This window comes from Pongo pygmaeus, chromosome 19 (assembly GCF_028885625.2).
Source record: "Pongo pygmaeus isolate AG05252 chromosome 19, NHGRI_mPonPyg2-v2.0_pri, whole genome shotgun sequence".
NCBI lineage: Eukaryota > Metazoa > Chordata > Mammalia > Primates > Hominidae > Pongo > Pongo pygmaeus.
This window is the reverse complement of record NC_072392.2, coordinates 30,077,788-30,221,966: the sequence shown is the minus strand read 5'-3', so window position 1 is coordinate 30,221,966 and position 144,179 is coordinate 30,077,788. Positions and strand designations below refer to the sequence as shown.

At 39.7% G+C, this 144,179-nt stretch overlaps 1 protein-coding gene across 1 annotated transcript; it reads right to left on the bottom strand.

The window, feature by feature from the left end:
• Nucleotides 1-94,275: 94,275 nt before the first annotated feature.
• LOC129017541 (protein FAM27D1) lies at nt 94,276-97,171 on the bottom strand. The gene is given in 7 exon segments (XM_054458150.2): nt 94,276-94,526; nt 95,146-95,233; nt 95,235-95,310; nt 95,312-95,483; nt 95,486-95,568; nt 95,570-95,863; nt 96,939-97,171. Coding segments are annotated over 7 exon segments (1,197 nt in total).
• Nucleotides 97,172-144,179: the final 47,008 nt, after the last annotated feature.

Here is a 144,179-nt window from a genome sequence, read left to right as displayed (position 1 = left end):
GGGATGGAATCTACTCTTGCTGAAGATGCCATGAACATTGTGGAAAGAACAACAAAGGACTTAGACTATTCCATAAACTTAGTTGATAGAGGAGTGGCAAAGTTTGAGAGGATTGGTTCCAGTTTTGATACAAATTCTACTGTGGGTAAAATGCTACCAAACTGTACAGCATGCTACAGCGAAATCTTTTATGAAAGCAAGAGTCAGTCAATATGGCTAACTTCATTGTCATGTTACTTTAAGAAATTACCGCTCCCTCTCCAGCCCTCAGCAACCATCATCCTGAGCAGTCAGTAGCTATCAACATTGAGACAAGACCATCCACCAGCAAAATGATGATGACTTGCTGAAGGCACAGATGATGGTTAGCATTTTTTGGCAATCAAGTATTTTCAAAGTAAGGTATACATTATATTTTAGACATAATGCTATTGCAAACTTAATTGACTACAGTAGTTTAAACTTAACTATTTTTTTTGAGATGGAGTCTCACTCTGTTGCCCAGGTTGGAGTGCAGTGGTGAGATCTTGTCTCACTGCAAACTCTGTCTCCCAGGTTCAAACAATTCTCCTGCCTCAGCCTCTTGAGTAGCTAGGAATACAGGCCCTCACCACCATTTTTGTATTTTCACAGGGTTTCCCCATGTTGGCCAGGCAGGTCTCGAACTTCAGACCTCTGGTGATCCACCTACCTTGGCCTCCCAATGTGCTGGGATTACAGGCGTGAGCCACTATGCCCGACAACGTATCTTTTATATGCACCAGAAAGCAAAGAATTTCTTGTGACTTGCAAAAAATTTCGTGTGACTTGCTCTATTGTGAGGTTCGCTTTATTGTGGTGACCTAGAACCAAACCTGCAATATCTCCAAGGTGCGCCTGTACCCCTGAAAGCAGAGCTGGAGTGAAGACTTGGGTGTGGATAGTTTATTTGGGAAGTGATTCCAAGAAGCAAGAGTGAGAGGTGGGAAGAGTGAACCAGGCAAATAGAAAAAAGCCAAAATAATGGCATGCTATTGAGGCTGCTCCCATGCACTTTTTTTATACAGGACCTTCTGAGAGACTCTGGAAAGTTACCCAGGACTGTCCACCTGAAACATGAGCCTCGAGCATTTGCCCACCTGTCCCACACTGGTTGAGGTCTTCCCCTGAGGCTGTTAACCTGCAAGTGTTTCTGGGCTGTATTTGTGCTCAGGAAAATCCTACAATAGTGGAGATGTCCTGGGGCGGAAAGTGTAGCTTGAGTTTGCTGGCAGCACAAGGGAAGCCTGTGCTTCAATAGAACTCCCCACGGTGGCTGAGACTGAATGAAAGGTGTGCTGAGAAGACATGACACAGTCGTCATTGCACGGAGGAATCGTAGCCTTCCATCTTGGCAAGAGGACTACCGCCCTGAATCCTGCGCTTGAGAAGGTGCCTCTCTGGCCCTCCACCGACTGTACCCTTGCCCACCCAGAGCTCTCACCATCTCTTCTAGGGCACACGCTGGGCACTCAGGCCCCTGGCCAAATGTGCCTGAGCCTGCATGGCGTCTTCCCTGGGTCCATTTCAAAGCGCAAACTGTGCTTGTCCAAATGGTGCCCAAGGCTCTGCTGTCTGAAGGGGTGAGAATTGTGGATGGAGCTTGCATGGGGCCTAGGAAGTCCCCCACACAGGGGTACGCAAAGCTTCTCAAGTGAGGACAGGGCTAGCTATGATGAAAGAAAAAAGTTTAGCCTGGGGCTGAGGATCAGCTCTCCCTTTACTACCACATTCCCGCGCAGAGCACCAAGAAATCAGAGAATTCTACACTCGACTTCGACCTTGTGGGTTATTATGGCGGTATATTTATTGAAGTAGAAGAATAGAATATATTTAGCTATTTTTTTAGATTCATTTTATAATTCATAATTATTTAGACATAATGCAAATATGGGCTGGAATTCATGTTCTGATTTTTGTGGCCTTGAGCTAAGGGAAAGGGACCCAGGAAATGGGTTTTATGTGCTTGGATGGCTTCATGGAATCCCCAACTTCATTAGCTGCTGTGATGACTCAAGGTTGTTACTAAAATCCACTTTGTATTATCTTTAAAAACCAAGGGATATTATGTAGCTCAGCAGTTAGAAGGCACTTGACTCAAAATATCTATGAACCAAAGGATATAAATGACTAAGAGCAGGAGGATCATTACCTGAAGGGGTGGAGGGTTGATCTCAGGATATGACCTGTGAGATCCTTCCTGCTGGCTCAGTGCTGACTGAACGTGGGGCAGGAGAGCCCCAGGAGCAACACATATCTGGGATAGGAGGGAATGCGGGGAGGAAGGAAAGAGAAACAGGCCCTTTTTGTTTTTATTGTTCCATGACAATTATACATATGTCTAGGGTACATGTGATATTTTGATATATGCATACAATGTGCACTGATCAAATCAAGATAATTTGCATATCCATCACCTCAAACATTTATCATTTATTTGTGTTAGGAAAATTCCACATCTTTCTTCTAGCCATTTTGAAATGTATAATAAGTTATTGTTAATGATCATCACCCTACTGTGCTATTGAACACTAGAACTTCTGTTCCTTCCATCTAACTGTATTTTTGTGCCCATTAACCAACTTCTGGGAAGGGTAAAATGGTGGGTGGATGAAAAGGGCCCTTCTTAAGGCAAAGAAAATCTTACAAGAAGGGAAGACATCTTAGGAGGAAAAATAAAAAGGTGGACCATGGGCTTAGAGTGGGGACTGCAGAAATTGAATGGTAAAGAAAAAACCAACTTAGCATTGTGAAAATAAATCTCAATGTCATTCCTTTCACAAGTCCAATGGCTGATATTCTTTTGGCAAGCTGGATATGAAGTAGGAATCTTTCTTTGAGTCATACATTTTCATGATTATGATTATTATTGAATAATAGGTGACAATTATTGAGAGCAATTATTGAGGACAATTATTGAGCTTTCACAAGCTCTTTTCAAAGGCCTTTATATATGTTTTCTCCACTTCTGTTAGATATTCTTATTCCCGTTTTGTAGTTGAGGGATGCACAGGCATAAAGCCTATGTGGAGGCAGAGAGCAGCTAAGTAACCTGACCACGGCCCAACAGCAAACAAATGATGGGGCCACATGCAAATCGAGGCAGAACCCTTCTATTTTATGAAGCTCAATGTTTTCTTGTTTTCATCTTGTTATGAATACACCTATTTGCAAAGGGGTTTTGAAGCTACATTAAAACATTTTGTGGTCGTGCGTGGTGGCTGTTGCCTATAATCCCAGCATTTTGGGAGACCAAAGTGGGCAGATTGCCTGAGCTCAGGAGTTTGAGCCCAGCCTGGCCAACATGGTGAAACCCTGTGTCTACTAAAAATGCAAAAAAATTAGCCGGGCATGTTAGTGTGCACCTGTAATCTCAGATAATCTGGAGGCTGAGGCAGGAGAATCGCTTGAACCCGGGAGAGGAAGGTTGCAGTAAGCTGAGATCGTGCCACTGCACTCCAGCCTGGGCAACAGAGTGAGACTCTGTCTCTAAATAAATAAATAAATAAATAAATAAGATTGAAATTTGAGCTCCTGACCATGTCCCTAGGTTGAACTCATATGTATTTTGATGTCTTCTAAGATTTATTCTTAGTGCATTTTTTAAGTTAAAGTATTTATTTACTGAGCATCTACTGTATATCACGTGCTGAGATTGGCATCAGCAGTGCAGGGAACATATGGCACAGTCTCTGCCCTCAAGTAACTTTCACTCACCACATATATTTATTAGGACACCGATACATGTGTGAATATAAGATAGTAAGATAGACATTGCAAGAAGTAATTATTTACTGTAAACCTATTTCATAGGATTTTAATCTTAAAGTACTTTCACCCTATTTCCAAAAAAATGTGTTGCATAACTTTAAAGGGATTCTCAGTTTGAAATCATCATATGAACTGCAGTAGCATCTGCTGGTGAAATACTGCTTTGTATCTATTAGAATAGTCCAAACAATTGGGAGAGAACTGCATTATTAGAGCTGTAAAATTTACTGTCTAGAAATCTCAGAAAAGAAGAGGAAGTTCTATGGTAGATGACTAAGATGACATCTAAACTCTTCTCTTAAGCTACTGAAGTTCTGTGGATATCTCACAGCAGAAAGTTCAAGTGTATGCCCACAACTCCTCATGCCACAAGATGTGACACCTTTTCAATCTCTTTTTGCAAAAGTTTCCAATTCTGTCTCTTATAAGAGTACTTTTTATACCGACATATTCCGGATTTTGTAGTGCACGCAAAGACAAGATGGGAAGGGGGCTTCAATTTGTTGATGCCAGCTGCTCTATGGACCAGGCCCTGCCCATGCATCCATGTTGGTTCTTTTATCCCTACATCAACCATAGCCCATAGGCATTAACCTCCATTGTACAGATGAAGAAATTGAAACTCTAAGAGAATATGCAATTTACCCAGAGTCATGCAGCTTGTGTATGTAAGAGTTGGAATGAAAATCTAATCTGAATCTCAAGTCTCCTTCTACAATATGGTTTTGATTACATTTTGCAATCACCTTAGCAGGGATATGTCTGCCCTAAAAGATAGTAAGTAGGAATACTTCTCTCTATACATTAACCTAACATCCATGGGCTTCGTTTTTGTATTTCGAGGTGTCATAACATTATAATAATTTGATTTTATTTGAATAGTGAGTATTATACTACTTAGTCTAGAGATCTGTGACATCCCAGTCTAAACTGCATGATAGCAATGAAGCTTCTTCAAGGAGACAAGTATGAGTAATAAAGTAGAAATAAGTTGAATTTCTATGGAGTTGCTACTTCTGAATTTAAAGTTAGCTGAGGTTAAGTAGATATTCAAAAAGATCACTATAATCTTCACTTGAATAATATAAACATTTATTATTTTTTACATATTTATTTATTTATGGAACATAGATGTAATTTTAAAACAGAATATTTGCAAATTGTATTAAAATATATTAAAAACATAATACATTATGACCCAATAGAGTTTTTCACAGTAACTCAGTGTTAGTTTAAAATGTGAAATTCAATCAATATAATTCACCATAGAATATAGTGTGTATGTCAGTATAATGTATATCCAAATTGGAAAGAAGTAAATTTATCTTTGTTTTTTAGTAAGATGAAATTAAAATTTTAGGGAATTTCAACTTTCATTTTAGATTCTGGAGGGTACCTGTGCAGGTCTATTACATGGGTGTATTGTGTGATGATGAGATTTGGGGTATGAATGAAGGTGTGAGTGCCTGTCTTGAATTTGCACCCAGAGCAATCTCCCCTGATCAGCAGAGGGTAAACTAACTTGAATTACACTTGAATTTCTTAGGAGAGCAGGTCACAAAGGGCAAATTGTGGTCCAGAGACAAAAGTGTCCAACGGTCTAAAATGAGCCTGCCATATCACTTAGGGTAGAGGTCTTAACACAATTACATTTCAGAAAGGGGTCAAACCATTGTTTAAAGATAAATGTAAGCTGGGTGTGGAGGCACACGTCTATAATTCCAGCTACTCAGGAGGCTGAGGCAGGAGAATCCCTTGAGTTCAGGGTTTTAAGACCAGCCTGGACAACATAGGAAGATCCCATCTCAATTTTTAAAAATGAGAAAAAAATAGATAAACTTAAGCATATTAACATTTTAAAGAGTTTATTTAAACAAACAGAGATTCATGGATCAGCCAGCTCCAAACTGAAAGTGGTTGGAGGATCTACTGGAGGTGTTTGTAGGGAAGGCTTTTATAGGGTGAATGTAGAAGTAGAGTAGAGAAACTATTTGTTTGGCAAAAATTTTGGCAGTTGCATTATTTGAACTATCCTGTTGGTAGGTCTCTCATTACACAGCTAATACTCAGCGGGCCACTTGTTGGTGGGCTAAGCTTGTTTCATTTTGTCTATGTAGGAACCCAGGCCATGGGAGCTATCTCAGCCTAATGCTTTCCCATTACATTATTTTACACCTTTCTGTATCAGGATAAGTGGGGATCTTCCACATGAGGCTTCTTACCACCCTGTTTCCCTCAGCAAAATGTAACTGTCCCTTTTGCCTCTGTAGGCAATCTTCTGAACAGGGCTTTCCTAATATTCTTATCTCATCTTATTTTATCTTATCCTCTTCTCTGTACATTGTTTACATGCTTCTGGAACACTTGTGTGTCTTGCATCCATCGCCTGCATTATTTAGGCAATCCTAAAAGAAGACTTCTAGGATGGATTGGTAGAGAACTGCTGGCATATTGCGCCCTCTCTCCTTGTATCTGGAACTTTCATAATTACCTTAGTTCTCCAGGCCAATTTTGCAATTATCTTCATTCTCCACTTCAAAATACATTTACCTCTGACAGAAGGTGAGTACATAAAAGGGACCTTGTCCAGTGGTACATATGAGGCAGGAGACATGATATAGTTAAAATTGTAAACTAAAAGCTTTCTGACACCAAGAGCATAAGTAACAAAAGAAAAAAACAAGTAAATTGGACTTCACCAAAATTTAAAACTTTTGTGCAATCAGAGGACAACTGGTAGAATGGAAGAAAATATTTCAAACAATATCTTTGATAAGGGATCAATATGCAGAATATATAAAGAATTCCTACAACTTAACAATAAATAAACAACCCAATTAAAAAATAGGCAAAGACTTACATAGAAAATTTCTCAAAAAAGATACACAACTGGCCATCAAGCACATGAAAGATGCTCAACATCACTGATTACTAAGGAAATGCAAATCAAAACCATAGTAAGATACCACTTCATACACATTAAGATGGCAATCATCAAAAAACCAGGGAATAACAAGTGTTCGTGAGGATGTAGCCAAATCGAAACTCTTGTACATTGCTGGTGGATTCTACAGCGGTATAGTCATGGTAGAAAAGAGTACAGTGCTTCCTAAGTTAAAAATAAATGGAACATAGGCTGGGCTCAGTGGCTCATGCCTGTTATCCCAGCACTTTAGGACACTGAGGCGGCCAGATCATGAGGTCCGGAGTTCAAGACCAGCCTGACCAACATGGTGAAACTGTGTCTCAATTAAAAATACAAAAATTAGCTAGGTGTGGTGCTGCGTGCCTGTAATCCCAGCTACTCAGGAGGCTGAGGCAGCAGAATCACTTGAATGTGGGAGGTGAAGGTTGCAGTGAGCCAAGAGAGTCAAACTCCATCTCAAAAATAAATAAATAAATAAAAATGAAACATAGAATTGCTATATCAGTCAGCAAGTCAACTTCTGGGTTTAAACCCACAAGAATTGAAAGAAATGTGTTAAGAAACATGCCACTAACTGCATGTGCTCCCTATACAATTAGCTACAGAAAGAGGTGATAACTCATATTATTTACAAATATTACAAGTATAAAGAACTTTAAAATAATCATTTTCTATGATTTGTTATCAATTGTAAGTTTATTTTAACAATTATCAATTAGCTACAGAACACGAGTAATGTTTCTTACTTTAGCCAGATGTAAACATGTGATGCAGTAATATAGTGAAGAATATTACTCACTTCAGGGGATAGGGCTTTGGTGAAGAATTTTGAGAAACTCTTGAAAGAGGAAAAGTAAACCTCCCATGATAGTAATACAATTCCAAAAGCAAAAGGAGAAAAAATGTAAATGTATTAAATCAAAAAATATTTTAAGGTAAGGCAAAAGTAGGTATAGAATGGTGAGTCACATACAAATTGTGAAAGTGAGTAATGCCCAGAAATCAAAGGAGAGGGAAAAATATGGTAGGTGAATATGGTTGCAATGCTAATTTTAAAAAGTTATTAGCAGCTAGCTCAATTCAAGCTTTGAATAAATAGAAATAGAGTGTTTATAACAGTATGCTTAATCTACTGGTGACAATATTAAGATAATTGTTGAAATATACTTGAAAGAAGTTAGTGAAAGCAGGGAATGAAAGACTATTGAACTTTTCTGGTTTGTTTTGTAAAAATTTGCCTATGTCCAACATACAGGCACAAAAATAAAATACTGGAAATAGAGAGCAAATCTTGGCAATTCAAATGAGAGTCAGCTATTAATTCTTTGCCCATAGGCTGTACTCCTACAAGCAAACGTTGGTAAAATATGTGATTCAATACAGATACTCATTTTTCAAGTGTTTACAACCTGTTTGAGTCCATTTGGACTGCTGTAACAAATTACCTTAGACTGGGTAATTTATAAATCAAATTTGTTATTCTCAGTTCTGGGGGTTGGGAAGTCCAAGATCTAGGTGCCGGCAGAGATGTTACCTGGTGAGGTTTGTTTCTGACACTTACTGCTGCATCTTCACATGGCATAAGGGCGAAAGGGGCAAAGTAGCTCCCTATGGGTTCTTTTATAAGGGGACTAACACATTCATGACGGCTCCCCAAACCCTTAACCTACTCACATCCCAAAGACCTCCCTTCTTTATTTATTTATTTATTTATTTATTTAATTTTTGAGACGGAGTCTTGCTCTGTTGCCCAGGCTGTGGTGCAGTGGCACAATCTCAGCTCACTGCAATCTCTGCTTCCCAGGTTCAAGCAATTCTCCCACCTCAGCCTCCCGAGTAGCTGGGATTACAGGCGTGTGCCACCACACCTCGCTAATTTTTGTATTTTTAGTAGAGATGGGGTTTTATCATGTTGGCCAGGCTGGTCTTGAACTCCTGACCTCATGATCTGTCCACTTCAGCATCCCAAAGTGCTGGGATTACAGGTGTGAGCCATTGTGTCCAGCCTGGCCTCACATCACATATATGTGTGTGATGTGTAATATATATCACATCACATATATTAGATTTCAATATATGAATTTTGAAGAGATATATACTCTCAGCCCATAGCACAAACCAAGGATGAATGTTTGAGGCACCTGTCAAAATACACATTTGAAAAGATCAGAACGTCTGGAATGCCAAATGAATTACATTAGTAGAGGCAAATTCTAACAATGAATTGAGAAAAACTGCAAACAGAAAGAATCACAGAGAGAACCATTTAATTTTAATATTGAGGAAAAACTTTGAATGTGGGTTCCATTCAATTGTACAATAACTCAACGTATACAGCATCAACACTTTTAAAACATTGAGATAAAATACTTTTGGATTTTATCAAATTGGATGTAATGCTAGAAGAAGAATTCATACTTTGAAGGGACTGTGATAAATTAAACGATTTATTTAGTTGTGTTTGCACTTGCTACATGCTGTTTCCAATATGAATATTTTCACAAGATTTACCTGTCTAATACATGAGTTGGCTCCTGACCTTGAAGCAATTGTTAGCAATAGATACACTGGTAAAAAAAATTATCTTCTCCTGTCCTGCATGACCATGGACATGGACATCTTATTATTTATGCATAATAAAAACTTTCAGTTCAGCTTAATAAATATTTATTGACAATGTGCTAATCATGAAGAGGACTGTGGATAAAGGTGGATGATAAAGATAAATTTAAGTTGGGAAAACTACCACCACTACGTCTACAAGGGCTGAAAGTATATACAGGTCAGAAGCACACAGAAATCACTGAACCACAAAGTAAATGGCCATAAGTGCTGTTATATACCCAAACCATGTCCTACTTATATAGTCCTTTAAATGGATAAATAATACATTAATTCTGACTGGGAAGGGAGGAAGTTTCTAGGAATAGTTCTTTAAAAAGTTGCATCAGTTTTGATTAATACATAGAAAGAGACTGTTACAGAAGAAGAGCTAGCTAACGGAAGACCTAGCATAATTTTATTCTTGCACAATATCAGGGAACCCAACAGTTTTGTCAGCAGTAGCTACTTTTAATTTCTTTGGATACTTGAGATCATCTGGGAAGATTGTGGTAAGTAAGGCTGATGATGAAGACTTTGATTGAGAAAGGATTTATCAGGAGCTGGGCACAGTCGCTCATGCCTGTAATTCCAGCCATGTAGGAGGATGAGGCAGGAAGACTGCTTAAGTCCAGGAATTAGAGATTAACCTGGGCAATATAGCCAGACCAACTTCTCTACAAAAAATAAAAAACAATTAGATGGGCATTGTGGCACATGTCTGTGGCCCCAGCTATTGGGGAGACTAAGGTAAAAAGATCACTTGGGCCCAGGAGTTTGAGGCAACAATAAGCTATGATTGTGATGGCAGCGGCTGCTGCCATCATGCCAGCTGCAGGGGAGAGGTGTGGCCAGGGTTGTTTGCTCCCTGGAGTTGGCAGGATGGGGACAAGTGGGAGCCCTGCCCCTTCCGAGTTGGAATTGGAGCTCCCCGGGTGCTGCTGCAGCTGACCAAACTGCAACTGTAACTTTAGACCTGGACCTCTCACTCCATGGAGCAGACAAGAGTTTATCCAACTCCCCTACTCTGTCCCCACCCCAGCCCACCACCCAGCCACCCAAACCAATCCTGCAGACTCAGGCATCCCTGCACTCTTGGGGAGCCTGGGAACGCCTCCCTTGCCCCCTGCAGGCTTGGAGGCACTTCTTCCTGCTGCCTGGTCTCTCCCACCTCCTGGCTCTGTGCTCTGATCTCAGAGTGGGGATGGGACCCAGCAGGGTGCTGTCACAGCCCAGCCAGGTGGGCACACATTGGAAGCAGTGCTGATGTGCCAATCCCCTGCCATCTCAGCCCCCTCTGGACTTTGGACACCGAGGAGCAGGGGCATGGGAGGGGAAGCTGAGGGGGTCTGAGGGTGGCTGGGCACTGGCCTGCAAGTGCCTCTTGGTGCCAGAAGCCTGGGTGCCATGTATGGCTGTGGGAGGCAGACAGGCTCCTGGGTGGAAGGGGATGGGTCCCCACTGAAGCCCCACCTGCAGGCTAGGCTGCCAGTCCTGCAGACTGGAGGCAAAACTCATGGTGCTTTTTCCTGGGCCCACCCATGGCTGCCCATGGACCAATGGGCATACACCTCCTCCCCTCTGACAGCCATAAAAGCCCAGGACTCAGCCAGAACAGGGCATAAGACAGAGGAGGGAAGACTAGAGGCAGGAAGGAGCTATCCTTTCTGCTGATAGCTGGAGACAATGGGAGGGCCAGCTACTTTCTCTGCTGAATGCTTCAGAGACCTGCAGAGATGTCTGGGAACTACCAGCTGCAGACAGGAGCAACCCTCTCCAGGGCTTCCCTTTCTGCTGAGAGCTGAACACTTGACAGAACAACCTAGAGAGGAGCTACCCACTATGGGTCTTCCCTGAGCTGTTCTAACACTTAATAAAGCTCCTCTCCTTTAACCCTTCACTTGTCTACCTACACCATTCTTCCTTGATGCAGGACAAGAACTCTGGCAAAGATGCCACCAATCACAGTTTTCCAACCAGAAAATCGACACCCCAAAGATTCCATAACAATTACACCACTGCACTCCAGCCTAGGTGGCAGAGTGAGACCCTGACTTTTAAAAAAAGAAAAAAAAGGAATTATCCACAAGTTATTAGATAAGACTGCTAATAGCTTCTAATTGTGATACCTTCCCGTTTGAAATGGAAGGGATGGAAGTTGACACCAGGTCAGTTTTCCCAAAGTTATAACCCTGCTTTTGGCCTCTTTCAGCTCCAGTCAGACATTAGCAATGCTCAGTTACCTTCAATATTAAGCCAGTCCTGACATGAAACTGGCAGAATTGCAGAACGCTGACCCAGACTTGAAGGTAGATCTGGAATTAGGATTGCTGCTTTAAGCCCAGTATCAAGGTATATAATGAATCATGAATTTGTCATAAACCAAATTCAGTGGATTTTTTTCCTATAATTCTGATGATAACTTTGCCTTGATTATATATTAAAACAATTCATTTGCTGTATCTTCGTTACTGTCCCAAATGTTTTGGGTTGACATACCGATGTTAGCTAGTGGTTTTGGTCTCAACTTTCAGTAGCTGCTCCAATGTAAAATGATCACACATAAATCTTAGGTTTTTACTCATATGATACCTTGTCTGATACTATCTTCATCTATCAAATAAAGGGTTTAGTATTTTCTTGGTCAATGTGGGCAGCTATAACAGAAAACACAGATTGAGTGGCTAAAACAACAAACATTTGTTTTTCACAGCTCTGTAGGCTGTAAATCTGAAATCAGGGAGTCAGCCTGGTTGGGTTCTTGGTGAAGGCTGTCTTCTTGGTTTACAGATGGCTGTCTTATTTTATCCTCACATGGAGGAGAGAAAAATCTCTCTTGTATCTCTTCTTAGAAGGGCACTACTTTCCTTTGATGAGGGTTTCATCTTCATGACCTAATTACCTCCCAAAGGTTTACCTCCTAATACCAATACATTGAGAGTTAGGATTTCAACATATGAATTTGAGGGATTTGCAGTTCATAATAACTATCAATGTCAACTCAGTTCAAGCTTGAATTTGTTTTGCTTTGGGTGACAAATCTCTAACTAATTTGAATTCATCTTTCCCCAGTCTGGTTCAATGTTGTCTTCTTTCTCCTTCACCACCAACAGTTAGCAAGATGTCAGTTTTACTTGAGGCTAAGTCTGTTTTAGTTATCACAATACAGAACCCTGTAAGCTATATCTTAGTTGCCCCTTTCATAATATTTTTCATTATGGAAAAAATACATTCTAAACATTGTTCCTATTCTAAGAAACTTGGCTGCATCTTTGCAACAAAAATAATGCGGACATTTGCCAAATAAAGCTGTAGAGAAAGGTAAAATCATTGCTCTGAATTATTCATAAAATCACAGGAATTAGGGACAAACACTAAATAAGGATGAATTATTCAGTGACCTGAAACAGATATTTTCTTTAGTTTCTCATGTAATTTGAAATGTACTGCAATTTACATCCTCAGTGTTATAAACGTATGATGTTTCTCTTTTAGTGAAAAGCACCCAACAGAACTTGTTAAACAAATGAGTTTTTTTCTCTTCTCATATCTAAAAGCATTTTTTATAGCTACACATCTACAAATATGTTTTAATAGACCTAACCTCTCTATGATGTCATTTTCCCCTTGGGTACCAGAATATATATTTAGCCCTGTAGAATTATTTAGCTCTCAAGTGCTGAGTTACTAGTTCCCAGGAGTTGCATTGCCCAAAGCAATGTGGACCTTTTTCTATTTTAAATTTCACCTCACATGGTCCTTTGGTTTTGTTACATTTTGTACTTGTTTTGATTTTTTTTTTCCTCTCTATGGAAGTTATTTGCCAAGTAAGGAGAAAAAGTGTTGATGTTTTTCCTTATTCAAAAATTATGGTAGATGAAAAAAATCTGATTAAATAACTCTATTGAAGTCTTTCTCAACTTTTTACTAAAATAAACATGAAGGCACTGAAAAGGTGAAATTTTCAGCTATTGAAAATTTGGAATGTAGGACATCATGCCGAGATTTGAGGAAATGTATCAGTAATTAAGAAAGGGATGGTAGTAGATACACAAAAAGCAATTAGAAGCATTAAAGGCCTTGGATTCTTTTCATGTTAAAGAAAATACATTCTGAAAGTAAGTACAAAGACCCTTTGTATTTCCTGAATAACCTGTTCCCTAACAGAATACCAGGGCCTATGCCAAGGAATAAACTGTGTGGGTGTGTTTTTCTCTTCTGGTGCTGATATGGTCATAGGATGGGGATGCTCTCTCTTTGCTATTTCTCTAACCAATCTTATTACTATAGCACCTAATATTAAAACATTTCAAGTCTAGTTACTGACAAGAGAGTAAACTAGAGTGGACTCCTGACTCATAACAAGGATTCAGATCTACAGTTCTCATAGAGTGAAGAGATTATGTTTGCAACTGAGAAACAGATGTAAAAACTGTAAGGAATCCCTGGAGAGTCTGAAAGTCCCTGAGCCCTGATACAGAGAGCAAATGGCAGTTTAAGGCTGACCACCTCTCATTCCCGGCACTATTCCTCACATAAGAATATTACAGTACACTCTTCACTGCTCTCTCTGCTTCAAGCTTTGCCCTTCCACCTCTCTGTTCCACAGAGAAGAAGGTAGGATGCTCCTCTTAAAATACAAGGCAGATTATTTTACTCATCTGCTTAGAAACTTTTCAATGGCTTCTCATCTCATTCTGAATAAAATTCAAAGTGCTTTCCAGGCTTACAAGTCCCTGTACGATCCTGAGCCTTGACAGTATCTCAGACAAAATCTCCAGCCTCCCATTGGTCACTCCTGCTCTGTCACACTAGTGTCCTCGCTGTTGTTTTGAAATATAGCAAGCATGATTTTTCTTCAGTGTCTTTATCCTTGTTATTTTTTCTGCCTGCCTTGTTCTGTGTCTTGGGCATTCCATATGACTCATCTCCTCATTCCCCTTAGTCCTTTTTCCATGTGGCATTTGAATACAGAAATCTTCACTATCTAAAATTATACTCCCATATCCATAACTTCTTTTATTGCTGTAGATATCCTTACAGCATTTATCATTGCCATTAGCTTATTTGTCTTTCCTTACTAAAATGTAAACTAAATACAGACAGAAATTTTTGTAATTAAAAAACACATAACAAAAAAATCCACCATCTTAACAAAATTTTAAGTTTGCAGAACATTTTGTTAATGATATACACATTGTTGTACAGCAGAAATCTAGAATGTTTTTATCTTGCTTGACTGAAACTCCACACCTGGGGAACAGCAACTCCAGATTTCCTGTTTCCTCCAGGCCCTGACAACTACCATTTTATCTTCTGTTTCCATGTGTTTGGCTACTTTCAATACCTCATATAGATGGAAACACAATATATTTGTCTTTGTGTCTGGCTTATTTCACTTAGCACAATATCCTTAAGATTGATACATGTTGAAATATGACAGAATTTCCCTTTTGAAGGCTGAATAATATTCCATTATATGTGTATATATATACACATATATATACCATATATACACACCATACATATATATACCATATATATACACCATACATATATATACCATACTATATATACCATACATATATATATACCATACATATATATATACACCATATATATATACACCATATATATATATACACCATATATATATACACCATATATATATACACCATATATATATATACACCATATATATATACACTATATATATATACACCATATATATATTTTTTATATATATATATACACATACACCATATTTTCTTTATCTGTTCATTTGATGATGGAGTGTTAGATTGTTTCTACTTTTTGGCTATGGTGAATAATTCTGTAATGAATATAGGAATGCAAATATCACTTCAAGATCTTGTTTTCAATTATTTTGGAATTATTCAATTATTTTGGAAAAATGCCCACAAGTGGGATTGCTGCATCATATGGGTAGGTCTATTTTTTAATGTTTTGAGGACCCTCTATACTGTTTGCCATAGTGGCTCTACCATTTTACATTCCTACTGACAGTACATAGGGTTCTAATTCAATTTCTCCACATCTTCATCAACACTTGCTATTTTCTTTTTTTAAAAATGGTCATAGAGTTATGAGGTGATAAATCCTGTTGTGATTTTAATTAGCATTTCCCTGATGATTAATGATGGTGAGTATCTTTTTATATCACTGTTGGTCATTTGTATGTCTTCCTGAAAAATATCTATTTAAGAATTTGGCCATTTTTAAATTGGGTTATGTGTTTATTTGCTTTTGAGTTATAGATGTTTCTTATATATTTTGGATATTAATCCCTTAGCACGTACATGGTTTTCAAATTTTTTTTCCAATTATGTAGGCTGCCTGTTCACTCTGTTGTTTCCTTTTTTGCAAAGAAGCATTTTATCTTGATGTAATCATCCTAACCTATTTTTGCTTTGGTTGCCTGTGCTTTTGGTGTCAAATCCAAGGAATTATTGCCACGACCAATGTGATAAAGGCTTTCTTTATGTTTTCTTGTAGCAGTTTTACAGCTTTAGTTCTTACATTGAAGTCTTCAATCCATTTGGAGTTAACATTTGTGAACAGTGTAAGATAAGGGTTCACTTTCATTCTTTTGCATAAGGATATCCAGTTTTCCCAACAATATTTGTAGAAGAAATTATCCTTTCTCCATTGTATAGTTTTGGCACCCTCGTCAAAGATCATTTGACTATATGCATGTGGGTTTATTTCTGGGCTTGCTTTATTTATGTATTAATTAATTAATTTATTTATTTATTTATTTATTTATTTATTTGAGATGGAGTCTTGCTCTGTAACCCAGGTGGGAGTGCAGTGGTGTGATCTTGGCTCACTGCAACCTCTTCCTCCTGGGTTCAAGCGATTCTGCTACCTCAGCCTCCCGAGTAGCTGGAATTACAGGTGCCCACAACCATGCCCAGCTAATTTTTGTATTTTTTCATAGAGACTGGATTTCACCATGTTAGCCAGGCTGGTCTCAAACTCCCGACCTTAGGTGATCCACCCGCCTTGGCCTCCCAATGGGCTTTCTATTCTGTTCCACTAATCCATTCTTTTCCATTCATCTGTATGATTAGTTTTATGTTAATATCACACTATTGGGATTGCTGTAGCTTTGTAGTATATTTCAAAGTCAGAAAATGTGAAGCCTCTAACTTTGTTTTTCTTTCTTAGGATTGTTTTGGATATTCAGGGTCCGTTGTGGTTCCATATGGATTTTAGAATTGTCCTTTCTATTTCTCTAAAATTATCATTGGAATTTTTATAGAGATTACATCAAATCTGTAAATTGCTTTGGCTAGTATCAGAATTTAAAAATATTCTTTCAATTCATGAAAATCAGATGGCTTTCCATTTACTTGTGTCTTCCTTAACTTCTTTCAGCAATATTTTGCAGTATTCAGTGTACAAGTCTTTCCCCCACCGTCTAAGTTTATTCCTACGTATTTTATTCATTTTGATGCCATTGCAATTGGATTGTTTTCTTAATTTCCTTTTCAGAATGTTTGCTGTTTGTGTTTTTTTGAATCTTTACTTTGAATCCTGCAACTTTGTTGAATTCATTTTATTAGTTCTAAGAGCTGTTTGTTGAATCTTTAGGGTTTTTTTTAATATATAAGATGATGTTTTCTGTGAATAGAGAAAATTTTACTTCTTCCTTTCCAATTTGGATGCCTTTTATATCTTTTTCTTGCTTAATTATTTTAGCTAGGACTTTATGTACTTCATAAAGGCATCCTTGCCTTGTTCCTGATCCTGATCTTAGAAGAAGAGATTTCAGTTTTTCTTCATTAATATGATGTGAACTGTGGGTTTTTACATATGGCCTTTATTCTGTTGGAATAATTTCCTTCTATTCCTATTTTTTCAAGTGTTTTTCTAATGAGAGAATGTTGAATTTCATCAAATGCTCTTTCTCCATCTATGAAGATGATGATGTTATTTTAATTGTTTTGTTAAAGTGGCCTATTATATTGATTCTCACATGTTGAACACTTCTTGCATTTCAGGAACAAATCCATCATAATTATGGTGAATGATACTTTACAGTGCTATTGAATTCATTTTGCTGGTATTTGTTGAGGATTTTGCATCTACATTCATTAAGAATCTTTAATTCTTTTTCTTGTAGCGCCATTGTCTCGCTTTGATATTAGGGTTGTGCTAGCTTCACAAAAAGAGTTTAGAATTTTTCTTTCTTCTTTAATTTTTTAGGAATGTTTGAGAAATATTGCCATTAATTCTTCCTTAAATATTGGCAGAATTCTCTAGTAAAGTCACCTGTGCCTGAGATTTTCTTTGCTGGAAGATTTTTGATTACTAATTTGAATACCTTACTAGCTATAGATTTGTTCATATTTTGTATTTCTTCTTGATTCAGTGTTGTAAGTTGTGTATTTCCAGTAATTTGATTTTTTTCTAGGTTATCCAATTACCACCATAATCATTCACAGCAGTCTCTTATCATCTTTTTTTATTCCTGTGGCATCAATTGCAATGTCTACTTTTTCATTTTTAATTTTATTTGGTTGAGTCTTTTCTTTTTTTAATTGCCATATTCCATTGTATAGTATTACCACAGTTTTTTTTAATCTATTCACTTGCATTGATTCTGCTTTCTGGTTATAATGAAAATATGTGTATGAAAATATCCTTTATTTGCATTAATCTTTATTATTTCCTTCCTTTTGCTGGGTTTGGGCTTAGTTCTTTTTTAGTTCCTTGAGTTGTAAAGTTAGGTTTTTTATTTGAGATCTTTCTTCTTTTTTAAGGTAGGCATTTATTGCTATAAATTTCCCTCTTTAGTACTGCCTTTGCTGCATTTCAAAGTTTTTGCTATGTTGTGTTTTTAAATTTTTTTTGTCAGCTTGTTTTCTAATATTCTTTTTGATTTCTTCTTTGACTCATTGGCTGTTCAATAGTATGTTGTTTAATTTCCATATATTTGTAAATGTTTCAGTTTGCCTTCTACTATTGAATTTTTGCTTCATCCTACTTTTGGTCAAAACAGGTTCTTGATTTCCTTTGTCTTAAATTTGTTAAGACTTGTTTTGTGACCTAACATGTGATCTATCCTGGAGAATGTGTCAGGATATGTCACTTTGCCAGAAAATTTATATACCTCCATTTTTGAAGGGTTGATATTTGGAAACTTATTTTGTTCCTTTTATTGGGCCATGTTTCCTTGTTTCCTTGCGTGCCTTTTAATTTTGTGTTGCAATTCTAGGATTTGAAAAAAATAACCACTTCTCCCTGTCTTTACAGACTGGTTTTGCACTGGGAAATCCTTTCACCAGTCAGCCCAGTTAGAGATTCTGAAGTGTGTCAAATCTTTCTGTGAATGTATTGTCTCTGGAATTGTGTGTAAATTCTTAGAAAAATTTGCAAGTCTTTCTTCAGGAGCATGTAATCTCTTGCTCTCTTTGTTATCTATCTGTAGTACTGTAGGTTATCTGGAGTTGCTATAACCCCCTAGCTCTCTTTTGTTCTCAGCAGTCCTGAGACATCAAGCGTATCCGGTCAGACAGAAAACAGTCCATCAGGCTGACTGGGAAAAGTTGGAATTCTGGATGCACTCTCCAGCTTTTTCCTTCTCCAAGGGGAAGCCAGGAGTTGAGGGTTTTCTCCCACTCATTGCATATTGATCCAGGGAAGGATAGTATGATAAGTGAATGTATGCTAAACCAAACTGCCTCAACTCATTTGTTCTTAATATCCCCAACCTGGAAAGCTTTCCTGTTAGCGCTTAAATTCAGGCAAGACAGAAAACAATCACTTGGCAACTCCCCTGAAGTCTAAACACTGAATGTGTGTTTCAGTATTCTCTTTCACTTCTGTGTGGGAATCAGGAACTGTAGAGTATTCTCCCAATCTTGTTATACTGAGTCACAGGAGGAATGATGGTGATTGAGTGACAGTCCAAACTGTGGCTTTATCAGCAGGCATGCAATCTGGCATCCTTTCCTGTTAGTACTTAGATTCAGAGTAGACAGGTGCCCTCCCAAAAAGTCAAAATGCTGAACATATGGTCTAAACTTTTCTTTCTCTCCCTAGAGATGAGCTGGGAGTTTGGTGCTTTCTCTCCATTGTGTTGTACTGCTGAGGGAGGATGAATGAGTGCAACAAATTTACCTGCTGATTTAGATGTGTCTGGCTTGAAGCCTACCAGGGAATCCAGAGTCTTTAAATTGGCCTCTGTACTTTTCACAAAGGGGATTTATTTGCGTATTATTGTCGAGCGGGTGTCTCCTTGGACAGGAGGGTGGAGGGGCTTTGAGGCTTTCTATTTCATCATCTTGCTGGTGTCCTGACAGGAATTTTAAACTGGGCTCCTTTCTCCGCATTGTTGGAGAATGGATCCTGGCTGATTATACGTACTCATGAAATACTGGATAAATTATTATTTGTCATTTACTTACAAATATTTAAAATTTTTATTATGGGAAATAAGTTTTTAATCACTATAAAAGTTTCTTGAAGCACTAATTCATTACTGTGAAAAGTGGGTAGGGGAATAAAAATCAAGCATTTGTCTACTTATCTTGCTTTTCCTGTCAAAATTGTGTTTTGGTGTAATCAATACATATTTGGGAGGAAATGTTCTTTTAGAAATTATTCCAGCTAATAAATGAAGAAAAAAATGAAATAATGTAGTACCGTTATAACACCTAGTAAAATAATGGTTGAAACAAGTTTTATAATGAATGCTAAAACTATCAGGTGAAAAGTTGATGCAAACCTTTACTGTGGAGGAATGTAGCTGACATTAATTTCTTATCTGAATAACATTTTTGAAACTTTATGACTGTTTGAATTTAAAATGGATTTTGGTGTCTTTATTTTTTCTTTTATACTCTCTTTTTTCACATAAAAATCAACTATTAACTGATTGGTTTTATGGTCTTTTGGAAAGAGACTATACAAATTCTGCATTTTGTATGAAGATCTCTTTTACACTGTCAGAGGAAATTTTATCTCTGGTAAGCTCTGATTTCATCTTTCAATTTTATTTTGAATTTCTTTGTCTTTTGTTTTATCAGCACCTTGTTTAATTTAAAATAGATTCAATGTCAACAGTCAAGGAGTTAACTCAGGAAACTAATTTATCCAGAAATACAAATATTTTTGCATATATTTTATCCTTTGTTTTAGATCTTTAATGTGTAGTTTCTAAAAATGAAATATGGACAGTTTCCTTGATTTCTGAGCATAGTCAATGAATAATTTTACCAAAATAAGCAAACACTTTTGAGCTTTTTTTTTTCCTTGAGACTGAGTCTTGCTCTATCACCCAGGTTGGAGTAGGGTGGTGTGATCTTGGCACACTGCAGCCTCTGCCTTCCAAGTTCAAGCAATTCTCCTGCCTCAGCCTCCTGATTAGCTGAGATTACAGTTGCCCACCACCACACCCAGGTAATTTTTTGTTTTCTTTTTATTAGAGACTGGGTTTCACCATGTTGGCCTGGCTGGTCTCCAACTCCTGACCTCAAGTGATTCGCCCACCTCGACCTCCCAAAGTGCTGAGATTACAGGTGTAAGCCACCATGCCCAGCCTGGAGCATTTTGATATAATGAATTACTGGGGAAACCTTTTAATATAATGTGAGCCCATTTAAAAAGAATCCAGTATAATTATTATATTCTTTATATGACTACATTTCACAGTGAAGTAACTTAGCACTCTGTATTTATAATGCTTTGAAAATACATATTTGTTGCTGATTTTATACTCCAAACAGAAATTATAGGACACCATATTATATAAACACAAGTATTCAATATTAGTTTTCACACTTTAAAACAATAATCTTGGCCTTGTGCAGCGGCTCGTGCCTGTATCCCCAGCACTTTGGGAGGTCGAGGCAGGCAGATCACGAGGTCAGAAGATTGAGACCATCCTGAATAACACGATGAAACCCTGTCTCTAATAAAAATACAAAAAAAAAATTAGCCGGGCATGGTGGCAGGCGCCTGTAGTCCCACTACTCGAGAGGCTGAGGCAAGAGAATGGCATGAACCCTGGAGGCTGAGCTTGAAGTGAGCCAAGATGGTGCCACTGCACTCCAGCCTGGATGACACAGCAAGACTCCATCTCAAAAAAAAAAAAAATCTTTTCAATTTTTAAAATTTTTCTCAAACTACCCATCGGAGAAGTTTAACATCTCCATTTACATTTCTATGATGTTATACAGAAATATTTTATTTCTTTCCCCAGAATAATATAAGCAAAATCTCTCCCTCTGACTATACACACCTGGTATTTTTATTTTAATTGTTTAAGGGTTTCTATCTCTTCCTATTCTGAATGATTATTCTCTTTTTGAGCTTTCTTCCAGTAACCATTTTAAATAGTCTCTAGACAACTTTCTAGATTCTAGTATCCGCATTAATCTTCCTGCCGCTGCAGTTTCTGTCTTCTCCAAGAATCTAGCTTTTATGAGAACAAAATAGTCATATCTTCTTTAAAGAAGAGTTTCCAGTGTAAGAACTAAAAGTTTAAGTTAATTGTAAATGAAAGACTCCAGCTAGAGGAGAAAATATTTCATTTTAAGATGAATGTTTCAGAATACAATTACTATATTGAAGATGAATCTCACTATGGCCACATTAATTACATCTATTTCAATTTAAGGGGACACAGTAACAAATCTTACCTCTCCGAAAAGAAATCAAATCTGAAATATGGTGGAGAAGTATGAGCCCTGACCAAGAGAATTTCTTGGAAGGCATAGATTGACTTATAGCAAATGTTATCTGAAGTAGTAAAATCTTACGCTTTATTTTTATAGAAAACAGACTATAAAAATCTTTCTAAATTAATGCACAGGTACTTTTGTAAAAATAACATAAAAATATCTGATTAACTTAGATACATAAGTTCTTTAAGTTCCAAAATAAAGAATGAGAGAAGTTTATAGTTTGTCTGACTTTTATTCTTTTCAATCCATAATTAATTCCATAGATAGAATAATTTATAATGTAACTTTAATCATTACATCCTTTGATCAAAAATATACAGATATTCTTAATTTTTCTTCTCACATATACTTACATTATTTTTCATCTTTTTAATATTTCTTTATTCACTGGTCCCACAATAGTTCACTAAGTTTGGTATTTCTTGGCTTTGTAAAAAATTTCCCAGTTCAGCTGCTGAGCACAATGAGTACTCTTCTCTCCTCTTCCTTTGTATTCTTTTTAGGTCCAACCCCATGGCTTTCCTTTTGTACTCTCTAGGCCAAGAATGTTCTTTCTTCTTCTTACCATTTAAACATTATTCATTTTTCATGGCTGTATTAGTCCGTTTTCACACTGTGATAAAAGACTTTCCTGAGACTGGGTAATTGATAAAGGAAAAAAGTTGTAATTGACTCACAGTTCTGCATGCTGGAGAGGCCTCAGGAAACTTACCATGATGGTGGGAGGAGAAGCTGACATGTCTTCTATGGTGGCAGGCAAGGGAGAAAGTAAGCATGTGAAGGAGGAACCGTCAAACACTTATGAACCCATCAGATCTCTTGAGAACTTAACTCATTATCATGAGAACAGCATAGGGGAAGCTGCTCCCATGATCCAATCACCTCCCACCAGGTTCCTTCCTTTACTTGTGGGGATTACAATTCCAGATGAGATTTGGGTGGGGACACAGAGCCAAACCATATCAATGGCCAAAATAATATATATTTTTCTTTTCTCATCTATTCCTGACTATGTCCTTTCTGAATTTCTTCCATACTTTCAACCTGTCACAGAAAAGGCAGAGCTTACTCATATTTCTTATCCTGTTATTTAAAAATTAATTTTGCCTGAGTTTGAGAATAATAGTCAATAGGCAGGGGATGAGCAGGCCATCAACAGCATCCTTTATTTTGGCAGCAATTATTCTAAACCAAACTTACCTTGTCATGGGTATAATTACGTGATCTCAAAAAGAATTAAAAATCTCTATCACTTGAACCACAGTTTCCCTTAGCATATTTAATATACTTCATTTTTGTCAGCTAACACATGTTAGCTAATATTTTTACCATCAAGAAGAATATCCTTTGGGAAAGGTATCTCTGTTTCATTAGTACATATTGAGAGAGTTGGACCCTATGGCTTCCCAACTTGCTCAGGAATGGGGAAGCTAGGGTACCCAGATAGGTAATCTTCTGTTTTGATACTTATATCCTGACTGTACATAGTGTCAAATCTGGGTCTTGACCTAGCAGGCACACATTAACACAACATGAATTAAGGAAAAAGTCATTTATGAAACTACCATTGCTGCAGTAGTTATTTGGTAGTCCTCTTTTTAAAAATTTCCTTTTAATTGAAATGAAAGTTTATAAGTGATCATACTGTAAATGATATAACATTTTATAATGTTTTATTACAAAAACTCAAACACTCCAGGAGTGAATTAAATGTAAATTGAAATCTCCCTCTCTCTACAATCCCACTTGCCTCATCATTTCCTCTATTCTATAGAAATCCACCAAAAACAATTTAATTAGAACTCAAATACTCTCACTCATAAAACGCATATGTGTACTTTTTAAAAAATGGGATTATGCTAATTATGATTTGTAGTGACCTGATATTTCATTCGAAAATACATTGGATATCTTGCCATCATTTAAAATGACTGTAAAATGTTAATTTTTACCAGTATTTTTATAAAACATATCTATTGAAAATTTAAGTCACTACCATCTTTGCATGTTTTTTATAAACTTGTATAATGAACAGCTTTGCAAATATTAGTTAGCACACTTGTTCAATTATTTAATAGAGATCTAATCTGAGGAGTTGAGAATTTTCAACTCTTTCTCAAGACCATTCCTTTGGAGTGATTTTGGAAATGTAGGTTATTTTTGGTTGTATCAATGATGGAGACATGACAAGCACTTACAAGTAGAGAGTACAGATCACATGCAGCATGCATTGGGCCAAAGAGTGCATTGAGACAAACAGTCCTATATAAGGAAGAATTGCTTTGTATGAAGGCCCAATAGTACCTCTTGGAGAAACATGGCATCATGAAGTATTTCACTGTCTACTTTAAGAAATGTTGCACTATTTGTGCATTTTACAATAAATATCTATTGATCTTATAATCTGCAAAACAATATACTATTATTTAAAGTTCTCTTTTGTTTTGTTTTGTTTTTGTTTGTTTGTTTGTTTGTTTGTTTGAGACAGAGTCTTGTTCTGTCACCCAGGCTGGAGTGCAGTGGCACAATCTTGGCTCAATACAACCTCCACCTCCTGGGTTTGAGTGATTTCTTGTGCCTCAGTTTCACAAGTAGCTGAGACTACAGGCACGTGCCACCATGCCCGGCTAATTTTTGTATTTTTGTGTTTTTAGTAGAGAAGGGGTTTCAACATATCAGCCAGGCTGGCCTTGAACCACTGTCCTCAAGTGATCCACCCACCTCGGCCTCCCAAAGTGCAGGGATTACAGGTGTGAGCCACCAAGCCTGGCCTATTATTTTAAGCATTTAATCTTCTCTCATCCCAACAGCAATGGAATTTTTCAATAAATCCAAAAAAATTGTTTCTGTGAAAAGACAAATAAATTAGATGACAAAAAAGAGAGAGCCTGTTAAAATAGAAGAAAAATGGAAAACTGGATAATTGAAAATTTCAAAAGAATGCAATATGTACCTTTTGGTCATTATATTTGAAAATATATATGAAGAGGTTAATTTTTTAGGGAAAGTTTAACTATAAAAATAAATCTAGAGAAATGAGAACATTTGAAGATACCAACAATAGAAAAAAATGAAACCAGCATAAAGTTATAGCACCTTTAAAAGCTCAGGGCCCAGCTGTGTCTCAAGCAGGTCCTCTTCAACTTAATGGAAAAGTTAATTCCTGTGTTGTTCAACCTAATCTTTTGGTTAATGGGAGCAAAGGAAGCATATCTCTCCCTCCATTTATTTCTTAAAACAACTGAAAACCAAAAGAAAAATCAATGTACAAAGAAAAAAACTCCACTAATTTTGTTAAACATAACACCATTAATAATTATAAACCAAACTTTGAAGACTAGTTGTTAGTTCCATAACAATTTAGCCTTTCTTCAAAAAATGGTGAGAGTAGATGCAGACAACTGAGCAAATATGGCATGTTATACACATAGAGAGACTTATTTTCCCACCTGAAACTATAACCTGATGGCAAATGGCTTATTCAAGTGATATAAAAAGAAAACAGCAACATTTTTGAAAATAGGAAGTCCGTAAATGGCTGGTAACTGACCTAGCTTACCAAAAAGTGCAAAATTGTAAGCAGCGGGGAAATCTGATTCTACAAAATGTTCATAAATTGGTTGCATGGGATACCTCTGAAAGTAGAAGTAAAGGTAGGACTAAAATCCAGGAAGATTGGTTGAAAGACTGTTTCCAACACCCACTCCATCAAGCTTCGTGAATGCCTCTAGGTTCTACTGGTGGAAAAGTAGACATTTGCTGTCTAGAGAGGTAACAGGGAATCTTAGTACTGGCAATATCATCTTCATTGGTCATACATAAATTAGGGGGGCAAAATGAACAGTAACTACTGAAAGCTAGATCTCCCCAATTTTCACCTCTATCTAGATTCAAAAAATAACAGTCTATTAGTCTTATATCCTCAGAGAAGCCTGGAAGACTCTAGTTGGAAGATCATGATCAGCCCAAAGGAATAGACAGTGGATATGTCATGAGATGCTTTTCTGGGAAAACTTCTCAACCTGATGGCCATGTCCGGAAGCCACAGTTGACAATTATTTCCTAAAAAGCTGAAGCTTACCATAAATGTTTATTGTATTGCTCTTGAACACAAACAGATAACCAACAATCACGAGATTCTAGGTACAGCCAATAATAAACACAGAAACAAAAAATAAACAAAACAACTGAAAGTAAACAGAGTCTATACAGTGTGGGAAAAAAGTAAATATTAATTTCCTCAGAGAGGGAAGATAAGATAATTCAACAAGAACAAGGTGTGATATAAAATGGATATTCAAAAAAATAGAATTCTTAAAAATTAAGAAATTTATTGCAGAAATATATAACTTAATGGGATATTTGGAAGTTAAAGCTGACTGCATCTCCAGAAAAGTTAGTGTAAACACAGTTGGGAATGAGAAAGGGAAAGTTTAATGAATTAAATAATTGGTCCTATAAGGCCAAACAAAATACAGGCATTTGGGAAAAGAAAAAAATACAATGAAGTATGATATATATAAATAATTTTTTGAAACGGGTAAGAGTTAAAGTGTATGAATTTCAGATTGAATGTGTCCACCAGAATTCAAGCCAGTGGTGAAAATAGACCTAGATCAACACACACACACACACACACACACACACACACACACACAAATCAGCACACTCCGGAAAAAAAAAAAAAGAAGACACTTCAAATTTCCAGAGAAGAGAAATAAAAATGGTCACTAGAAGACAAGCAAAGCCTTATAAATTGCAAAACAAATTATTTCTAATGCAGAATAGTATCTCCAACCAAACTGTAAATCAGATAGGAGGAAACAATAATAAGCATTTACAGCAAGGCAAGATTCTATAACTCTACATCCAATACATCCTATCTCAGGAATTTACTGGGGAAGAATTTCACTAAAATGAGGAAGTAAATGAAGAAAGAGCAGGGTATAAAGTACAGGGAATCTCCTGGTTGTTAGATGTACAGTATGTGTACACAGCAACCTGTGTAAATTAGAGCTATCTAGAAAAAAAATTCAAAAAGATAAATCTGATAAAATTTCTAATGCTTCTGAACGCATTATGAGACTCATTAGAAAACTGGGGTACAGTTTGGAGTTGGTACTTTGATACATACATAGAAAAATGAACAAAACAAAAATTTTTAAAAAATTGTCAGTTTAAGGGAAAAATGTGTAGAAATTAAATTCAATCATTTATGCTCCATGTTTCAGGTGTGAGTAACATTTACCTAATTATACCAGTACTAGTGTTACTGGAAAAAGGGGTCCCAATCCACACTTCAAGAGAGGGTTCTTGGGCCTCATCCAGGAAAGAATTCAAGGTGAGTCACAGAGTACAATGAGAAGAAGACATAGTTTATTGAAAGCTACTGCCTTTTAGAGTAGGGCGTCCTCAGAAAGCAAGCGAAGGAATGCACCATCTTTGTTTTCAGTTTTTCTGTTATAGGAGTTTTGTCTATGTAAAGACTAAATTGAATTGTCTATGTAAAGACTAAATTGGAAACCAAATAACAAGAAGAAGGAATTTATGCATAATCTTCAAATCATGAGGAGTAAAATTCATACAGGACCTATCACTTAAAGAGTTTCTTAGTGGTTACCAGTGGGCATTTTGTGATGTTTATCAATGTGATTCTTGAATGTAAAAAGAACTACTTATAAGATTTCATATTCTGATTTAATGTGCAGCATATTATGTTAAATTGTTAACCAATTTAAAAATTTTTGAGTTTAAATTAGAAATCTTATTGTTCTATTTATAAATCTAGTACATTAAAAATTATTTTTAAGGAGACTTTGATTAATGTTTGGTCCATTCACAACTTAGTTATTTAAACTCCCTTAAAGATTTTAAACTACATTTATAAATATGTTCAATGATCTTTGTGAACATTTTCATTATCAGACTAACAAATAAAGCCTTCGGAGTACTTAAACAACCTTATAGAGCTAATAAATTAAACTCACAAAATCATGAATCTTAAATTATCTCCAATGTTAAATCACTACTGGCAACTCGGTAAAACTGCTTATAATTTCAACTAAAAAAAAATCCAATATCTAAAATATTCTGTTACACTTTTAAAATTGGAATGTAAAATGCTAATCTATATTTAAATACTAATACAATTATAAATAAATATCACAACTCTAAAGTATAAATATTATAGCTTTTATATACTTCATCATCTCTAAACTTTTTTTCAATGTTTTCCTGGGATAAAAAAATCATAAAAACAATTACATCCTCTTAAGCAAATGGGGTTATCACCTCAGTGAGTTGTGGCTACTTTTTCAGGTTGTTTACCTATCAGAGATTTTGACTGGAAAATGAGATCTGGAGCTTCAGATACTCAGGGTAATTGTTGGTTTTTCCCTCATTAATATGGGAACAAATTCTAACGTTGTAAAAGTTATGTTAATAGAGATTCCAAGCCCATGAACTCTAAGTGAAATGGCAATGCAATCCATGTTTTCTAGATCCATGTTGCCTACATCTTTAGCCTGATTTTAATATCTAACCTCCCTACTCTGATTGTTTAGGTAATAGATTAAATTCAAAAATCTATTTACTGTGTGATTCTTGACAGAGTTCTTTTTATATTCTTCATATCGGGTAAAGTCATAACTTTTCTAGATATTTAAATGACATACACATTTATTATTTGATCGCATGTGTATATCTGATTCTGTGGTCACATTTCCCAAGGCCATATAAATGACTGTAGCCAGACAGATGTAAGGCTAGGTGTAAAAAGAGATATTCCCACAGATTATATACTTGCTGTGTAGAGAAAACTCTCTCTGTTTTTCCTCTAGTCTCACACCACAAAGATCAATCAGCAACACAGAAGACTTCTGTGACCAAATGTGTGGGTTTCTTCCTCCATACGTACACCAAGGAGCAGACACCAGCTGAGTGTCCACTAATTCAGTTCTGACACTACCCTGTCTACCTGGAGATAGTGTCAGATCTCACAGGTCAGTCCCCAAGACTGCCCATCCTCAACCTACCAGTCACAAGCCCAGGCCTCTGAACTTCTGACATACTGGCTTCAAGTTGGGTTCTCATGACCCCCTCTTTGGGTTTGATTAATTTGTTGGAGTGGCTCACAGAACTCAGGGAAACACTTACATTTCCTGGTGTATTGTAAAGGATATTGCAAAGGATATAGATGAAGAGACACTTAGAGCAATGCATGGGGAAAGGGAGCAGAGCTTCCATGCCATCCCTGGGTGGGCCACCCTCCAGGAACATCCATGTGTTCAACTACCCAGAAGCTCACTGAACCCTGTCCTCCTGGATTTTGATGGAAGTTTCATGATATCAGCATTCCTCCCTCCAGGGTGTAGAGTGGGACTCTCTCCTGAGATGGTCTTAAGATCCACAACCAGAAAGGCAGGAACATAAAAGTGAAAACAGGCCATGAGAAGGTGAGAGGCCTGCTCCTGAGGCCTAACACACCCAATATTATAACAAAAGACTGCAACAAGTGCTAGGGGAGTTATAAGCCAGGAACTGTGGATGAAAACCAATATATATCATAACACCACAGTTGCTGAGAAAATATTCATGGAGAATAGACCTAAATTGATACTGCCTATTGACATAATTTACTTTACTGATCTTTTCCTTCACCATTTTAATAAATAGCTCAGACAATAATGAGTCCCATTCAAAGATAATAATAGACAAGATAGCAGCACTGTGCCTGTGTAACATATATTTCATGTTAGAGAAAAGCAACAAGGACAATATAATATTAAAAGACAGAAAAAAATTACATGCCACATTGACTATCATTGAATCACAAATTGAATACAAATTTTCAATGCATTGTTTCATTAAATCAAACTCCCCTTCCCACACCAATACAACTCCTCTGATGTAAGTGACCTAAAAAGACATAAATAGGTTTTAAAGCAGATATAAGATAAATGCAATATATGTAGTGTGAGCTTAGGGAAAGATAAAAGGGAAAATATCTTTTATCTGAGAAATATATACCACACTAGAAACAGCAAAAATGAAGACTAGATAGTTTCAAAATTTACTCAAATAAATGGTGTACAAGAAAAAAATTGAGCAAAACAAAATGGAAAAGAATAAATAAATAACAAGGGTAGAACAGTATTTATAGTTGTTTGAAGACAGACAAAGCTGACCTAACATGTTACCATGCATATTTTATCCAGTTTTCCAATTTTGTTTTTATTGCTGGAAAGTTAGTTTGGTCAGAGTTATTTCACCATATCAGCAAGTATAATTTTCCAAACTCACACCCCTTACTTTTTGTATATTATTTTTTATCCTATTATTACATATTTCATAATATTATATATTCCATACTGAATTATACAGTAAATAAAAAATAAAATATGAACACAACAATTTCATAGAAATGGTGAGTTTTTTTTTAATTGAAGCAGAAGTTCATGACGTGAAAATAGAATGATGCAGTAAAGATATAATCTCAAGAACTCATTTTATGGAAAAAGTGAAAACAATTTGCAACATTAAAATAATTAATCAGAACCTCAATCCAGATTAAGAAGGAATAGAGAACAAATATTAAAATTGGAAGGCAATGAAAATATAATCACAGATATTGATCAAGTAATTAGATAAGATCATTTTCTTAATTTTACACAAATATATTGAAAACCTTGGATTATATGATTTTTTCCATATGAAAATATAAGTGACCCAAATGACAAGAGTTATAAAATCTCAGTATCTTATTAATGCAGAAAAAGATGCTGAAGATACAAAATTCTGAACATTCTCCTCTCAACAAACAGACAAATCAACAGGCATGAACATTTTCAAGAAGAAATGTATCAAGACATGAAAGTACTGATAACTCAATGCTATTTCAAGTTTTCCTCTTCTAATTCTAGCTATGATGAGTTAATTTGTATCAGGCCATCCCACCTGGCAAGAACAATTGTGAAAGCTGGATAAAATTAATTAAAAATAAGTAGCTATTTAAGGGCTTCTGAGAGCAATCAAAGCATCCAGAACTTGAGTGTGTAAGCTCCCAGAAAGAAGAGAAACACATTGAAGTGATTTCAACATTCTCCACAACCTTTCATTTGGATACATTTGCTGAGCAGATAGCTAAGAAGAAAATGGTAGCTCAGAGATTTTGGAAATCTGATAGGCCTGCATAGACAAAAATTGGAATTCAGGACTATCATGGTGGCCAGGGCTTGATAAAGGGCCAGAAGGAACAAAACAATTTTGTTTTGTTTTTCCTTCACAGCATTTTCTGATTCTTTAGTTGCAGAAAGTGAGCAACTAAGAAGCTTAGCATAAAATGGAGCTACCCAACTAAAAGGAAGTTAAGCAGACCTCTCAGCAAAAGGATAGACAAAATTGGAATTCAACAAGGAACAGAGGACCTAGAAATCTCCCTAGGCATTGAGACCTCTAAAAAGCTAATCCGTAGCTGAAAACGCAAACTAGAAATGCACCAGCTGCCACAAAAACTGAAATCTAGCCTCAAGGCATTTCAGTCTGATTGGACCAAGAGGATCTACCTCTAAGCCAGAAGAAAACTACAATTTCTTTGGAGGGAGATCCCATCTAAAGACTTTTTCTCTTAGGTCAACGTCTGGCTTTTGATCATAAATAACCAGGCATATCAGTCAGCGGGGCTAAATGATGCATGCACACACATGTGCGTGCACACACAAACAAAGTGATAGTGACAGTGAGAGGGAGAGGAGAAAGCTATAGCTTTAAATGTTTCCATGTACAGAAAATAAAAATACTTCCAGATATATTTATGAATAAATATTGTATTTATACTAAACTGGACCAAAGCTGAACACATGTGTTCTCTTCCCATCCCTTTCCCTTTGTCTCTCTCATATACACTACACACAATAAAATACAGGCCTATTCCACTAATAAATATTACTGCAAATATTCTAAAGCTGTACTTTACAATTAAAAGTTGCAATCCCGTTAAAATCATACTTCATAATCAAGGGGTGTTTATGTTAGCAAGCAAGAATGGATGACTATTAGGAAATAGTTTACTATAATTTATCATGTTAATAGAAGAACAATAATCTCCAGAAACTTCACCATATATTACCAATTAAATATATTAATAGAATAGTTTTATAATGATATAGATGTAATTTAACCCAAAATTCAGAATTTATGTGATGGTGTTTGGGTACAGGGCCTTTGGGAAGTAACAAAGTTTAGATGATGTCATGATGGAATTAGTTCCCTTGTAACATAGACACCAGGGAGCGTGCTCTCTATCCCTGCAATGTGAGGACAGAGTGAGAAAACTTGACTGTCTGCAAGAGAATGCTCACCAGATAGCAAATATTCACAGATCCTGATCTCGGACTTTCCAGCCTCCAGATGTGTAAGAAAATACATTTCTGTTTAAACCACTCAGTCTGTGGTATTTTGTGATGGCAGTTCAATCAGACTAGGACAAATAATGACACCATTCATGATTGTTCCCATCTACCAGTCACCAAAACAAGTTCTAAAAAGATTAAAGAATAAATTCCCCCGAGAGATAAACTTAAAGCCTAAAAATTAGAATAAATTGTAAATAAAGATTAAAAATATAACTGGAGGCAATCAAAAAAATATATATCCTAAGGAGATTGTTAAAGCTATATGAAAAATTTATGCTAAAAATCTCATTGGAGCACTATTCATAAATCTAAATAATTGTAAATAATAACTGGGTTATGGTTATGTTGATTATGGTAAATCCATATATGTTAACATAACATGGTAATTTGTAAATGTTTATAAAGCATTCTTGTATATTAGCAAAACAATTTGAAGTGTCAAATTAAAAATCCTGAATACAAAATTACATGTAAGTTATAATTCCAAGTATGTTTGAAAAATTACATATTAAAATAATGGAAGTAAATGCAACAAACTATTTATAGTAGAATTTTATTTTACAGCAACTCAAAGTAATGAAACAAATCCTCTGGCTTACAACTTTCAACTAGGTATTGTGATTTTCTTACTATTCCATTCAGTAGGATATAGGTAGCATGGTTGTATTCTCAGTTTGTCAGTGTTCTCCTGGCATCATTATTAATAGTGTCCCTATCACTTTCACAAGTTTCCTAGTTTGCAGAATAAATTATATGGTTATCTGAGATATGGGAAACCTAATTTTCTTCCTTCTTCCCCAGTGATAATCTATACAATTCTGGACAACTCACCTATCCATAAAACAATTTGATCTCTACCTTAAAATAGATATATCTCTGCTAGTTAACTTCATAGAAATATTGTAAGGATTAATGAGGAGATGGTTGGAAAATACTTTGAGCTCATCAGAGAAAAGTGCCGTGATATTGCCACTAATAAATTTATTTACTAGCTTGCTGAGTAGAAAGTCAAAGGAAATCAAGATTTTGTGGGTATCAGCTACAAAACTAAGTCAATCACACATGTTCTGGCAGCCCATTTAAATAAGTTCCCCAGAGTACAGTAGCTAGTGAACATAGAACTTCTCCAAAAAAAAAAATATATATATATGAACATCGAACTTCTCCACATATATATATAATCTATATCTATATATGTATATAAAATTAGAAAAATTAGAGACACTGAGGCTAAATTTTGACTTTGTATAGGCTATTCATTTAGCAGTTATGAGTAGATGTATTGAACTTCTCTTTCTTGGTGAAAATATTATGTTCCATCAAGTACTAACCATATGGAATGTTTGGAAGTTGAACAAAGACTGTTCATTAAACTTGAAAGGGACAGATCTGAGTCAGCCAACACTTTGTAACCTGGCAGTCAGGCCTCAAAATCAAGCCTATTATTTTAGTAGACCAATAAAGTTTTTTAGAAACTCAGTGGACAGGTGGCATCTTCACACATTTTCAGCACCTTATAAATTAGGTACTTTTGCCTGGCACTAAAATATCCTTCTTGAACTTAAAAATCAAAATCAATAAATCAATCTACTTCTCAGGCAACAAAGAAGCAGAAGAAAGGCAACAACGGGGCAGATTAAACTTCTAGCAATGAGTCCCAAATATACAGGAGCCTTAGTTTGATTAAGATGACAAAAAAACACCTGGAGGAAAGGCACTCAAGTCTGGTTCATGGTCTCTTTGTTCTTCCTAAAATCTACATCCCTTGCATCAACTACAGTACTATAGTCGATGATTTGAAATTGAAGCATAATATCTTATTTTTTCTGACATTGCAAGTATATAACAGATCACAAAGTTTTTTTTCTTTTTTTGTTTTTTTTTTTTTTTTGAGACAGAGTCTCTCTCTGTCACCCAGGCTGGAGCGCAGTGGCACGATCGTCACTGCAAGCTCTGCCTCCCGGCTTCACGCAATTCTCCTGCCTCAGCCTCCCGAGTAGCTGGGACTACAGGCGCCCGCAACCACACCTGGCTAATTTTTTCTATTTCTCAGTAGAGACGGGGTTTCACCATGTTAGCCGGGATGGTCGCGATCTCAAAGTTGATTATCTTTTCACTTGTCAAGTTCTTACACTGTCTATCTAAAATTCATATCTTGACCTTTCATGTCTGTCTTCAAGAACAAGTCATCTCTCTTCCCACTCTCTGTCAATTTGACCTCTTTCTCTTTGCTTTGTTCTGGAGGAGAGAAAGGTGTATGTATATTATTTTCTTCTTTGTCCGAATTAAATAGCTGTTCTTGGAGAGTGGTGAGCAGTTCTTTATGCAAAGGAGAACTAGTTACTTAGTTTTGTACCATTTACAAAAAAAGTAAGAAAAGGCTGAAAACCAGTATCTTAAAATATTCATTTTATTCAATTTTATTTTAATTGGGTCACAGATATAAGGGAATATTTTTTAGTTGAATAAGGAATAAAAACATTTGGTTATAAATCCTCAAGAATATTTATATCTTAAAATTGTTTGTATATTTCTGTTTCTATGACATTCAAATGGGCAAAATTTTTTCTAGAATTTAGACAGATTTACCAATAATTGCATAAATATGTCTAGAAATTGAAAAATTAAAAGAAAAATACAACAATGAGAAAGTGAATTGAACTTGAAAAATACCATAATTGTGAAAACCAAACTTTCATAATATTATTTTAATGTTTTCTGATTTGCATTTTGGGAATTCTTGCCTTCACTGTGTTTTTTTCCTTAGACTTTCTCTACATACTGTTCACAAAATTCAGTTAAAAACTATTTTAGAGATTGTCTAGGGAAAGGGCTTCATGCTCAGTCATTGACTGTTACTTACATTGGTACAATTAGGGGTATTAAATTTGAGTTCATTGGATTTATGCTTCTCCCCACACAGGCTGACTATTGGTAGCTGTTGCTGCTTGGAATACATATTGGCTTAATTAATCAGTACTATTTGGAATTCTGTGAAAATGCAAACTAATTATGAACTTTCCCTGATAAGAGACAATTTTGACTCCTGATTATTTGCTTTTCCCTACATTTTTATAACAGCAATCCCATGAAATTGAGCATTAGACCAGTATGTTATTGATTTGCACATTAGGCAATTTGCACCTCTGAATTGCTTTCCTTTCTGATATCCTCAGATGAAAACTCTTGAAAAAGAGTATGCAGTCAGACCTTTATTTGATTGTTTGATAATTGTTTTTCCTCTCTGTTTCCATTAGCATTATTTGTGGAAGACCACAGCAGTGGGAGTTCTTGTCACAGAAATCTTGTGACCTCTGTGTTTGGTAGCTATAGACTGCAATGAGTTTATCTCTTCATAGGGGAAATTGAGAAGAGATTACTGCTACCCACTACCCAAGCTCTGGTTTTCTTTACAAAGCTTCCGCATAAATCACAACTACATAGCTTCAATGACAGACCTAACTCTTGCTTGTAAGTGTGGCAGCAGAGTTGATGGTCATGGATTTAAGCTACAGTCTCATCACTAGTTTATTTATAGTAAACACTCTGGGGGTGACTTTTAGTGCTAGATTCTGTGCTAGACTCTGGTGTTGAAATATGTGTCAGCTATGGCCTCAGCTCTCAAGGCATTAGTTGTGTTTGTGTGTATTGTGTGTTTTGAGGGAGGTGTTAGGTGTTGGTTGAAAGACTGAGGAAGGGGAGCAAGATTTGAGGAGAAAACAAACATGGACACGTACATGGTTTCCTTCACTAATCTGCACTTCTGAATTCTCAATACATCCGATTCAGTCATAATTGAATTAGAATCATCCTGAGCGACGGTGGAAAACATTGAATTTTTTTTTCACACTGAAGCTAGAACTCTTGGGTACCATAACCCAGCAATATTGTTTGCTGGCTGTCACTTAAACTCACAAAACACCTCTGTTTTATCATCTATAATAAATACAGATACAATATTCTGTTTTATATATATGTATATATCTTGCAAAATTATTGTGATGATGAAAAACGTAATGTAATAGACACTGAATAATGCATAGTAGATGGTAAGCACTAAATAAATGGCTATGTAAGCAGTGATTCCTCTCTTTGTTATCTTCATTATTACAATTTCTTCATAGGTTTTATCTCAGTGATTTTTATAGTAATGACTTTGCTTATTTTATAAAAATACTTCATGCCAAAGAGTACAAAGAAAACAAAATAAATCACCTCAAATTTTAAGAAACAACCAATGTTAACAGTTGGTGGAATTCATTTGGGTGATTTTGTTTGTTTGTTTCTTCTTTGCACTTTTTGGTATTATTCAAGTTTAAAAGGAATAAGCACATACAATTATTATAATAGCTGTAAAATAGTTATATGTGTTTCAAATTTCATACTCCAAAAAGTTTGGATATAGATGGAAGATACATAACTATATGTATAGTGAGAGAGAGACAGCTAGTAGAATAGATAAAAAATAATTTTATAAAAAGAATACTATGTCTGCTTTTTTAATTGGAAGTATTAAATTTATCTATGTGACTGCATTATTTCCTAAAAGGTCACATTTTTAAAAAAATTTAAAAAACATTAGAAGATTGAGTCATTATAATTTATTTCTTAAATTTTAATTATATGTATATCTATGAATAATTTATGCATAAACATATATATGTAATGTCAAATCCTAAGAAAATGTATACACCTTAAGGAATTATCACAAAACAAATACCTCCACAACTACCACTCAGAATAACGTTTTTTTTTTTTGCAAAATAGATTACTACTCCTTAATTTGTCTTCAAAGATACCCACTATTTGGAGTTTACTTTTCTTAATGTTTTGATATTTATATACCCACTCTGTGGTAGGCCAATAATGCCTCTGAAAGGCATATCCATGTCTTCATCCATGGAGCCTGACCTTATTTGAAGTAGGGCATTTGCAGATGTATTTAAGACATTTAAGGCCAGGCACAGTGGCTCATGTCTGTAATCTCAGCACTTTGAAAGGCCGAGGCAGGTGGATTCACCTGAGGTCAGGATTTCAAGACCAGCCTGGCCAACATGGTGAAAAGCCCGTATCTACCAAAGATACAAAAATTAGCTGGGTGTGGTGGTGGTGGCACCTGTAATCCCAGCTACTCGAGAGCCTGAGGCAGGGAGGATCACTTGAACACAGGAGGCGGAGGTTGCAGTAAGCCAAGATCGCGCCATTGCACTCCAGTCTGGGTGGCAGAGCAAGACTCTGTCTCAAGAAAAAAAAAAAGGAAAGAAATTTGAGAGGAGATCATCCTGGGTTATCTGAGTGAGCCCTAAATGCCATCACAAGTGTCCTTATAAAAAGGAGACAGAGGGAGCAGAAGGCAATGGGACAATAGAAATGGAGAAGCTTGAAGATGCTGTGATGCTGGCTTTGAAAATAGAGGAAGGCCCACAGGATGGATGAGACCATGAATGGATTATCTTTTGGAGTCTCCATTGAGAATAGAGCCCTTCTGCCATCTTGACTTCAGGTCAGTGAAAGGAATGTTGTACTTCTGGTCTCTCTAACTGAGAGAGAATAAATTTATCTTGTTTAAAATCACTAACTTTGTGATAAGTTTTTACAACAGCCCCAGGAAACAAATACACACTCATTTATTTTCTTTTATTGCTTAACATTACGCATTGTGAGATTGACCTATGTTGTTACATGTAGTTCTAATTTGTTCATTTTCATAACTGAATAATATTCAATATGCAATTTTAAAAATTCATCTTTTTTTAAAACAAATAATGCTGCTATGAACATCCTTGCTTGTATCTTGTAGTATAAATATGTAAGTGGGTAGCTGCATCCATTTACTTTTTCTCCAACAGTCTATGAGAATTTCCCTTGTTCTGTATCTTCATTTGTAATCATTATTGTTAGTCTTTTAATGTTAGACAAACTAGTATGTGTAGAATTGTATGTCATTACAGTTTTAATTTAAAATTCTCTAACAAATAATGAGCCATTTTCATCAGGACTGAGCCTAGGGTGAAGCAAGACAGGCATCAAGGGTACACAATTTAAGGATGTGTTTATTCCCTGTCCTTTCTGTCCTTGTTTGTGATGAATTATTTCTACTTTATCAAATAAAAAGTGTAATAGGTATACAATTGATTTTTGCTTTTTGTGCATTCGTTATAAATCCAGTCACCTTACCAAACTGGCATTTATTTCTAATTGTTTGTAGATAATTTTTGACATTTGTACATAGCCATGCCATCTCCAAAATAGCATTTACCTTTCCTTTTCAATATTTACAAATTTAACTTTTTTAAATTACCTTATCACACTAGCTGGGGACACTATAAATCTTTTATACTTGTTTTGATGTCTATAGAAACTGTAGTGATGTCCTCTCTTTTATTAATTTCTCACAGTGGTAATTTCTGGTCTCTCTTTCTGTCTCACTGTTTATCTTTCTGTCACTCTCTTCCCCTTTCTCCGTGTGTGTGTGTGTGTGTGTGTGTGTGTCTGTATAAAAGAATTTAAATATACAGATAGTCCTTGACTTAATGATGGTTTCACTTACAATTTTTCGACTTTACAACACTGCAAAACAATCACAATTCCAACATAATGTACCATATTCAATACATTAGGTGATAGATTCAACACTTTCTGATAAAGCAGGGTTTCTGTTAGATAATTTTGACCAACTGTAGGCTAATGTCAGTGCACTGAGCTTGTTTAAGGTAGGCTAGGCTAAGCGATGATGTTTGGCAGGTTGGGTATATTAAATGCATTTTCTACTTATGATATTTTCAATTATATTGGGCTTATCAGGATGTAACCCTATCATAAGTTGAGGAACATCTGTACTATAATTATGCAATTATAAAGAGATTCATTATTTTTTTCCAGGCAAAACTTTTCTTATTGTTGATTTTTCTCTTATACGTCTGATGTATTAGTTTTCAAATTGCTATAAAGATACTACCTGAGACTGGGTAATTTATAAATAAAAACGATTTACTTGATTCACAGTTCTGCATGGCTGGGGAGGCCTCAGGAAACATACAATCATGACAGAAGGTAAAGGAGAAGCAAGGCACATCTTACATGGTAGCAGGAGAGAGAGCAAGAAAAACTGCCACTTTTTTTTTTTTTTTTGAGGCACAGTCTTGCTGTGTAGCCCAGACTGGAGTGCAGTGGTGTGATCTGGGCTCACTGCAACCTTCATCTCCCAGGTTCAAGTGATTCCCCTGTCTCAGTCTCCTGAATAGCTGAGATTACAGGCGTGTGCAATTATACCCAGCTAATTTTTTTGTACTTTTAGTAGAGATGGGGTTTTGCCATGTTGACCACCTGGTTTTGAACTCCTGATCTGAACTGATCCACCCACCTTAATCTCCCTAAGTGCTGGGATTACAGGTGTGAGCCATTGCACTGGACAAAACTGCCACATTTAAAACCATCAGATCTCATGACAACTCCCTCACTATCATGGGAATAGCATGGAGGAAACCACTCCCATGATCCAATTACCTCCCACCAAGTCCCTCCTTCAACACGTGGAGATTACAATTAGAGATGAGATTTGGGCAGGGACACAGTGCCAAACCATATCATCCTCATTTTTTTTCAACAATTTCTTCATCATATCTCATCATGTATTTATTTACATGTACTTTTAAATTGAGTACTAGGCATTATATATGAAAAACTGAAAGTAATTTGAGGCCCTGGAAATGTTAACATTCTCTAGAGAGGAATTACATTTGGTCTTTGCAGTAAGCTAAGGACACTAGCAGGTTACTTTAACGCATCCATAAGTGTACACACAATCAGACACTAGTTTTATGTCCCTGAGTGGGCTGGTCTTTATCGAGTGTACTCCTTGCCCCCAACTCAAAGCCTGGAGGGTACTGTGCTCCAATTCTCCCCACCACATTCCCTTGCACACTCACACAGTTACATGCATTTGGCTGCCAAAAGTATTCCTTAGTTTTGCAATCTATTTTTTAACTTCCTAGAATCAGTAAAAATCTTGAGCTGAAAAGTGATGCTCAATGCCAAGCTCATCTCTTGGATCTGGGCTTTGCAATTTTCCATTGCTTTGTTAACACTTAGTGTCTGGAAGAAATTTTGTTGCTGTGTTCCATGGGAGAGTTGATACCAATTACAAATCTGCAGTTACTGGTAGAAGTTCGTGTGGTTTCTATTTTACCTTCAGATTTTACTTTTAGACTGCTCCAGTCTACATCTTTTTATAAGAGATCATGTGAGGACAGTTTTTTTTAATTCTCTTCTGCAACCTCTGGAGTTTTGTAACTTGCATTATTCTTGTTTTACCAAAATTTATGCCTTTTATTCTATAGTCTGCAAGAAGTTTTCTTTAGTTGCTTAATCTATGTGCTGTATTTATAGGACTTATTGTTCATCTGTCATTTCATAAAATGTGTCTTTTTACCTTCTCCTTATTTTGGCTCATTCTTTGTCTAGATTTTTGGAGTGATGTTATCTGAGATCTTTTATGTCTATTTGTTGTTTGAATGACCCTTTGGGTTTTATATAATTTTTTCAGCTATCCTTTTATTTTCTTAAGAATGTCCTGGTAACATGTTTCCCCTATAAATCTACATCCAAATCCTTCCTTAATTTAAGGAATCACTACATGATAATGAACATTTAACTCTCTTTTATTCCAATTTGAGTTATCAATGTCAGTGCCAATTATTCTTATTCAAGATATCATTGCCCGTGCTTTTCACATATTATCTTGTTTATAATGACTTGAATCATTTTTATTAACATACATAGCTACACTCCCCCCAGAGGAATAGGGAACTCACATTTGCAAAAGAAAACCCATGGGAACACCCACAGCACCATTTATCCATCATCCAGAATTACTGAGTAAAGGCTCTTGGAATAAGAGTTTTCAACAGAAATAGAATATGAAAAACTATAATATGCATACAAAATGTGAGAGGACTTGGACATTTAAAAAAGGACTTCTAGTTGAAAACTAATGTGTAGACTAACTAGCAGAAAAGATATAGGTGGAATTGATGAGCATAAAATTATTAAATAAAAACAAAAAATAGGAGTACATGATAAATATTTTCAAAATATGATATCTGAAAAGGCTAATATAATACACTTTTGACAATTTCCAAGAAAAGTAAAAAGAAGGAAGAAAATTTTTAAAATAGATAAAGATACTACACCTACAGATATGAAGAAATTTTAAAACCTCAAGCTGTAGTCATTAAATATGATTATTATCTGAATTTTAAATGCATGCACTCTTTGACTCACTCTTTGACTCTTTCGTTATCATCTCTAGCAGATGCTCAGTGGTCTGATAGGATCAGTAACAACACAGCACCATTGCCAAGCCACATGGAAGCATGAAGCAAAAGAAAACCTCAGTAATATTGATTTTGTCTTTATTTAAAATGTTAATATGTTGTTCATCATGGATTTCCTGCATTAATTTTGATTTAATAAAATATTACATTATCGGGTACCTTGATTACTGAGTTTATTTGACATCCATTTAGGTTCCTCACCTGAGGCAGCAAGGGCTTCATGTTCTTCACTCTGAGTCTGGACCCGCACAAGACCTAAAAATTTTACATTTATGTCCACTTAGGCAGTTGAGGTCTTGCCTTCTAAGTTTCTCTATATAGCTCACTACAAATAAATGGTGTTGATGTAGGGAGAGAGCTACACTCTCTTAGTGCTAGTTCCAGGAAGATGCCTGTGTGCCCCTGATAGCACTACAGAGTTTAGCAATTTCTGCCTTCACTGCTTATTTTACCTTTTCTCTTCCTCAGTTTGTTTCCCTTCCAGAGAGCCAGGTCATGGGCACTGGAACTAGATGAATAAGGATTGAAAACCTACTTATATAACCTTGAATGAGTTATTTTACTTGTCTGAGTCTCAATTTTCTTATATATTAAGTGAGGATCATTTTTAATTTAAAAGATTCTTGTATAAATAAATATGTACAGAAAGTCCATCATACACCTAGTCCACTGCATGGACTTAATAAATGTCATTTATCTTTTCTACTCTATTTCTGCTTCCCATTCTTCAACTTACTACTACAAAGCTAATCCTTTAGCTAGAATATAGTAGAACCTGAAAAAAATTGAAATGCATTTCTTTCATTGCTATAATCACAAATATGTTACATAGACCTACCTCAATGCTAGGGTTCATCCACTGAGTTGGTTCAGTTATGTTTAATATTCGTTTAATATTTCAAACATAGCAAAAATAGTTTATTAGTTACTTATAATAGGTGGAGGAAAGTAATCAATAGTCTTCTTAGAAATACTCTGATTCCTGATCTAAACCCCATTCTTCAGTGAAATTGTTTTGATAATGTATACAATTTCAGAAATTTATATTTTTGCTTCTAAAATCTCAATGTATTTAGTTAAGAGAAATAAAAATAACTTTAACTGACTTTATAATATATAAAGTTTATTTTAAACCTTTGCTTTTAAATGAAAAAAATGTTATTAGAGGTTTTATAGTTTTCTGTATATAACATCAGGCTAATTTTCACTAGACTGTAAATTTTCTTATATGGACAGGCAAATCAGTACTGAATATACAATAGATTTTCTTTTCTATGGATTGTGCCTAAATTACATCAGTTTAGAATAAACACACTTAATTAAAGCCAATAAATTCAGGTGTTCTATGATCGTTATACTTTTTGTTTTCAATGAAAAATAGCCAGACCTATTCACTGGGGCTTGTTGTAATTATGGATTTTAATGTGAGTAAGTTATCATTTGATGTTCCACCAAGAAAATGTTTTTACTTTTTAAAGAGCTTTAAGATTTGTTATTTGGGTTAGTGTCCTTTGAATAATGGCTGAGAGAACAGTTTTTTTTTTCAATTACACATGTATTTCTTCATTTATTTAGAGGCTCTGGGGTCAGACTAGATTCAAAACGCACACACGCATTTGTCTCAAGTAATGGTGGAAAGTTACCTCCTTGGTGACTGCAGTATGCAAGATTGTGTGTGGTTTGGTTTCTAATCTTTCATTTCTTTCCAACATGAAAAAATAAACTTCCTCAGGCAAGAAAAAAACATTGTACTTGGGGAGCTGCTTTTGATCAAAGAAAGGGGCAATAGTTCTTTCCTGAAAATGGTGACAAGAATGAAAAATGGAAAGAAAGATCTATTTTAACTAGAAGTAATGATTTTGGGGGATGAATAGGGAGAGTATATGTGAGGAAACAAGGAAGGAAACTGAGAGTCACAGTCACTGATGCCAGTTTGTGAAAGGGATGAGGCTGACCAACATGCCCTGAGGCCATATTAGAAGATTTTAGTTTTCATATAAAATATTTATATTTCCATCTTTTTTCCCTATATTATGAGGGCAATCAAAAGAAGAATTTTGGCTTTGTACAGAATTTTCCTATGTGTTGATGAAGTAAAAATGCCAAGTACATTCACATTTTCAAGGTTTTACTGGGAATAAAGTTTATACCTAAAAATAGTTTTAATACAAGCAATTGGCTGTTATTCTAGGAAAACAAAACGGAGAGAGATGGTCTAACAGGAATGATGTAGCAGAATTAACATAAATGCTGCTATGCTTTGGTTCTGTGTCCCCACCCATTCCCACGTGTTGAGGGAGGGAAGTGATAGGATTATGGGACGGGGTGGTTTCTCCCATGCTGTTGTCGTGATAGCGAGTCTCACAAAATCTTTTGGTTTTAAAAGAGGCAGTTTTTTCCTGTGCTCCTACATCTCTCTCTTCTGCCACCTTGTGAAGAAGGTGCCTGCTTCCCCTTCACCTTCCGCCATGATTGTCAGCTTCTTGAGGCCTCCCCAGCCATGCAGAACTGTGAGTCAATTAAACCTCTTTCCATTATAAACTACCCAGTCCCAGGCAGTTCTTGACAGCGGTGCAAAAACGAACTAATGCAAATAGAAAAGATATTATCAATTTCATCCTCCCCAGAACTTTCATGTTTTCACTAGATGTATGAGATATATTTTTCAATCTCCTTGAAAATCAACACAAGCCCTTCGTTATCCAGTCTCATTCTAAAATAAAGTTTTTTTTTTATATTGGCACCAGGACAATTTCAACTAAATTAACGGCTTCAGCAACATAAATTAGTATCTCACACTTCTGTAGGTCTGAAGTCTGAGTGGGCTCAACCAGCTCCCCTGTTCAACAACCGGCAAGGTCTAAACGAAGGTGACAATCAACAGGGATCTTATTGGGAAGTTCTGGTAAGAGTACATTTCCAGGTTTATTAAGGTTGTTGGCAGAATTTAGTCATCTGCAGTTGTATCACCATTCCCAGTATCTTGTACAGTTGTACGTCATTGTTTTCTTGCCAGTGTCAACTGGTGGACACAGCTGGTGTCAGCTCCTAGTAACCTGTCTCCAGACTTCCTATGTGTGCCTCTACATCGCAAAACCAGCAATGACGCCTCTGAACCTTCTCAGGCGGAATCTTTCTAATTTCTCCCTCTGCCAAGCCTCTCTTTCTCCAGCTAAAGAACGTTCTCTGCTTTTAAAGGTTCATATGATTAGATTAGGTTCACCTGGATACTTAAAGCTGCTTGCCCTATCTTAAGGTTTGTAACCTTAGTTACAGCTACAAAGTCCATTTTGCCATATTCACAGATTCCAGGAATGAGGATGTGGACATCTTTGGGAGTCTACTGGGCATACCACAAATACTAATCTCACAATAATCTGTTTATGGCCTATTTTTTGGCCATTACTTCACTGAAATTCATAGTCTGCATTTTGTTAAGTATTCACTCTCTGAGCTGAAGCATAGTAATACAGAAAAACCTAGATGATTCAAAATGAAAAACATTTACAGAGTAAAAAGAATATCAGAAATCATTGTTTTTTGAGACTAATGCACGAAAGTTTATTTTCCATATTTTTTGATAGTATTTTTCCTGGTTTTTAATTGTGGTATACTTTAGATAAGATGAAATGCACAATTTTTAAGTCATTATTCAATGACTTTTGATAAAAATATATGATTGAGCCACGCACAGCCCATAAAACATTGACATTACCCCAGAAATTTCTCATGCCACTTAATAATCAATTCCCATCACCCTCCAGCTATTATTCTTGTTTCTATCACTACAGATTGATCTTGCCCATTCTGAAATTTTATATGGATGTGATCATACAATACATATTTTTGGTGTCCTTTTTTGTAGTACTTTTGAGTAGTTTTCAATTATTTGACTATATCACAGCTTTTACAATCTATTCTCCAGTTTTAGAGGCCTTTGAGTTCTCTTCAGTTTGGGGTTATCAAGAATAATTATACTGTTATCTTTATTTCTGTTAGGCTTGACAATATTTCATAATCATGTATTCTTAGAATAATGTGAAATTTATTTATTTAATCAGTCATATTGATTTTTAGGTAAATACATTTTTTATTTAAATTTTAGGGTAAATGTGCACAACGTGCAGGTTTGTTACATATGTATGCATGTGCCATGTTGGTGTGCTGCACCCATTAACTCGTCATCTAGCATTAGGTATACCTCCTAATGCTATCCCTCCCCCCTGCCCCCTACCCCACGACAAGCCCCGGTGTGTGATGTTCCCGTTCCTGTGTCCAAGTGTTCTCATTGTTCAAATCCCACCTATGAGTGAGAACATATGGTGTTTGGTTTTTTGTCCTTGTGATAGTTTGCTGAGAATGATGGTTTCCAGCTTCATCCATGTCCCTACAAAGTACATGAACTTATCATTTTTTATGGCTGCATAGTATTCCATGGTGTATATGTGCCACATTTTCTTAATCCAGTCTATCATTGTTGGACATTTGGCTTGGTTTCAAGTATTTGCTATTGTGAATAATGCTGCAATAAACATACGTGTGCATGTGTCTTCATAGCAGCATGATTTATAATCCTTTGGGTATCTACCTAGTAATGGGATGGCTGGGTCAAATGTTATTTCTAGTTCTAGATCCCTGAGGAACCGCCACACTGTGTTCCACAATGGTTGAACTAGTTTACAGTCCCAGGAACAGTGTAAAAGTGTTCCTATTTCTCCACATCCTCTCCAGCACCTGTTGTTTCCTGACTTTTTAATGACTGCCATTCTAACTGGTGTGAGATGGTATCTCATTGTGGTTTTGATTTGCATTTCTCTGATGGCCAGTGATGGTGAGCATTTTGTCATGTGTTTTTTGGCTGCATAAATGTCTTCTTTTGAGAAGTGTCTGTTCATGTCCTTCGCCCACTTTTTGATGGGGTGGTTTGTTTTTTTCTTGTAAGTTTGTTTGAGTTCATTGTAGATTCTGGATATTAGCCCTTTGTCAGATGAGGGGGTTGTGAAAATTTTCTCCCATTTTGTAGGTTGCCTGTTCACTCTGATGGTAGTTTCTTTTGCTGTGCAGAAGCTCTTTAGTTTAATGAGATCCCATTTGTGAATTTTGGCTTTTGTTGCCATTGCTTTTGGTGTTTTAGACATGAAGTCCTTGCCCATGCCTATGTCCTGAATGGTATTGCCTAGGTTTTCTTCTAGGGTTTTTATGGTTTTAGGTCTAACATTTAAGTCTTTAATCCATCTTGAATTAATTTTTGTATAAGGTGTAAAGAAGGGATCCAGTTTCAGCTTTCTACATATGGCTAACCAGTTTTCCCAGCACCATTTATTAAATAGGGAATCCTTTCCCCATTTCTGGTTTTTGTCAGATTTGTCAAAGATCAGATAGTTGTAGATGTGTGGTACTATTTCCGAGGGCTCTGTTCTGTTCCATTGGCCTATATCTCTGTTTTGGTACCATTACCATGCTGTTTTGGTTACTGTAGCCTTGTAGTATAGTTTGAAGTCAGGTAGCGTGATGCCTCCAGCTTTATTCTTTTGGCTTAGGATTGACTTGGCAATGCAGGCTCTTTTTTGGTTCCCTATGAATTTTAAAGTAGTTTTTTCCAATTCTGTAAAGAAAGTCATTGGTAGCTTCATGGGGATGGCATTGAATCTATGAATTACCTTGGGCAGTATGGCCATTTTCATGATATTGATTCTTCCTACCCATGAGCATGGAATGTTCTTCCATTTGTTTGTATCCTCTTTTATTTCATTGAGCAGTGGTTTATAGTTCTCCTTGAAGGGTCCTTCATGTCCCTTGTAAGTTGGATTCCTAGGTATTTTATTTTCTTTGAAGCAATTGTGAATGGGAATTCACTCACGATTTGGCTCTCTGTTTGTCTGTTATTGGTGTATAAGAATGCTTGTGATTTTTGCACACTGATTTTGTATCCTGAGACTTTGCTGAAGTTGCTTATCAGCTTAAGGAGATTTTGGGCTGAGATGATGGGGTTTTCCAGATATACAATCATGTCATCTGCAAACAGGGACAATTTGACTTCCTCTTTTCCTAATTGAATACCCTTTATTTCCTTCTCCTGCCTGATTGCCCTGGCCAGAACTTCCACCACTATGTTGAAAAGGAGTGGTGGGAGAGGGCATCCCTGTCTTGTGCCAGTTTTCAAAGGGAATGCTTCCAGTTTTTGCCCATTCAGTATGATATTGGCTGTGGGTTTGTCATAAATAGCTCTTATTATTTTGAGATATGTCCCATTAATACCTAATTTATTGAGAGTTTTTAGCATGAAGGGCTGTTGATTTTTAGGTAAATATTTTTTAAGATTACCTGCCCACAAACATAAACTACCTATTGAGCCCTGCTTGTACTTTGATGGGCATATGCACATATACACTCAGAGTTGAATGTGGCTACTTTAAATGGCTTCTGCCATTCTCATAAAATAATTAGCAGATTATCCAGTTTATAAACTTGGTGACATTGCTATATAAGATACTGGAAAACAAATTCCATTATATAATATTTGCAGAGAGAAGTTTTGAAATTGATAAGCCACTTTTCCAGGATTTTTTATGCTAAATACAGTTGTTTGGATAAGGACATTCTTATAGATACCTGGCTTCATAACTAATACAAGCAATTGATCATAACATACCCACAGTTAATTGTTTTCTTCACTTTTGCCCTACAATGGGTGCTCTTAAATTCCTTTGTAATATCTTTAAAGGCACAGAAGTAAGAAATGAAGAGAAAAATAAGCCTGAGAAGTCTTTGGGCTCCAAAAATCTTTTCTTTTGGTAACCATAGCAGCTCGTGACTCAATAAAATGATAAAAAGACTTCATATTTTGGGGTTAAAAAAACTTGAATATGTTAGTTTTTCTGACAAAGATAATCAAATACGACAATTGCTAAATCAGGATATTAAAACTATCATCTCAGGATAATAACAATTACGTATTTTCCTGTTGAAACTTTAGATTCTTTGTTTTTGTCATTGTCCCTTAAGGAAAACCTATCTGTCCTTGTGCCCCAGTAGCACTCCACATCTTTGGTAGATGTGAGTTTACATTTTTTATCACTACTTTTGTGCTTGAAAGCATGCTTTAACATTTCTTGTAGTGCTTTTCTGGTGGTAATAAATTCTTTCACCTATTATTTTAACCTTATTAAAGTGTTAATTTTGCCTTTTGAAGATTATTTTCACTGGATATATAATTCTGAAATGACTTATTAGTTCTTCTCTATACTTTAAATAATTTTTAGATTTTCATTTAGCTTACATTTGTTCTGATGAGAAGTCAGAAGTATTTTTTATCATTATTCCCTTTTCTATTACACGTCTTTTCTCCTGCCTACAATTACGAATTTTGAATTGTATTACTATGTTGATATTCTACATCTCTCCACTGTCTTCCTTCTTTTCCTCTAAATCCTTGGACATATTTTAATACCAGCTTAATAATGCTTGTTTTTATTCTTAACAACATCATGGCTATCTTAGGTCTGTTTCTATTGCTTATTTTTCTCCTAATTTTCTCATAGGTTTCTGCTATTTTTGCACTTTTAATAATCGTTTTTATTTTATATTTGACATTTTTCATACTATATTATTTAGATTCTAGACTTCCATATTTGGTAGAAGTGTGTTGAATTTTATTTTGAGCAGACAGTTAATTTACTGGCACATTATTTTGATCCAGTTGGTGCTTGTTTTTAAGTTTTTAAGGCTGATTTAAGAGTATTTCTTCTGATAGGAGTAGATGAGCCCTACTTTGGAAGCTGACTTTCCTGAGTTCTTATTTAAACACTGGGAGATGCTCAGTGAGTCTTTTCACTTTGGCTAGTTGAAACCCTAATGGCTTTCAACATTGTTGAACCAGTGAAATCCTCATTCCACTCATTGCCCCTTAGAAACTGTTCTCTGCATGGCCTTGTGAAATCTTACTCTGTACATGTATAATACGTTGTTCACTCAAAAAATTCAAGAAGACTCATTTGTAGATTTTTAGATCTCTTTCTCAGTTCAATGTTTTCTTCTCTGGAATGTTCTTCATAAATTCCAGCCACCTCAGCTGCATCCTACAATCAGTTTCTCCATTCAGAAAAATTGCGGCTATCTATTTGGGCTCCTCTTTCCTTTTCTGCAATTTTGGAAGTATCCCTATATAAAAGGCCAGCTTTAAATGTGGAGTTCACTTCAAGGATCACGACTCTATGCTGTGTGTTGTACAATGCTTTAAAATGGGCACATGGTACATTTTGTCTAGTTTTATAGTTGTTTACAGCAGAAGATTCAGTCTGAAATCCATTATTTTTTTACAGCCAGAACCAGATGTCAAGCACTCTGTTTTTTAAAAAAGCACATATTGTGTACCTACTATCTTCCATGTACCATACCAGGTGTGTTCAAACAAGTCAGCTTTTACTATTTGTTGTTCCCCATGAAGGGCTTACATTTTATTTTTTTTTCAGAGAGAGGGCTTAGGCAGATTTTTATTCAATATCTATGCATTTGCTCATGCTGACTATTTCTGGTATATTTTTACATACTTCCTAAATACTGTTTGTCTTGCAAGATTTATGGCACTTCTTTTTTGCATGTTTTTCTAATTCATCTCCAAAATCAACCTTTCCCAACTTCATTTGTTCATAAGATACTTGTAAATTCACCTCTGTTATAGCATTTACCCTGTTGAATTATAGCTATCTCTGTATGAGTCATAAAAACCTAGCAAAATTTTAGGCTGCAACTGCCACTTTCCTCTCTTTGTGACTTAGCTTGTCACAGTTACAAGTGCACATATTAGGCCATTTCTAAGGGTTCATTGTACTGAATACATGCTACCTAATTTAACTCACATAATAATCTTGTGAGGTATATAGTATAATTATCATTATGTTTAATAAATGAATTGAGTCTCATATAAGTTAATTATTTATTTTAGTTTACTGTCAGTGATAGAACTGAATTCTGAATTCAAGCTCCGTGTTTGGAACTCCAAATCTACTAATCATCACTATACCACATTTATCATGCATTGCCTTCACTCTTGTTAGCCTGACAAATAGGAAAATAATACAATAATCCTTAAATATCAGTACTATCTCATACAATTTCATATAACTCATACAATTTTAATCACAATTGAAAAGGTCTATACAGCTTAATTAGTCTAACTCCCCATTCAATGGCCGTATTTTCTCTACAGTATTCCTAACCATAAGACTTTGTTTTGACCCTGCTGTTTGTGTCCCCCATCCCTTAAAGCAATCCATGTATGATAGTAATTATTAATTCCTTAGAGTAGTTTACATACACCATCCTAAAACTTGTATCCACCATTTCTTTCTCCACCCTTAAAGGCTGTATAAAATTTCTCCCCTTGGTCATTCATTGGCAAGCCCTCAAATATTTGAAAACAACTAATGTTGCCTTAAGTCCTCTTTCTTTCAAGGTAAGCATCTTTAGTTGCTTTTCTTTGCTCTTCTTCTTAGATTGGTTTCTACTCTTTACATCAAATATTTTCTGTTTGTGGACAAGATTTTAAGAAATCTAAAACTATGAAACATACTGTCCTGTATGATCATAGTAATCTGTGAGGCTATTATTATCTTAGGTGTTATTACAAAGCTGTTACTTTCCCTTTCCAAGATGAACAACATAACAACATGAATAAAGAAAATTTTCCCTCTAGTAACTAGATGTGTTAGAGTAACTATGATTTACAGATGAAAACCTAGGGCCAGAGCCTTCCTGTAGGATATTAGACTTCCTTTTCAAGAGGTGGCCCCCTATATAATATTTTTAAATTATCTGCCCTCTTCCTTCAATTCTGTCACTCTGTTATACTCTTTGAAAAGAGACAGTGAAGGAGTTATATTTGGAAATATTCCCTATATTTTTTCTGATCACTGGAATGCAGAGATGAATATGAATTTTATGAGTCTGTAGAGTTAGGGAGTACATATTTTCAGTAATTAATTCTACAATCTTAAAATATCTCTCACCATAAATCAACAGCTGAATGGTGGGAGCTGGACATAATGGAGAAAATATGGACTAAAGAGATTATGAATAGGTATTGTAGATAATCCATATTTTAACTGGGTGAATTAAGTAAACTCTTGGATGGATTAAAAGGTTAGGTTCTGGTTAGATGTGGTTTTCCCTTATGTTCCAGAAATATGTCAGCTTCCGATTTACAACAAAGGCCCAAATTCACAAAAAGAGAAAGACACCTCCTTCCCTACCTAGTAGAAGAAACTAATATTGTCATCAGACCATCCATATGCCATTATTTTTTTATATTACTCAGACTATAATAGGTAGTGAACTTTCAATAATATATCACCTGATCTTTTGGTGTTTATATGAGAAACCTGTAATTTTTCTCTGATAAAGAGAATGAGCCCATGAGCCAATATACCTGACAAATGTGTAAAGGCAGGGGCAGCACCCAGGTGTCCCTGAGAAATCTATCTCTGTCACTGCTTTCTCAGGGCTGCGGAGGATACATATCTCATGCAAGCACACACTTGCACTCACATGTGTGCATGTTTACCCTCTGGATTAGCCCAATTCTCCATTCACCTTTAGTTTTGCCTCGTATTTTGGGAGTTCAGATTAGAAAACTGATCTAATCCATCCACATTTCTGGCATCTCTAAGCTTATATGGTATCAATGACCTCATGATCCTTTAGATTTATTTTTAATTTCTGAGTATTTACTTTCAAGGGTTAATTAACCTTGGTGAAATCTTAAAATCTTCAGCTAAAGATATACTACATGACAGGCATACAATTTTGGAACTGCTTTGTTATGAACCTATACAAGGTAAATTGGCAGTGGTCACATATTAAAGTAGCTGCTTGAACAAACCTTAATGGCACAGCTTCCATCTCAGGACTTATTAAGATCCAGTGGTTGCTTAAAGAGAAATTAGTTTGTTTGCTATAATTTGTTGAGGAAATCACCATACAATATGCCATTAGAGTGCACATATTTCTTATAAGATACCTGTGGTAAAGCTCTTCCTGTCATCCTAAACTGGAGAACGTACTGAAATTAGCTTGCATCATGAAAGTTTAGATGCAGCTGAAAATTCAGACAATTGTTTTATCTTAAAAGCTATTTTCACTTTTCCATTGCCACATTTAAAAGTTAAGGTTTATAGAGAAATATTCTCAAGTGATTATGGAACAAGTGCAGGAAAATAGAAGAATAAAAATATGTATTTCAAGGCATCAATTCTAATTCTGCTTCTAAAAATAGTCAGTGTGCAAAGCTGCAGTTGCTGGGGCATTGCTTCAATGAAGCTGCATCATCACCATCAACTACATTTTCAGGATCCACAATCTTCATATATATACTTTACTTTTTAACATTATAGAGGAAGAAAGTGTAATAATTTGGTGGGAACTTCCTCCTATGTATGATATAGGAAGGTAGACAAATTAGCATCTGCCCATGCTATGATGATCACAGGAACAATCTTGCAGCTGACAATGCCAAGAAATTACTGTCCTTGAATAACGTCAAGCTTTAAATTTTTGATTACTGAAATTTCAGTAACAAATATTGCAATCAAAATTGAATTTCATAAAACTTTGGATTCATTCTACGATAGTTAATATTCAGCTTCAGGTGAATAATGACGTGATACTCGGCCTTTCAGTGTTCGGCCAAATATTTATTTGGTGCATCTCTATATATATTTGCAGATTTTAAAATATTTTTTTCTGCTGCATATCATCATAACTGATACACATACACAAACATACACACAAAATCTTATGGAAGTCAAATGCAAACAAATACACAAAGAACATATTATAGGAAAATGTGAAAAAAGAAAACATTCAAAGCAGAGATCATTACATAAGATGACAAAACTGAAACTAAACATATCTTCACTGTTATATGTAATGAAATAAAATTAATAATTAAAGCAAAATACTTATATTGGACAAGAAAAAATGTGTTGATAATTCTGTTAGCTCCACCTAAATCCTTTATCTGACTTTCAGTACTCTGTTCTGTGCTCCAGGAGGTGAACCCCTAAGACTTTATCATTCAGGTTCCTCTGCCAGCTAGCTCCTAGTTGAATTGGATTAATGTAAGGCACTGGCAGTGGGTCAGATGGCAGGAGGAGAGAAAGAGAAATCCTGATACCTATTCCCTGCTTTCTTCCTAATTCTTTATGAATGTAGTTTCTACCAGATACCTCTTCTCCACAGCACCAGCTCTTTCTAGGCTTCAATAATGCAAATTATACACCTTGCCCCTTCAGGTCTAGGGATGGTAACAGTGTTTCACTATTCCTGGCGTCTGAGTATTACAGCAACCTTTGCTGGGGTTTTAAATCCTGCTCTAACTGAGGTAAGTAGTCCATTCACCAAAGTCTCTATTGTGGACCATTGAAGCAGATTTCTTTTTCTTTTCTTTCTTTCTTTTTTAATAATAGTGATGGGGTCTCCCTATGTTGCCCAGGATGGTCTCGAACTCCTAGGCTCAAGTGATCTCCTGCCTTGGCCTCCCAAAATGCTGGGATTAGAGGTGTGAGCCACCATACCAAGCCTGAAGCAGATTTCTGTTTTATACAAGGGTCCTAATTAATGTAGAAGCTATTACAAAATGGGGTATGTAAGAATATCTCTTTTTTAGGGAATAACAGGTAGCTATACCTTGTACCGCCTACCACACAGAAAGAGCAGAGTGACTGAGAGGCTTCTCTGGATTTTGGAAGTAACATGACTACAGTTGTGTGTATTCAAACCTATTACAGGCTAACTCACAAGTCTACCCATTTAGAACAAAGAGCTCTTTGCAGCAGGTTCAGTCTGTGCTGTAGGCTCCTCTGCTGTGTGGGTATTTTGACTCAGTAGATCTAAGTATCTGGCTTAGAGTAATGCTGTTTGAAGCTTCTAAGTAACCCCAAGAAGACAATCACAGTTCACCTAGCTAATGATTTTGGAACAAACCGATGTCCCCTTCTGCCAAATATTTTTATCTGTTTAAGAAGTCTGGCTTGTCATCATGTAACTATGTGATTTGAAGTGTTCACCATCAAGTGGGTGCTATCCAAGTTATCAAATCTTAAAATTGTGCTTGAAAATTAGCAGGTTATTATAAAATGGAATTGATATGGGTGACATTAAGGCTGAACAGGAAGGGGAGTCACAAGTATATTGAATGAGCAGGTGGCTCAGACCTTTATTAGCTATTCCTGCTTAGTTATCAAATTTTCCTCAACCCTCATTCATATTCAACAGGGGAATCCCCTAAAGAGAAGGTGCTCAACAATCAGGTAGATTAGGTGTCTGATCTTTCCTGTGGATGTCTATCAAGCTTTCTCCCAGTGATACCGGTGCTTACTTAGTGGAACCATGCAAAAAGTAATCATAGTTGCATGGATGGTAAATATGCATGAACTCAACACAATGGACTACCCTTTAGCAACCCTGATCTGTCTACTATCACTGAGTGTCCAACTTGTCAATACCAAGGGCCAATGTGTTCCTGATATGGCACCATTTCATAGGGACACCGACTAGGCACCTGGTGCCAGGGTGATTACATTGAATCCTTTATGTTGTGGAGTAAGCAATCATTTGTCCACATAAAACCAAATACACATTCTAGAAATGGGTTTCTCTTCTCTGCCCTCAGTGCTTCTACCAGTGTCACCATATGTCACCTTATAGAATGACTTATTCATTGCCATAACATCTCATACTACATTGCCTTTGACAAGGAAACTTGTTTTATAGCAAAACAATTGTTACAAAAGATCCATGCCCATGAAATTCGTGTTTCCCAACATGTCCCATCACCAGTAAGCAACTGGCCTGATAGAATGATGGAATGGCTTCCTAAAGGCTCAGTTTCAATGCCAGGTGTGACACAGTATTGTTTGAAATTGTGGTGTTGGCCTAACAGATTAAACTATTAGGCAATACATAAGCCATATTTCCAAAAGCCAGAATATGTGGGATCAGGAACTAAGAAGTAGAATTATTTTACCTAATATTCTATTTACAGAATTTTATTTCCCTTCCTGGAAACTTGCATGTAGTAGCTTTGGAGGTTCTCTTTTCCAAGGAAGGAACATTTCTTTCAAGAAATATAGCTATGTTTCCATTAAATTTGGACCTGAAATTGCACCCTTGCTATTTTTAGCTCCTAATGCAATTGACCTAACTGGCAATAAAGAGTTTAACTATACTGAATGGATTGATTAATTCTGATTAACAAAGGAAAATTAGGCAAGTAGGCCTAGTTGGAATCCAGGAGATCTGCTGTGGAGCCTTTCAGCACTTATATGTCCCATAAAGAGCCACCAAATAAAGACAGCATCACTAGGGACTTTGATCCTATGAAATGAAGATTTGGGTCATCCCATGAGACAATAATTCCTGTACTATGGAAGTAGTAAAGTTTGTTTGAAAATGGAATGGATAATAGAAAAAGGAAATTATGATGATAAAATTTAGCCTCATGACCAAAAGTGAAAACAGTAGTAGCTAATTTACATATTTATGTTAACTGAATATTTCTTTCCCCTCACTCTCCTTGCTATCTCATATAAAGAGTACTGATAGTGGGTGACATTAACATTTATAATCCAGTTGGGAATAAGACTGAATTGCTGACACCCTGCCACAATTTAAATTACGCTAGGACTGTGGTCTCCCTGTACTGGAGACACAATTTTCTTAATCTAAGCAAGAGGCAAGAATGAATGCAAAGTCGGAGTAAAGTTCTGGTAAGTTTCTATTGACTTCATGGATTTATTTTCTTCCCTTGTCTAACTTGCTCTGTGCTCATTGATGCAGAGCCATGCAGTCAACATCATCCAGATTCCTTTGTGCCCTGAATTTCAGCAGAAGGCACTCAGTGGGAGGCTGCTGTAGGGTTCAAGTTAGGTGGAGAGGAGAATGGGTTATTTCTTCCCTGATTCCCTCTGCTTTGGTTCTGTGCTTCTGCCAGGGGCTAAATCTCTCCATAACTAGATCTCCTGCTATGTGACCTTTCCTTGCAGCTCCAGAACTCACTTCGCTCTGGTAATACTATCTTTTCTCTTGTCCCTTTATGGCTTCCTGTGGTTGGTGTCTTTGTTCCTCTGCATCTCTCTTTCTCTCTTATTTTTTTAACCCTAGCTACATCTCCGTAAACAGACTCTTTAGGTTCTTGACAGTGGAAACTCTGAGAGGAATCATGATTCCTTCCATGATTACATTCAGTAACAAAGCCAATGATTTATTGCATATAAGCAGCAACTCTAATAAAAATTAACTCAAAAGCTTGAAAGTGAAGCTTTGGGCAAAAGAATTACAGGCAAATGGAAATGAAAAAAAAAAGCAAAGATCACAATATTTAGAACAAATAAGTTTTATTCATGGTTGGTAAAAAATATGAAGTAGGACAAAGGCACTTTGTATCAATAAAAAGGTCACTATAAGTAAGTAACTGTCATAAATATTTATTAAATATGTATGCAAAATTCAGAAAGCAAAAACTTCGGAAGCATTTTTGAAAATACAATTTATAATACTATTTATTCAGCTGATGGAGGATCAAGTGAGAAAACATAAGTGAGATTTAAGAGGACATAAGCAATTAATGGAGGATAACTAATATGAGCATATTTATTCAAATACTCATGGAATAATAGTGAAAGTGGACAGAGTATTGGGCCTCAATGAAAACCTTAGCGTATTCCAAAAAGTAAAAATAGTGTATAATTTCGTCCATGATGACAATGTAATAAAACTGGAAATTATTTCTGGGAAGTGATATTGCCTTCAATTGTTAATTTCTACATTTTAAAAAATAATTATTCTATTATTTTGTTCAGTAAACATTGTACTTTTTTATAGGTAAAATATAAAAATACTCAAATATATACAATAAGTTTGTAATATATAATTTTAAAAATACCATACAAATATCAAACTTAGAAGAAGCATGAACAATTGTAGCTGTGCTAATAGCCCTCAATGAGTTCAGAATTTTATAATTAGATATTAAAAGGAGGGTAAGAAGTACATGTATAGTAACTGGAGAGTGCACAGCCACAAGTTGGGTATAGCCCTATAAATGGTCTATTTTAAAGTATACATATATAGTAATTTGCTATCCAGAAATGCTGAATCATTTAAACATAATTTCATTATTACAGAAACAGTATATGTGCATCAGAGAAAAGTTTTTCAATGCGGAGGAGCAAAATGTGTCGAAATGGACCTATAAACAAGAAACCACCATTGTTAGTACCTTTGCCTCTAGCCTTACATATTATTTTTCATCAAATATGCACTTTGTAACCTCTTTTTCAGTCAATAATTTTCACATTGTTATTTTCATGCATTTTCATTATATATAATATCCATGCTGTATTTAGATGTCTTTAATTAATTAAACATTTTTCTTTAGGGCTGATTTATTTAAACCAGTCTCAGTGCCGTCCTGCACATTATATCTAATTGTCCGCCCCTCAATTTTTTTTTAAATCTAGAATTACCCACCTTTTAAATGGTACTGACTTGTTGAAGGAATGAGGCCAATTGACCTACAAAATGGCAAACCTTAGGGCTTTGCTTGATTGCTTTCTGTGTCTAAATTTACACCTAATGCCTTAATGGCTGCCAGTTAAACACACTTGACTAGAATAAATCACAGGTGAAATTTTGTACCTCATGTTGTACTACATCAGAAAATTTGTAATGTCAGGTTGACCCGCAGTTGAGACAGTAAGAGTGATCATTGGTTTTTGTGATATCTAATATCTGATACTGATATCATCCTTCAGTTAGATTGCCCCTTTTGCAAGTATGGGATGCTATGAAGGTCTACTTCCCCATAAGCCTTCACTTAATGAATTTAGCAGCAATGTTTCTCTTTCATAAGCTTCCACTGAAATATAATATAATTGAATTGCACAAATCATAATTGTATAGCTCAAGGAATTAGTTCAGAGGGAACACACCCATGAAACTACCAACCTGGGTCAAGAAACATTCAAAGGACACATAGGAGGCTCCTCACACCCCAACCACGTTATTTCCCTCTCCCTTCTCCCAAAATGTAACCACTGTCCAGATGTCAAATGGCAAAGAATAATTTACCCCTATGAATAGACTAATACAGAATGTGTTTGTATTTGTTCCTCTTGTTCAAAATTATGATCAAGATTCACAGATGTTATTGTATCTTTATCATATTCATTTTGATTGATATAAAGTAGTACAATCTATTCATACACTACTATTTATTCTTTCCCATCTTGCTAGACATTGCTTTCCTTCTTTGGCTAAATAATCCATTTGTGAACATTGTTATAAGTTTCTATTACTGCATTTGTGCATACAATTCTGTTGAATGCATACCCAGAAATGAAATTCTTGGATCATACAGGACACATGTGTTCAAATGTTGTAGATAATATGAAACCTGTTTCCAAAGTGGTTGTTCGAAATTCATCCTGACAGCATAAGAGATTTCCAGTTGCTTCAAAACCACATCAACACTTTAAATTATTTTCTAACTTTTAACTTTTCTGATGAATGTATAGTATTTCTCCCAATGAACTTAATTATTATTTAAGGACAAGTCAGGTTGGATGTCTTTTAAAACATTTATTAGATGTTTGTATAATCTCTTTTGTAAACTGCTTTTTCAAAATATCACCCATTTTTCTATTGGGTGGCCTCTCTTCTTATTGTTCGAATTTTTATGTATTCTGCATATAAGCCATTTGACAATTATATAAACCACAAATAATCTCATTTCAGTTGCTTTTCCTCTCTTATTCGTGCCTTTTTAGAGAAGAAAACACTTTTTAATTTTAATAAAGTTCAAATCATTAATGTTTTTCATATCCTGCTTAAGAAATCTTTGCCTTCCCAGGCCCTGAAGATATTCTTTATTATCTTATAAAATTATTGCTTTTCCATTCCCGTTTAGATCTACATGAATGAAATGGTTTTGTGAATGAAGTGAGGTAAAAATCTAGATTTCTTTTTCCATATTGATACAGGATTCTATACTGTTATATTGGTCTATCTATGCTTGTGATATTTACCTTTCTTCATTACTATGGTTTATATTACAGCCTCGATATCTGGGACTGTAAGTACTTTGTTCTTTTTTGAGATGTTAGCTGTTCTTAGCCTTTTGCATTGTCATCTAAATTCTAGAATCCACATGTCAATTTTTGAAGATAAAGAAGCCTCTTGGAACTATGATTGATATTGTAATCAACAGATGGATTTAGGAAAATGGACATCTTTATAAATTAAAGTTTTCAATTTATGAACACATTCTATCTCTTGATTTATTTAGGTTTCAGTCAATATTACCCAATAAAATTATATAGTTCTGTAGAGATTTTGCATATATTTGATTAAATTTATCTCAAGTATTTGATGTTTTGATGCTGTTCAAAGAGGTATCTTTTTTATTTTTTAATCTTCTATTTATTGCATAAAGAAATACACTTTTTAAAATATTGATCTTATATCAGAAACCCACAAAACTGTGATATTAATTCTAATAATTAAGTAGAAATTATCTTGGACATTTCATAAACACAAATGTATAGTGTGAAAATGGGAGTGATATTTTACCTTTCTGGTCTTTTGTCTTTACTCCTTGCCATCTTGCACTGGCTGTGAATGGATTAGAATAAACTGGGATGGAGTAATGAGAATAAGTAATCTAGCCTCATATTTTATCTTGCAGACGAAATGTTTAACATTTCGCATTATGAAGGATTTTGCTGCAGATTTTTTTTCTTTTTTTGAAGATTATATTTATCAATTAAAATGCTACAGTTTGCTGAGGTTTTCAATTCTAAAAAATACTATTATCAGAGATTTTAGACAATCATCTGATTTTTCTTTTTATTCAGTAGTACGTTGCACTAATAGACTTTTAAACGTTTTTGGCAAATTTGAGCAGTAGGAGAATAACTTTTCAAACACAAAAGTTGCAAGAAAAGTATAAGAAACCACAAAATATTTTACTGAGATTTTCAGGTTCACCAGTTGTTTATGTTTTGCTCCATTTATTTATGATTTTCCCTCCTCTCTCATTCTTCTCTTTTTTTAATTATTTAAGACTAATATGTCAAATTTGCCCTTCTACCCTGTTAGGGTTTGGCTGTGTCCCCACCCACATCTCATCTTGAATTCCCACATGTGTGGGAGGGACCCAGTAGGAGGTAATTGAATCATGGGGTCACGTCTTTCCCATGCTGTTCTCATGATAACAAAGAAGTCTCAAAAGATCTGATCATTTTATACAGGGGAATTTCCCTGCACAAGCTCTCTTCTCTTGTCTGCCACCATGCAAGACATGGCTTTCACCTTCTGCCATGATTGTGAGGCTTCCCTAGCCACATGGAACTGTGAGTCTATTAAACCTCTTTTCTTTTGTAAATTGCCCAGTCTCGGGTTTATCTTTATCAGCAGCATGAAAATAGACTAATACATATCCCCAAATGAATCAATTTGACTTTCTAAAAAAAGAATATCTCCCTATAACCAAAGTATAATTATCAAAATCAAAAAAGTTTACTCATTGATTTTTTAATGTTAAAACATCCTTACATTTCTGGAATTAAAGGAAGTTTGTTAGTCTACATTAAACTTTTAAAATATGCTACTGAATTTGTTTAAAAAATATTTGCATAAGATTTTTACTTCAATTTGTATATGAAGCCTGGATTGTGTTTTTCTTTCGTGTACTGCCCTGTAAGATTTCTTATCAAGATAATGTGGCCATCATAACATGTGTTGGAAAGGGTTTCTGCAATTACAGAAACTAAGTGTTATAGAACTCTAAGTGTTATAAAAGAATTGCTATTCCATTATTAAATCTTTAGAAGAATTTGCAGGCAAATCCTGGCATGGACTATTCCAAAATTGAATATGTTAAATATTTAATTTCATTAATGTAAATCAGATTACTCATATTTTTTTTCCAGTGTCTGCTTTAGTAAGTAGTATTTTTCTTAGAATTTGTCCATTTTTTTCTAAATTTTCAAATTGTTGCCAAACTTTTTTCATAATATCATTAAATAAATTTTTAAAAATCACATGTATTGTTGTATAATTTACATTCATTAGAATTTACTCTTCTTAGACATCCAGTTAGATGATTATTGATAAATTACATTCATTAGTATTTACCCTTCTTAGATATACAGTATGATGATTATTGATTAATATATATAATCATATAACTACCACTGCAATCAATATACAAAATACTCCCATCACCCCCATAAATTCCCTCAATTTCCTTTGTATTAAGTCTCCAACCCCTACTTATATACCCTGGCAACCACTGATCTGATTTGTCTCTATATTTTTGCCCTTACCAGAATATCACATAAATGGAATGAAACAGTGTATTGCCTTTCATGTCTTTTGCAAAATTATGTTCTTTCATGCATTTTAAGTTTCTTCTTTTTAAATTGCTAATATTAACCTACTATCTCTATATAGAAAACTTTATTTATCACTAGCTGATTGATGTACATTTGAGTTGTTTCTAGGTTTCAGGTATTGTGAATAATTTGCATATAGGGATTTACATGAACTTCCCTTGCTCCTTTTTTTGGGGGTAAATTCTTAAGAGAGGACTTTCTGGGTTGTATGTAAGAGAATATTTAAAATGTTAAGAAACTGCCAAACTGTTTTCCAAAGTTGCTGTATCATTTTGCATTCCTGCTAGCAAACTGAGAGTTTTGTGGTCCACATCCTCACTATCACTTGATACTTTCAGTTGTCTATAATTTTTAAATTTTAGCCAATTTAGTTATATGTGTAGGGGCATCTCATTGTGGAATTAATTTACATTTTTCTAGTGAATAATAATGTCATTTCATATGCTTACTGGCCATTTGCATATCTTCTTTGGTGAAGTGTTTGCTCAAATGTTTCCCTACTTTAAAATTTTAAAAATTTAAAATTATTTTATATTCTGCTAATATTTTACAACTGAAGTTCATAAAACACTGAAAGGGTTAATTCAGACACACTGGCAGAAACTGCAGTCTCTGATAATCTATATATATTACTTACCAATAATTGGTACAGAGTTGTGATTATTGATTAAGAAGCCTGAGAAAGAACTAGGACAAAGCACTTCTGAGCTTTTAGATAACTTATTTTCTTGGACTGGATTTGCCAAAACAAAATTGATCTTTGGCTATATGTTTTTGGTTGTATTTCAAAGAATAATATCTTTAGGAGATAATTCCAAATATCCAGAAAAAATGCTTATCTCAAAGTCTACTTCTGAACCTTTAAACTGGACCCAACCTCCCACATATCTTTTCCAGGCAATTACTTTGGCTTTCTCTAATTCATTCTCTAGTCGGGATCTTAACCTTTATTTTTTTTTCTTTTCCCCAGCTTTCTTGAACTAATAGTATCTGTGAAACATATTCTTGGAAAGCAAAGCAAACAAAGAAACACACAGTTAACCAAAAGTTAACAATTTGTGAACAATATCATGGCAAATGTTAGAATACCATACCAGTAGTATGCTCCTGTTGTTTGTTTGCAGATCTAATGAAATCATAACATACGACTCTCAGAAAACAGCAAGGTAAAGATGGCTTCTTAAAGATGTCCTAGACTTAACAGCAATAAGGTTCTAGGTAGGAGACTGGGTCCAATTGCTTTTTAACTTTTAATCCAATAAGATTTTATCTTTATCAGCAGGAATGATATTTTTTAAATGGTAGTTAAAAACAGGTAAGAAATGAATGATTATTACGCAATAGTGCACTCTATAATATGTGATAAACATCTCTCTCTCTTTTGACTTAACAGTCTGAATTAAAATCCTACTATTTCATTAATGAATATGATATTTAATTCACCAAATTAAAAATGATCACTGTGTGTCAAAATTTTCTCTGATGACACTTCACTATCCAGAACATGGTAATTACTTTCAGAAATCAGCTATTCCAAGGTAACTGGGCAGTTACAATATTTTATCAGGTAAATTACCAGTCACCATCAACATTCATCACAGACTCATTTGGATTTTATTACAAATTGACATTTACTTATTTGCCCAACTTTTAAAATTACAATTGTTGCACGATTGCCCCAGGGTGCAACTGTAGAAAATTAGCACACTAACTACATTAATTATCATAAATAAAAGGTTATCAAAGAGTAGCATGTAATAACATAGCATTTTTTAAAAGCAACTTAGGGCATCCCTATAATACCTTAAATTTAGGTATTACATTGAAATTTTCAAGACTGCTTTACCTCTATAGTTTTAATCTTTAACACCTCAGCTATGGGAATGTTATTATTAATGCCATTTCAGAAATGAAGAAGCTGCAGCCAAAACAGCTGTATGATTGCCCTAAGATCATATTGAGCTGGAACATTTTAAGGCCAAGTCAAAAACCATATTTCCTAAACTTCCAACATTCCATTTTTTGCCCCTATATTTTTCTGCCTTTTAGGGATGAAAAGTAAAATATTTATCTTTTGTGCTCCAATGTATCAACACTTTAAGTGAACTACAGATCCAAAAGTGAGTCTGATCTGCTTGCATTTTCCCACCTCTATTGCTACTGACTTAGTCAAGTAAACATCATCTTTCCTCTCAAGTACCTGTAACAACTCCCTTCCTTCTTGCCCCATAAAAATCCATATTATACTGAGAAACCCAACTGACTTTTAAAATATAAATGAGATCATGCCATTTTTTTGCTTAAAGTGATCTGTGGATTCTCAACATACTAGAATAAAATCTAAATCACCAAGTCCCATAAAATTCATGTAATCTGAACCCCTCTCCCATTTCATCTCCTGTCACTCCGTATCCTCTCATTATTCTGCTTTTTTTTTTGTCTGATTGTTGAGCCTATTGCCAAGTTTGAGCCTGCCTCTGAGTCTTTGTTCTTCTATTTTACTCTATTTGGAATGTTCTACCCCCAGGTTGCTGCAGAACTGGTTTCAAATTCCTACTCCTCGAAGAGATTTTCTTAAATAACTGAACCTAAACTGACCTTTCCTCTTTCTCCTTCTTTCCTACAGCCTATCCTCTAGTCATTCCTTATCACATTCTGTTTTATTTTTATGCCATTTTTCTTTGCTTTTAGAAGTTATCAACTCCCACACCTTAGAAGTCCACAGAAGAGTTTGTGTATCTTGATTACTACCTGTAACAGAAGCTATGCATTCTTCACTCCTATCTCTAAAGGCTGCTGTGGAAATCACCTGTAACTTCAGTTGATGGTTCTCATATATTCTAAAGAGCTTTCTATCTCAACATCTCTCAGTCTGAGGCCATTCTCTGAGTATTCTTCCTAGCAGACAAGAAATGCCAGGAAGTTAATGGCTCAAGGTATTAGGATGGTGCAAAATTAACTGTGGGTTTTGCTATTAATACAACCTTTAGTCCATAGATAAAATCAGGAAATTACTATGTACACTGCTCCTTCATTCCTCAGGTGGCCGATTATAAAGGTGTGTTCTACATCTTTCACAGTTTCCAGCATGACTGAACCCTAGTTGCACACAGTAGAAACCAGCTTATTCCTGTGCACTTCATTGCCTTTCATTTCGCTATCTATTTTGTTGTTAAATAAAACAAAATCACACCCACTTCCCTGTCCCCAGTGCCTGATTGGACTCATCAAACATACTATTGTCCTCTTCCCTGCTCTTGTTTTCACCATTTTCCTTCTCCACTGGCTTGTCTTGTCTCCACTAATAATCTTCTTTCTATAACTTCCTTCTCTAAGCCATATGCTTTTGTCTCTCACCAATATCATGGATCACTGTCTTGAAGGTGGTTATCTCCACACGACCTTTTTGTCTCCAAGTTTTGATAACTAATACTGCCCTTCACCCCTTCAGGCTTAGAAAAGGTAATGGTTGCAGGGTACATACAGAATTATCCCCTTTGGTTTATCTATACACTATCCACAGCTTTCAAATTGCTCTTTTATTATATTCTATTCAAATTAAACAACTTAAGTGTATTGTGCATTTTCCCTAGTACACTGATAGGTACCATTTGTACATTCAGGTTTTAGTGTAAATTCAAAGAGTGATTTTCCTTTCTTCCTTCCTATGAGATTTTTCACTTATTTCTTGAAATTGGCTTAAAGAATACAGCATATCCAGGTTTTAGGGGAAAAGAGACTCAGTACTAAAAACAATAATACTTTACTATGCACTAAATTCACAAGAACCATTTTTCTTTATCTATTTCTGCTTCTTTTTTAATTACTAGAGAAACCACTTTTTGTCTGATATCTCTTTCTTCAGAAACCTTATTTTTGTTATAGCTCAAAGCAAACCTCTTGGGCTTCTCTTTTGGAGGCAAACCTTCTCTTTGGAGTAACATAAAGACATTGTACTCTTATTTACTTCTCTTCAGTTTTATTTTATTTCATGAGGAATTAAATGTATAGAGTGAAATATACACATATTAAAGGTATACACATATTAAAGGTATAAACCCATGTGACACACATCTTAGTCTGAACACAAAACATTTATTTCACCTCATAAACTTCTCTCATGCCCCTTTCCAGTCAGTATTGCTGCAACATAAGGCAACTGGTGATTTGGTTTCTGCCACCATAAGTTAGTTCTGCCAGTTCTTGAACTTCATATAAATGAAACCATAGCACATGTAATCTTTGGGTCTAGCTTCTTTCACTCAGTGTAAAGTTTTTGAAATTTGTCTGTTGCTGTGTGTCTTGATAGTTTGTTCTCTTTTGTTACTGAACAGTGTTGAGTAAAAGAGTCAAACTCTGTAAAATATTGGAAGAGATTTATTCTTAGCGAAATATGAGTGACCATGGCCTGTGACACAGCCCTCCTCAGGAGACCCTGAGAAAATGTTCCCAATGTGGTTGGGGTTCAGGTTGATTTTATACATTTTAGAGTGTTAAAACACACTAAATATGGCCTGAGAAGGACTCCATACTTCTATATTTGAATCTCTGTGGACAAACTGCAACCTAACTTAATAGGTAGACAAGATTGAAAAACCTAACTTAGGAGTATGCACCTGTAACAATAGCTGAGTGTTGGCCAATCCCAGCAGCCATACTTCAACCACTCTTACACTACTGAATGTTCACGCTGTGTTCAACTAAGGCAAATGCTAAGCTGTAACCAATTCAGTTGTTTCTGTACCTCACCTCCAATTTCTGTACCTCATTTCCCTTTTTATGTCTATAAATCTTTCACCATGTGGCTCTGCTGAAATCTCTCTGAATCTGCTGTGATTCCAGGGACTGCCCTATTCACGAATTGTTGATTGCTGAATTGAACTTCTTTAAATTTAATTCAGCTGAAGTTTTTCTTTTAACAGATGGTGTCAGAAGTGGGATGTGAAGTAGAGCCTTAACAATCCCCAGGAGTGCTGAGTGAACAAGCAAGGTACCTGCAAGGACCTACTTTTGTCCCTCGATCTCTCAAAGTGGCTGGGGATCATGGGTAAGTTCTCTCAGATTTCAGAACTCCATGGATTTGTGTTTGGAATTCTCTGAGTTTCTCTGAACAAATTTGTGATCCAAACAGTTTGAAAGTCAGGACAGAAACTGAACTAGGTGCAGGATCAGATTCGATCTGGTAATTAACTGACTTGGATCCAGCTGGAGGCCTCTCTCGCTCTTTTTTTTTTTGAGATGGAGTCTTGCTCTGTCACCCAGGCTGGAGTAGAGGGGCATGATCTAGGCTCACTGCAACCTCTGCCTCCTGGGTTCAAGAAATTCTCCTGCCTCAGCCTCCCGAGGAGCTGGGATTACAGGTGCCCGCCACCATACCTAGCTAATTTTTGTATTTTTAGTTGAGATGCGGTTGCACTATGTTGGCCAGGCTCATCTTGAACTCCTGACCTCAAGTGATCTACCCACATAGGCCTCCCGAATTGCTGGGATTACAGACGTGAGCCACCATGCCTGTCCCAGTTAGAGGCCTCTTACCTTTGGCTGAGACAGAAAGAAAATGTTAGTAAATGGTAATATTGCAGTGGTTGTAAAATTTGGCTTTTAGAAATGCACAGGGATTCTTGAGTTCTACCCCTTCATTTCATTTTTCTTGTGTACTTAGGTAGAAAAAAATTATTGGCTAAGTCAATCAAGGGAACCTAGAGTAAATCCAATATCTTAGGTAAAAATGGGATCCTTAATTTTTGAAAGTCCGAGTTTCTTCCAACTTTTTATTTTTTATTTTATTTATTCATTATTATTATTATTATTATTTTGAGATGGAGTCTCTCTCTGTCACCCAGGCTGGAGTGCAGTCGCGCAATCTCAGCTCACTGCAAGCTCCACCTCCTGGGCTCAAGCGATTCTCCTGCCTCAGCCTCCCAAGTACCTGGGATTACAGATGCGTGTCACCACGCCCCGCTAATGTTCTGGATTTTTAGTGGAGATGGGTTTTCACCGTGTTAGCCACTATGGTCTCAATCTCCTGACCTTGTGATCCGCCCGCCTCGGCCTCCCAAAATGCTAGGATTACAGGTGTGAGCCACTGCGCCTGGCCTAAAGAAATGGAATTTTATTAATTTATCAGCTGAGTTAGCGTTACAGTGGCTTACGAAGCATTTGCCATTGTTTGAGATTGCAGTGAGGACAACATGAAACACCTGATGAAAAACCTTCACAAAACTTGGTCTCTTTCCAACAGCTTAGCTATGTGAGAATAGCTTTTATAATATGACAACCCTAAAAATAAAACCATTTTAAAGTTAAAGCTGTCCTTCCAGTTGCTGTTTCAAACTTTATCCCAAGAACTGAGGTGTCGTTCAGTAAAAGGCAACTACAGGCTTCTCCGCAGTAAGGCTAAGTACTTGTTTTGTGTTTTCTGGTGATGAATTTATTTCTTGTCTTTGAGTTTACAGTGACACCTATAAAAGTGATTGTCAATAGTATTAGTATAATTTAATTTCTAATAGAATGTGTTTTCCATGTATGTTTTAGTCAGAGCTATGATATTCTTAATAATACCAGAACTTATTTTGTGCTCTATGATGATGATATTAGTGATCTGTATTCTTAGCAGTATTTTACAGTGCTTCAGACTATTAATACACTAATCTGTGTTTTTGGCTGGGTGCTGTGGCTAATGCCTGTAATTCCAGCGCTTTCGGAGGCTGAGACGGGTGGATCACTCAAGCTCAGAAGTTCGAGACAAGCCTGAGCAACATTGCAAAACCCCCTCTTTACTAAAAATACAAAAATTAGTTGGGTGTGGTGGTGGGCACCTGGAATCCCATCTACTTGGGAGGCTGAGACAGGAGAATCCTTTGAACCCAGGAGGCGGATGTTGCAGTGAGCCGAGATTGCACCATTGCACTGCAGCCTGGGCAAAAAGACGGAAACTCCATCTCAAAGGAAAAAAAAAGAGTAAATAGTAAGATTGGGCATGGTGGCTCATGCCTGTAATCCTAGTATTTTGGGAGGCTGAGGCAGGTGGATCACCTGAGGTTGGGAGTTCGAGACCAGCCTGACCAACATGGAGAAACCTTGTCTTCAGAGTGCCATTGCACTCCAGCCTGGGCAACAAGAGCAAAACTCTGTCTCAAAAAAAAAAAAAAAATCACTGCCCCACCAACTTTTTCACATAGAATGATTAAGGATTCCAGAGCCCATGCTATCTCTAGGGGCTCCTACCCCTCCCACACCACACATCTATCTTGACAGGGCTAGTTACAGAGAAGAAAAGGCCCAGTAAATTAATATCAAAATCATTGCCACATACCCACCAAAAGACTCAAATTAAAATTTTCACAAAATTAAGTATCAACAAGAATGTGAAGATTTGGGAATTATCAGACATTGTAAGACTGTCAGTTGATGTGTTAACGTTGGGATGAAACAAATAATAGCTAGTAAAATGGAAGATATGTTTACCCTGTAACCTATGGTTTCACCTCGTCTTTTATACTGTTCACTATACACACTATACACACTAATGGTAACGAAATAGAAATACACAAATGTCCACAACAGCATCATTTGTAACTGACAAAAATGAACACAACCCACATGTCCACCAACAATGAAGGGATACACACTGGTGTACTGTATTTTTATTTTTTATTTTTGTTAAGACAGGGTTTTGCTCAGTCCCCCAGGTTGGAGTGCAGGGTGTGATCTCGGCTCACTGTAATCTCTGCCTCCCAGGTTCAAGCAATTCTCCTTCTCAGCCTCCCGAGTAGCTGGTCTTACTGATGAGTGCCACCACTCCCAGCAAATTTTTGTATTATTGGTAGAGACAGTGTTTCACCTTGTTGGTAAGGCTGGTCTCGAACTCCTGACCTGAGGTAATCCACCTGTCTCAGCCTCCCAAAGTGCTGGGATTACAGGTGGGAGCCACCATGCCCGGCCTTTTTTTTTTTTTTTTTTGAGACTGAGTCTCACTCTGTTGTTCAGGTTGGAGTACAGGGTGCAATCTTGGCTCACTGCAACCTCCACCACCTCCCAAGTTCAACTGATTCTCCTGCCTCAGCCTCCTGAGTAATTGGGATTACAGGCATCCACCACCACGCCCGGCCAATTTTTTTTTTTTTTTTTAACAGAGTCTAGTTCTGTCACCCAGTCTGGAATGCAGTGGTGCAAACTTGGCTCACTGCAACCTCCACCTCCCAGATTCAAGTGATTCTTCAGCCTCAGCCTCCCGAGTAGCTGGGACTACAGGCACGTGCCACCACACCCAGGTAATTTTTTGTATTTTTAGTATAGATTTGGTTTCACTGTGTTCGCCAGGATGGTCTCCATCTCCCGACCTCATGATCTGCCTGCCTCGGCCTCTCAAAGTGCTGAGATGACAGGCATTAGCCACCATGTGGCCTAATTTTTGTAGTTTTAGTAGAGATGGGGTTTCACCATGTTGGCCAGGGTGGTCTGGAACTCTTGAACTCAAGTGATCGGCCTACCTTGGCCTCCCAAAGTGCTGAGATTATAAACATGAGCCATCGTGCCTGGCTGGTGTACTGTTTTAATAGAATGCAGAAACAATGCTAAGTGTGAATATTAAATACTTAATATTGAGTAAAAGGGGTCAGATGCAGCAGGATACAGACTTTCACTCCATTTATGTAAGAGAAAAAACAGGCAAAACCAGACTTTAGGCTTTTAAAAAATGCATAATAAGGCCAGGCACTGAGGTCAGGAGTTCAAGAACAGCCTGACCAACATGTAAAACCCCGTCTCTACTAAAACTACAAAAATTAGCCAGGTGTGGTGGCACATAGCCCATGCCTGTAATCCCAGCTGTTTGGGAGGTTGAGGCATGAGAATCACTTGAATCCGGGAGTTGGAGGTTACAATGAGTCAAGATCATGCCACTACACTCCAGCCTGGGTGACAGAGCAAGCCTCCATCTCTAAAAAAAAAAAAAAAGAAAGAAAAAAATACATAATAAAATTATAAAGAGAACCAAGGAGAGAAACACAGATATCCACAGGTAATGTGGATATCTGTTATATCTGTTACTAATAAGGGAAGGAAGACTTTAGGATCAGTTAGGGGCATACAGAGGACTTCTTGGTGGTGATAGTGCTCTATTTCTTCACCTGGATAGGTATCATACAGATGTTTATTTAATAACTGATGTATCCATATGTTTGTTTGCATATTTCACAATAAGAATGAAATAGAGGAAAGGAAGGTGAATGGAAAGAGATTTCTCCATTCATCAAAATTTTAAAGTCATGTTTTTCCTCAGGTTCTTCTCCAAGTTCAGTCTGAAATGGTGAAAGCAGCCAAGTGCGGTGGCTCATGCCTATAATCTCAGCACTTTTGGGAAGTAACAGAGTGAGACTCTGCCTAAAAAAAAAATAGAGAACAACAGAGTGGTTATCAGGTAGAGAGGAAGGGAGGAAATAAGGACATGTGGGTCAGAGATACACAGTAGCAGATATGTAGGATGCACAATCCTATACATCTATATACAACATGAAGACTATAGGTAATAAAATTGTACTGTATATGGGATTCATGCTAAATAAGATTTTATATTTCCTTGCCACACCAAAAAATGTGGGTATCTGTGATAGATATGGTAATTTGCTTAACTATAGTAACTTTTTACTATGTATATGTATTCTATAACATTGTATGTGTACCTTAAATATATAGAATAAAATTTATTTTAAAGAAAAAAATGGCCAGGTGTGGTAGTTCATGCTGGTAATCCCAAAACTTTGGGAGGCCGAGGGAGGTGGATCACGAGGTCAGGAGTTTGAGACCAGGCTGGCCAACATGGTGAAACGCTGTCTCCACTAAAAACACACACAAAAAATTAGCCGGGTGTGCTGGCACACACCTGTAATCTTAGCTACTCAGGCAGTTGAATTGCTTGAACATGGGAGGCAGATTTTGCAGTGAGACGAGATCTCACCATTGCACTCCAGCCTGGGTGACAGGCCGAGACTCCACCTCAAAAAAAAATATATATATATAGAGAGAGAGAGAGAGAGAGAGAGAGACAGAAAGAGAGAGAGAGAAAATTTATGAAAGTATGCACAACAAAATTAAAATGTTGAGTCTAAACTGAGCTGCTGAGTGACTGGGGTGCATGAGAGAAAAGGTTACTTAACATTTTTATACCTGTTGAATTGTATCCTATGTATGCATTATAAATTTAAATGTGCAATAATGCAGATAACTGAAATGTGTGTATGCTTTGATTAGGACTTTGCATTTCCCATTTGCTCAAATTCCTTATTATTCTAGATGCATATGAATAGAAATACAAAATGTGAGGAGACAGGGGACTTCTGATAGCCCCTTCTTCTTTCCACATTTTGTGTCTCTGGCTGTAGTTTGCCATATGAGTCCATATGGCTAATGAGCAAAATATTTTTCAGATGGATACATGTGACCAAGCATTGCAAATTAAAGATATTTCTGAATCTTGGACCTCTTATTTACAGTGAAGCCCCCTCATGCATAGTAAAGCAGAGAGGAATGTAAAAGGTTGCTGCATCGATAATCAATTTCTGGTTAGCAATAATTATAGGTAATGTAAAATGAGACAATTATTGCTTTTCATCAAATCTTGAAAGAACTCTTACAGTCCATGATTTTGAAAAAAAAAATCTAAGTTCACTCTTTTCTTTTCTATAACAAAAAGACATTATCCAGTAGAAGTTCAAGAGTAAAATATGAAAGCAGCTTATCTGACCTGGCCACATGGTCTTGCCACTTGTTAAATATAACTTTCTACACACTAACCTCTCCAGACCTCAGATCTTCAACTCTCTAAAATGGAAACCTAGTAGTATTTGCCTCTAGAACTGCAGCTGAACTGAGCATTTTAGGGAAGGAACAAACATACACATGATATATATAGTCAGATTATGAACCCAGTGTAGCCCAGAATGCAAAAATTTCTCAGTAACAGAGATCCCCAAGAGAAAAATGTGATTTAGTCTATCTCAGTGGCCTTTCATGTGGCAAATGAAAAGTTAAAGTCCATAATGACAAACATATGGGCAGCCAGTGACACCATCCATTCAATGTAGACTCTCAACATCTCTGACAGTCATTCCCTGTTGTACCCCAACCTGCTTATATATTGGGGTGATATCATCTTTTGATCATAACATACATAAACCTCAAGCCTCAGTAAGAAATATTTATGGACAACCAGATAGTCTGTGTTTCCAGTCAAAACTCAGGTAGATCACATTTTATGCGACAGGAGAAGGCACAGTTGATGCCCAGTTAACCCTGAGATCATCTCTGCCTGCAGCTTCCTATCATCATAGCAAGCTCTTTCCCTGCCGTCCACCATCTGTATATGCCCTTTGCTATACAGATAGCAAAAATAAGCATCTGAAAAGATGCTCAACAGCATATGTCACTAGAGAATTCAAATTAAAACAATGATGAGATACCACTACACATCTATTAGACTGGCTCAAATTCAAACGCTGACACCACCAAATGCTGATGAGGATATGGAGCAACAGGAACTCTCATTGATTGCTGCTGGGAATGCAAAATGGTAAAGCCACTGTGGAAGGCAGTTTTGCAAATTCCTGCAAAACTAAACATACGCTTACCATATGATCTGGCAATTGTATTCTTTGGTATATACCCAAATATTTGAAAACTTATATCCACTCAAATTCTGCACATGAATGTTTATAGCAGCTGATACATAACCAACAAAGATTGGAAGTAACCAAGATATCCTACAATAGGGAAATGGATAAACTAACTCTGAAACATTCATACAAAGGAATATTCTTCAGGAATAAAAAGAAATGAACTACCAAGGCATGAAAAGACATGGAGGAATCTTAAACACGTATTTCTAAGTGAAAGAAGCCAATGCAAAAAGGCCACATAGTGTAGAGTTCCAATTATATGGAATACTAGAAAAGGCAAAACTATGCAGATGGTATTATAAAAAGTTCAGTGGTTGGCAGGGGCTTGAGCAGAGGGAAGGATGAATAGGTGGAACACAGAAGATTTTTAGGGCAGTGAAACTTTTCTGTGTGACCCTATAATGGTGGATATATGTGCTTAAGCATTTGTCAAAGCCCATAAATGGTAGAACACAAAGAGTGAATCTTAATATAAGCCATGAACTTAATAATATCAATATTGGCTCATCAAGCAAAACAAATGTACCACACTAACAAGATGATAATAGAGGAAGTGTGTGTACTGTGGTGTGAGGCAGATATTAGAGCTCAATATGCCTTCTGCTCTATTTTTCTGTACACCTACAACTATTCTAAAAATTAAGTCAATTATTTATTTCTTAATTATTATTTTTAATTTATTTTTTGAGATGGAGTCTCACTCTGTTGATGAGGCTGGAGTGCAACAGCACGATCTTGGCTTACTGAAACCTCTGCCTCCCAGGTTCAAGCGATTCTGCTGCCTCAGCCTCCTGAGTAGCTGGAATTACAGGCACCCACCACCATGCCTGGCTAATTTTTTGTATTTTTGGTAGAGATGGGGTTTCACCGTGTTAGCCAGGGTGGTCTTAATCTACTGACCTCGTGATCCACCCACCTTGCCCTCCCAAAGTGCTTGGATTACTGGCATAAGCCATCACACCAGGTCTTATTTATCTTTTTGAGACAGGTTTTATCTCTGTCACTCAGGCTGGAGTGCAGTGATGCAATCATGGCTCAATGCAGCCCCAAACTCCAGGGCTCAAGTAACTCTCCCACCTCAGCTTCCCGAGTAGCTGGAACCACAAGCGTGTGCCACCATACCTGGCACATTTCTTAGACCTCTGAAAGATGCTCAACACCATATGTCAATAGGAATATTCAGTATTCAACTAGAGGCTTCAATGGGCTCTGAAATACCCCCTCCTGAACTCTGTAAAAAGCGTGTTTCCAACCGGCTGAATGAAAACAAAGGTTTACATCTGTGAGATGAATTCACACATCAGAAAGCATTTTCACCAAGAACTTTTCTAGTTTTATAGCAGGATGTTCGTTTTTTCAATATTGGTCTCAATGGGTTCCAAAATGTCCCTTTGTACAGTCTACAAAAATTTTTGACCACATACTGAATCAAAACAAATGTTTAACACTGTGAGATGAATTTTCACATCACCAAACATTTTTACAGATAGTTTGTATCTAGTTTTTAATCACAAAACTTTGAATTTTTCACTATAAGCCTCAAAGGGCTCTGAATTGTCCCCTCTTAGCTTCTACTAAAAGAGAGTTTTGAACCTACTGTGTAGAAACAAAAGTTTAACTCTGTGAAATAAATCCCCACATTGCAAAGCTATTTCACAGATAGCTTGCTTCTAGTTTTTATCATGAATTATTTGGCTTTTCACTATAGGCCTCAATGGGCTCCGAAATGTCCCTTCATACATTCTACAAAAAGAGTGTTTCCAACTTTGCTGAATCAAAAGAAAGTTTAAACTGTATGAGATGAAACAGCAAATTGCAAAGCATTTTCACCTATAGCTTCTATAGTTTCTATCATATAATATTCAGTTTTTCACTATAGGCCTCCATGGGCTATGAAATGTCCCCTCATAGGTTCTACAAAAAGGTGTTTCCAACATGCCAAATGAAAATAAAGATTTAACTTTGTGAGATGAACCCACACATCACAAAGCATTTTTATAAATAGATTTTCTCTAATTTTTATTGCATAATATTCGATTTCATGCTATAGGCCTCAATTTGCTCCAAAATTTCCCCTTGTAGATTCTACAAAAAGAATATTTCCAACCTGCCGAATCAAAACAAATGTTCAATTCTGTGAGATGATATGCAAAGCTTTTTCACAGATAGCCTGTTTCTAGTTTTTATCCTGGTGTATTTGGTTTTTCACTATAAGCATCAATGGGCTCTGAAATGTCCCTTTGTAGATTCTACAAAAAGAGTGTTTCCAACCTGTTGAATCAAAACAAAGTTTTAATTTTGTGAGATGAACCCACACATTGCAAAGCATTTTCACCCATAGCTTGTTTCTAATTTTTACCATGAGTTATTGGCTTTTCATTAAATGCCTCAATGGACTACGAATTGTTGCCTTGTAGATTGTACAACCAAAGAGTTACCAACCTGCTCAAGCAAAACACAGGTTTAACTTTGTAGGATGAATCTACACCTCACAAAGCATTTTTACAGATACATTGCTTTGAGTTTTTATCAAGAGATATTTGATTTTTCACTGTATGCTTCAATGGGTTATGAAATCTCCCCTTGTAGATTCTACAAAAGAAGTTTCCAAACCGATGAATCAAAAGAAAAGTTCACCTTTTGAGATGAAATCACACATCACAAAGTATTTTCAGAAATAGCTTCTTCATAGTATTTATAGCAGGATATTAGATTTTCCAACATTAGCCTCAACGAGCTCTGAAATGTCCCTTTGTAGATTGTACAAAATGAGTGTTTCCAACCTATGGAATAAAAAGGAAGGTTTAACTCTATGAGATAAATCCACGCATCACAAAGCATCTTCACAAATGGCCTGTTTCTAATTATTATTGTGGGATATTCGGTTTTTCACTAAAGGCCTCAAGCGCTCCAAAATGTCCCTTTGTAGATTCTGTAACAAGAGTGTTTTAAAACTGCTGAATCAAAACAAACATGTAACTCTTTGAGAGGAATCCACACATCACAAAGCATATTTTCAGATCACTTCTTTCTAGTTTTTAAAGCATGATATTCGGTTTTTCACTATATGCCTCATCGGGCTCAGAAATGTCTCATAGTAGATTTTACAAAAATAGTGTTTCCTACCTGCTGAATCAAAACAACAGTTTAAATCTGTGAGATGACTCCGAACCTCACAAAGCATTTTCACAGATAGTTTTTTCCTAGTTTTTATCACAGGATATTCAGTTTTACAGTATAAGCCTCAATGAACTCTGAAATGTCCATTCATAGGTTCTATAAAAGTGTGTTCCTAACTCCCTGTATAAAAGCAAAGATTTAACTCTGTGAAATGAATCTACACATTGGAAAGCTTTTTCACAAATAGCTTGTTTCTAGCTTTTATGATGAGACATTTGATTTTTTACTGTTGGCCTCAATGGGCTCAGAAATATCTCTTTGCAGATTCTACAAAAAAAAAAGTTTTTCATTTTTCTGAACAAAAATGAAGGTTTAACTCTTTGATATGAAATCACACATCACAAAGAATTTTCACAGATAGCTTGTTTCTAGGGTTCATCACTGGATATTGGGTTTTTCACTATAAGCTTCAATAGCGTCTTAATTGTAACTTCTTAATTCTACAAAAAGAGTGTCCCCCAACCAGCTGTATGTAAATAAAGGTTTACCTCTGTGAGTTAAATCTTCACATTGCAAAGCATTTTCCCCGATAGCTTGTTTCTAGATTTTATCTCAGGATATTGATTTTTCACTATAGGCTTCAATGGGCTTTGAAAGATTCTTCTGTAGAATCTACAAAAAGAGTGTTTTAACCTGCTGAATCAAAACAACATTTAACTTTTTGAGATAAATCCACACATCACAAAGTATTTTCACAGATAGGTTTTTTGTTTTGTTTTGTTTTTGTTTTTAGATGGAGTCTCACTCAGTCGCCCAGGCTGGAGTGCAGTGGCGCAATCTTGGCTTCCCGAGTTCATGCCATTCTCCTGCCTCAGCCTCCCAAGTAGCTGAGACTACAGGTGCCCGCCACCAGGCCAGGCTAATTTTTTGTGTTTTTAGTAGAGAAGGGGTTTCACCGTGTTAGCCAGGATGGTCTCCATCTCCTGACCTCGTGATCCACCCACCTCAGCCTCCCAAAGTGCTGGGACTACAGGTGTGAGCCACTGCACCTGGCCAATAGCTTTTTTTACTTTTATTGTGGGATATTGGTTTTTCACTACAGGCTGATATTGGCTTCAAATTTTACCCTCATAGATTCTACAAACAGTGAGTTTTCAAGCATCTGAAGCAAAATAAAGGTTTAAATTTGTAAGATGAATCTGTACATTATTGCTGTATATTCGGTTTTTCACTGTAGGCATCAATTTGCTCTGAAATGTCCTATTGAAGATTTTACGAAAAGAGTGTTTCCATCCTACTGAATCAAAAGAATGGTTTAATTCTGTGAGATGAAATCACCCATCGTAAATCATTTTCAGAGACAGCTTCATATAGTTTTTATCTCAGAATATTCAGTTTTTCACTATAAGCCTCAATGGGCTTTGAAATGCCTCCTCATAAATTGTACAAAAAAAAAGGAGTTTCCAACCTGTTGAATCAAAACATGTATTTAATGTTGTGAGATAAATTCAAATATGACAAAGCATTTTCACAGTTTTTTTTTCTAGTTTTTATCGTGGAATATTCGGTTTTTCACTATAGTCTTCAGTGGGCTCAGAAATGCCCCTTGTAGATTCTACAAACAGAATGTTTCTAACCTGCTGAACCAAAACAAAATTTTAACTCTTTGAGGTGAATCCGCACATTGCAAACATTTTCACAGATAGCTTGTTTCTACTTTTGATCAGGGAATATTTGATATTTTACAATAGGCCTCAACGGACTCAGAATTGTCCCCTCTTAGATTCTACTAAAAGAGTGTTTCCAAAATGCTGTATAAAAATTAAGGCTTAACACTGTGAGATGAATCGACACATCACAAAGCATTTTCACAAGTAGCTTGTTTTTACTTTTCGTCGTGAGATATTCAGTTTTTCAGTATATTCCTCCATGGGCTCTGAAATGTCCCTTCATAGATTCTATGAAAAGACTGTATCCAACTGACTGAGTCAAGGCAAAGGTATAACTCTGTGTGAGAAATGCACACATCACAAAGCATTTTCACTGATAGCTTATTTCTAGTTTTTATCACGGGACGATTGGTTTTTGAATATAGGCCTCAATGGGCTTCAAAATATCCCTTCATAGATTCTACAAAAAGAGTGCTTCAATCCTGCTCAATCAAAGCAAAGGTTTAATTCTCTGAAATGAATCCACACATCACAAATCATTTTCCAATATAGCTTGTTTCTAGTTTTTATTGTGGGATATTTGATTTTTTACTTTAGACCTCAATGGGCTCTGAAATGTGCCTTCTTAGATTCTACAAAGAGTGTTTCTCACCTGCTGAATCAAAACAATGTTTTAACTTTGTGAGATAAGTCCACACATTGCAAAGCATTTTTACTAATAGCTTATTTCTAATTTTTATCATGGGATATTCAGTTTTTTCAGTGTAGGTCTCAATGGTCTCTGAAATGTCCCCTCATAGATTCTACAAATAGAGTTGTTGCAACCTGATAAATCAAACATTTAATTCTGTGAGAAAAATCTACAAATCTACACATCTCAAAGCATTTTCACAGATACCTTGTTTCTGGTTTTTATCACGGGATATTTGATTTTTCACTATAGACCTCAATAGGCCCTGAAACATCCCCTCATAGATTCTACAAAAAGAGTATTTTCAACCTGTTGAATAAAAACATAGGTTTAACTCTGTGACATAAAATAGCAAATCATAAAACATTTTCACAGTTGGCTTGTTTGTTTCTGGTTTTTATCACGCGATACTCAGTTTTTCATGACAGGGCACAATGGGCTCCAAAATATCCCTTTGTACATTCTACAAAAAGAGTGATTTTGGCCTGCTGAATAAAAACAAAGGTTTTATACTGTGAGAGGAATGCACATATAGGAAGGAATTTTCACAGATAGCTTGTGTCTAGTTTTCATTGCAAGATGTTCAGTTTTTTCATATACTTCTTGATGGGCTCTGAAATGTCCCTTCATAGACTCTACAAAGAGAGCATTTACAACGTGCTGAATAAAAACAAAGGTTTAACCCTGTGAGTTGAATCCAGACATCGCAAAGCATTCTCATATATAGCTTGTTTCTAGTTTTTATCTTGAGATATAACGTTTTTAACTTTAGGCCTTAATGTTCTCTGAAATGTGCCATTTTAGTTTCTACAAAGAGAGTGTTTCAACCTGTTGAATTAAAATAAGGTTTAACTCTGTGAAATGAATTGAGACATCGCAAAGTATTTTCACAGATAGCTTTTTACTAGTTTTTGTCATGGGATTTTCAGTTTTTCACTAATGGCTTTCATGTACTCTGAAATGTCCCTATGTAGATTTTACAAAAAGAGTGTTTCCAACCTACTGAATCAAAACAAGGGTTTAAATCTGTGAGATATATCCATACATTGCAAAGCACTTTCACAGATTGCTAGTTTCTAGCTTTTATCATGAGATACTTGGTTTTTCACTATAGACCTCAATACGCTCCCAAATGACTCTCATAGATTGTACAAAAAGAGGGTTTTCAAAGTGCTGAATCAAAATAAAGATTTAGCTTAGTGAGGTGAATCCACACATTGCAAAATATTTTCACAGATAGCTTGGTTTTGTTTGTTTGTTTTGTTTTTATTGTGGGATATTTCGTTTTTCACTATAGGCCTCAATGGGCACCAAAACGTCTTCTCCTAGATTCTACAAACTGACTGTTTCCAACTTGCTTAATCAAAACAAAGGTTTAACTCTGTGATATGAATACACACATCCCAGAGGATTTTCACAGATAGCTTGTTTCTAGTTTATATCTCCACATATTTTGTTTTTCACCGTAGGTTTCAATGGGCTTTGAAATGTTTCTTTGTAGATTGTGCAAAAAGTTTTTCAAATCTGCCAAATTAAAACAGATGTTTAACTCTTTGAGATGAATCCACACACTGCAAAGCATTTTCACAGATAGCTTGTTTCTAGTTTTTGTCATGGGATATTCAGTCTTTCACTGTAGTAGTCCTCAATGGACTCCGAAATGGCCGTTAGTAGATTCTACAAAAAGAGTGTTTCCAACCTGCTGAATCAAAACAAATGTTTAACTCTGTGAAAGGAATCCACACAATGCAAAGCATTTTCACAGATAGCTTGTTTGTAGTTTTTATTGCAGGATATTCAGTGTTTTCATGTACTTGTCCATGGGCTCCAAAACGTCCCTTCATATATTCTACAAAAATAGTCTTTTCATCCTGCTGAAAAAATAACATGTGTTTAACTCTGAGAGATGATTCCCCAAGTCACAAGAACTTTTCACAGATAGCTTGTTTCTAGTTTTCATTGTGGGATATTTAACTTTTCACTATAGGTCTCAATGAGCTTTGTAATGTCCTTTTGTACAATCTGCAAAAAGAAGGTTTCCAGCCTGCTGAATCAAAACAAAGGTTTAACTCTGTGAGATAGATCCACACATTGCAAAACATTTTCACAGATATCTTGTTTCTACTTTTCATTGTAGGATACTCGCTTTTTCCAAATACTTCTCCAGTGGCTCTGTATTGTCCCTTCGTAGATTCCACAAAAAGAGTGTTTGCAACCAGCTAAATCAAAACAAAGGTTTAACTCTGTGAGTTAAATCTATGCATTGCAATGTAGTTCCACAGATAGCCTGTTTCTCATTTTTATCACGGGATATTCAGTTTTTCACCATAGGCCTCAATGGGCACTAAAATGTCTTCTCATAGATTCTAAAAACAGACTGCTTTCAACCTGCTTAATCAAAAGAAAGCTTTAACTCCATGATATGAATCCACACATTGGAAAGCATTTTCACAGATAGGTTGTTTGTAGTTTTTTTCTCCACATATTTTGTTTTTCACTATGGGCTTCAATGGGCTTTGAAATATTTCTTTGTAGATTCTACAAAAAGAGTTTTTCCAACCTGCATATTTAAAACACTGGTTTAATTCTGTGGCATGAATCCACAATGGCAAAGCATTTTCACAGATAGCTTTTTTCTTTTTTTTTTCCTGTGGGATATTTGGTCTTTCACTGTAGATCTCAATGGGCTCTGAAATGGCCCTTCATAGATTCTACATAAAAAGTGCTTCCAACCTGCTGAATCAAAACAAATGTTTAACTCTGGAAGATGAATCCACACATCACAAAGCATTTTCAGATACAGACTTTTTTTTTATTGTGAAATATTCTGTTTTTTACTATAGGCATCAGTGGGTGTGAAATATCCCTTCATGTATTCTATAAAATAGTGTTTTCAACCTGCTGAATAAATGCAAAGGTTTAAATCTGTGAGATGCACCCACACATTGCAAAGCATTTTCAAAGACAGCTTGTTTCTACTTTTATCGTGAGAGATTTGGTATTTCACTATGGGCCTCAATGGGCTTCAAACTGTCCCTTTGTAGATTCTACACAAAGAGTGTTTCCAATCTGCTTAACCAAAAAATGATTAACTCTGTGAGATGAATCCACACATCACAAATTATTTTCACTGATAGCTTGTTTCTGGATGTTATCGTGGGATAATCGGTTTTTCATCAGCCTGCTGAATCAGAAGAAAGATTTAACTCTGTGAGATGAAATCACACATCACATATAACTTTGAGACACAGCTTTTTTGTAGTTTTTATCACAGGACATTAAGTTTTTCACTACAGGCTTCAATGGGCTTTGAAATGTCCTTGTGCAGATTGTACAAAGAGAGTGTATCCAACCTGCTGAATGAAAGCAATGTTTAATTCTTTGAGATGAATCCACACATCCCAAAGCATTTTTACAGATAGGTTGTTTCCGTTTTTTATCATGAGACATTAGGGTTTTCACTATAGGTTTCAATAGGCTCTGAAATGTTTCTTCATACATTCTAGAAAAGGAGTGTTTCAATTCTGATTGAATTGAGTGTTCTGATTCTGCCGAATCAGAAGAAAGTTTTAACTCTGTGAGTTGGATGCACACATTGCAAAGCTTTTTCACAGATAGCTTGCTTCTAGTTTCTTTCATGGGATATTTGGTTTTTCACTATAGGCCTCAATGGGCTCTGAAATGTTTTTATCTAGAATCTACAAAAAGAGTGTTTCCAAACTGCTGAATTAAAACAAAGGTTTGAATATGTGACATTATTTGACATATCACAAAGCATTTTCACAGATAACTTGTTTGTAGTTTTTATCGCAGGATATTCTGTTTCTCACTATAGGCCTCAGGGGTTCAAAATGTCTTTCCTTAGATTTATGAAAAACGTGTTTCTAGCCTACTGAATGATAACAAATGTTTAACTCTGTGAGATGAATCCAGACACTGCCAGTCGTTTTCACAGATAGCTGTTTTCTAGTTTTGTGTGTGTGGGATATTTGCTTTTTTACAATGTACCTCCAAGGTCTCAGAAATTTCCATTCGTAGATTCTACAAAAATAGTGTTTCCAAGTTGCTGAGTTAAAGCAGAGGTTTAACTCTGTGAGATGAATAAAGCATTTGGACAGATATCTTCTTTCCAGTTTTTATCGCAGGATAATTGATTTTTCATTATGGGCCTCAAAGGTCTTTGAAAATGCTCTTCTTAGATTCTACAATAAAAGTGTTTTCAACCTGTTGAATCAAAGGTTGAACTCTAGGAGATGAATCAACACATCACAAACCATTTTCACTGATAGCTTATTTCTAGTTTCTATCGCAGGATATTCAGTTTTTCACTATATGCCGCAAAGGGCTCCAAAATATCCCTTCATAGATTCTACAAAAAGGGTGTTTCCAACATGCTAAATAAAAAAAAAAAGTTTAACTCTGTGAGAAGAATCCACACATCACAAAACATTTTCACTGATAGCTTGATAGCTTGTTTTTAGTTTTCATCGTGTAATATTTGTTTTTTGTGTTCTTTTTTTTTTTTTTTTTTTTTTTTTTTCACTATAGGCCCCAATGGGCTCTGACATTTTGTCTTCTTAGTTTCAACAAAAAGAGTGTTTCCAACCTATGGAATCAAAAGAAAGGTTTAAATTTGTAAGACGAATCCACACATCACAAAGCATATTCACAGATAGCAACCTTCTAGTTTTTTTCTGCAGGATATTCTGTTTTTCACTGTAGGCCTCAATGGGCTCTGAAATGTTTATTGGAAGATACTACAAAAAGACTGTTTTCAACCTGCTGAATCAAAAGAAAGGTATAACTCTTTGAGATGAGCCCACACATCCTAAGGCATTTTCACATGTATCTTACTTCTAGTTTTTATCGCGAGATATTGTTTTTCACTATAGACCTCCATGGGCTCCGAAATGTCCCCTTGTAGATTCTACAAAAAGAGTGTTTCCAAATTGCTGAATTAAAACAAAGGTTTAACTGTGTGAACTTATTTCACAGATCACAAAGCATTTTCACAGATAGCTTGTTTCTAGTTTTTATCGCAGGATATTTGGTTTTAAACTCCAGGCTTCGATGTGCTTCACAATGTCTCATCTTAGATTCTACAAAAAACGTTTCCAACCTGCTGAATCAAAACAAAAAGTTGGCTCTGTGAGATAATTCCATGCCTCCTGAATCCTTTTGACAGATAGCTTGCATCAAGTTTTCATCGCGGGATATTCCATTTTTCTCTATAGGCATCAGTGGGCTCCAAAATGTCCCTTTGTAGATTCTACAGCGAAAGTGTTTCTAAACTGCTGAATTAAAACAAAGATTTAGCTTTGTGAGATAAATCCAGACATCACAAAGCATTTCACTGATAGTTTGTTTCTAGTTTTTATCACAGGATAGTCAGTTTCTTACTATAGGCCTCAATTTGCTTTGTAATATCCCCTCTTAGATTCCAGAAAAGAAGAGTTTCCAGCCTACTGTATCACAAGAAATGTTTTTTTTTTTTGAACGCAACTTGCAAATTTATGCTTATTCCTTTTTTTCTTTTATTATTATTATTATTATTATTATTATACTTTAGGTTTTATGGTACATGTGCACAATGTGCAGGTAAGTTACATATGTATACATGTGCCATGCTGGTGCGCTGCACCCACTAACTCGTCATCTAGCATTAGGTATATCTCCCAGTGCTATCCCTCCCCCCTCCCCCGACCCCACAACAGGCCCCGAAGTGTGATGTTCCCCTTCCTGTGTCCATGTGTTCTCATTGTTCAATTCCCAGAAATGTTTAACTCTGTGAGATAAAATCACACATTGGAAAGCATTTTCAGACATAGCTTCTCTGTAGTTTTTACTCATGGGATATTTGGTGTTTCACTATAGGCCTCAATGGATTTTGAAATTTTCCCTCATAGGGACACAAAAAAAGTGTCTTTAATCCTTCTGAATCAAAACAAAGTTTTAACTGTGAATAGAAAATTCACACATAGTAAAGCATTTTTACCATATCTGCCAACAAGGACACTCTTGTTCTCCCACTTTTATCAGAGGGCTGCATGATTCCTATAGGATGAGAAGCCGGCAGCAGTGTCTGGATTTGCCTGGTCATCTAGGCTCTGTTACAATCATCTGCATGTTCTTTTTCATTGTGGAGGGGATCTTTTATTGATCTGTTGCTAGAGGGAACTGCCTCTCTCTACAGATCTTTTGGCTGCCAGGGATTTCAGGGAGCAAAAAGTACTTTGGGTAGGCTGGCTGCACTCCAGGTTGTGAGGAGTGGTCTCACTGTGGGGGATTGGGGTGTTTGCAGGAGGCTTTTGTGTCCTCTGGCTGAAATCCTTGAACATGGCTTGGACTCTAGCACAGGCCCTCTCATTATCCAAGGCAAGCATTGATTTTCCATTGCTTTCATGAGGAGTCCATACCACTCTTCATCAGAAATCCTAAACACACTTTTTCTGCTTGCAATTGCCTCAGATAGCCAGTGAGACACTCTCTGAACTGCATCTGCACCTGTGAGATCAGTTCAAAGTGTAAGACTTCTGCTTCACCTTGAACTTGCCTTTGTCATGGTTCCTGCCTTTCCCAGAGAGCCATGTTGAGAAGCAGGAGCCCCTGTGAGGCCCGGGATGAAGGGAGGCAGTGAGATCAAGGGCCCGGCCATTTTCTGCTGACATCTGCCTCTGGGGTCTCGGGTATGATTTCATCACCTGGACACCCCTTAACATCTCAGCAGACTGTATTCCCTTCCCCCATGGGACCCAATTCTTGCACACAGCCTCTTTTGGGAATGGAATCAGAGGAACAGTTTCCAGCGCCCACATCTCAGTCTCCAAGTGCCTCCTCCTCCAGCGGGACCTGACCATGAAGACAGCCCGAAGGGGCCTGCCTAGAGGGTGTGGGGGTGAGTCTTTTTGAAATTTGCCCCCCTCTGTGATGTCTAGGTACAGCCCGCCTGTGTTCCCCAGGCTGCTCTCTCCCAAGAGGAGCTTCCTGCAGAAACACACAGCCTCTGAAGTTGCTGGGATGTGTGTTTCTGTGAGAGTGTTTCAAGTTGTGGATATCTGCATGTGGGTGCGGTCATGTGAGTTGTGTGTGTGTGTGTGTGTGTGTGTGTGTGTGTGTCTGTGTGGGGGGGTAAGTGGAGTCTGCTGAAAGAAATGTGGCTAACGCACTGCAGCACTGTTTTTTGTCACCCCACCTTCCGGTGGCCTGTCTCTGTGGCTCTGCTTGGGCTGAGGGGCTCCATGTTCTTCATTTTTCCACGGCTTCTGAATCCACAGTGAATTGGAAGAATGGCTGACAACTGCCAGGGTCAAAATCACCTCCCCTTGCCAAAAAGCCACATTTCTACAAAGAAGAGAAGCACACCACACCCCCAAACAGACAACTCCCTGTGCTTTATTGTTCTGTGGCCAACCCAGGGCCAGACCCCAGCAGTCCTGTCACAGGGCTTCTTGAATTTACCTTGATTTTGGTTTGTAGCTGAGCAGGTGTTTCAGGTCATCAGCGAGGCACTCCTCCATTGTCTCAGAATCTTATTCTGGGACACACAGTGTGAGCAACAATAAGGTCAGATAGGGGTGAGGATACAATCTGTTGAGGTGTGGATGGAATCTCGCACCTTCACCTGCAAAAAAGGTGCAGACAGATGACACAGAAGTTGCTTCCATCCCCTCATTCCCTTCACTGCACTGTCAACAGCATGGCCTGGTGCCCAGGTGGGATGACTCAATCGTGCAGGGAAAAGTTGGATTGCAAACTGGGGCCCTTCTGGCCAGCTCCAGAATTGAGCTTTCATTCCCGGAGCCACATTGGAGTGAGATGGATTGATGCTGGGTTGGATATGGCCTCCACACTGGCCTCCTCTTTTCGTGACTTCCATGTTCCTTGTGGGCCTAGAGTTTCCTAGGTCTGGCTCAGTCTGACTTCCATGTTCCTCATGAACCTGGGGTTTTTCTGGGTCTGGCCCAATGTCTTCCACACTAAAAGTTTCCCAGTTCATGGAGGATGACTCTCATGGAAATCCATTGCATGAGTGTTTTCTTATAAACACTGTCACATTTTAATGACTGGGCAGTTGTGATACTTTCAGAATCATAAATTTCGATTATATCCACCATCAAGATAACTCTTGTTCTCCCACTTCTAAAGGACAGCTGCATGACTCCTGTAGGATGAGAAACAGGCAGCTGTGTCTGGCTTTTACCTGGCAATCTAGGCTCTGTTTCATGTCATCTGCACTCCCTTTCTCATTGTGGATGGGGTTTCTCATTGGCCTGTTGGTGGGTGGGGCTGACTTTCATTGTGGATATTTTGGTTGCCAGGAATATCAGAGAGCAAAAGGTATTTTGGGTAGGCTGGCTGCACACCAGGTTGTGGGGAGTGGTCTCATAGTGGTGACTGGCATTGTTTGCACTTTGCAGGAGGTTTTTAAGTCCTCTGTCAGGAATCCTCGAACATGGCTTGGACTCCTGCACAAGTCTGCTCATTCTCCCAGGAGAGCCTTGATTTTTCTTTGCTTTCATGGGGGGTCCACAGTGCCCATCAACAGCACTCCTGGACATTATTTTCAGGTTTCAAATGACCCCAGACAGCTTCTGAGACATTCTCTCAACCTCATGTGCACCCATGAGAGGGCTGTTTTGGGTGTGAGAACACTGCTCCACCTTGGACTTGCCTTTGTCTTCATTCCTGCCTTTACCAGATAGCCGTGCTGAGAAGCAGGAGACCCTGTGAGGCCTGGGATGAAGGAAGGCAGGGGGTTCAAGGGCCTGGTCATCTTCCACTGACACCTGCTTCTTGGATCTCAGATATTATTCCATCACCCAGAGACCTCTTAACAACTCACCAGACTTTATTCCCATCCCCAGGAGACCCAATTCATGCACATAGCCTCTTTTGGGAATGGAGTCAGAGGAGCAGTCTCCAGAGCCCACCTCACAGTCTTCAAACCCCTCCTTCTCCTGTGGGACCCTACCACGGAGATGGCTCATGAAAGCCTTATGTTTGAGACTATTAGAGTGCTGCAGTTGGTTGCTGCAGGCAGCCTTTTTCTGGAGACTAGGCCAGCTCTGGCTGTACCATTTTCCTGGGGTCTGTCAGGCTTACAGCCCTGACAGCCAGGTGTCCGAGCCTGCTTGGTGAATGCTCATGTGACAGTCAGGCGACCAGGCACCAGTGGTGAGCAGCGGCTCACGTCATGGTGAATGCCACCATTGCCTGGTGACAAGTCCCTTCATCTTGGCGGAGAAGGAATCCTCTGTGGATGTGTGTCGGCATTGAACTCTCGCCTGTCTACTCTGAGGGCTCTATGGGATATTCCCACAATCCTAGGAGCGGGCAGTGGTGAGCCAGCCTGAAGAAACATCAAGTGGAGCCCCAGAAATAAACGACGAAATCCCTAATGATCCAAAAGGATACCCAAGATGAGTCAGGCCTGCCTAGACGGTGTCGGAGTGAGTCTTTTTGAAACTTCCCTCCCTGTGATTTCTAGGTACAGCCTGCCTCTGTTTTCTGGGGCTGCTCTCTCTCAGAAGGGGCTTTCTGCAGAACCATGCAGCCTCAGGAGCTGCCAGGCTGTGTCTTTCTGTGGGTGTGTTGTGAGTGTTTGAATGTCTGTGTGTGTGTGTGTGTGTGGCTGCATGTGAGTGTGTTTGTGTGTGTCTGTGTGTGTGTGAGGGACATCTGATAAAAGGAATGTGTTTAATGCACTGCAGCACTTTTGTTTTGAGTCCCTTCACCTTCTGGTGCACCTGTCTGTGTGGCTCTGCTTGGCCTATGGGGCTGCATGTTCTTTGTTTTTCCATGGTTCCTGAGTCCACGGTGAGTTGGGGGGATGGTTGAGACTCACAGGTGTACAAATCACCTCCCCATACAAAGGAACCACTCTTCTAGAAAGAAGAGGAGCACACCACTCTCAGGAGCAGACACCTGTCAGGGCCTCATTGTCCCGTGGCCAAACCACGGCAGGACCCTATCAGTCTTGTCCACAGGCTGCTTGAATCCAATTTGAATTCAGTTTGCAGCCCAGCAGGTGCTTCACATCATGAAGGGAGCACTCCTCTAACATCTTGGGATTTCATTCCGGAACTAGGAGTGTGAGCAGCAATAAGGTCAGATACAGGTGAACATATAGTCTGCTGAGTTGTGGATGGGGTCCTGCACCTTCATCTGCTAAAAAAGGTGCAGAGAGATGACACAGGAAGTGCTTCCAACTCCATCCTTGCATTCCCTTCATTGCACAAGCTGTCCACAACATGGCCCCGTGCTCAGGTGGGAGGACTCCAACTTGCAGGGAATAAAAAAAAAAAGGTTTAACTGATACGAAAAGGTTTATCTCTGTAAGATGAATCCACACATCGCAAATCATTTGCAAAGATAGCTTCTTTCTAGTATTTATGCCGGGATATTAGGTTTTTCACTATAGTCCACAATAGGCTCCGAAATGTCCCTTCATAGATTCTACAAAAAAGGTGTTTTCATCCTGTTGAATCAAAATAAAGGTTTAACTCTGTGAGATAAATCTACACTTCACAAAGCATTTTCACAGATAGACAGTTTTTAGTTTTTACCGTGAAATATTTGGTGTTTTACTTTAGTTCTCAATGTTCACAAAAATGTCTTTTTTTGTATATGCTACATAAAGAGTGTCCTCAACCTACTGAATGATAATAAAGGTTTAACTTTGTGAGATGGATCCGCACATTACAAAGCATTTTCACTAATAGATTGTTGCTAGTATGTATCGTGGCATATTCAGTTTTTCAATATACTTGACAATGGGTTCCAAAATGTCCTTTTGTAGATTCTTTAAAAAGAGTGTTTCCAATGCGCTGAATCAATATAAAGGTTTACCTCTGTGAGATGAATCCACACACCACCAAGCATTTTCAAATATTTCTTGTTTCTAGTTTTTATATTGAAATATTCATTTTTTCACTATAGGCCTCAATGAGCTCCAAAATGTCCCTTCATAGGTTGTACAAAAAGAGTGTTTCCAACCTGCTGAATCAAAACAAAGGTTTAAGTTTGTGAGACAAATCCACATATTTGGATTTGTGAAAGCATTTTCACAGATAGCTTGCTGCTAGTTTTAATCACTGGTATTAGGTTTTTCAGTATAGCCTTCAATGTACTTTGAAATATCCCTTTGTAGATTCTATTAAAAGAATGTTTTCAACCTGCTGAATCAAAACAAAGGTTTAACTCTGTAAGATGAACCCACACATGGCAAAGCATTTACACAGATAGCTTGTTTCTAGTTTTTATTGCAGAATATTCAATTTTCCACAGTAGGCCTCAATGGACTCTGAAATATCCATTTATAGATTCTAGAAAGAGTTTTTCCAACCTGCTGAATCAAAAAAATGTTTTACCTCTGATAGATGAATTGACACATCAGAAAACATTTTCACAGATATTTTGTTTCCAGTTTTTATCACAGGATATTAGGTTTTTCTCTATAGGCCTCAATGGGCTCTGAAATATTCCTTTCTAGATTCTACAAAAAAGAGTGTTTCCAACCTGCCGAATCAAAATAAGGGTTTATCTCTGTCAGATGAACGAACACATCACAAAGCATTTTCACAGACAACTTCTTTCAAGTTTTTATGATAAGATATTTGGTTTTCCACCGCAGGCCTCAATTGGCTTCAAAATATTCCTTTGAATGTTCTTCAAAAAGAGTGTTTTCAACTTGCTGTAACAAAACAAAGGTTTGACTTTGTGAGATAAATCCACACATTGGAAAGTATTTTCACAGATAGCTTGTTTCCTGTTTTTATTGCAGAATATTCGGTTTTACAAATATAGGCCTCTATGGGCTGTGAAATGTCGCTTTATACATTGTAAAAAAGAGTTCTTCCAACCTGCTGAATCAAAACAATTTTAACTCTCAGTTGAATCCACACAACACAAAGAATTTTCACTGATAGATTTTTCTAGTTTTTATCAAGGAATATTTGGTTTTTTATTATAGTTCTCAATGGGCCCTGAAATGTCTTTTAACACATTCCAGAATTAGACTGTCTGCAACCTGCTGAATAAAAACAAGGATTTAACTCTGGGAGATGCATCCATACATCACAAAGCATTTTCACAGATAGCTTATTTCTAGTTTTCATTGTGAGACATTCAATTTTTAAAAGAGGCCTCAATGGGCTCCAAAATGTCCCTTTGTAGATTCTCCATGAATAGTGCTTCCAATCTGCTAAATCACAACAAAGCTTTAACCTTGTGAGATGAATCCACTCATTGCAAAGCATTTTCACATAAATCTTTTTCTAGTTTTCATCATGGGACATTTGCATTTTTACTACAGGCCTCAATGGGCTCCAAAGTGTCTCTTTGTAGGTTCTACCAAAAAAAAGTGTTTCCAACCTGCCTTCTATAGATTTTCCAGAAACAGTATTTTCAACCTCCTGAACCAAAACAAAGATTTAACTCTGTGTGATGAATCCAGACATCAGAAAGCATTTTCACAGATAGCTTTTTTCTAGTTTTTATCATGGGATATTGGTTTTTCACTACATGCCAAAATGGGCTCCAAATTGACCTCTCGTAGATTCTACAAGCAGAGAGTTTCCAACCTGCTGATGCAATACAAAGGTTTAACATTTTATGATAAATCTACACATCACAAAGCATTTTTACAGATACCTTGTTTCTAGCTTTTATCACAGTATATTCTGTTTTTCACTACAGGCCTCAATTTGCTCTGAAATATCCTATCATATATTCTACAATAATAATGTTTCCAACCTGCTGAATAAAAAGAAAGATTTAACTCCATGAGATGAAATCACACATCTCAAAGCATTTTTAGAGATAGCTTCTTTATAGTTTTTATTAGGATTTTAGGTTTTTCACTATAAGCCTCAATCAATGGGCTTTGAAATATCTCCCCATCAATTGTGCAAAAAGAGAGTTTCCAACATGCTGAATCAAAACAAAGGTTTAACATTGTGAGACAAATCCGCAAATTGCAAAGCATTTTTACAGATAACTTGTTTCTAGTTTTTATCATGGGATATTTGGTTTTTCACTATAGGCCTCAGGGGGCTAAGAAAAGTCCCCTCTTTGATTCTACAAAATGAATGTTTCCAACCTGCTAAGTTTCCAACCTGCTGAATCAAAACTAACATTCAACGCTGTTGAATGAATCCACACATCGCAAAGCATTTTCACAGATAGCTAGTTTCTAGTTTTCATCGTGGGATATTCAGTTTTTTACTACAGGCCTCATTGGGTTTGAAATGTCCCCTTGCAGATTCTAGAAAGATAGTGTTTCCAACCTGCTAAGTCAAAATAAAGGTTAAACTCTGTGAGATGAAACCACACATTGCAAAACATTTTTATAGATAGCTTGTTCTAGTTTTTATCATGGCATATATTTTTTTCACTGTAGGCCACAATGAGCTTCAAAATGTCCCTTCCTTTATTCTACAAAAAGAATGTTTCCAACCTGCCCAATCAAAACAAGGTTTAACTCTGTGAGGTGATTCTACACATTGCAAACCATTGTCACACATAGCTTGTTTCTAGTTTTTATCCTGGGATATTTGGTTTTTAGTGTAGGCCTCTATGGGCTCCAAAATGTCCCTCCATAGATATTACAAAAAGAGTGTTTTCAACCTTCTGAACCAAAACAAGGGTTTAACTCTGCGAGATGAAACCACACATCTCAAAGCATTTTCACAGATAATTTGTTGTCAGTTTTTATCAGGGATATTCATTTTTTTATAATAGGCCTCAAGGACTCAGAAATTTCTTATTTTAGATTCTACTAAAAGAGTATTTCCAACCTGCTGTATATAAACATAGGTATAACTCTATGAGATAAATCCACGCATCACAAACATTTTCACAGGTAGCTCGTTTCTAGCTTTTATCACAAGATATTCAGTTTTCACTATAGGCCTCAGTGGGCTGTGAAATGTTCCTTTGTAGATTCTACAAAAGAGTGTTTGAAACCTGCAGAATCAAAATAAAAGTTTAACTCTGTGAGATGAATCCACACATCACAGAGCATTTTCACTAATAATTTTTTGCTAGTTTCTATGGTGGGTTATTTCGTTTATCAATATACTCTTTAATGGGCTTCAAAATATCCCTTCATTGATTCTTAAAAAAAGAGTGTTTCCAAACTGCTAAGTCAAAACAAATGTTTAACTCTGAGGGATAACCCATGCATCACAAAGCATTTTCACAGATATTCACTGAAACGCTGGCCTTTCTGGAAAAGTCACCTTTTTGGCACCCCTCCCCTCATGCCTGTGGCAGTGGCACAGTGCTGTATCCTGCCTGGGCTTTGACCTCTGCTTTGTCCTTCCTCTTGCTCTGTCTCGCCAGTTTCTGAGGGGCCTAGATGCCTCTCACTCTGGCTGAATGTCTTTAACAATGATCACATCCCAGTCCGTCAAGGAGACACTTCCTGGAGATCCCTGTCGTGATTGTTTCTTTCAACCTGTTTCTGCTTGATAGGGCAGGATTGACGACCCTGGAGCTCTTGGCTTCCATATTTGTCTCAGACAGGGAAGCTTCCTTCCTCTCCATGTTTCACCTCATGTGTGGGTGGGTTGCCTGGAATGAGCGCTAGGCCAGCTTGACAGGCCTTGTCTTCTAGGACAGGTGGTGTCGCATTTCCTCTGCACTTCATGTCTCATTCGTAAGAGACTTCCTCTCCTCTGCTCCTCAGTGGACTGACTCCCTGGATCTTTTGACCGTAATGAATGTCGGGGAAAGGAGCCAAAGGGACTGGGCTGGGGCTGGGGCTGGGGCTGGTTACAGGGGATGTTGGGTCAGGGCTACCTGGGCTGTGGAGGGTTGAGGGTGGGGTGAATTTCACAGAAACCTCTTTAATCCTCTGGCAGGCATTTCAAAATGTGGCTTGGACTCAGGCATAGGCCCTCTCCTGGTTCCCATGTGTTCTTTGATTTTCCTTGGCATTGATGGAAAGGTCACTTGATCCCCCTTCCACCGGACACATGCCTGGACACCATTGTTGGTTTCGCTGTTGCCCCATATGCCTCCGGTGACACACATTCACACTATCTGCTCTGGCATACGCCAGTGCCACGCTTGATCGCATTGGCCTCACTTCAGAATCGCCTCTGTATTTGCACGTGTCCTGGAAGGCGGTGTCGGCTTGGAGGAATCCCAGGGCTTTTAGAAGCGGGGCAGGCCACTGCTCTTTCAAAGGGGGAGGGAGGCAGAGGGCTCAGAGATCAATGAATTTTCAGCTGACACCACGCGTTGAGGCCCATGGGATCATTCTGTGCTGCAGCGAGGCTCTGCCTGCCTCACCAGATGTGGTGAACCCATCCTTTCTCACCCGGAGGGGTCCAAATCGGATCTGAACGGGAGTCCTGAGAACCTAGCAGGTGCCCTGAAGCTCCCTGTCCATCGGTGGAAGTCGGCTCAAGGAGGTCCTGAAGACTGGACTCCTGGGGGTTTGGCCCTGGGCCAGGACACCGGCGGGCCCCTCTGCCATGCGGCCCCAAACAGGACCCCAGATCCAGCCTCTGCCAAGGCTGTAGGAGGAGGCCCCCTGCAGTCGCGCAGCCGCGGCCTTATTTAAAGGGGACACAGCCCCACTGCCAGGAGCGGAGCCTTAGTTGGCCCAGCTAATGCGCATGCGCGAGGCGCGAGCGGATTCTCCCGTCACAGTGGTTCCCACGGTTGTCTTAGAAACAAGTCCCTGAGGCTTGGCAAAGCAGGAGTCCTCCTTGGCAGTGCTTTGGTGTCGGGACTCTGAGGCTCCGACCTGACCTCTCCACGGGATCGACAGGAACGTCTCCAAATGCCAGGAGTCGCAAAGGGCCGACCAGGATGACGAGACCACGGGCGGATTCCAGGGGAAACAGCAAGGCATCCCAGCTTCAGGCCTGCCCGGACGGTGTTCGGATGAGTCTCCCCAAAAGTCATGCCCCCGGAATCTCAAGGACAGGTCGGCCTGCGTGCCCCTGGGCTGCTCTCTCAGCCGAGGGTCGTTCTCATCCGGAGCAGAACCCAGCAGCCTCAGGGGTTGCCTGGGGGAGTGTGTTTCTGTGCCACTGCTGTATGACTCTGTGTGTGTGTGTTTGTGTGTGTGTGTGCGCGCGTTTGTGTGTGTCTCCCATTCTCTCTTCTCTCTGTGTCTCTCACTGTCTGTGTGTTTCTTTCCCTCTCTCTGTCCGTTTGTGTGTGTGCCTGTGTGCGAGTGTGTCTTTGGACGAATATGCCCTGCGCACCACAAAGCGATCTCTCGCATGTCGGCCTGTCTTTGGTAAGCCTCTTTCTGCATCTCTGCCTGGGTCCTGTGGCCGGCTGTCAATCGTTTTCGCCCAGGTACCACTTTGGCTGTGTGAAGGCTTCGACCGCGTGAGGAGATGCGTCGGTCCTGGTGCAATTGAAATCTCATCCCCATCCTGAGTGGCCTCTTTTTTAGGATCAAGATGACCGCACTGCAGCCAAGGACAAAAGCCCCACAGGAGCTCATTGTCCTGCAGGAGAGGAGTGGACCCACGTCAGAAATGAGGTTGTATCTTTCCCCATCTCTTCTGTGAGCAATGAAGCCACATCACGATAGAGTCTTGAAGAGGAATCCGGGAATGGGAGTTGGCAACAATCCCTGTCACTGGAACACTGGCCTCTCTGGACAAGCCACACTTTTGGCCCCCCTCCCCTTACGCCCATGGAGGAGGCACGGTGCTGTATCCTGCCTGAGCTCTGGCCTCTGCCCTGCCTTCCCTCTCGCTCTGTCTCCCCTGTTTCTCAGGTGCCTAGATGCCTCTCGCTCTGGCTGAATGTCTTCAACAAAGATCACTTCCCAGTGCGTCAGGGACACACTTCCTGGAGATCCGTGTCGTGATTGTTTCTCTCTCCAAACCTGTTTCTGCTTGATTGGGCAGGTTTGATGTCCCTGGAGCTCTTGGCTTCCATGCGTGTCTCAGACAGGGAAGCTACCTTGGTCTCCATGTTTCACCTCATGTGTAGATGAATTGCCTAGAAGCAATGGTAAGTGACCGTGACTGGCCTTGTCTTCTAGGACAGGCGCAGTGTCGCATGTCCTCTGCATCTCCTGTCTCATTCTTGAGGGACATCCTCTCCTCTGCTCCTGGGTGGACTGACTCCCTGAATCTTTTGGCCCCCTCCTGGATCCCAGGTGTTCTTTGATTTTGGTTGGCATTGATGAAAAGATCACTTGTGCCCCCTTCAGCCAGGCACATGCCTGGACACCATTGCTTGTTTCACCATCGCCCCATATGCCCTCGGTGACACACATCCATACCGTCTGCTCTGGTATATGCCAGTGCCACACGTGGTCGCCTTGGCTCCACCTGGGAATCGTCTCTGTCCCTGTTTGCACTTGTCCTGGAAAGCGGTATCAGCTTTCAGGAGACCCAGGGCTTTTAGAAGCAGGGCGGCCACTTGCTCTTTCAGTGGAGGAGGGAGGCAGACAGCTCATGGGTCAGTGAATTTTCAGCTGACACCATGCTTTGAGGCCCATGGGAACATTCTGTGCTGCAGCGAGGCCCTTCCTGCCTTAGCAGATGTGGTGATCCCATCCTTTCTCACCCGGAGGGGTCCAAGATGTGATTCAAAGAGGAGTCCTGAGACCCCAGCAGGCTCCCTCGTGCTCTCCCTCCATCGGTGGAAGTCGGCTCAAGCAAGTCCTGAAGACAGGACTCCTGAGGGTTTGGCCTTAGGTCGCAAGCGGACCTCTCTCCCACGCCGCCCCCTACAGGATCCTGTATCCAGCCGCCGCCTAGGCTGCAGCAGGAGCCTCTCTGCAGCCGCGCAGCTGCCATTGTTTCAAGGGGACTCCACCTGACTGCCAGGAGCGGAGCGCGAGTCGGCTCAGCCAATGCGCATGCGCGAGGCCCGAAGGGCTTGGCTTCTCCTATCACAGTGATTCCCACAGTTGTCTTAGAAACCAGTCCTGGAGGCTTGGCAAAGCAAGAGCCCTCCGTGGCAGTACTTGGGCGTCGGGGCTCCGAGGCTCCTGCCTGACCTCTCCACGGGGTCGACAGGAACGTCTCTGGATGCCAAGAGTCGCAAAGGGCCGATCAGGATGAAGAAACCCCCGGCGGAGTCCGTGGGAAGCACCATGGCAGCCTAGCCTCAGGCCTGCCCGGACGGTGTTCGGGTGAGTCTCCCCAAAAGTCGTGCCCCCGTGATCTCTAGGACAGGCCTGCCTGCGTGCCGTTGGGCTGCTCTGTCACCCGAGGGTCGTTCTCGTTGAAAGCGGAAACCCCCAGCCTCAGGGGTGGCATTCAGGCTGAGGAGGGTGTGTTTCCGTGCCACTGCCGTGTCACGGTGTGTGTGTGTGTGTGTGTGTATGTGTGTGTGTCTCCCATTCTCTCCTCTCTCGCTGTCTCTCTGTTTCTTTCCCTCTCTCTGTCCGTTTTGTGTGTGTGTGTTTGTGTGTGCGTGCCTTGTGTGTGTGTGTGTTTGGACGTATGTGCCCTGTGAGCCAGAAAGCGATTCTTGCATGTCGGCCGGTCTTTGGTGAGCCTCTTTCCGCATCTCTGCCTGGTTCATGTGGCCGGCTCTTAGTCGTTTTCCTGGCCGTTCCACTTTGGGTTTGTGAAAGCCCCGACCACATGAGGAGACGCGTCGGACCCGGAGCAATTGAACTATCATCCCCATCCTGAGCGGCCTCTTTTCTAGGGTCAAGATGACCACACTCCACCCAAGGACAAAGGCCCCACAGGAGCTCACTGTCCTGCAGGAAAGGAGCAGACCCACGTCCAAGAAGATGATTGTATCTTTTCATGGCTCTTCTCTGAGAAATGAAGCCACACCACGATACAGTCTTGAAGAGGAAGCCGGGAATGGGAGATGGCAACAATCCCTGTCACAGGAACGCTCGCCTCTCTGGACAAGTCACCGGTTCAGCACCCCTCCCCTTGTGCCCGTGGAGGTGGCAAAGTGCTGTATCCTACCTGGGCTCTGGCCCCTGCTCTGTCCTCCCTCTTGCTCTGTCTCCCCTGTTTCTGAGGGGCCTAGATGCGTCTAGGTCTGGCTGAATGTCTTCAACAAAGATCACTTTCCAGTCCATCAGGGAGACACTTGGGGGACATGCACATCACGATTTTTTCTCTTTCCCAACCTGTTTCTGCTTGATTGGGCTGGTTGGATGACCCTGGAGAGCTTCACTTCCATAGGTGTCTCAGACAGGCAAGCTACCTTGGTCTCCATGTTTCACCTCATTGGTTGGTGGATAGCCTAGAATGAGAAGTAGGCCACTGTGACCAGCTTAGTCTTCTAAGACAGGCAGTGTCACATTTCATCTGCACTTCCAGTCTCGTTATTGAGAAACATTCTCTCCTCTGCTCCTTTGTGGACTGACTCCCTGAATCTTTTGGCTCCCTCCTGGATCCAGGTGTTCTTTGATTTTCCTTGGCATTGATGGAAAGTCACTTGTGCCCCCCTTCCACCTGGCACATGCCTGAACACCATCTTGTGTTTCGCCATCACCCCATATGCCTTCAGTGACACACATTCACACCATCTGCTCTGGGATACGCCAGTGCCACGCATGTTAGAATTGACTCCACTTCGGAATCGCCCTTGTCCCTGTTTGCATGTGTCCTGGAAAGAGGTATCAGCTTGCAAGCGCCCCAGAGCTTTTACAAGTGGGGCAGGCGACTGCTCTTTCAAAGGAGGAGGGAGGCAGAGGGCTCATGGGTCAGTGATTTTTCTGCTGACACCACACCTTGAGGCCCATGTGATCATTCTGCCCTGCAACGAGGCGCTTCCTTTCTCAGCAGATGTGGTGAGCCCATCCTTCACGCAGAGGGGTCCAAAATCGGATGTGAAGACGGGTCTTGAGATGCCAGTAGGTGCCCTGAAGCTCTCCCTCTATCTGTGGAAGTCAGCTTAAAGAAGTCTTTAGGACAGGACTCCTTGGGATTTGGCCCTGGGACTCCCGTGGCCCTCTCTCCCCTGCCGTCCCCTACTGGAACCTGCATCCCACCATCGCCACGGCTGCAGCAGGATTCCCCCTGCCACTGTGCAGTCGCCATTGTTTAAAGGGGCCACAGCCTGTCTTCCAGGAGCGCAACGCGAGTCGGCCCAGCAAATGCCTATCCGCGAGACTCTAGCTGATTCTCCCATCACATTGATTTCCATGGTTGTCTTAGAATCCACTCCCTGAGACTTGGCAAAACAGGAGTTCTCTGTGGCCCTGCTTCGTTGTCGGGGCTCTGAGCCTCCAGCCTGACTCGCAAGGGTTTTAATACCCTTCCCATCCTCAGCTGCCTCTTTGCTAGGATCAAGACGACCACAACCCAGCCAAGGACAAAGGACTCACAGGTGCTCATTGTCCACCCCCAGGAGGGTGTCCACAGACCTTCAAGAAGACGGTTTTCACTCCTCTCGCACTTTGCCCTCATTCAGAAATCCAGGAACAGTTCGACACAGCGATGAAGAAGGAAGCCAGCAACAGGATGCGACAAGCATTTCTGTCACCCAAAGGCTGGCCTTCCTGGCCAAGTCACCCGCTTGACACTTTTTCCCGGATGCCCGTGATGGTGGCATTGTGCTGTATCCTGCCTGGGCGCTGGCCTCTACTCTGTCTTCCCTCTTGTTCTGTCTGCCCAGGTTCTGGGAATCCTAGAGGCTTCTTAGTCTGGCTCAACGTCTTCAACAAAGAACACTTCCCAGTCCATCAGGGAGAAATTTCTATGGGGTCCATTTCATGATTGCTTCCCTCTCCAAACCTATTTCTGGATGATTGGGCAGGTGTGATGATCCTGGAGCTCTGGGATGCCATAACTGTCTTGGACAGCAAAGCTCCCTTGGTCTCCATGTCCGAAGTGATGACTGCGTAGTCAGTCCAGGAAGAGTGGGAGGCGACCCGACCGTGGCTGACCTTTGTTTTCTAGGAAAGGCGGTGTTGAATCCCACCTGTACTTCCTCTCTCATTCCTGAGGGCAATCCGGTTGCTCTGTTCCTGGGGAGAGTGCCTTCAAGCAGTGAATCTTTTGGCTGCCACGGATGTCAGGGAGCCGAGGGGACTGGGTTTTGCTGGGTGCAGGGGAGTTGGCATCAGAAGTACCTACCTGCTGGCAGGATTGGGGTGGAATGTACTTTGTCGAAACCTCTGGGCCCCTCTGGCAGGCATCCCTGAATGTGGCTTGGACTCAGACACAGGCCCTGTCTCTCAGGTTTTTAGGTGTGCTTGGCTTTTCCTCAGCTTTGTGTGGGAGGTCCCAGTAGCCCACGGACGCACACCTTGATGTCTCTGTCTGTCTTGGCGTCGCCCCATATGGCCTCAGAGACACACACTCACTCCATCTGCTCTTGGGTGAGGTCAGTGCCACGTGTGGTCACATTGGCTCCATCTCGGACTCGCCTCTGTCTCTCTTTGCACGTGTGGCGGAAAGCAGTTTCGGGATGCCAGAGCCCCGGGCCTTGGAGATAAAGGCAGGCCACTGCTCCACCCAGGAAGGAGGGAGGCAGTGGGCTCATGGGTCAGTGCATTTTCAGCCTACAGTACGCCTTACGTCCCTTGGGATCTTTCTGTGCCCCAGTGAGACCCTTCCCGCCTCACTACATCGTAACCCCATTCCTGATCACCCATTCGGATCCATAATCAGATTCAAAGAGGAGTCCAGAGAGCCCAGTGGCACCCTGAAGCTCCTCCTCCACCAGGAACTGAAGGAGAAGACGGATCAAGAAGGTCCTGACGACAGGACTCCTATGGGTCCAACCCTGGGTCTCCTGCAGGCTCCCTCCTAGTACCCTTCCCACCCGCCGCCTCGGACTGTACCGCCGCCCCAGTCCTCCCAGTCAGCTGTGTTGCCGCCATTTTTTAAAGGGTCCGCAGCCTGACTCTCCGGAGCAAGGGCGGAGTCGACCTCGCCAGTGAGCATGCGTGAGGCCCGAGCCACCGCTTTGGTAACAGTGTCCTCCACTGTTGCCCAGAAATAGGTCCCTGAGACTTGGCAAAGTAGGAGTCCTGTGTGATAGTGCGTCAGAGTCGAGGCTGAGAGCAGTCCTGGCCAGGGTGTTAACAGGATGGTATCTGCAGACCGGTATTCTCGGAGGGTCAACAATCAGGAAGAAACCTCGGGAGAAAGAAACCTCAGGCAGATCGCAGGGGAGGCAGTGCGAGATCCCAGCCTCAGGCCAGGATTTGCGGAGGGTCGATGAGGCCCCTCTCCCAATCTTCACTTCACCAGCCACCGCCCCAGTCCCTGCAGCTGCCGCTCCGCCATCATTTATTATTATTTTTTAATAGTCGGAGTCTCACTCTGTCACCCAGTCTGGAGTGCAGTGGCGGGATCTCAGCTCATTGTAAACTCTGCCGCATGGGTTCAAATGATTCTCCTGCCTCCACCTCCCGAGTACATGGGATTACAGGGATTAATCAGAGTCGAGGCTAGACCAGTCCTGGCCAGGGCATCAGCAGGATGGTCTCTGGAGGCCGGGATGCACGGAGGGTTGTCCAGAAGGAAGAAACCGTGGGCGGAGGGCCAAAGAAGCAGGGCGGGATCTCAGCCTCAGGCCTGCACGGACGGTGTGCCAGTGAGTCTTTTCAAAAAACGAGAGGTTTGCTTGTGTTCCCATGAGCTGCTCTCTCACAGGTGGGTCGTAGTTGCGGAGAGCAGAACACGGCAGCTTCAGGGGCTGCCTGGGGGTGGGTGTTACCGTGCCACTGCCCTATGTCTTTGTGCGTTTGTGCGTGTGCGTAAGTCTCTTTCTTATTTCTCTCTCTCTCCTTTCTCGCTCTTTTGCTCTGTGCCCGTCTCTGTGTGTGTGCTGGGACACATGTGCCCTGTGCGCCAGAGGGCGGTATCTTGTACGTCGACCTTTCTTCTGGTCACCCTCTCCCCGCGTCTGTGCCTGGGTCTTGTGGCCGGTTGTCAGTCGTTTTTCTGGTGGTTCCAGTTTCGGTTTGTGAAGGTCTGGATGAGGTGGGGAGCTCCCCACCCTGAGAGGCCTCTTTTCTAGGATTAAGACCTCCACCCCTGAGCCAAGGATAAAAGCCTCACCAGAGAGGTCATTGTCTACCTGCAGGAGCTGTGTAGAGCGACCCAAAAGAGATGGTTCTCATTCATCTCTCTCTCTCATCTCATTGAGAAATCTAGCCACAGGGTAACACAGGTTTTGAGAGGATGGAAACGGGACTTGGCAAGGATCTGTGAGTGAGCAGGTTGTGTTTCACATATCATTAAACATAGTCTAGTGAGTGTTCTGCAGATAGATAGCTGGCATTTAGGATTGTTTTATTGAATCAAGGAAAAGAAAAAATGCCAAGAAAAAATGACACAGCTTGCCTGCCAGCCCATCTGATTGTTACAAATTTAATAGTAATTTTAATTTATCTTCTCATGTAAAGGTCCTTGGCAGTGATAAATAATTTCCTAAGATAGCCTTGCTTTATTTCATAGGATTAAGATGTCATGCATATCAGAGAATCTGGAAATTCTTCCCAATGCCGTCGACATACGTGATTAATCACGTTACCAAAATAACATACCAAAACAAACAACAGAAAATTTTTTGTTACTTAGTTCCCTCAGATTTGTTTATCTAATTTGTGGTTCCTTCATGCACGAAACATTTCATGTGTGTCTGGCACTCTTCTGGTCACAAATTTCATCTTAAATAACCTAAGTATTGAAATGCTTGTGCCCTTTGATTGATTTTTCCTACATAAATACTTTGATAAAAAGCTACATTGAGGCTGGGCACAGTGGTTCACACCTCTAATCCCAACTCTTTGGGAGGCTGAGGCCAGAGGATCATAAGATCAGGAGATCAAGACCATCCTGGCCAACATGGTGAAACCACATCTCTTCAAAAATACAAAGAATTAGCCAGGAGAGGCCAGGCGCTGGCTCATGCCTGTAACCCCACACTTTGGGAGGCTGAGGTTGGCAGATCACCTAAGGTCAGGAATTCGAGACCAGTCTGCCCAACATGGCAAAACCCTGTTTCTACTAAAAATACAAAAAATTAGCCGGGTGTGGTGGCAGGCACCTGTAATCCCAGCTGCCCAGGAAGCTGAAGCAGGAGAATCGCTTGAACCCAGGATGCAGAGGTTGCAGTGAGCTGAGATCGTGCCACTGCACTCCAGCCTGGGTGACAAGAGTGAAACTCTGTCTCAAAAACAACAACAAAAAAAAAAAAAAGAAAGAAAGAAAGAAAAGAAACCTTGTCTATACTAAAAATACAAAAATTAGACCCTGAGGGTCACATCTGAATGAGAAAGACATTGTTTGGCCCAAATTGTCAGACACTAAGGAATAGTGCAGACTGGACAAGTGAGGTGACTCACACCTATAATCCCAGCACTTTGGGAGGCTGAGGTGGGTGGATCTCCTGAGGTCAGGAGCTCAAGACCAGCCTAGCCAAAATGGCAAAACTCTGTCTCTACTAAGAGAACAAAAATTAGCTGGGCGTGGTGGTGCACATCTGTAATCCCAGCTTCTCAGGAGGCTGAGGCAGGAGAATCACTTTAACCTGGAAGGCAGAGATTGTAGTGAGCTCAGATAGTACCACTGCACTCCAGCCTGGGTGACAGAGCAAGACTCCATCTCAGAAAAAAAAGTATGTAAGTCACTAATGTATCAAAGAAAACAACCATTCATGTATTGCAAATAAATACTCAACCAAGACAAAAAAAGCATGTCACATGTTATGGGAAAAGACTGTAATGATGGTGAGAGGAAGACTGTGACCCTCAAATATAAGACAGAAAAAAATTAGGGCACAATGTTAAGGAATTGGAAATAATTCTCCGTATTAAAGGAATACAAGAAACAGAAAGAGAAGAGAGAGAGACACGATAGTCACATACTGCAGGGGTTTGGGGTAGACGGGAATCAAGGAGGCAATGAGAGCAGTGGGAATGTACATAAAGTCACCCTCCAGAGCTGTGCTGTCCAATAAGGCTGCTGAACACTTGAAAGATGGCTAGTCCAACCTGAGAAATGCTGTAAGTGGAAAACACATTGAAAAAAATTTCTGAATACTCAGTATAAAAGAAAGAATGGGTCGGTGTGGTGGCTCACACCTGTAATCCCAGCATTTTGGAAGGCCAAGGCAGGAGGATTGCTTGAGCCAGGAGTTTGAGACCAGTCTGGGCAACACAGAAATACCTCATCTCTTCAGAAAAAAAAAAAAAAAAATAGGCCAAGTGCAGTGGCTCACACCTGTAATCCCAGCACTTTGGGAGGCCGAGGTAGGTGGATCACTTGAGCTCTGGAGTTCGAGACCAGCCTGGACAACATGCCAAAACCCTGTCTTAACAGGGTTTTTTGTATTTTAAAAATACAAAAATTAGTCAGGTGTGGTGGCACATGTTTGTGGTCTCAGCTACCTGGGCGGCTGAAGTGGGAGGATCATTTGAGCCCTGGAGTTCGAGGCTGCAGTGAGCTGACATTGTGCTACTGCACTCCAGCCTGGGTAACAGAGTGAGACCCTGTCTTCAAAAAAAAATTAGCTGGGCATGGTGGTGGTCAGGACCAGCCCGACCAACATGGAAGAGCCCCGTTTCTACTAAAAATACAGAAGTAGCCAGGTGTGGTGGCACACGCCTGTAATCCCAACTACTCAGGAGGCTGAGGCAGGATAATCATTTGAACCAGGGAGGCAGAGGTTGCAGTGAGCCGAGATTGCACCACTGCACTCCAGCCTGGCAACACAGCCAGATTCTGTCTCAAAAAAAAAAAAAAAAAAGATATATATATATACATACACATACACACAATTTTGGAGTGAAGTTTCAAAATCAATCAGTAAGCACCACCCACCAGGTTTATCCTTATGCAAAGTACCCCCTCTGCACATGCAGGATTAAATGAACCTTGAAAATATTATGCTAAGTGGAAGAAGCCAGTCATGAAATATCACGTTATGTAATTCCATTTAAATAAAATGTTCAAAACACATGAATGCATAGAGACAGAAAGTAGATTAGTGGTGGCCCAGGGTTAGGGGAATTGGGGAAATGGAGGGATATGGGGTTTACTTTGGGGTAATGAAAATGATCTAAAATTTATTGTGGTGATGTTTGCACAACTGTGCAAATATACTGAAATCATTGAATTTTACACTTTAAATGGGTGGCTTCTGTGATATGTTAATATTTCTCAATAAAACTTCAAAGAAAAAGAGTACCTGTGTGCCTGCAGAGTCCACATTTTTACACTTGATGAAGAAATCAAGATATTGTTTCTTCTTCTTTTTTATTTTTATTTTATTTATTTTATGTTTTGAGACAGAGTCTCCCTCTGTTGCCCAGGCTGGAGTGCAGTGGCACGATTTCAGCTCACTGCAACCTCCCAGCTAATTTTTGTGTTCCTAGTAGAGATGGTGTTTCACCGTGTTGGCTAGGCTGGTCTCGAACTTCTGACCTCAAATGAGTCCACCACGTTGGCCTCCCAAAGTGCTGGGATTGCAGGCATGAGCCACCACGCCTGGCTCAAGATTTAGTTTCCATTGTTTCAGATGCCCTAGGACCATTTTATTCTACTTTAATTTCTGATGCATCATCTCAGTGGAAATTTTACATTACTTCCCAAAATATTTTACTCTTTGTAAGATTTTATCATCTGAGTGCAGTGGCTCTCACCTCTAACTGCAACACTTTGGGAGGCCAAGGTGGGAGGATCAGTTGAGCCCAGGAATTCAAGACCAATCTCTGCAACATAGTGAGGCGCCCATCTTTACAAAAAAAAAAAATTGTTTAATTAGGTGGGTATATTGTTGCATGCCTGTGGTCTCAGCCAGTAGGTAGGCTGAGGTGGGAGGATAACTTGAGCCCAGGAGGTCGAGGCTTCAGTGGCCATGATTATACCACTGCATTCCAGCAAAAATATTTTTAATTACTTTTTTTAAGAAAACAAAATATACACTTACTGACTTGATACAAACGAATGACTTTTATAATCTACAGAAACCAAAAAAAAAAAACAATAATAAAAACCCACAGCCATTCTTCTTACATGAGTCTCTGGTGTCTCTGAGTTGCAAGAATTGTGAATTATGATTAATAACAAATATGCATGACAAGGATCCAATAAGAGATAGGCATTGATAAATTGCAAATCACACTTACTGGAGTAAGGTCTTTAAAGTTGTACAAGAAAAAGAAAAGGCATTGAAAAACTGCATTGGCTACCAAAGTGCTAAAGTTTACCTAAGTCTATTAATCAGCACACACACACACACACACACATGCAATGGATGTGTAAAATGATCAACACGGTATTCCATGAACGTATCCTCTTATAAATAGGTCTGTGGGGGTAAAAGATGAGGTTCTATAGATCCTGGAATCAGGGATGGGGAATCTGTGGGGTCCCTGGGGTGAGAGATGAGGGTCTGTAGATTAGTGATGGGTGGTCTTTGGGATAGTGATGAGATCCGTGGAATCAATTCTTGTGGGTATGTAGGGTCAGTGATGAGGGAATCTGGTGTCAGTGATGGGATGTGTGTGGAATCAGTGAGAGAGTGTGGAATCAATCTGTGAAGGCCAGATTTGTGGTGTATACTCTCAGGCTGACACATCCTGATCTGTGTGTCAGTGGTGGAAATTCTATGGGGTCAGAGTGTGACAGTCAGGTCCCTGCCACTGGGTGTTCTGGGTCCGGCCAAGGGCATAGATTCCCTTACCCGATCCTGGCTGGCGAGGCCCTCCTCAGGGACTCCTCATGTGAAAGGTGCATTGTCGGCGGTTTTTGTTTTTGTTTTGTGGTGGGGGTGGGTGGGTTGGCTTTTTCTTTTTGGTTTGGTTTTGCCTCTTAGAGACCACAGACACGTCCAGCTTTTAGGAAGACATTTTTGTCTGGGCGATCGCTAGGTCCTTTGGCCCAAGCCATCTAATGGGAACGAAGCTGACCATTCCCTCAGTGCAGTTCAGATCTAGAATGGTCGCTTTAAGGGGTCCACTCGGGGACATGCAAGTGGGTTGTGGCTTTGAGTGGCAGGTGGGCATGAAGAAACAACTAAGAAAGACACAAGAGAGGTCCTCAGGCTTGATCTGTCACAGCTGGAAGAACAGCCTCCTTAACCCTTCAGGCACCAATGGGAGGTGCCTCTGGGCTGCAAGAGGCTGGCAGAGGGGGACTTCCAGACCCAGAAAGTCTGGGCACAGAAGCCTATTACTGCCAGACGCTGAGGAGTTGCCGTGGGAACCAAGGGCCTTTCGGGTCAGATCAGAGCCTTTCTCAGACAATTCTTTGGGTAACTGGCAAGCTCCTGTCCAGCGCACGCCCCTATGAATGCTTACTGTGCCATCTCGGCCACAGTCTTCTTTGGTCTGAGAGCCACTTGTTTCTTAAATCCCTGCACTAATCTCGCCATCTGTTCCTACATAGCCCAGGCATTTGCTGCATGCTGGTCCTTTCTTTCCTGACAGGCGGGCAGTCTCTCTCCAGTTTCTGGGAGGACAGTTCAAATTATGGAGGAGGGGGCGGGTGCAGGGCAGCAGTGCCCAGGGGAGTATGTGTGAGTTGGGGGAGCAGGGGCTCATTTTTGTTTATAGCTCAGATTCCCAAGCCTGTGACTTTGAAAATCTTTGTCTTCCTTGCAACGTTTCAATCTGAGGCTCTTGGGGAGAGGGCAGAGTTGGAGCCAGATGGAAGAGTGGTGGGGAGAGGAGTGGGTAGAGGGGACATGGAGAATGTTTCAGGAGGTGTCTTTATTCCTGGCACCTTACTTTGCCCACTGGAGTTTCCCAGTCTGTTCCAGACGCACTCTCTAGACCCTGAGGGGGCCTGAGGAGGCATGTTACTTACCAGTGTGGTGGAGGTGAAGTGCTGGGAGGTGGAGGTTGCAATGAGCTGAGATCACGCCACTGCACTCCAGGCTGGGTGACACTGCGAGACTCTGTCTCAATAAATAAATAAACAAATAAATATACAAACAAATGGAAGAGAAAAAACACAATTTAAAAATCAAGTGATTCTAAAAGTAGCAATATATCATAATGCCTAAATATGTGTAATTGGTGGGGCATGGTGGCTCCAATGTATCATAATGCCTAAATTTGTGGGATTGGTGGGGTGTGATGGCTCCCACCTGTAATCCCAGCACTTTGAGAGGCCAAGGCCAGTGGATCATCTGAAGTCAGGAGTTTGAGACCAGCCTGACCAACATTGTGAACCCCTGTCCCTACTAAAAATAGAAAAAAAATTAGCCAGGTGTTTTGGCGGACACCTGAATTCCGAGCTACTAGGGAGGCTGAGGCAGGAGAATTGCTTGAACCCAGGAGGCAGAGGTTACAGTGAGCCAAGATTGCCCCGTTGCACTCCACCCTGGGTGACAGTGCGAGACTCCCTCAAAAAAAAAGTTTGTGGGACCAATTCCAATCGAGTCCAGGGGTCTCGATTGGCCAAGGCAGTCTCAAACTTCTGACCCCAAGTGATCTGCCTGCCTCGGCCTCCCAAAGTGCTGGGATTATAGGCGTAAGCCACCGTGCCCGGCCTCCCCTCCTTTTCATTCAGGGATTTTAAATGTTTTATTTGCTCCATCTGTTATGTATGATTGACTTGACGATTTCAGCTTGAATTAAAATTACATATTTTTGCCCGTGTTTATTAATATTTAAACATATCAAAATAATATATGTTCATAATGAAAATGAAACATTACAAATAAATACACAGGAAAGGCAGTATTCCCCTTCCAGTTCCACTCTTGAAATAACCAGTTAAGAAGATGCTGACATCTTTCCATGATGTTCTCCAAGATTCATATAATTATTTGCAATCATACAATGGCATACACAGCTCAGGTGCAGTGGCTCATGCATGTAATCCCAGCACTTTGGGAGACTGAACCGGGTGGATCATTTGAGGTCAGGAGTTCAAGACTAGGCTGTCCACCATAGTGAAACCCCATCACTACAAAAAACACAAAAATTATTTGGGCGTGGTGGCGGACGCCTGTATTCTCAGCTACTTGGGAGGTGGAGGCACGAGAATCGCTTGAACCTGGGAGATGAAGGTTACAGGGAGCCGATATCGCATTACCTCACTCCCACCTGGGCGACAGAGTGAGACTCCATCTCAATAAATAAATAAAGGGAAAGAAAGAAAGAAAAAAAGAAAGATGAAAGAAACAAAGAAAAAAGGAAGAAAGAGAGAGAGAGAGAGACAGAGAAAGGAAGCAAGAAAGCAAGCAAGCAACCAAGAAAGAAAGAAAAAAAAATAGAAAGAAAAAGAAGTCCTGTGCTCAGGTTGCTAAGATCGATGGTAAGAACAAAACCTCTAGCGGTGAAAATGTAAGAAGGAAAAGGAAATTTCTCTTAGTCTTGTTTGTTGTACCCCAAGCTCTAAAAAGTACAGCCACATGTGTGATAAGTACTTAGTTAAGATGAAAAAGGCATTAAATTTGTGCATGGAAATCATAAACAGAAATGCGCTCTGATTGACAGCAATTGGGTCAATGTTATCAAAGGTTCAGGCATCCACTGCGGGTCTTAGAACATGTCTCCTGCAGATGAGGGAGGGCTACTATATAACGTTTCTTTCTTTTTTTCTTTAATTATAAAGTATTCTCCTTTTTTATATAACAATTTGCCATTGATATCACTTTAGGTATAAAGATATTAGGATACCTTTCTAGTAGATAAAAAGCTAACTCATTATTTGTAAGAGTTAAAGTATCTTCCATTATATGAACATTTAAAATGCTAAAGTACCTTTGCCACCAAAAATAGTGCTTCTGTAAATATTCTTTTACTTATATCTTTTTTAATTTTTACTTCTGCTAAAACAAATTGCATGAGGAAAAAATGTATGTGTATAAAATGTAATATATGTATATATATTTAATATGTGTATATACAACTTAATATATACACATACATGCAATAACATACCCAATTTTTTGGTTGTTTTTTGAGATGGAATTTTGCTCTGTTGCCCAGGTTGGAGTGCAGTGGTGTGATTTCAGTTCACTGCAACCTCCACATCTTGGATTCAAGTGATTCTCCTGCCTCAGCCTCCTGAGTAGCTGGGAATACAGGCATCTGCCACCAAGTCCAGCTATCTTTGTCTTTTTAGTGGAGATGGGTTTTCACCATTTTGACCAGGCTGCTCTCGAACTCCTGACCTCAAGTCGTCCACCGACCTTGCCCTCCCAAGGTGCTGGAATTACACATGTGAGCCACCGCATCCGGCCTAACATATACAATTTAATGTATATTCAAATATAGGTTGGGTGCAGTGGCTCACTCCTGTAATCCTAGCACTTTGAGGAGCTGAGGTAGGGGATTGTTTGAACCCAGGAGTTTGAAACCAGCCTGGGCATCATGGTGAAACCCTGTCTGTACAAAAAACACAAAATGAGTTGGGTGTGGTGGCACGTGCCTGTGCTCCTAGCTACTCAGGAGACTGAGGTGGGAGGATAGCTGGAGCCCAGGTGGTCGAGGCTGCAGTGAGTTGTGATCATGCCACTGCACTCCAGCGTGGGTGACAGAGTGAGACCCTCTCTTAGACAAAAACAAATCAAACCAAATATAATGTTTATACACTACACACTTGATTTCTTTCCAAACGGTTATATAACACTGTACTTTAACCAGCAATATGTGCGAGTAATCATTTCCTACATACTCACTATCACTTGTGTGCAGTCAAGGAAACTTAGTAGGCCTGAATTGCCCAAACCTGGCATACTCCAAAGAATGGTGTGACTCTAGCCCAGCTCCTGGGAAATAACCTCTAAGTCCTTGGAATCTCCTGCCTATCTGGGAGTTAACAATGTGATTTATTGTGGGGACCTTGGACCATGCAGTGTCAGCTTGACCTTGGGAAGGGTGGAGACAGAGAAACTAAGGTCATCCAAATGGGTGCTCTTGTCCATGAGACCAACCTCCAGTAAAACCCTCAACCCCAAGGCTCAGGTAAGCTTCTTGTTGGGGAGTATTTTCTGTACTTTCTGCCACATATCACTGGGTGAATTAAGCACTGTCCACATGATGCCACTGGGAGAGGACAACTGGAAGCTTGTGCTTGGTTTCTCCTAGACCCTGCCCTATGCACCTTTTTCTGTTGCTGATTTTAATCTGTATCCTTTTGTTGTAATAAACTATAACTATGAGTATAACAGCTTGACTCAGTTTTGTGAGTCCTTCTAATCAATCACTGAACTTTTGGGACCCCAAAACACAATTTTGTTACTTAATTGAATTTTTCATGTTATGTAAGAAACCTATGTGCATAATTGAAAATCCCACACTAAGAAAGAGCTTTCCATGCAGTCTACTCCCCACCCTGTTTCTCCAATGCTCCCAAGTCTACTTTCTGAATAATCAAATATTTAAATTTTCTAAACTATTTATAATCTATATATCTGAGTGCTTATCTCTGTTATATAATAGGTAGATCCTCCTCCTTCTGTTTTTTTTATTTTTTTCTGAGACAGAGTCTTGCTATGTCACTCAGGCTGGAGTGCAGTGGCACGACCTTCACTCAGTGCAAGGTCCACCTCCCGGGTTCACTCCATTCTGCTGCCTCAGCCTCCCCAGCAGCTGGGACTATAGGCACCCGCCACCATGCCTGGCTAATTTTTTGGTATTTTTAGTAGAGATGGGGTTTCACCGTGTTAGCCAGGATGGTCTTGATCTCCTGACCTCATGATCTGCCTGCCTTGGCCTCCCAAAGTGCTGGGATTACAGGCATGAGCCACCGCACCTGGCCCCTCCTTCTTAATATATCAACTTGATATATTACCTGATGGCTTCGTGTTCTGATAGCTGATGACTTGGCTGACACTCACCCCTTACCACAGTGCCTGAACCACTTTCCTTATATGGTGCTCTCACTATTTTCTTTTTCTTTTCTTTTCTTTCTTTTTTTTTTTTTTTTTTGAGACAGAGTCTTGCTCTGTCGCCCAGACTAGAGTGCAGTGGTGCAGTCTCAGCTCACTGCAACCTCCGCCTCCCAGGTTCAAGTGATTTTCCTGCCTCAGCCACATGAGTAGCTGGGATTACAGACACGAGCCACCATGCCCAGCTAATTTTTATATTTTTAGTAGAAGCGGGGTTTCGCCATCTTGGCCAGGCTGGTCTCAAACTCCTGATCTTGTGATCCACCCACGTCAGCCTCCCAAAGTGTTGGGATTACAGCCATGAGCCACTGACCTGGCCACGCTTCACTATTTTCAATGGCTCTGTTGGTACCATTCACAACATTCAACAATTAGACTTATACATCATTTATTTATTTATTTTTAATTTTTTCTGTTTTTAGGTTTAAGGGATACATGTGCAGGCTTGTTACATGGGTAAATTGCATGTCACTGGGGTTTGGTGTACAAATGATATTGTCACCCAGGTAGTAACCACAGTACCCAATAGTTTTTTGACCCATAGCCTCATGCCACCCTCCCCACTCAAGCAGGCCCCAGTGTCTATTGACCCCATCTATGTGTCCATGTGTACTCAATGTTTAGCTCCCACTTGTAAGTGAGACCATGGGGTATTTGGTTGCTGGATGCTGCATTAATTTGTTTAGGATAATGGCCTCCAGCTGCATCCATGTTGCTTCAAAGGACATGGTTTCTTTTTCTATAGCTATGTAGTATTCCATGATGTATAATTACCACATTTTTGTTATCCAATCCACTGCTGATGGGCATCATATATGCCACTTCAAACTATACAACTAGGCTACAGTAACCAAAATAGCATAGTAGTGGTACAAATACAGACACATAGACCAATGGAATAAGTTAGAGAACCCAGAAATAAATTCACACACCTACAATCATGTGATCTTTGACAAAGTCAACAAAAGCAAGCAGTGAGGAAAGGACTCCCTATTCAACAAATGATTCTGGGATAACTGGCTACCCACATGCAGAAGACTGAGTCTGGGCCCCCTACCTTTCATCATATACAAAAATTAACTCCAAATGGATTAAAGATTTAAATATAGACCTCAAACTATAAAAATCCTGGAAGACAACCTAGGAAACACTCTTCTCAACATTGGCCTTTGCAAATAATTTTTGGCTAAGATTCCAAAAGAGCAATTGCAGCAAAAACAAAAATAGACAAGTGGTACCTAATTAAACCAGAAGCTGGGAGGCCGGGTTGGGCAGATCACAAGGTCAGGAGCTTGAGACCAGCCTGACCAATATGGTGAAACCCTGTCTCTATTAAAAATACAAAAATTAGGTGGTGGTGGCACACACCTGTAATCCCAGCTATTCAGGAGGCTGAGGCAGAAGGTTGCTTGAACCCAGGAGGCAGAGATTGCAGTGAGCCAAGATCGCACCACTACATTCCAGCCTGGGTGACAGAGCGAGACTGCCTCAAAAAAAAATTTAAAGTAAAATAAAAGCATAAACACAACAAGACAAACTATCAACAGAGTAAACAAACTACAGAATGGGAGAAGATACTCACAAATGATGTATCCAACAAAGGCCTAATAATATCCAGAACCTATAGACAAACAAACGGAACTCTTACTCTGTAGCAAGGTCTGTATGCATAAGTCTCTCTTGTTCTTATTTTGGAGGCCTCTGTTTATTTACACAAAGAGAAATAACTGCTATTCCCATAAATCATGGCTTTGAAAATGGTCACAGTTCACTGGGCATGCTTGCTCATGACTGTAATCCCACCATTTTGACAGGCCAAGGCAGGCAGATCACAAGGCCAGGAGATCGAGGCCATCCTCGCCAACACAGTGAAACCCCATCTCTACCAAATATACACAAAAATTAGCCATGATTGGTGGCATGTGCCTATAATCCTAGCTACTCAGGAGGCTGAGGCAGGAGAATCACCTGAATCCGGGAGGCAGAGGTTGCAGTGAGCCGAGATCATGCCATTGCATTCCAGCCTGGGTGACAAGAGTGAAACTGCATCAAGAAAAAAAAAAAAAAGCACACACTGGCTTTGGGCATTTCTTTAGGTTGGCTCCTGTGTTCTGTTTCTAGCATGCCTTTATCAGGGGATTGGGGTGTGGGACTAATTCCCAACTTTCTGGCATCATAAAGTGTTTAGATTCATCTGGTATTTTCCCTGACCCAGATGTAGAATAAACCATTTATTTAAAGATCCTTGGTTTATTTTATTGAAAAGTATTATTTACAAAGCACCAAAATCTTGGGCTGGGTGAGGTGGCTCAGGTCTGTAATCTCAACACTTTGGGAGGCTGAGGCAGGAGGATCCCTTGAGGCCAACAGTTTGAGACAAGATTGGGAAACACAGTGAGACCCCCATCTCTATTTTTAAAAACTAAACAAAAACAAAATCACCAAGATCGGGTTGACACGTGTGCTCATTGCTATGGGTGTGTCATTGCTTCTAGTCCCTCTTAGTGGGCAGAACTAGGAAATATATTGTACGTATACTAACACACATGCCACATGCCTAATTTGTATATTTATTTAGCCTTACTGAAAGCATTCTTTTTTTCTTTTTTTTTTTTTTTTGAGACAGGGTCTCACTCTGTCACCTAGGCTGGAGAGCAGTGGCATAATCTCAGCTCAATGCAACCTCCACCTCCCAGGTTCAAGTGATTCTCCTGCCTCGACCTCCTGAGTAGTTGGGACTACAGGTGCATGCCACCATGCCTGGCTAATTTTTGTATTTTTAGTTGAGACAGGGTTTCACCATGTTGGCCAGGCTGGTCTGAAACTCCTGACCTCAGCGGATCTGCCCCTCTTGGCCTCCCAAAGTGTTGGAATTACAGGCATGGGCCTCTGTGCCTGGCCAAGCATTCTTAATGGGAGTGATATTGCCCCTAAGAGGGAGAACATTGGTTATTGAAGGTAAAATGAATTATAGTTGTTGCAGTGGTTTGTGGCCTTCCACAATTTATTTATTTATTTTTTTAATTAATGAGAAAAATAATAGGTTTATTAGGTAATAACAACAGCCAATTTTAAGTTTTTCTCACAAGTTTATAGTAGATTCAGGCCAGTTGCTGTTAATCAGAAGAATCTGAGACCAATTGTACCATTACAAATCAAACACATAAAAGATCAAAGAAAAGTTTTTAATCTGATTAGAATGTAAATATTCTTTAATGATCTCCCCCCAAAAAATCAAACGTGCTCTAAAAATATATAGTTGTATTTGGCTCTATACAATAGATTGGCTTCTGAAATGCAGAATCTAATTGAAGTTTTATAGGTATTAAATTTCAAAATATACCATCAGAGATCTCTGTTAAAGGAATTCTGTGGTGAGTCCTTTGGAAAAGAATGTTTTCCTTATTTTGTCTGTTCTGTATTACATACCCATATAACGGTTTTATAGTATGCATAAGATAAAATGCTACATGAACAGTTAACTACAGTAGTCTGCAAGTACATTTTCTTATTCTGGTTAATGGAAACTTCATAATCAGTCTGCAGGGTCGTAAGAGGTTGAAAGAGAAGGAACTCAGAAAAAATATGTTAAATCTTCAAAATGAACAATGAGACACCAACCAAAAGAATATCTCTTACACTACTGGAATGCCCACATTGCTAACTCAAGTCCCTATTGCAATGCCCACGTTGCTCACTCAAGTCCCTATTGGAATGCCCACGTTGCTCACTCAAGTCCCTACTGGAATGCCCACGTTGCTCACTCAAGTCCCTACTGCAATGCCCATGTTGCTCACTCAAGTCCCTACTGCAATGCCCACATTGCTCACTCAAGTCACAACTGGAATGCCCACGTTGCTCACTCAAGTCCCTATTGCAATGCCCACATTGCTCACTCAAGTAACAACTGGAATTCCCACGTTGCTCACTCAAGTCTCTATTGGAATGCCCACATTGCTCACTCAAGCTGCTATGAAGACACATGCACACGTATGTTTATTGCAGCATTATTCACAATAGCAAAGACTTGGAACCAACCCAAATGTCCAACAATGATAGACTGGATTAAGAAAATGTGGCACATATACACCATGGAATACTATGCAGCCATAAAAAATGATGAGTTCACGTCCTTTGTAGGGACATGGATGAAATTGGAAATCATCATTCTCAGTAAACTATCGCAAGAACAAAAAACCAAACACCGCATATTCTCACTCATAGGTGGGAATTGAACAATGAGAATACATGGACACAGGAAGGGGAACATCACACTCTGGGGACTGTTGTGGGGTGGGGGGAGGGGGGAGGGATAGCATTGGGAGATATACCTAATGCTAGATGACGAGTTGGTGGGTGCAGCGCACCAGCATGGCACATGTATACATATGTAACTTACCTGCACATTGCGCACATGTACCACAATTTATTTTTTCGGAGATGGAGGCTCGCTCTGTCGCCCAGGCTGGAGTGCAGTGTTGCAATCTCTGCTCACTGCAACCTCTGCCTCCTGGGTTCAAGCAATTCTCCTGCCTCAGTCTACCAAGTAGCTGGGATTACTGGCATACACCACCACACTCAGCTAATTTTTGTATTTTTTGTAGAGATGGAGTTTCACCATGTTGGCCAGGCTGGTCTAGAACTACTGATCTCAAGTGATCTGCCTGCCTCGGCCTCCCAAAGTGCTGGGATTACAGGTATGAGCCACCGTGCCTGGCCTATTGCACAAAATTTTACTCCTTGGTATTTAATTTCTCTCAAATATTATGGGCAGCATTAATCATTTTATGGAAGATAAAAAATCCATGTAAGATCAGGCCATGCACAGTGGTTCACACCTGTAATCCCAGCACTCTGGGAGGCCAAGGAATGTGGATCACTGAAACTCAGGAGTTCAAGACCAGCCTGGCCAACATAGTAAAACACTGTGTCAACTGAAAATACAAAACAAATTACCCGGAAGTGGTGGCACCTGCCTGTAATCCCAGCTACATGGGAGGCTGAAGCAGGAAAATCGTTTGAACCCAGGAGGCAGAGGTTGCAGTGAGTGGATCGTGCCACTGCCCTTCATCCTGGGTGACAGAGTGAGCCTCCACCTCAAAAAAAAATCATTGCAAGATCAGTGCTACAAAATGAAGGCAAATTGATGGCTATACCTGGAAGACTTTTTCTTAATTGAGTGCTCTATCCCAAAGTTATATGAGAGGTGGTCTGTGTGTGTCTGTTGGCTGCCTTGTGGATAGTATTTATGATTGATCCTCAGTGCTTTGGGAATTATGTAAAATAGTTTATATTTTATATTGAAAGCATATATTATGAAATATATACTTTATTTCATATTATGAAATAATTTGAAATATTATTTTATTATGAAAGTAATTCAACCTAGCATTAATCGTGTTAAGTGTTGAAAATGAAAAGTGTTGACTACATCTGAATGAGTGAATATCTGGCCAACTGGTTTTGTTTTTTGTTTGTTTGTTTGTTTTTGTTTTTAGAGATGGAGTCTCACTCTGTTGCCCAGGCTGGAATGCAGTGGCATGATCTTGGCTCACTGTAACCTCCACCTCCTGGGTTCTAGCAAGTCTCCTGTCTCGGCCTCCTGTGTAGCAGGGACTACAGGTACATGCCACCACACCCAGCTAATTTTTTGTATTTTAGTAAAGACGGGGTTTCACCCTGTTGCCCAGGCTGGTCTCGAAATCCTGAGTTCAGGCAATCCACCCACCTCGGCCTCCCAAAGTGCTAGGATTACAGGCATGAGCCATCGCGCCCAGCCTAGCTTATGGTTTTATTGAAAACCCCATTTAACTCAAAACAGCTTGTTTCTTATGAATAATAGCTTTTATTTGTTTGTTTTTTGTTTGTTTTCACAAACAGGGCTATGAAATCATCAAGATTTGTGGATCATCAAAAAAGAAACATCCTGATAAAGTCGAGAAACAGAATATTTAAAAAGTTTAAAATAGAATTTTGAACTGTAACACTATTACTTCCTATTTAAGAAGGACAAGCCGTGGGGTGAGGTGGCTCACACCTGTAATCCCAACACTTTGGGAGGCCAAGGTGGGTGTATCACGTGAGCCCAGGAGTTGAAGACCAGCCTGGGTAATATGGTGAAACCTTGTCTCTACTAAAAACACAAAAATTAGCCGGGCATGGTGTGTGCACCTGTAATTCCAGGTACTCGGGAGGCTGAGGCAGGAGACTCGCTTCAACCTGAGAGACGGAGGATGCAGTGAGCTGAGATTGCAGCACCATGCTCCAGCCTTGACTATACAGCAACACTCGGTCTCAAAAAGAAAAAAAAGGATAAGCAAACAAATTATGATGAAATAATTGCCTTATAAAATTGCAGAAATAGGCCAGGCACGGTGACTCACGCCTGTAATCCCAGCAATTTGAGAGGCCGAGGCAGGCCCATCACCTGAGGTCGGGAGTTTGAGACCAGTCTGGCCAACATGGTGAAACCCCGTCTCTACTAAAAATACAAAGTTAGCCGGGCGTGGTGGCACACGCCTGTAATCCCAGCTACTCAGGAGGCTGAGGCAGGAGAATCACTTGAGCCCTGGAGATGGAGCTTGCAGTGAGCTGAGATCATGCCACTGCACTCCAGCCTGGCTAACAGAGAGAGACTGTCTCTCAAAAAAAAAAGAAAATATTACAGAAATCATTGTAAAACCCCATCGTAATTTATACTTGCTGAAACTGTCATAGGACTCACATTAGAGACGGTAACTTCAATAGTGATGTAACACATTGCCACTATTTCACAATCACTCCTATTGAGCAATAATTCAATTCAAAGATGCATTAATGAGATGTCAGGTAATACCAAAGAGTAGCTGATTAATCAAGTAAGTTTTGTATTCAGATCAATGAAATCAGTTACTGAGAGTAAGGCCTGACAATAGGATTATGTTTGTTATTTCAATAATGACTGCAAACTAGAAGAAGAGATATTGTTTGTAAAATCTTTAGACGCTGACCCTACCAGAACATCTATTCTTGCTGCTATAAAAATTTGGTTTGGGGCTGGGTGCAGTGGCTCATGCCTGTAATCTCAGCACTATCATTTTCTCATATGAATCCAAAAATGCCGACCTCTGCATCCTAAATCTAAACTAATTTCCCATTCACTTGCTAATCTTCAGTCACACCAGGTTGCTTTCTGTTTCTGGAACTCTCCAAGCGCTCTCTGATTTTTCAGGGTCTTCAGTGTAAGTGTGCCTCTGCTTGGAATACCCTTCCACACTGCTGGCTCCTCACCACCAAAGCTCGAGGGTTCTCTCTCAGACACCCGTCCTATCAATGCTACAGAAGTATCCCTCAAGTTACTGCTTATACCACCTATTGATTTATTTCATAGTATTTATCACAATATAAAATTACTTCATTTTCCCCTTTTAATTTAAAATATTTTTTTTCTCCAGACTAGAATGTAAACCTCACGTGGGCAGCAGACATGTCTGCTGACTTTGTTTTTTTTGAGTCTCGCTCTGTCACCCAGGCTGGAGTTCAACGGCACGATCCCGGCTCACTGCAACCTCCACCTCCCAGGTTCAAGCGATTCTGCTGCCTCAATCTTCCAAGAAGCTGAGATTACAGGCGCCCACCAGGCCCGGCTAATTTTTGTATTTTTAGTAGGGGAGCAGTCGGGCTCTGGACTACATTTCCTGGAGGATCCCGCAGGCCAACACCACATCTCACGAGATTTCGGCTTCCTCTTAGCCAGGGGGCAGAATCTTTCGCTGGGCACAATTAGCTGCTGCTCCGCCTCGGAGTCCGGAGTAACTTGGCCAGGCTGGCCCCAAGCAGAACTAGAGAAAGCTGAGAATGAGGAATCCAGCTCCGGTCCTTTTGTGTGTGGAGGGCTGAGGAGAGGAGTTTGCGTGTGTGATTGCGATGGTTGCCGTGGGTCTTCGTGGTCTGTGACTGTGGCTGTGTGGTGCTGACTCTGGGTGATCAGGTGGGCGCTTGTGACTGTGCGCGCTCGGAGTGGATGTGTGTGTCCTGGACGAGCCGCGTTGTGTGTGCGGATGTGGACAACCGGTGACTGTGTGGTTGGGGCTGCGTGTCCCAGGGTGGGTGTGTAACTTTGCGTGTGTGTGCAGTACTGTGTGTGCGTGAGTTGCAGGTCTGTGGCTGTGCAGGTGCAACTTGTGTGGCCCCGTGGTCTGTGTGAGAGAGGAGAGTGTGATTGGCTGTGAAGCAGAGGGTAAGTGGATATGGGGAGGCATGTGTGCGATTGGAACTTTGTGTGTTCCCTTGAGAGAAAAAACCCTTTAGGGAGTTAGGGCGGGTCCTCGGTAAAACTCCTTTAAACAGCGAAACAGCCTGAAAAATCAGGCTGCAGGCACAGAGAAGGAAAACTAGCAAAGGGGGTTGTCCTAAAGACATTCCTCAGCTGCATTAATAAGGGACCTAGGCCCAACATAGAAATGCCTTTGTTCTTTGTGTGACCAGCGGGCTTCCAGGAAATAGTCGCTTTTTTTTTGTGGGCATGTATGCGGTGAGCTCTGTTAGATTTTGAAGGGAAAGTGAAGGTTAAAGAAAGAGAGAGAGTTGGCGGCTCTATGGAGGGGACCAACTAAATGCCAGAGCCCACTGCCGCTTACAGGCTGGACTAATTATAGGCCTGGGCAGGAGGGATCTGGGCAGTATGGCTTGTTGCCTGGGAGAATGTTGATAAGGATGTTTCTTGGGCCTTTCCCCAGCAGGATGTGATAAGCAAGTCAGGCGGTTGGGGAGGATGTTTCTCGCAGTCCAAACCCCAGTGGAATGTTTCCCTCTGACCAGGGTCTGTGAAATGGTGGGGGCTTACAAAACGGTGCAGCTTGGACTAACAGGCTCCGGCGGCCACTTTCCTTTTCTAGACATGCTTTGGACTGTGAGCCGAACCTCTAGGAATCATCACTTCAGCCCCTGATTGGTCCTGGGCCCAAATTTCACTTCAGCCCCTGAATGGTCCTGGGCCAAGCTTTCACTTCAGCCTCTGATTGGTCCCAGGCTAAGTTCCCGGGCCAAGCTAAGTAGTGCTTTCTCCAAGACAGCCCACAGACCAGTGAGCACATTCTTCCCCTTCCCAGTTCACAAAACCCCCAGATTCAGCCTCCTAGTTGGCAACCCTCTTTTGGGTCCCCTCTCCGCTTGGGAGAGCTTTCTTCTTTTGCTTATTAAAATTCCGTTCCAACCTCATCCTTTGTGTCCACCTTCTTTAATATTCTTGGCTGTGAGAGAAAGAAGGTAAAGACAAGAGCCTTTATCCTAACAACTCAATTGCTGGAGAGAAGATTCGTGCATATTTTATGTGGCATCACATGCCATAGCCCTGGGATTGAAAGCCATGCAGTTTAAGGGATGGTGTTAATGTCAGTCCAAATAGGTAATAAGATCTTTCACTCTGCTGTATTTTAGGGGTAGGAATGAGATTGGGGGTTTGATCAATAGTTTGTACCCACAGGACCAGGGATTTTCCCAGTCATCTGTGAGTAAATGCTTGGGCCAGTTTCCATGTCTGTATTGAATTAAATACTCATACGGTTCTGTGATTTTGTCAAATACAGATGTGGTCTTTGTCCCAATTTCCTGGCATACAACTCCTAAAATCCTTGGAATGTCCTAAGGGCTTGCTTTTTTTGTTGTTTTTTGTTTTTTGTTTTTTTTGAAAACGGAGTCTTGCTCTGTCACCCAGGCTGGAGTGCAGTGGTGCAATCTCCACTCACTGCAAGCTCTGCCTCCTGGGTTCAAGCAATTCTTCTGCCTCAGCCTCCCGAGTAGACTACAGGCATGTGCCACCACACCCGGCTAATTTTTGTCTTTGTTTTATTTTTTAGTAGAGACGCGGTTTCAACATATTGGCCAGTCTGATCTCAAACTCCTGACCTCAAGTGATCTGCCTGCCTCAGGCTCCCAGTGTTGGGATTACACGAGTGAGCCACCGCACCCAGGCTTTGGCTTTTTATATGTTAGTGATTGAGCGATAGCTTCAGGATGTGGGCTGGCATCAGAAAGACCAAGGCAGGATTAGAGGGTTGGGACTTTCAGCCCCTACCCTCCCACCCCTGGGGAGTGGAGGGGACTGAGGATTGAGTTGATGGCAAGTGGTCAATGGTTTAATCAATCATGCCTATGTAATGAAGCCTCCTTACAAACCCAAAAGGAGTGGATTCGGAGAGCTTCCAGAGAGCTGAACACATGCAGGTTCCTGGAGGGTCATGCCCAGGGAGGGGATGGAAGCTCTGTGCCCCTTCTTCTATACCTCGCGCTAGGCATCTCTTCATCTATATCCTTTGGAATGTCCTTATAATCAAACAGTAAATGTGTTTCCTTGAGGTTTGTGAGGCATTTTATTCTAGCAAATTAATCAAACCCAAAGAGGGGGTCATAGGAACCCCAAATTAAACCCATCAGTCATAATTTCCAGAGGCTGGGACTTGTGACTGGTGTCTGAAAGGGGGGCAGTTTTGGGGGCTGAGCCCTCAATCTGTGGGGTGACACTATCTCATGGTAGATAGTGTCAGAATCGAATTGGTAGACACCCAGCTGGTGTCTGCTGCAGAACTGATTCCTTGCTTGCTGATAGGGAGAAATCTCCTCATATTTTGAGGCCACAGAAGTCTTCTGGGTTGATTGTTGTGGTTTTGGTGTGAAGCAGAGGAAGAACACAGGTTGAGTTTTTTCCAAACGGGTACACGTTGGGGGTCTTCAACCTCAAGTCCATCAACTCCATCGCTGAATTTTTATTCATGTATTTATTTTTATTTTTGAGGTAGGGTCTCACTCTGTCTACCAGGCTGGAGTGCAGTGGCACGATCTCAGCTCATTGCAGCCTTGATCTCCTATGCTCAAATGATCCTTCTACCTCAGCCTGCCAAATAAGCTGAAACCAGAGGCACACACTAGCACTGTGGTGTAATTAAAAATAATTTTCAGTAGGGAAGAAGACTTACTATGTTGTCTGGGCTGGTCTTGAACTCCTGAGTTCAAGTGATCCTCCCCCTCTGCCTCCAAAGTGCTATGATTATATGCATGAGGTGACTCACCTATCACTGATTTTCTTTTTCTTTCTTTTTCTTCTTTATTTATTTATTTATTTATTTTTTATTTATTTTATTTTATTTTTTTGACAGAGTCTCACTCTGCCTTGCCCAGGCTGAACTGCAGTTGTGCAATCTCGGCTCACTGCAGCCTCTGCCTCCCAGATTCAAGTAATTCTCCTGTCTCAGCCTCCTGAATAGTTGGGATTACAGGTACCTGCCACCACACCCAACCAATTTTTGTATTTTTAGTAGAGACAGGGTTTCACCATATTGGCCAGGCTGGTCACGAACTCCTGATCTCAGGTGATCCACTTGCCTCAGCCTCCAAAAGTGCAGTGGCAGGATCAGGGAATACTGCAGTTTTGACCTCCAGGGCTGAAGGGATCCTCCCTCCTCAGCCTCCCAAGTAGCTGGATTATAGGCGTATGGCACCATGCCGGGCTAATATTTGTAATGTTTGCACAGACGGGGTTTTGCCATGTTGCCCAGTCTGGTCTTGAACCCCTGGGCTCCAGCAATCTTCCCACCTGAGCCTCCCAAAGTGCTGGGGTTACAGGGAGGAGCCACTGCACCCGGCCTATCACTGCATTTTTAAAGGGAAGGAGGACTATAGTGAGATTCACTAAGGCTTACAGAAAATGTAGAACCCTAGATAGATTTAAAGACAGAGATTTTAATATCCTTGAGATGATAATATCCAAATTTAGCTTTCATAGATAGGGAAATTTGAAGTACATCAGACTATAAGGTGGCATTTTGTGCAACTAATTAAAACTATGTTTGAAAGGGAGCAATTGCATCTTCATTACTAATATTAAGCAACAATGAAAAAAATAGAAATAACCAAGAAATTGTTATATTTAAATCCTCCCTCCTTTTTTAGAAAGACAAGTATTGATATTTTTAGATTCTAATCAAAACTTCTCTTTAAAAAAAATTGATGATTCTATGGAGATGGGGAGGGAATAACCTATGTTTATTGAACACCTAATATTCCACTTACCCGAATGTCATTTATTCTATATTCTAGTTTTTTTGTTGAGACAGGGTCTTGCTCTGTTACACAGCCTAGAGTGCAGTGGGGTGGTCACAGCTCACCGATGTATACCACCATGCCTGGCTTATTATTTTATTTTATTTTTGCAGAGACAGTGTTTCCCTATATTTCCCAGGCTTGACGTGAACTTTTGGGATCAAACGATCCTCCTGCCTTGGCATCCCAAAGTGCTGGGATTATAGGCATAAGCCACTGTGCTCAGCCAATATTATAGTCTTGATAGTAGAAGTGTCTCAGTGTACTGGAAAACTTTGTCTAAATTTTGAAAAAATATTTAAAAACACGTTGGTTTTATTTAGCCAATACTGATTTCTTTGTTCCATCATTATTTATTGGCATTATGAGCCTGTTGACTTTCAATTTCCTTACATCTCTTTCACTCCATTTCTTTTATTTTGTCCCCCAAATAGAAATTCTTTTTTTTTTTTTTAGATGGATTCTCGCTCTTGGCTCTTGTGACCCAGGCTGGAGTGCAGTGGTGCAGTCTCAGCTCACTGTAATCTTCACCTTCCAGGTTCAGGTGATTCTCCTGCCTCAGCCTCATGAGTAGCCTAGATTACAGGCATGTGCCACTACACCCCACTAATTTTTTGTATCCTTTTTTTTTTTTTTTTTGAGATGGAGTTTCACTCTTGTTGCCCAGGCTGCAGTTCAATGGCACAAACTCTGCTCACTACAACTTCCACCTCCCAGGTTCAAGTGATTCTCCTGCCTCAGCCTCCCAAGTAGCTGGGGTTAGAGGGTGAGCCACCACATCCGACTAATTTTTGTATTTTTAGTAGAGACAGGGTTTTGCCATGTTGGCCAGGCTGGTCTGCAACTCCTGATCTCAAGTCATCCACCTGCCTCGGCCTCCCACAGTGCTGGGATTACAGGCATGAGCCACTGTGCCTGGCTTTTTTGTATTTTTATATTTATTTATATTTTGGTAGAGAGTCTCGCTCTGTTGCCTGGGCTGGAGTGCAGTGGCACAGTCTTGGCTCACTGCCACCTCCGCCTCCCAGGGTGAAACAATTCTCCTGCCTCTGACTCTCGAGTAGCTGGTATTACAGGCACCTGCCACAATGCCTGGCTACCTTTTGTATTTTAATTAGAGACAGGGTTTCTCCATGTTGGCCAGGCTGGTCTTGAACTCCTGACCTCAGATGATCTGCCCACCTTAGCCTCCCAAATTGGCCTTGCTTGAGGCCACGAGTTTGAGACCAGCCTGGCTAACATGGTGAAACCTGCTCTCTACCAAAAATACCAAAAAAAATTAGCGGGGTATGGTGGTGTGTGCCTGTATTCCAAGCTACTTTGATGGCTGAGTCACAAAAATCACTTGAACCCAGGAGGCAGAGGTTGCAGTGAGCTGTGATCACCTCACTGCACTGTAGCCTGGGTAACAGATTGAGACTTGTCTCAAAAAAAAAATCTTGGCAGGACATGATGGCTCACACCTGTAATCCCAGCACTTTGGGAGGCCAAGGTGGGTGGATCACCTGAGGTCAGGAGTTTGAGACCAGCCTGACTAATATGGAGAAACCCCGTTTCTCCTACAAATACAAAATTAGCTGAGCATGGTGGTGCATGCCTGTAATCCCAGCTACTCGGGAGGGTGAGGCAGGAGAATCTCTTGAACCCAGGAGGCAGAGGTTGCAGTGAGCAAAGATCACACCACTGCACTCCAGCCTGGGCAACAAGGGAGAAACTCCGTCTCAAAAAAAGAAAAAACTTCTTTACTTTGGATAAATACTTAGAAATGGAATTTCCAGGTCAGCCTTTAGATATTATTAATGGATTTAATATGAAAAACCTTTACTTGAGGATGTATAAAGCTTTAAAAGACAGGGTCCCTATTCTTAAGTTATAAATGAAGGGGCATTTGTAAGGTAATATTCAGAAAACATCAGATAATATCCTATAAAGTCCTCCTGTTCATGCTGATGACATTGGATGGCCAGTTAAGGATGACACTCCATTCTGTCCCCTGCAACCACGGTCCTGACATGTCTAAATGATACTGGCCCTATGAGAACACTGTGGACCTGAAAGCATTTCCTCAAGTTATCTTTTTAGCCTGTTGGTTTTAATCTAATGATGGGATATTGAAAGTGAATCTAATGGAGTAACATGATTGTCCATCTGTTAGGGGGAATCAGAGACAGCTAGAGCAAGGGCAGAGCTCTTGTCTTAAGAGCTGAAGCAAGCAGCAGTGTTACTAGCAGAGCTACTGCACATCTGTACACATGGCTCCAATGGCTCTGACCTGTTTTTTTCCCAGTATGAACCTGATACATGAGGCAAGTTAGAAAATCAGAGTTGGCCAGGCATGGTGGCTCACGCCTGTAATCCTAGTACTTTGGGAGAGAACATGGGTGGATCACTTGAGGCCACGAGTTCGAGACCAGACTTGGCAACACAGTGAAACCCCGTCTCTACTAAAAATACAAAAATTAGCTTGGTGTGGCGGCAGGCACCTGTAATCCCAGCTATGGGAGGCTGAGGTTGCAGTGAGCCAAGATCAGGCCACTGCACTTCAACCTGGGTGACACAGCAAGACTGTCTCAAGAAAAAAAAAAGGGAAAGGAAAGAAAATCACAGCATGTTAGCCACTTGCAGCTAAACACATATGCACAAAAGTTATTCAGTAAAAGCAAAACAGTTTTGGTGTATCTTGAGATTTTGTTTTATACCCAAAGGAAGACAATATCTTTTATCTATGAACTACTGTTTGGAAAATGCCTTCTATATAACAAATGTTATGGTTTTCTTCTAATTGGGTCTTGAGCAGGAGAATGGCTATAAACTCTACCTCACTCTAATGGGGCTCTAGGGGAGGGGCCTGTGGGTCTTTATAGTAGCCTTTCACCAGAAATTTCTTTTTCCTGGCCCACAGCCTAATGCTCAAGTGTCTGACCCATGACCAGGTGTCTCACAGGAAGCTTGTTTATACTGGCAGAGGCCCTTGTAACTTTTGTCTGACCTGTGTGCAGTTTATTCCTACCATGATACCCACTCTTTTTTTTTTTTTTTTTTTGAGACGCACTCTCGATCTGTTACCAGGCTGGAGTGCAGTGGCACGACCTTGGCTCACTGCAACCTCCACCATCTGGGTTCAAGCAATTCTTCCTGCCTCAGCCTCCTGAGTAGCTGGGACTACAGGCACGCGCCAACATGCCAAACTAATTTTTGTATTTTTAGTACAGTCAGAGTTTCACCATGTTGGCCAGGATTGTTTTGAACCCTTGACCTCATGATCTGCCCTACTCAGCCTCAAAGTTCTGGGATTACAGGCGTGAGCCACCGTGCCTGATTTTTTTTTTTTTTTTTGAGACAGGATCTTGCTCTGGTGCCTAGGCTGGAGTGCAGTGGCAGGAACACATTTCACTGCAGCCTTGACCTCCTAGGCTCAAGCAATCCTCCCATCTCAGCCTCCCAAGTAGGTGGGACTAGAGGCATGTCCCACGACATCGGGCTAATTTGTATATGATATATATTTTTGTAGAGATTGGGATTTGCCATGTTGCCCAGGTTGATCTTGAACTCCTGAGCTCAAGCAGTTCACCTGCCTTGGCCTCCCAAACTGCTGTGATTACAGGTGTGAGTTACCACACCCTGCCAATGTACATTTAATTATCAAAGTACTATCTATACTATTTTATGGAAGTACTAATTATCAAAGTGCAATAGAGGTTTTGTTGTTGTTGTAATTGTTGTTTTTCTTTTGAGACAGAGTTTCACTCTTATTCCCAGGCTGGAGTGCAGTGGTGAGATCTCGGCTCACTGCAACCTCCACCTCCCAGGTTCAAGCAATTCTCCTGCCTCAGCCTCCCAAGTAGCTGGGATTACAGGCATGTGCCACCACACCCAGCTAATTTTGTATTTTTAGTAGAGACTAAAATGGTCTCTCCATGTTGGTCAGGCTGGTCTCGAACTCCTGACCTCAGGTGATCCATCCTCCTTGCCCTCCCAAAGTGCTGGGTTTACAGGTGCGAGCCACTATGCCTGGCCAATAGAGGTTTTTAAACTTTTTGTAGATATTTTTGAAAGATCCTGTCTTCCTTTAAGGAAAGAGACAAGGCTGGGTGTGGTGGCTCATGCCTGTAATCCCAGCACTTTGGGAGGCCAAAGATGGATTGCTTGAGCTCAGGAGTTTGAGAGCAGCCTGGCCAAATGGCAAAACCTTGTTTCTACTAAAAATACAAAAAAAAATTATCTGGGCATGGTGGCACATGCCTATAGTCAAAGCTAATACAGAGGTTGAGGTGGGAGGATCACCTGAGCCTGGGAGGTTGAGGCTGCAGTGAGCTGTGATTGTGCCACTGTACTCCAACCTGGGCAACAGAACGAGACCCTGTCTTAAAGTAAAAACAAAAACAAAAAAATGAAACGAGAAAAAAAAACAAGAAAGAAAATGGTAAGGGGGAAGTGCCTATTTATTAAGCTTTTGTTGTAAATAGTAACTTGCATATCAGATGTTTACTGTAATATTCTTGAAGCTTTGCCAGGCCTACAGCTTGCTGTGTGCTTTTCAACTCTATTTCATTTATTTGGGAAATAATATTATATATCAATGTACTTTATTCATTCCAAGCTCTAACCATGGAATACTGGGAATGTCTCATTCTATGAAGGAGGTTTGCTGGCCACAACAGGAATATTCATGAACACGGAGGTACTTTGTTGAAGTTACACTAATTTTTTTACTCTTCCCCACTCTCAGCCTAGCCGGTCCACTCACTATATTCTCTCCATCCTTCAGCACCTTTCCATCTCTTCCTTCATCTTAAAAACCTTTCCTTTAATTTCAACAGTGCTGCCTGGGTTTGTCATTTCAGGGGTTGGGCATGTTCCAGGATCTGTCTATAGACTTCTCTCAGGAGGAATGGGAGTGCCTGGACGCTGCTCAGAAGGACTTATACAGAGATGTAATGATGGAGAACTATAGCAGCCTGGTCTCACTAGGTAAGGATGTCTATCCCCAAATAACTCATGAATTTTGGGTGTAGCTTTCACTTCTCTGGGTGACTTTTCACCTGCTGCCTAGGGAATTGTTTTATGTTTTGTAGATTAATAGATGGGCAGCTCTTTGGGGTCACTCCATCTTCTCCATGCTTCAGACCTTTACACCTTTCTCTAGTCCTTCGTGAGTACTAAGGGACTAACTGAATTCAGGTACAGCACGAGTATGTCTTACTTCTTTTCTTTTTTTTTTTTTTGAGATGAAGTCTCACTGTATCACCCAGGCTGGAGTGCAATGGCACGATCTCAGTTCACTCCAACATTCATCTCGGGTTCAAGAGATTCTCATGTCTCAGCCTCCTGAGTAGCTGGGATTACAGGCAACCGCCACCACGCCTGGCCAATTTTTGTGTTTTTAGTAGAGACGGGGTTTCACCATGTTGGTCAGGCTGGTCTTGAACTCCTGACCTCAAGCACTCCACCTGTTTTGGCCTCCCAAAGTGCTGAGATTACAGGAGTGAGCCACTGTGCCTGGCCATCTTACTTCTTTTCTTATAAACAGGTCTCTCTATCCAAAGCCTGAAGTGATTTCCTTACTGGAGCAAGGGAAAGAGCCCTGGAGGGTTTCAAGGGATGTACTGGGAGGATGGTGCCCAGGTGAGTAAGGACTGAGAAGATGGGGAAGGCATTGCTGTTTAGAACCCAGCCCATCAGGGAGGCAGCACCGTAAAGGTATTGGTTGAGGAATCTGTTCTGCAAGTTACCATGTAAGAGTTGTGGCCTAAGACACATGGAGAAAAGTCAAGATACCCCCACCACACACACTTTTTAAAATTTTTTTTTTAATTTGTGAAAGAGTCTTCCTCAGTCACCCAGCCTGTAGAACAGTGACGCGATCACGGCTCACTGCAACCTCCGCCCCTGGGTTGAAGCAATTCTCCTGCCTCAGCCTCTAAAGGAACTGGCATTATAGGCACCTGTCACCATGCCCAACTAATTTTTGTATTTTTAGTAGAGACGGGGTTTCACCATGTTGGCTAGGCTGGCCTCCAACTCCTGACCTCAGGTGATCCACCTGCCTTGGCCTCCGAAAGTGCTGGTATTACAGGTGTGAGCCACTGTGTCTGGCCAAGAACCCCCTTTTACCTCCACCTCTTCAGTCTGTGCTACCCTCTTGTCATAATTTCTTTCCATTTCAAAGAATAATGTTCCCTTCTTCAGAAGCCATCCTGTTTCCTCTATCTCGGAGCTACTTCTTTCCCTTTAAAATTTAAACCCGTGTTGTTGCTTTAAAAACAAATCTTTTAAAATATATTTATTTTTCATACTGATCCTTGACTTCTTTTTGCCTTGTCTTTTCTTGGCTAGTTTTCCTTCAATGCAGCCATTTCATACATCAATGGATACTCATTCACTATTTATTTATTTATTTTTTTGATACAGAGTCTTACTCTGTAGCCCGGGCTGGAGTGCAGTGGCGCGATCTTGTCTCACTGCAAGCCAATAAGCTCTTGGGGATGACCTGCCTACAAGCACAGCAAAACCTTTACTGCGCATTTCTGCTCTGGAACGCCTACCCGCCCCGGCAAACCAAAACTTTACTATCACCCTTAGTGCCGTTTCCTGCACTTTCTTGCAGATTTGGACCAGGCACTGGAGACCCTCCCACCTGGTCCACTCCCACCGCCCGGTGAGCACCCAGACCAACCTTGAGCACCGCCAGTCTTGTTATCAACAAACAGGCTAGTAAATTATAAAAAATAAAATAAAGGAAATGTAGCTGGGTATGATGGCATGCGCCTGTAATCCCAGCTACTCCGGAGGCTGATGCAGGAGAAGAGCTTGAACCCAGGAGGTGAAGGTTGCAGTGAGCCGAGATCGCGCCACTGCACTCCAGCCTGGATGGCAAGAGCGAAACTCCTTCACGAAATAATAAATAAAATAAAGGAAATGGGGCTGGGTGTTGTGGCTCACGCCTGTAATTCCAGCAATTTTGGTGGCCGAGGTGGGCGGATCACTTGAGGTCAGAAGTTCGAGGCCAGTCTGGCCAACATGGTGAAACCCCGTCTGTACTAAAAATAAAGAATTAGCCAGGCATGGTGGCGGGCGCCTGTAATCCCAGCTATTTGTGAGGCAGAGGCACAAGAATCGCTTGAATCCCGGAGGCAGAGGTTGCAGTGAGCCGAGCTCGTGCCACTGCACTCCAGCCTGGGCTACAGAGCAAGACTTCATCTTAAAATAAAATAGGCCGGCCGAGGGTGCTCATGCCTGTAATCACAGCTCTTTGGACGCCGAGGCGGGTGGATTGCCTGAGCTCAGGGGTTCAAGACTATCCTGGCCTACATGGTGAAACCCCATCTCTACTAAAAATGCAAAAATTAGCCGGGCATGGTGGCGCATGCCTGTAATCCCAGCTACTTGAGAGGCTGAGGCAGGAGAACGGTTTCAACCCAGGAGGCGGAAGTTGCAGTGAGCCGAGACCGCCACATTGCACTCCAGCTTGGACAAGAGGATTGAAACTCCGTCTCAAAAAAACACAAGTAAACAAATATAAAAGAAATAGACAAAGCAGACCTTAATGCATGAACTCAAACAAATGCTTTCACTGCCAGACTCCATCTTTGCAAAACTGAACCTAGGACAATGTGCACGTTTCTAACTAGCAATTCTGGAGGACAGATCAGGGAGGCAGCGTGAGCTTGCTTTTCTGCAATTTAATTGAATGGTCAGTAAAGTCAGTGTTCGCAGGCATTTTCGATGTTCTGTAGTGGGCTTCAGTTACTATGGCAGTGTGGCAGGCCAGGTTTACAATAGCAACCGGAACAGTTTCTACTAACCCTTTACTATAATTTTGATGAATGCATAAGTTAACGTTAAAGAAATGAAGAAACTGGTGCCTGAGTATCAGGGATGGAATGTGAAAACCAACCCATTGAGACCCCACCTGGGTTTTCTCAGACCCTAAATTCTGAATAGAATAATGATAGCATTCTTACACATTCACCTTGGCCTGTCTTAAGATTCAGAAACTTACCAAGACTCTAGAGAAATCTTTCCAGACGCTAGACCCGAGTTAAAAATTAGCTGCTGATTGAATGAAACACTCCTGCTTGTAGGTGCAATCCCACATGGAGCTTAAGAAGTATATAAGCACTAGAAAAAAAAAAAAAAACTTGTAACTTCGAGTTGATCTGGTGAGTTACCCGGTGCTTCTCCCTGTAAGTGGCTGCAGAAATAAACTTCCTTCTTTCCCAGTCGGTCTGTGTCTTGTTATTGAACCATTGCGATGGACCTGCCCAGTAAAGTCCTCTTTTGTGTGGTTATCTGGGACTCCTTTTGGAGGGAACATTTAAAATTTTCCATTTCAAAGCATTCTGTTGGCACTCTTCCACTGTTTTTCTCTGCCTACCCTGGGACCTGTGTTCTCCTGGACTTGAATCTCCAGCCACAGAGCCTAGAAGCACATTCCTACACATTCTGTGACTGTTCCCCAAACACAGGGAGAATTTGCAGAAAATAAGCCTAAAAGTCTTGCCATTCTTTGCGATAAAACCCACATTACAAACTGCTGAAAACAGGATTTTAGCCTGAATAGGTTTTTCCTCTATTTGAAACCAATCATTTCCCTTTACAATTTTGGAGGGAAGTTTCCAAATCAATCAGTAAGCACCCCCCATCCCAGGTTTATCCTTATGTAATGTGCCCCCTCTGCACATGCAAGATTGAATAAACCTTGAAAATATTATGCTAAGGGAAAGAAGCCAGTCACAGAGGACCACATGTTATGTAATTCCATTTAAATAAAATGTCCAAAATAGACCAATACATAGAAACAGAAAGTAGATTAGTGGTGGCCCAGGGTTATGGGAGTTGGGGGGAAATGGAGGGATATGGTGTTTACTTCAGGATAAGGAAAATGATCTAAAATTTGTTGTGGTGATGTTTGCATAACAGTGCAAATATACTGAAAACCATTGAATTTTACACTTTAAATCAGTGGCTTTTGTGGTATGTTATCAATATTTCTCAATAAAACTTCAAAAAAAATAGTGCCTATGTGTCTTTTTGTGTATTATTCCTCCAGAGTCCAGTCCATATTTTTTACATTTGATGAAGAAATTAAGATTTTGTTTCTTCTTCTTTTTTTTTTTTTTTTTTTGAGACAGAATCTCCCTCTATTGCCCAGACTGGAGTGCATTGGCACAATCTTGGCTCAGTGCAACCTCCAGGCTAATTTTTGTATTTTCAGTAGAGACAGTGTTTCACCATGGTGGCTAGATGGTCTTAAACTTCTGAGCTAAAGTGAGTCCCCTACTTTGGTCTCCAAAATTGCTGGGATTACAGGCATGAGCCACCGCACCCAGCCCAAGATTTAGTTTTTGTTGTTTTGATGCCCTAGGGCCATCTTATTCTACCTTAATTTCTGACGCATCATCTCAGTGGAAATTTTACATTAGGCCCCAAAGTATTTTCCTCTTTTTGAGATTTTGTCAGCTGAGTACAGTGGCTCACACCTATAATCTCAACACTTTGGGAGGCCAAGGTGGGAGGATCAGTTGAGCCCAGGAGTTCAAGACCAGTCTCTGCAACATAGTGTGACACATATATCTACAAAAAAAAATTTTAGATAGGTGGGCATATTGGTTCATGCCTGTAGTCTCAGCTACTATGTAGGCTGAGGAGTGAGGATCACTTGAGCCCAAGAGGTTGAGGCTACAGTGGCCATGATTATACCACTGCACTCCAGCCTGGGTGACAGAGTGATACCCTGTCTTAAAAAAAAAATTAATTGGAATTTTTTTTAAGAAAACAAAGTATACACTTAGTGACTTGATACAAATGAATGAATTTGATAATCTACAGAAACCAAAACAAATAAATAAATAAAAACCCAAAGCCATTCTTCTTACGTGAATCTCTGGTGTTTCTGAATTACAAGAATTGTGAATTATGATTAATAACAAATATGCATGACAAGGACTCAATAAGGGATAGGCATTAATAAACTGCAATGCACACTTACTGGAGTAAGGCCTTTAAAGATGTACAAGAAAAAGAAAGAAAAGGCATTGAAAAATTGCATTGCCTACCAAAACGCTAAAGTTTACCTAAGTCCATTAATCAGCACACACACACACACACACACATGCAATGGGTGTGAAGATGGTCAACACAGTCTCCTATAAATGTATCCTTTTATTAATAGGTCTGTGGGGGCAAGAGATGAGGTTCTATAGATCCTGGAATCAGGGATGGGGAATCTGTGGGGTCCCTGGGGTGAGAGATGATGATCTCTAGTGATGGGTGGTCTTTGGGATAGTGATGAGGTCCATGGAATCAATTCTTGTGGGTATGTAGGGTCAGTGATGAGGGAATCTGGTGTCAGTGATGGGATGTGTGTGGAATCAATCTGTGAAAGCCAGATTTGTGGTGTCATCTCTCAGGTTGACACATCCTGATCTGTGTGTCAGTGGTGGAAATTCTATGGGGTCAGAGTGTGACCGTCAGGTCCCTGACACTGTGTGTTCTGGATCTGGCCAAGTGCACAGATTCCCTTGCCTGGTCCTGGCTGGAGAGGCCCTTCTCAAGGACTCCTCACATGAAAGGTGGGTTGGTGGTGGGTTTTGTTTTTGTTTTGTTTTGTGGTGGAGGTGGGGGTGGGTTGGCTTTTTCTTTAGGATGTAGTTTTGCCTCTTAGAGACCACAGACGCATGCAGCTTTTAGGAAGAACTTTTTGTCTGGGTGGTCACTAGGTCCTTTGGGCCAAGCCATCTAATGGGAGTAAAGCTGACCATTCCCTCAGTGCAGTTCAGATCTAGATGGCCGTTTTAAGGTGTCCTCAAGGTGGCGTGCAAGTGGGTTGTGGCTTTGAGTGGCAGGTGTGTGGGAAGAAACAACTAAGAAGACCCAGGAGTGCTCCTTGGCTGGATCTGTCACAGCTGGAAGAACAGCCTCCCTAACCCATCAGATGCCAATGGGAGGTACCTCTGGACTGTGAGAGGCTGGTGGAGGTGGGACCTCCAGACATAGAGATTCTGGGCACAGAAGCCTGTTACTGCCAGACGCTGAGTCATTGCCACGGGATTCAAGGGCATTTTGGGTCAGATCAGAGCCTTTCTCAGATAATTATTTCAGTAACTGGGGAGCTCTTTTCCAGCGCACGCCCCCATGAAGGCCTAATGTGCCCTCTCCCACAGAGTCTTCTTTGGTCTGAGAACCACTTGTTTCTTACATCCCTGTGCTAATCTCACCATCTGCTCCTACATACCCCACGCATTTGCCACATGCTGGTCCTCTCTTTCCTGACAGGCAGGCCATCTGTCCAGCTTCTGTGAGGACAGTTCAAATTATGGAGGAGGGGGCAGGTGCAGGGCAGCAGTGCTGAGGGGAGTACCGGGCAGTTGGGGGAGCAGGGGCTCATTTTTCTTTGTAACTCAGATTCCTAAGCCTGTGACTTTGAGTATCGGTGTCTTCCTTGCAATGTTTCAATCTGAGGTTCTTGGGGAGAGTGCAGAATTGGAGCCCGATGGAAGCCTGGTGGGGAGAGGGGTGGGTGGAGGGAGCATGGAGAATGTGTCAGGTTGTGTCTATTCCTGGCACCTTTCTTTGCCTGCTGGAGTTTCCCAGTCTGTTCCAGATGCACTCTCTCAACCCTGAAGGGATCTGAGGGGGGATGTTGGTCGCCAGTTTGTGCTCCCCTGGACTCGATTGGAATTGGTCCCACAAAGTGTTATTTATTTATTTATTTATTTATTTATTTATTTATTTGGAGGGAGTCTTGCTGTCACCCGGGCTGGAGTGCAGTGGGGCAATCTTAGCTCACTGCAACCTCTGATTCCCAGGTTCAAGTGATTCTTCTGCTTCAGCCTCCCTAGTGGCTAGGACTACAGGTGTCCACCACCACATCTTGCTAAATTTTTTATTTTTAGTAGAGACAGGGTTTCACAATATTGGTCAGGCTCGCCTTGAACTCCTGACCAGTGATCGACCCACCTTGGCCTCTCTAAGTGCTGGGATTACAGGTGGAAGCCATCACACCCTGCCAATCCCACAAATTTAGGCATTATGGTACATTGCTACTTTTGAATCACTTATTTTTTACTTGTGTTTTTCCCCCTCCTTTTATTGATTGATTGACACAGAGTCTCGCTGTGTCACCCAGGCTGAACTGCAGTGGCACAATCTCAGTTCATTGCAACCTCTGCCTCCCGGGTTCAAGCGATTCTCCCGCCTCAACCTTCCAAGTAGCTGGGATTACAGGTGCATGCCATCATGCCTGGCTAATTTTTGTATTTTCAGTAGAGACAGGGTTTCACCATGTTGGCTAAACTGGTTTCGAACTTCTGACCCCAAGTGATCCACCTGCCTTGGCTTCTCAAAGTGCTGACATAGGCATAAGCCTCCTTGCCCGGACTTCCCTCCTTTTCCTTCAGGTATTTTAAATGTTTTCTTTCCTCCATCTATTTAATTATATGTGATTGCCTTGAGGATTTCAGCTTGAATTAAAATTACATATATTTACCTCTCTTTATTAATATTTAAACATATTAAAATAATGCATGTTCATAATGAAAATGAAATATTACAAATAAATACACAGGAAAGGCAGTATTCCCCCTCCAGTTCCACTCTTGAAATAACCAGTTAACAAGATGATGAGCATCTTTCCATGATGTTCTCCAGGATTCATATAAGTATTGGCCAGCAAACAACAGAATGTATAGGCCAGGCATGGTGGCTCATGCCTGTAATCCCAACACTTTGGGAGACTGAAACGGGTGGATCTTTTGAGGTTAGGAGTTCGAGACTAACCTGGCCAACATGGTGAAACCCCATCCCTATAAAAAGTACAAAAATTATTTGGGCACGGTGGCGAGCACCTTAATCCCAGCTACTTGGGAGGCAGAGGCACGAGAATCTCTTGAACCCGGGAGGAGAAGGTTGCAGTGAGCCAATATCACATTACTTCACTCCAACCTGGGTGACAGACTGAGATTCCATCTCAATAAATAAGTAAATACATAAAATAAAGAGAAAAAAAGAAAGATGAAAGAAAGAAAAAGAAAGAAAGAAGAAAGAAAGAAAGAAAGAGGAAAGGAGGAAGAAAGAAAGAAAAAGAAGTCATGTGATCAGGTTGCTAAGATCAATGGTAAGAACAAATCCTCTGACGGTGAAAATGTAAGAAGGAAAAATAAATTTCTGTTAGTATTGTTTGTTGCAACCCAAGCTCTAAAAAGTACAGCCACGTGTGTGATAAGTGCTTATTTAAGATGAAAAAGGCATTAAATTTGTGCGTGGAAATCATAAACAGAACTGTGTTCTGATTGACAGCAATTGGGTCAATGCTACCCAAGGTTCAGGCATCCACTGCGGGTCTTAGAACACATCTCCTGCAGATAAGGGATGGCTACTATATAACGTTTCTTTCTTTTTTCTTTAATTATAAAGCGTTCTCCTTTTTTAATATAACAATTGCCCACATATATCACTTTAGGTATAAAGATATTAGGATACCTTTATAGTAGATAAAAAGCTAACTCATTCTTTGTAAGAGTTAAAGTATCTTTCATTATATGAGCATTTTAAGATATTAAAGTACTTTTGCCACCAAAAATAGCGCTTCTGTAAATATTCTTCTACTTATATCTTTATTAATTTTTACTTCTGCTGAAACAAATTGCATGAGGAAACAAGTGTATGTGTATAAAGTGTAATATAAGTATATATATTTAATATGTGTATATACAACTTAATATATACACATACATACAATAACATACAATTTTTTTGTTTTGTTTTTTGAGATGGAGTTTTGCTCTCTCATCCAGGCTGGAGTGCAGTGGTGTGATCGGCTCACTGCAGCTTCCACTGTTTGGTTCAAGTGATTCTCCTGCCTCAGCCTCCTGAGTAGCTGGGAATACAGGCATCTTCCACCATGTCCAGCTAACTTTGTTTTTTTAGTGGAGATGGGTTTTCACCATGTTGGCCAGGCTGCTCTCAAACTCCTGATCTCAAGTGATCAGCCCACCTTGGCCTCCCAAAATGCTGGAATTACAGGCATGAGCCACCGTGCCCGGCCTAACATATACAATTTAATGTATATACAAATATAGGTTGGGTGCAGTGGCTCACTCCTGTAATCCTAGCTCTTTGGGGAGCTGAGGTAGGGGATTGTTTGAACCCAGGAGTTTGAAATCAGCCTGGGCATCACGGTGAAACCCTATCTGTACAAAAACACAAAAATTAGCTGGGTGTACTTGCAGGTGCTTGTGGTCCCAGCTACTCAGGCGACTGAGGTGGGAGGATAGCTGAAGCCTGGGAGGTCGAGGCTGCAGTGAGTTGTGATCATGCCACAGCACCCCAGTGTGGGTGACAGAGTGAGACCCTGTCTCAGACAAAAACAAAAACAAACCAAATATAATGTTTATGTGCTACACACTTGATTTCTTTCCAAAAGGTTATATAACACTGTACTTTCACCAGCAATATATGCGAGTAATCATTTCCTACATACTATCACTTGTGTGCAGTCAAGGAAACTTAGTAGGCCTGAATTGCCCAAACCTGGCACACTCCAAAGAAAGATTTGGCTCTAATCTAGTTCCCGGGAAATAACCTCCAAGTCCTTGGAATCTTCTGCCTATCTGGGAGTTAACAACGTGATTTATTATGGGGACCTTGGACCATGCAGTGTCAGCTTGACCTTGGGAAGGGTGGAGACAGAGAAACTAAGGTCATCCAAGTGGTTGCTGTTGTCCATGTGACCAACCTCCAGTAAAATGCTCAACACCAAGGCTCAGGTAAGCTTCTTGTTGGGGAGTATATTCTGTACTTTTTGCCACTTATCGCTGGGTGAATTAAGAACTGTCCACACGATGTCACTGGGACAGGACGACTGGAAGCTTGTGCTTTGTCTCTCCTGGACTCTACCCTGTGCACCTTTTTTTGCTGCTGATTTTAATCTGTATCTTTTTGTTGTAATAAACTATGAGTATAACAGCTTCACTCGGTTTTGTGAGTCTTTCTAATGAATCACTAAACATTTGGGACCTCAGAACACAATGTTGTTTCTTCTTTAATTGAATTTTCCATGTTATGTAAGAAACCTATGTGCATAATTGAAAAATCACAAACTAAGAAAGAGGTTTCCATGCAGTCTACTCCCCCACCCTGTTTCTCCAATGCTCCCGGGTCTACTTCCTGAATAATCAAATGTTTAAATTTTCTAAACTATTTCTAATCTCTATATCTGAGTGCTAATCTCTGTATTATATAATAGGTAGATCCTCCTTCTCAATATATCAACTTGATATATTACCTGATGGCTTCCTGTTCTGACAGCTGATGACTTGGCTGACACTCACCCCTTACCCCAGTGCCTGGACCACTTTTTAAACATGGTGCTGTCACCATTTTCTTTTTCTTTTCTTCTCTTTTTTTTTTTTTTTTGAGGCAGAATATTGCTCTGTCACCTAGGCTGGAGTGCAGTGGCATGATCTGGGCTGACTGCAACCTCCACCTCCCATATTCAAGTGATTCTCCTGCCTCAGCCTCTGGAGTAGCTGGGATTACAGGGGCACACTACCACGCCTGGCTAATTTTTGCATTTTTTGTAGAGACGGGGTTTCACACTCTCAGCCAGGCTGGTTTTGAACGCCTGACCTCATGATCCACCCATCTCAGCCTCCCAAAGTGCTGGGACTGCACCCAGCCACTCCCACTATTTTCAATGGCTCTCTTGGTCACCTTTCACTCGGGAGAGTAGCTGAGGCTGGAGAATCACTTGAACCCGGGAGGTGGAGGTTGCAGTGAGCTGAGATGGTGCCATTGCACTGCAGCCTGGGCAACAAGAATGAAACTCTGTCTAAAAAATAAATAAATAAATAAATGAATAAATAAATAAAACAGAAAAGGAAAGAAAAGAAGCTCTTCCTCCATATACCTGTAAGGATCTTTGTCTTAATTTTCTTCATGTCTTAATATCATTCTTGTCTTGTCAGAGATCATCCTATCTGAAATTGAAACTATTTACCGCTTCCCTTTTTTTCCATAGCACTTAAAATTTTTTTTTTTTTTTTTAGATGGAGTCTCGCTCTGTCACCCAGGCTGGAGTGCATTGGTGTGATCTTGGCTCACTGCAACCTCCGCCTCCCAGGTTCAAGTGGTATCCTGCCTCAGCCTCCCAAGTAGCTGGGATTACAGGCATCAGCCACCATGCTTGGTTAACATTTTTTTTTTTTTGTATTTAAGTAGAGACAGAGTTTCATCATGTTGGCCAGAGTGGTCTTGAACCCCTTACCTCAGGTGATCCAAACCACCTCGGACTCCCAAAGTGTTGGGATTACAGGGGTGAGCCACCACACCCAGCCCTGGCTAATTTTTGTATTTTTAGTGGAGACAGGGTTTCACCAAATTGGCCAGGCTGATCTCGAACTCCTGACCTCAAGTGATCTCCCTGCCTTGGCCTCCCAAAGTGTTGGGATTACATGCATGAGCCACTGTGCCCAGACTGATTTTTGACAAATCATCTCTGTTCTTCTATTATGTCCACTAGAATGTAAACTTGATGAGAGCAGGAGATATTGTCAGTTTTGTTCAATGCTATTTGTCCCTAGAGCCTAGAACTGTACCATGCACATGGTAAGGAGACAAATATTTGTGGAATGAATATATTGAGCAGCTGTTCTCAGACTTTTTGGTCTCAGAAATTCTTTACTCTCTGTTTCTTTACTCCCGACGTCAGGTGATCTGCCCACCTTGGCCTCCCAAAGTGCTAGGATTATAGCAGTGAGCCACCACGCCCAGCCGCCCAACTAATTTTTGTATGGTAGTAGGCACCGGGTTTTGCCATGTTGGGCAGGCTGATCTTGAACTCCTGACCTCAAGTGATCCCCCACCTCAGCCTCCAAAGTGCTGAGATTACAGGCATGAGCCACCGCACACGACTAAATAAACCAAAAACTTTAGATAAGTGAATTTGGAGGAAATATTTATAACAGATAAAATGGATAAACAGATAATTCTAATTTACTGTATCTCTGACTTAATAAAATATTAGTCAATACCCTAAGAAGAAAGGAACAAAATCTAAAAATTCACCCTTCACAAACACAAATAGTCGGAAAACAAAGTCAAAACCTAAGAACTTGTTGACCACTTATCTCTCCGTTGAAATCAGCTCTTGAATGTGTTGAACTAGGATGGACTTCAGATTAGGAAATTTTTAAAATATTTTTTAAAGTTTCACTTTTTGGAATTTAAAATTAATCCAAATTATGTAATATACAACATTTGGAATTTACCAATCAGTACTCTATCATTTTATTTTTCACTCTTCAAATAATTTCTTGTTCAAGAGTTTAAAATGCTTTTAAAATTAATAGCTTCTGCAGGCTATAGTCTGTAGAGACTGTCTCTACAAAAAATAAAAATATATATACTTTTAAATATATATAAATTATATATTTATTTAAATGTATATGTTTTAAGTATATAAAATATATTTTTAAAATTTCATTTTTTTTGCCGGATCGTATGGTAAGCATATGTTTAGACTGGCAGTAACTTGCAAAACTGCCTTCCACAATGGCTGTCCCACTTTGCATTCTCAGCAGAAATAGAGATGAGTTCCTGTCACTCCATATCTTCACCAGCATTTGGTGTTGGTATTTGCATTCAAGCCAGTCTAAGAGATGTGTAATGGTATCACATCGTTGTTTTAATTTGAATCCCCTTGTGATATATGGTGTTGAGCATCTTTTCAGAGGTCTAAGAAATGTGCTGGGCATGGTGGCACGTGCCTGTGGTCTCAGCTACTCAAGAGGCTGAGGTGGGAGGGTTACTTGAGCCCTGGAGGTTGGGGCTGCATTGAGCCATGATTGCACCACTGCACTCCAGCCTGAGTGACAGAGATAAAATCTGTCTCAAAAAAATAAATAAGGCCAGGTGTGGTGACTTATGTCTGTAATCCAAGCACTTTGGAAGGCCAAGGTGGGTGGATCACGAGGTCAGCAGATCAAGACCATCCTGGCTGACACAGTGAATCCCCGTCTCAACTAAAAATACAAAAAATTAGCCAGGTATGGTGGCTGGTGCCTGTAATCCCAACTACTCAGGAGGCTGAGGCAGAAGAATCGCTTGAACCCGGGAAGCAGTGGTTGCCATGAGCCGAGATCAGGCCATTGCACTCCAGCCTGGGTGACAGAGTGAGACTCCATCTCAATAAATAAAAATAAATAAATAATACATGTTCCCAATGTGCAGGTAAGTTACATATGTATACATGTGCCATGCTGGTGCGCTGCACCCACCAACTCGTCCTAAAGTATAATAATAATAATAATAATAATAATAAAAGAAAAAATAAATAAATAAATAAATAAAATAAAATTGTCATAAAAAATTAAATAAATAAATAAATATATAAATGACTTAATTTTTAGAACAGTTGTAGGTGTACAGAAAAATAGAGCAGAAGGCATATTGAGCTCTAATATCTACCTCCACCATAGTACACACACTTCCTCTATTATCACCTTCTTAGTGTGGTAATTTGTTATGCTTGATGAGCCAATATCGATATTATTAAGTTCATGGCTAATATTAAGATTCACTCTCTGTGTTCTACCATTTATGGGCTTTGACAAATGCTTAAGAACATATATCCACCATTATAGCATCACACAGAAAAGTTTCACTGCCCTAAAAATCTTCTGTGCTCCACCTATTCATCCTTCCCTCTGCTCAAGCCTCTGGAGACCACTGAACTTTTTATAATACCATCTGCCTGGTTTTGCCTTTTCTAGTATTCCATATAATTGGAACTCTATACTATGTGGCCTTTCTGTATTGGCTTATTTCACTTAGAAATACGTGTTTAAGATTCCTCCACGTCTTTTCATGCCTTCGTAGTTCATTTCTTTTTATTCATGAAGAATATTCCATTGTATGAACGTTTCAGAGTTAGTTTATCCATTTCTCTATTGTAGGATATCTTGGTTACTTCCAGTCTTTTTCAGTTGTGTATAAGCTGCTGTAAACATTCATGTGCAGGATTTGAGTGGATATAAGTTTTCAAATATTTGGGTATATACCAAAGAATGCAATTGCCAGATTGTATTTAAACATACAAGGATGCAGATGCCATACACACAAATATGTATGTCTATGTCATACTCATATACAATTTTAAATACATATATATGTTCTATGGATATGTAAGTATTTCTCTATTTTCACAGAAATGTCACTCTAAATCAGTACCTAGGGAGGGTCATCATTTTCTTAATCTACAAATCAAGACACAGTATGAGTGGCTGCACCCTAGTTTAATAAGTCCTCTATTATTGAGGATGTTTTCCTGTTTCCCCTTGTCATTGTTGTTGTTGTTTTGCTTTGAGACAGAATTTCACTCTTTTGAGTCAAGTGGTGTGATCTCAGCTCACTGTAGCCTCCTGAGTAGCTGGGATTATAGGTGCCCACCACCACGCCCAGCTAATTTTTGTATTTTTGGTAGAGACAGGGTTTTACCATGTTGGCCAGGCTGGTCTTAGCTCCTGACCACAGGTGATCCATCCACCTCAGCCTCTCAGAATGCTGAGATTACAGGCATGAGCCACCACGCTTGGCTGCTTTCACCATTTCAGACTGAGCTTGGAGAAGAACCTGAGGAAAAACATGACTTTAAAATTTTGATGAATGGAGAAATCTCTTTCCATTCACCTTCCTTTCCTCTATTTCATTCTTATTTTAAAATATACAAACAAAGATATGGATACATCGTTATTAAATAAACATCTGTTTGATACCTATCCAGGTGAAGAAATAGAGCACTATAACCACTGAGAAGTCCTCTGAATTCCCCTAACTGATCCTAAAGTCTTCCTTCCCCTTATTAGTAACAGATATACCAGATATCCACATTACCTGTGATATCTGCCATCCTCTCCTTGGTTCTCTTTATAATTTTATTATGTATTT